At 60.1% G+C, this 139,260-nt stretch overlaps 7 protein-coding genes across 14 annotated transcripts in view; 5 read left to right on the forward strand and 2 right to left on the reverse strand.

Annotated features, from left to right (window-relative positions):
* Positions 1 to 1,546: 1,546 nt before the first annotated feature.
* LOC309584119 (class I histocompatibility antigen, F10 alpha chain-like) lies at positions 1,547 to 44,205 on the forward strand (the record flags this gene model as incomplete). Of its 7 annotated transcripts, none has more annotated exons than XM_082300052.1 (8): positions 1,557 to 2,076; positions 11,481 to 11,744; positions 12,583 to 12,858; positions 13,275 to 13,547; positions 13,649 to 13,756; positions 13,861 to 13,896; positions 14,016 to 14,048; positions 14,389 to 14,832. In XM_082300052.1, the coding sequence occupies exons 1-8, from the start codon at positions 1,590 to 1,592 to the stop codon at positions 14,403 to 14,405; spliced, it is 1,494 nt and encodes a 497-aa protein (XP_082156178.1). In that variant the 5' UTR covers positions 1,557 to 1,589. The 7 variants fall into 7 exon arrangements, with proteins under 7 accessions (XP_082156175.1, XP_082156178.1, XP_082156177.1 ...); XM_082300051.1 differs by lacking the exons at positions 14,016 to 14,048; positions 14,389 to 14,832 and adding exons at positions 43,292 to 43,324; positions 43,814 to 44,205 and having other exon boundaries at positions 1,561 to 2,076; XM_082300050.1 differs by lacking the exons at positions 1,557 to 2,076; positions 11,481 to 11,744; positions 12,583 to 12,858; ... (3 more) ...; positions 14,016 to 14,048; positions 14,389 to 14,832 and adding exons at positions 36,810 to 37,093; positions 41,181 to 41,444; positions 42,085 to 42,360; ... (3 more) ...; positions 43,292 to 43,324; positions 43,814 to 44,205.
* Positions 16,593 to 24,581, forward strand: LOC309584124 (uncharacterized protein). Its single transcript, XM_082300063.1, has 2 exons — positions 16,593 to 16,712; positions 22,251 to 24,581. Exon 2 carries the CDS (start codon positions 22,278 to 22,280, stop codon positions 22,932 to 22,934), a length of 657 nt encoding a protein of 218 aa, XP_082156189.1. The 5' UTR covers positions 16,593 to 16,712; positions 22,251 to 22,277; the 3' UTR covers positions 22,935 to 24,581.
* A 3,672-nt stretch (positions 44,206 to 47,877) lies between the features above and the next one.
* Positions 47,878 to 61,715, forward strand: FLOT1 (flotillin 1). Of its 2 annotated transcripts, none has more exons than XM_082299967.1 (12): positions 47,878 to 48,028; positions 48,453 to 48,528; positions 48,619 to 48,709; positions 49,790 to 49,933; positions 50,907 to 51,071; positions 51,363 to 51,458; positions 51,681 to 51,833; positions 52,251 to 52,432; positions 53,416 to 53,461; positions 55,362 to 55,499; positions 59,565 to 59,720; positions 61,378 to 61,715. In XM_082299967.1, the coding sequence occupies exons 1-12, from the start codon at positions 47,986 to 47,988 to the stop codon at positions 61,468 to 61,470; spliced, it is 1,383 nt and encodes a 460-aa protein (XP_082156093.1). In that variant the 5' UTR covers positions 47,878 to 47,985; the 3' UTR covers positions 61,471 to 61,715. The 2 variants fall into 2 exon arrangements, with proteins under 2 accessions (XP_082156093.1, XP_082156094.1); XM_082299968.1 differs by having other exon boundaries at positions 50,952 to 51,071.
* Positions 61,716 to 63,049: 1,334 nt separating this feature from the next.
* Positions 63,050 to 75,922, reverse strand: TUBB (tubulin beta class I). Its single transcript, XM_082299962.1, has 4 exons — positions 75,749 to 75,922; positions 71,479 to 71,587; positions 69,229 to 69,339; positions 63,050 to 66,166 (listed from the first exon to the last, which is right to left on the reverse strand). Exons 1-4 carry the CDS (start codon positions 75,803 to 75,805, stop codon positions 65,109 to 65,111), a joined length of 1,335 nt encoding a protein of 444 aa, XP_082156088.1. The 5' UTR covers positions 75,806 to 75,922; the 3' UTR covers positions 63,050 to 65,108.
* A 318-nt stretch (positions 75,923 to 76,240) lies between these two features.
* On the forward strand, positions 76,241 to 117,396 carry MDC1 (mediator of DNA damage checkpoint 1; the record flags this gene model as incomplete). Its single annotated transcript, XM_082300075.1, has 17 exons — positions 76,241 to 76,269; positions 77,295 to 80,322; positions 80,979 to 81,272; positions 83,122 to 83,307; positions 84,373 to 84,486; positions 85,751 to 85,861; positions 87,734 to 87,907; positions 90,667 to 90,734; positions 91,219 to 91,714; positions 93,390 to 93,479; positions 94,045 to 94,118; positions 94,964 to 95,055; positions 95,436 to 95,499; positions 96,013 to 96,140; positions 96,260 to 96,438; positions 111,371 to 111,761; positions 116,921 to 117,396. Exons 1-17 carry the CDS (start codon positions 76,256 to 76,258, stop codon positions 117,394 to 117,396), a joined length of 5,979 nt encoding a protein of 1,992 aa, XP_082156201.1. The 5' UTR covers positions 76,241 to 76,255.
* An 841-nt stretch (positions 117,397 to 118,237) lies between these two features.
* On the forward strand, positions 118,238 to 120,664 carry LOC309584160 (uncharacterized protein). The gene is made up of 2 exons (XM_082300107.1): positions 118,238 to 118,395; positions 119,492 to 120,664. The coding sequence occupies exons 1-2, from the start codon at positions 118,381 to 118,383 to the stop codon at positions 120,521 to 120,523; spliced, it is 1,047 nt and encodes a 348-aa protein (XP_082156233.1). The 5' UTR covers positions 118,238 to 118,380; the 3' UTR covers positions 120,524 to 120,664.
* Positions 120,665 to 125,724: 5,060 nt separating this feature from the next.
* The window catches only part of SYNGAP1 (synaptic Ras GTPase activating protein 1), a gene marked incomplete at its 3' end in the record, with an annotated part of 46,847 nt that continues 33,311 nt past the window's right edge, over positions 125,725 to 139,260 (reverse strand). The window contains exons 17-20 of the mRNA XM_082300013.1: positions 138,585 to 138,796; positions 135,159 to 135,259; positions 132,054 to 132,122; positions 125,725 to 125,864 (exon numbers count right to left, since the gene is read on the reverse strand). Of these exons, the coding sequence (XP_082156139.1) occupies positions 125,725 to 125,864; positions 132,054 to 132,122; positions 135,159 to 135,259; positions 138,585 to 138,796 (522 nt within the window). The remainder of the gene's footprint in view (positions 125,865 to 132,053; positions 132,123 to 135,158; positions 135,260 to 138,584; positions 138,797 to 139,260) is intronic.

Raw genomic sequence — 139,260 nt, forward strand, 5'->3', positions numbered from 1 at the left:
CCAGCCCGGGCCGGGCCCAGCGCCAAGAACGCTCCTCAGCCAAGGTTTCCGAGAAATGGCGGAGTGCGGGGAAAGGGAGGGGGTTCCGTGCCGTGTGCAGAGCCCGCCCCTCGCTCCGATTGGGCGGTGCTGCCGTCAGTCGTGGTTCTGGCGCGCTGATTGGTCGGAGCGGGGAGCAGCCCGGGCCCGGAGCCGCCGGCAGGGCGGCCGTGGCGCAGCAGAGGCGCCATTGGCGGAGCGTCTGTGCGGGCCCGGGAGCGGCGGCGGCGGCCGGAGCCCGCTGAGGCGGCGGCGGAGTTCGGAGGCGGCCCCAGCGCAGCGTCCGCGGACGGGGCAGCCACCTCTGTCCTACCCACAGCAGCCGGGACGAACCAGCGCTGCTCCGGCACCGGCTCCTGCCGAGGCAGCAGCGGGAAGGAGACCGCGGGCAGCCGCTCCCGCAGCGCCCTCACGCCAGGGCCAACACGGCGCCCACACGGCACAACGAAGCCGCCACAGCCCCCTGCCGCCCCCTCCGCCCGCAGCCAGCCCCGAGCCCCGCCAGAACCGAGCGCGGCTCCCACCTGCGCTGGGGCCGCCTCCGAGCTCCGCCGCCGCCTCAGCGGTGCTTCCCAGTCACCCCCAGTATGATCCCGGTCACTCCCAGTATGTTCCAAATCACTCCCAATAGGATCCCAGTTGCCCCCAACATGATCCCAGTTGCTCCCAGTCATGCCCAGTATGGTTCATTTCACTCTCAGTCCCTCTCAGTAAGAGTTCACTGTGGCCTCATTCACCTCCAGTATGAACCCAGTCATATCTTCTATGATGCCATTTGCCCCCATTGTGGCCCCAGTTGCTCCCAGTATGAGTCTGGTCACCCCAGTATGATCCCAGTAGCCTCCAGACCCTTCCATTATGAATCTGGTTTGATCCCTGTCACCCCCAGTATGATCCCAGTCGTTCCAAGTATGATCCTGTCACTCCCAGTATGATCCCAGTATGACCCCAGCATGGGCCAGCTGCTCCCAGGATGATCCCAGTTGCCCCTTGCATTTTTCCAATTGTGTCTTTTCACCACCACTATGGTTCCAGTCACTCCCAGTAGGATTCCAGTCAGTCCCAGGATGATCCCAGTCATGCCCACTATATCCCAGGAACACCCAGTTGCTCTCAGCATGCTTCCAATAGCCCTCAGTGTGGTCCCAGTATATCCCAGTATGATCCCTGGTGCCCCAGTTCTGCTTCCCCTGGGTTCTGGTCCCGATCCTGGTGTATCCCAGTGTCCCAGTCTGTCCCATCCCATCCCAGCCTGTCCCTCTCTGTCCTGGTCCCTGCCCAGCAGCTGCCACCATTTCCCAGATCCTGCTCCCCCCCACCCCATTCCTGGGCACTGGGACCCCCCTGCATCTCCTTCCCCAGCTCCGGGACCCCCCTGCACCCCCTGACCCTGCACCAACACCCCCCTGCCCCCTTTTCCGGGTATCCACCTCTCCCAGCCGCTGGATCCCCCTTTTCCCTGACCCCGGGGACCCATGGACCCCTCATTCCCGGCCATCCCGGGGCACCTCAGCCCCAGGCCTCTCTTTGCTGGGAAACCCGAACTGGGCATGGGGCTCTGCAGCTGCTCTGGGATTTGTGATCACCCAAAGGAAAGGGAGAGGAGAGGGAGAGAGAGAAGGAGATTCAGAATCAGGGATCGGGGTCACAGTGCCCAGTCCTGCTCCCTCGGGGGTGGGGCCCCGCACCCGCAGGACAAAATGGATCTGCGGGTCCCGGAGCTTTCCCCGCTTTGGGCCGAACCCAGCGGGTTCCAGGCAGAGTTTGGCCGCAGGGCCCGGGAGTTCAGCCCAGCCCGGCACAGGGGTCCCACAGGGCGTGGCCGGGGAGGGTTCGGGGAGGGGATCCAGGTGAATTCCCTGGAATTCCCCCTTTTCCCCTCCCCCCCCCCGCGCTCCCTCGGTCACTTTCGCTTTCGCGTTTCCCAAACTGCGCCACAGCTGCGCTCGGTGACGGCTGCGATGGCTCCAGCGCTGGGTCTGGGGGTGCTCTTGGGGCTCCTGGGGCTCCTGGGGGCCCCGGGGGAAGCGACGAAAGGTGAGTGGGACCCCCGGCACCGGGACCCCCCTGAATCGCAATTCCCGGGCACCGGGACCCCCCTGAACCTCCATTTCCGGCCACCGGGACCCCCCTGAACCGCAATTCCCCGGCACCGGGACCCCCCTGAACCTCCATTTCCGGCCACCGGGAACCCCCTAAACCCCCATTCCCGGGCACGGGACTCCCCCGGCACCCCCATTTTTGGTCCTGTGTCCCCCCTCCATCCCCTTCCCCAGCATCGGGACCCCCCTGTCCCCCCTTATCTGGCACCGGGACCCCCCTGAACCGCCATTCCCGGGCACGGGGATCCCCCTGGACCCCCATTCCCGGGCATCAGAATCCACTGAGCCCCCATTCCCGAGCACGCGGACCCCCTTGAACGTTCATTTCCTGGCACCGGGACCCTCCTGTACCCCTTTCCCCAGCACCGGGAACCCCCGGACCGCCTTATGTGGCACCGGGACCCCCCTGAACTTCCACTATCGGGTGCCGATAATCCGAATTCTGGGAAGGGAATCACCTGATCCCCCATTCCTGGGGATCGGGACCCCCCTGAACCCCCTTATCTGGGACTGGGACCCCCTCCTGCACCCCCTTCACGTGTCCCAGGGGGTCCCGGCGGGTCCCAGGGGGTCCCAAGCGGTTGTCGCGGGGTCCCAGGGGGGTCGCAGCGCGGATCCAGTGGGATCCAGCTGAATTCCCGGGAATTCCCCTTTTGTCCCCGTCCCCTCCCCCCCCCCCCCAGCTCCCTCGGTCACTTTCGCGTCTCCCAAGCTGCGGCAGCGGGATCTGCCCGGCGCCTGCCCCGGCACCGGAACCGCCCTGCACCCCCATTCCTGGGCAGAGAGACCCCTCTGAACCCCCATTCCTGAGCACCGGGACCCGCCTGAACCCCCATTCCCAGCACCGGGACCCTCCTGCACCCCCATTCCTGGGCACAGAGACCCCCCCTGAACCCCGATTTCCGGGAATAGAACTCCCCTGAGCCCCCGATTCCTGGGTACAGGGACTCCTCTGGATCTCCATTTCAGGGGAACCGAGACCAATTCCCCATCTCGGGGACCCCCTGAACCCCCAATTCCTGGGCACCGGGACCCCCCTGAACCCCGAATTCCGGGAAGGAAACTCCCCTGAACCCCCATTTCAGGGTACAGGGACCCCCCTGCACCCCCTTATCCGGCACCGGGACCCCCCTGCACCCCCATTCCTGGGCACAGAGACCCCCCTGCACCCCCATCTCCCGGCACCGGGACCCCCCTGAACCCCGAAACCCGGGAAGGGAGCCCCCCCCCCCCCCCCCGAACCCCATTTCCTGGGCACGGGGACCCCCCTGAATGTCCCTTTCCGGGCACTAGAACAGCCCCCACCCCAATTTGTGGGCTCGGGCACCGCCCTGAACCCCGACTCGTGGGCATCAGCACCCCCCGACCCTCCATTTCTGGGCACCGGGACCCCTTTGAACCCCGAATCCCAGGAGGGGAAGCCCCCGACCCCCTTTTCCGGGGGACTGGGACCCCCCTGCATCCCTTTATCTGGCACCAGGACCCCCTGAACCCCTTATCCTGCACCAGTGCCCCTCGCACCCCCTTTCCCGGCCCTCTCCTCTCCCAGCCCCCACTTTTCCCTGATCCAGGGACCCCCTGCACCCCCATTCCTGCCTTTCCCAGCCCCCAGCCCCCTTTTTCCTCAACACCGGGGGTCCCTGGACCTCCTTTCCTGGGCACTGGGACCCCCCGGATTCCCCATCCCGCCTCTCCCAGTGCCCTCACCCCGCTTTCCTTGACCTGGGAGCCCCTGAACCCCCATTTCAGGGTACTGGGGCACCCCTGCACCTCCTTATCCGGGACTGGGACCCCCTCCTGGATCCCCTTCACGTCTTCTGGGACCCCCTGCACCCCTTCCAGGGCATCCCGCCCTTCCCCAGACCCCAGACCCGCCCTTTTCCTTCACCTTTGGACCCCCCAGGTCTCCCAAATTTCCGTGTCCCCCCAATTCTCCACTCCCGGCGCTTCCCAAAAGGGGGTCCCAGAGGGCTCCAGGGGGGTCGCAGCGGGGATCCAGAGGGATCCAGAGGAATTCCCCTTTTCCCAGCCCCTCCCCTTCCCCCCCCCCGCGCTCCCTCGGTCTCCTTCGCTTCCGCGTCCCAACCTGCGAGACCGCGATCTGCCCAGTGACCTGTGACGTCACTTGGGATCCGAGTCGTCATTGGCCGACAGGAAATAGCGGCGCCAATGGCGGGGCCGGAGGCGGTGCTGGGGGCGGGGCCAGGGCTGGGGCGGGGCCGAGCGGGGCCGAGCGGAGCAGCGCGATGGCTCCAGCGCTGGGTCTGGGGGTGCTCTTGGGGCTCCTGGGGCTCCTGGGGACCCCGGGGCGGGCGACGAAAGGTGAGTGGGACCCCCGGCACTGGGACCCCCTGAATTTCCATTTCCGGCCACCAGGAACCCCCTAAACCCCCATTCCCGGGCACAGGAACCCCCCGGAACCCCCATTTTTGGTCCTGTGACCCCCCCTCCATCCCCTTCCCCAGCACCGGGACCCCCCTGTACCCCCTTATCTGGCACCGGGACCCCCCTGAACCGCCATTGCCGGGCACGGGGATCCCCCTGGACCCTCATTCCCGGGCGTCAGAATCCACTGAGCCCCCATTCCCGAGCACGCGGACCCCCTTGAACGTTCATTTCCTGGCACCGGGACCCTCCTGTACCCCTTTCCCCAGCACCGGGAACCCCCGGACCGCCTTATGTGGCACCGGGACCCCCCTGAACTTCCATTTTCGGGTACCGAGACCCCCTCGAATCCGAATTCTGGGAATCACCTGATCCTCATTCCTGGGGATCAGGACCCCCCTGAACCCCCATTTTCGGGCACCGGGACCCCCCTGAACCCCGAATTCCGGAAAGGAAACTCCCCTGACCCCCCTTTCCCGGGCACCGGGACCCCCTGCACCCCCTTATCCGGGACTGGGATCCCTCTGCACCCCCGTCAGTGCTCTGGGACCCCCCTGCACCCCCTTCCCGGGCATCCCGCCCTTCCCAGATCGCAGTCCCGCCCTTTTCCTCGGCTTTTGGATTCCCCAGATCTCCCAAATTTCTGTGTCCCCCCCTGTTTTCCACTCCCACCGCTTCCCGAAAGGGGCTCCCGGAGGCTCCCGGGCGTCCCAGGGGTCTCCAGGGGGGTCGCGGCAGCGGGGATCCAGTGGGATCCGGCTGAATTCCCTGGAATTCCCCTTTTCCCCCCTCCCCCCGCGCTGCCTCGGTCTCTTTGGCTTTCGCGTCTCCCAAACTTCGCCCCGGGCTCCGCCCGCCTCTCCCAGCCCCAGCCCCCCTTTCCCGTGTCCCAGGGGCCCCCTGCACCCCCATTCCTGCCTTTCCCAGCACCCAGACCCCGCTTCCCTCCACACCGGGGACCCCTGGATCCCCTTTCGTGGGCACAGGGACCCCCTGGATCCCCCATCCCGCCTCTCCCAGTCCCTTCCTTGAACCTCGAACCCTTCCCGGCTCTCCAAGTTCCGCCTCCTGAGCCTTGGACACCCCCAGACCCCTCCAGTCTCTGCGTCCCCCCAGCTCTTCACCTCCTGCGCTTTCTGATAGGGGTCCCAGGGATCCGGGAGGGTCCCAGGGGGGATTCTGGGCTCTGGGACCCCCCTGAATTTCCAGTCCCGGGCACTGGGACCGCCCTGCACTCCTTTATCCTGCACCAATCCCACCCGATATTTCCTTCCCGGCCTTCCCCAGTCCCCAGACCCCCCCTTTTCCTTGACCCTGAGACCCCCTGAACCCCCATTCCCACTTTTCTCAGCCTCCAGCCCCCCCTTCCCTCTGCATCAAGGACTCCCGAGCCCCCCATTCCGGCTATCCCAGGTCTCCCCACCTCGTGACTCCTCTTTCCCTGGCACTGGGGACCCCTGGACCCCTTTCCTGTGTAGGATGCAGGGGTGTTCGGTTGGGGACGCTCGGTGCGGGTTCGGACGGTCGGGGACGGAGACGAGAGATCTCTGTAGTCAGGTCTTGGAACGTGCGGTTTATTGCAAAGGGCGTGGGTACAGGGGCACTGCTTAGAGCTGCAGCTGGCAGCTCGGAGCAGGCCCAGGAGAGCAAGAGAGTAAGCGGGTAAGCAAAGAGAGAATAGTAAGAGTCTACAGTAAGAGTGTATAGTAAGAGTGTAGTAAAAAGAAGTGTCTGAAGTCCTGGTTACAATACAATAAATCATCTTCTGTACTGAATATTCTAATTGTCACTAACCAATCTAATACAAGATACAAATCCTATAGCATTTACATACAGCCTATAAGAGTTCTTATATTACCATAGAGTGTTACATCTTAACTTCTAAAAACTACTCTTTGGACCCCTTCTGCTGAGCTAGTAGGGTCTGCTCTGACCCTTGGACCTGCCTGCAAGCAGAGGGTATTGTTCAATCAAGAGGGGATTACATTCAGTCGGCCATACCATTGTTTTCCAGTTGTTCAGTAACTAAGACTTGGTATCTCAAAGGTGGCTTTCATTTCGATGTCGCTTATAGTTTTCATATTCCCAAAATCTTTTGTCAGGCAATCATATTTATAAGGTTTTCCTGTTTCATCTTTCCCAACATCTCCCCCGTTCCGATGAACAACTAAGATATTAGACACAGTCCTACTCGTCATTTTTTGCACACACTGAAGTATACAAGGTACTGCTACTAGAACTATAATTATTACTACTAGAATAATCAAGCCTATTTTACAGAGTTCCCTTAGCCAAGGTGCAAAGCTCCAACCATCAAACAAGCTGTCTAGCCAAGACGGGTTATCTGTTGTAATTTGGTTAGCTAGGTCCCTTAGGTTTTGTAACTGTACTAAAACCTTCTGGGAAAGGCACTCTATAAGTTGAGGAAGGTTTGTCAGGGCTTGTGTCAGACAGACAGATGGTATCGGAGCCTGCAGATTTGGCTAAAGCAACCCAAACATTTGTCTTTGGTTGATTTACAGGTAAAGCTTCACTGCAAAAACAAAAACAAAAGGTTAAAAATAACATGCATCTACACAAATAATACTAGAACTCCATTCTTTTCTTGAGCCGTTTCTGGCAGACGAACTTCTCTCAGTGGTTCTGCCTAGTTCACATTTGGGTGACGGCTTCTCGGCTCCCACTCACGGGGTCACTGGCTGAAGTGGAATCGACAGCAGGCTTTGATGCGTGGTACAGCTTCACCTTCTTTGCTGGAATCCACTTGGTTCCTTCACCTGTGGAGAGACATGCAAATCCCTTTCCCCACATTATGAGATTGTATGGTCTTTCTATTTTTCCTGATTCTAGAATCTTAATTAAAACTGGGGGGTGTTTTTTCAGTTTTGCTTTTTTATTGTTCAAGAAATATCTGAAAATGGGGGGATCAGGCTCTTCTGCAGAGCCGTTCAAGAAATTAAAAACATACAAGGCTTTATTCAACCTTCTTTGAGGTGTAGCCTGGGCTTTTCCCCCTTTCTGTTGATCTAAAATGCGTTTTAAAGTTTGATGTGTTCCTTTTAGGGTACTTTTTAGCAGTTGTTTAAGATACGGTGAGCAAATGCCACTGTATCTTACAGCCTTTTTTAGTTCTTTAATTTCAAGAGTGGGGATGGGAGCCCACGTTTTAGGACTGTTAGGCTGTTGGCTAGCTATCACAGGCTTAGCTAATAGACTAAGACTTTCATCTTTATAGATTTGGAGTCTTATTTCATGCCAATCTGTTAATTGAGCATAATCTGAGCACTTTGGAGGATTTTTTGATTCAGAAGGTAGCGCTGACAAACTCTCAGAACTCGCTTTCTCTCTATGGGTTGCGGAGTCTGTCCCAAACACTGGGGGGACAGTGAACCTGTTTGGGAACAGACTTAATTCTTTTTCGGAATTGTTTTGTATTGGGATTAAGGTGTTGGCATTTGCAGGGGCAAAACAGTTCTCAGTCTGTCCTGTATTTATAAAAGCAGGTGTCATATTCCACCCTCCCCCTCCTCGTTGCACGGCTTGTGTGCCTGGCTGTGGCAGTGCGATCGATTGGTGATACAAAGGAGTCCCATTCGGTGCCAGGAGCGCAGAGGGCGATAGCGCGGCTGGGTGTTCGAGGGAGTGCGGGCGTGATTCGGTGCTGCTTGGGTTGGCTCCGGGATGCGGCGGCGGAGGCAGGGGGGCAGGCGGCGGAGCCGCGGGGTGATGTGCGGCTGATCCCGGGAGCGGTGCTGCGGTTGGAGGAGTGTGAGCGGAGTGATATCGCTGGTCCGGAAGTTGCAGCAATTGCGCATGCGTGGGTTGCGTCATCAGGGCAACGTGGCAGGCTGTGATGGCGGCAGTCCGTGTGGCGGGCGGTTCGGGCAGAGCGGGAGATGGCAGGACTGCAGAACCAGGGGCTGGGGCTGCGGCCGCGGTCGAGGGAGGGGGCGATGGGACGATCATGGATGCCGGTGGCGGTGGGACTGCACTATTTGGCAGCTGAGAAGCGGGAGGCTGCGGTGGATACAGCAGGGTGCGGTCTGGGGCCACGGGGGCGGGCGGCGGCGGCAGAGCTGCTCTGTCGGCAGGAGATGATCTCGGGGCGGCGGGGGGCAAGAGGGCCGGCGGCTGGATCACGGCGTGCTGCCGCTGGGAGCTTGTAGGCTGGGCTGGGGTGGGTGCTGGTGCGGCGGGCAGGAACGACGCTGCCGGAGCGGAGGTGCCGGGAGACGGGGCTGGGACAGCGGCAGGCACGGAGGGGGCTCCAGTCATCCGTGCAGACGCTGCGGCACCAGCAGCAAGTGGCTCGCTGGGCTGGGGCGCTCCGCGTTCCAGCGCGAGCGATGGTGTGCCGGGATCGGGGGATTGCGCAGGGACGCCGGCAGGGACGGGAGTAGACATAGGCGTCTGTGCTGCCGCGGGGCCGGGGGACAGCTCGGGGCGTGCTGTGTGCGCTTGAACGGTAGGGTGAGGGGGCAGGGTTCCCGCGGCAACGTGTACAGGGGGCACCGGGGGCCCCAGCGCGGTCGTGACAGGCGCTGTCGGTACTGGTGGTTCGCGAGCGGCAGGAGACTGTGAAGACGCAGCAGCGACGGACGCGGATGGGCTATCAGCTACCACCGGCACCGTGTCGGTGGCGGCAAGGGGGACCTGGGGGGCTGGAAGAAGGGTCGCCGCTTGGCTTTGCGGGGGGCCGGCTATAATGGCAGCCATGGCCATAACCGGCGCGGCTGGGGGAGCGGTAGCACCCGTAGGTAGCAGGGGGGTGGCCGCCGCCCCCGCCGGGGTATCGCCGGGGGGCGGGGCTACGAATATGCCAGCAGTGGGGGGTGGGGTAACAATGACGGCAGCAGCGGGGGGGCACGTGGGGGCAGGGGCAAGGGGCGGGGTCGCGGAGACGCTGGCGGACGGGGTGATAGAAGTGAGGGGCGGGGCCGCGAAGACGCTGGAACCGAGGGCGGGAGCCGGGACAGCGGGGACGAGCGGGATGGCGGGGGCGGGGATGGTGGGAGGGGCCGTAGGGTCCGGTGGGGTGGCTGGGGCCGGGGCAACGGGTGCCGGGACCGCGAGCGCGGGGGGCGGGGCGGCGCGAGTCAGCCGGACCGCGGGTACTGGAGCCGCGAGGACCGGCGGAGAGGCGGGGGCCGCGCCCCGTTGCGGGCTCGCGGCGGCAAGGGGCGGGCTCGCAGCAGGAGCCGGGCTCGGCGGAGTGACTGCTGCGGGCGGTGCCTTCGCAGCAAACAGCTCCACCAGCGCTCTGCAAGCTGGGAGCAGCTGCGCGGCAGCCATATCCCGGTAGGAAATATTATTAAAGAGCTTAACCCCAACTGTGTCCCAGAAGTCTCTTGTAAAGACGGCTGAACGGTCAGCATTTGGGAAATTAATCAGAGTCCATTCTAAGAGGTTTTTTAGCTCCTGTTTAGGTAATTGTCTTGAACTAGAGCTTAGTAAATGCTTAAGTTGCTTATAGAGATCTCTGTCATGGGCAGAGTGCATTTGTCCCATTATCAGACCAGTATGATACTCACTTAGATGATGTCGCAGGAGCAGTGTCCTTGCTCAGGGGTCCGTCGTGGGGGGCTGGCCAGGCACTCCACTCGGCGCTCAGGACGCTGCTTTTGGGTCCTCTCTCAGAGCTCCGGTTTTAGGCGTCGCGTGGCAACGGCTTTCCGTGCTCAGGACCTCACAGGTGGGTCCGCACTGAGCTCCAGTGCGGGCGGTGCTGAGCACTACTCGCCTGTGCTCGGGACGCGCGGCAGGGTCCCTCCTTAGAGCTCCGGTCGGCACTGCTTAGCAGCGTGTCCGTGCTCGAGGGGTGCCACGGCAAACTTCCTCACAGAGCTCCAGGTAGCCGCTGTGCAGCAGTGGCCGCCTGTGCTCGAGGACTGCCAGGCAATTCCCTCCAAGAGCTCCAGGTAATCCCCGTGCTCGAGGGCTGCCTTGGCAGAGTTATAGAGCTCCGGCTTTTACGATGCGCAGCAACGGTATGCCATGCTCACGACACGTTCTAGGTGGCTATAACTGATCTTTTAGTTACCGTCCATGGAGAAGTCTCCCACAGATGGAGAAAGCTGAACCGAGCCTTCAATCACGTTGTGCGCCAGACTGAAGGTTCTTGGGGGGTTCGGCAATCACGATGGGCGCCAGACTGTAGGAGCAGGGTGGCTCGGTTGGGGACGCTCGGTGCGGGTTCGGACGGTCGGGGACGGAGACGAGAGATCTCTGTAGTCAGGTCTTGGAACATGCGGTTTATTGCAAAGGGCGTGGGTACAGGGGCACTGCTTAGAGCTGCAGCTGGCAGCTCTGAGCAGGCCCAAGAGAGCAAGAGAGTAAGCGGGTAAGCAAAGAGAGAATAGTAAGAGTCTACAGTAAGAGTGTATAGTAAGAGTGTAGTAAAAAGAAGTGTCTGAAGTCCTGGTTACAATACAATAAATCATCTTCTGTACTGAATATTCTAATTGTCACTAACCAATCTAATACAAGATACAAATCCTATAGCATTTACATACAGCCTATAAGAGTTCTTATATTACCATAGAGTGTTACATCTTAACTTCTAAAAACTACTCTTTGGACCCCTTCTGCTGAGCTAGTAGGGTCTGCTCTGACCCTTGGACCTGCCTGCAAGCAGAGGGTATTGTTCAATCAAGAGGGGATTACATTCAGTCGGCCATACCATTGTTTTCCAGTTGTTCAGTAACTAAGACTTGGTATCTCAAAGGTGGCTTTCATTTCGATGTCGCTTATAGTTTTCCTATTCCCAAAATCTTTTGTCAGGCAATCATATTTATAAGGTTTTCCTGTTTCATCTTTCCCAACATCCTGGGCACAGGGACTCCCTGCACTCCCTTTTCCTGGGTCATGAGATCCCCAACCCCTTCCCAGTTCTCCCAGTTCCCCTTTCATTGATACATAACCCCCCCGACCCCCTAAATCTCCGTGTCCCCCCAGTTCTCCACTCCCTGCGGTACCTGTCTGTGTCGGTGTCGGAGCCTGGCCCGTGGGTCCCCCAGTTCATGATCATGGGGTTCCTGGATGGGATCCCCTTCACGCGCTACGACAGCGAGCGGGGCCGGATGGAGCCCCAGACACCGTGGATGGAGAAGGGAGCAGAGCCGGGATATTGGGATGGCCAGACTGAGAAGTGCAAGAGGGAGCAGCAGATCGGTGCCGTGAACCTGGAGACAGCGCGGGCCCGGTACAACCAGAGCAGGGGTGAGTGGGGGGAGCCGGGGCTGGGATGGGATCCGTGGGGCTGGGATGGAATCTGTGGGGCCGGGATGGAATCTGTGGGGCTGGGATGGGATCCGTGGGGCTGGGCTGGGATCTGTGGGGCTGGGATGGGATCCGTGGGGCTGGGATGGGATCTGTGGGGCTGGGATGGGAAGTGTGGGGCTGGGATGGGAAGTGTGGGGCTGGGATGGGAAGTGTGGGGCCGGAATGGGATCTGTGGGGCTGGGCTGGGATCTGTGTGGCTGGAATGGGATCTGTGGGACCGGGATGGGATCCGTGGGGCTGGGATGGGATCCGTGGGGCTGGGCTGGGAAGTGTGGGGCCGGGATGGGAAGTGTGGGGCTGGGAATCTGTGGGGCCGGGCTGGGGATCCGTGGGACCGGGATGGGATCCGTGAGGCTGGGATGGGATCCGTGGGGCTGGGAATCTGTGGGGCCGGGCTGGGGATCCGTGGGGCCAAGATGGGATCCGTGGGGCTGGAATGGGATCTGTGGGGCTGGAATGGCACCCGTGGGGCTGGGATGGGATCAATGGGGCCGGGCTTGGGTCTGTGGGGATGGGCTGGGATCTGTGGGGCTGGGATGGGATCTGTGGGGCTGGGCTGGGATCTGTGGGGCCGGGATGGGATCTGTGGGGCTGGGATGGGATCCGTGGGGCTTGGATGGGATCCGTGGGGCTGAGATGGGATCTCTTGTGATCCCTGGGTTTGGGATGGGGCTCCAAGGGGCTGGGATGGGATCTGTCGGTTTCCATTGGACTCTGGGGCTCCGTGGGGCTGGGACACAATTCCATGGGTCTCTGTGGGTCCAATCCCCCCCAGGTCTCCACACAGTGCAGTACGATTACGGCTGTGACCTCCTGTCCGATGGGAGCGTCCGTGGATTCCGCCGGGATGGCTACGATGGGCGGGATTTCCTCTCCTTCGAGCTGGGATCCCAGGGCTTTGTGCCGGCCGACGGCGCTGCCCAGGTCACCACGAGGCGCTGGAATAGTGACGGGGTCACGGTGGAGCAATTGACGAATTACCTGGAGCACATCTGCCCGGAAGCGCTCCGGAAATACGTCGGATATGGGCGGGAGGCGCTGGAGCGCAAAGGTGGGAGCAGAATTCCTGTGGGAATCTGGGATTTGGGAACGGAGGACTTGGGAACACGGGAATTCCTGTGGGAATTCCGTGGGCAGATTCCTGTGGGAATTCTATGGGTGGATTTCACCTCCATCCCATTCCCGTGGAATTCCATGGGCAGATCTCACCCCCATCCACCTCCCATGGAATTCCATGGGTGGATCTCACCCCTGTCCCATTCCCGTTGAATTCCATGGGTGGATCTCACCCCTGTCCCATTCCTGTGGGAATTCCATGGGCGGATCTCACCCCCATCCCATTCCCGTGGAATTCCATGGGTGGATCTCACCACTGTCCCATTCCTGTGGGAATTCCATGGGTGGATTTCACCTCCATCCCGTTCCCCTGGAATTCCATGGATGCATCTCACCGTTGTCCCATTCCAGAGCCGCCCGATGTCCACGTGTCCGGAAAAGAGGAATTTGGGACACTGATCTTGTCCTGCCACGCCTACGGATTCTACCCCAGGCCCATCGCGGTCAGCTGGATGAAGGGGGATGAAATCCGGGATCAGGAGACGGAGTGGGGCGGGGTCGTTCCCAACAGCGACGGCACCTTCCACACCTGGGCCAGGATCGAGGCGCGGCCGGAGGAGCGGGAGCAGTACCGGTGCCGGGTGGAGCATTCCGGAATGCCAGAGCCCGGGATCTTTGCCTGGGGTGAGGCTGGGAGTGTGGGAATTGGGAATGTGGGAATTGGGAATGTGGGAATTCCCAACTGGGGATTCCCCTCCCCCTCCTCACTGTCCTGCGTTTCCCAGAGCCAGAATCCGGCGGGAATCTCACCCTGGTGGTCGCTGTGTCCGTCATCGCTGCCATCGTCATCCTCGTTCTCCTCGTCGGATTCATCGTCTGGAAGCTCCAATCCGGTATGGGGTCGACACAGGATGGGGGTTGGGAAGGGCCACGGATCCACCCGGCACCATTCCGGGAATCCCCCACCACAGGCGCTGATCCCACTTTATTTCCACAGGGAGGAGGCAGAAGCATGGATACAGCCCGCCAGCCGGTGAGTACCAGCGGTGGATCCGGCTCCGGATCCCCTCCATGCGGATCCCAGGATGGGTCCTGGGGGTAATCCCAGTGTGTGATCTGTGCTGGAATCTCATGGATCTTCTCTTTCTGCAGGAAAAGACGTGGGAATCAATGGCTCAACTGCAGGTACGGAGTGGGATCAGGGTGGGATTCCAGAGGGGAATCAGGGAAGGATGGATGGAGTGGGATCAGGTGGGATGGATGGAGCAGGATCAGGTGGGATGGATGGAGCAGGATTGGGGTGGGATGGATGGAGCAGGATTGGGGTGGGATGGATGGAGCAGGATCAGGTGGGATGGATGGAGCAGGATTGGGGTGGGATGGATGGAGCAGGATTGCAGCAGGATTGGGGTGGGATCAGGTGAGATTCCGGAGCAGCTCCTGCTCTCCATGGGCTCCACAGGCAGGTCCATCCTGTGGGATGGGGACAGGGACAGGGTGACACTGTGATCCTCTCTCATCCCAGTACAAATCACTGCCTGAGTGATCCACGGAGTGGAGCCGGAGCCGGCCCCTTCTCTCTTCAGATTCAGCAGATTCAGCCAAGCTCATCCCACTGCTCCCATCTGTGGTGGCCGGTGAACGTACATTACAGGGGACAGAGAGTTCTCAGTAACACAAGTCCCTGGTACCATAAGAGCCTTTTTATGCTAGGGTGACCAAAAAGGCTTCTCCCAGGATGCACGGTTCTGTTACGTTAATCTACCCCAGGTTGAATTCCCCGGTTGGCTGTTGGCCTCTACCCTTCATCACTCCCCCACAGCTTCCCCACTGGTCCCTGTTCCCTAGTCCCGTCTTTTCCCCATCCCTGGATAGAACTGTGAGTTTCAGGATTATGTTTGTATTTGCTCCTGCACCTTTTGACAGTGTAGAAGCAATAAATGCTCCTGCAGGAACGCAGGCAAGTACCCTTCTCGACTCTGCTACCGACTGTATTACTGAACCCACCCGTTCAGTGTGGTGCTGGCCAGGCCATCTCGGGTTCTGCCCCAGACCTCCCCCCCGTACCTACTTCTCCAGTTTTCTCTACTTCAAATTTGATCCAAGATCGTGGCGGCAGCAGAGTCAGACACACAATCCCAGCTGCTGCTTTTATTTTTAATTCTCCCACCCCCACTCTGCTCATACAAGATGGTGGCAGCCCTGTGGTGGCACTGGTGGCTTTTTGCCTGCGCGCGGTCCCTCTTCCGTGCCCGGCTCCCCCCCCGCGTTGATCTGTGTTGCATCGGCCCCCCCCCTCTGCCGGGGTCCCCCCCGGCTGCAGACCCTGCATGTCCCTCCTGTGCCCCTGGCCCCTCCATCGCTGGTCCCGCTCATGAGACCCAACCCACCTCACGTTCCCACGAGGCCGAGAGCAGGGGTGGGGAATCAGGGGGATGGGGAAGCAGAGATTAAATGATTTACTAAGAATTGGTTTGTTAGGAGCAATGCATACCGCTTGCCCAACACTTATTGTGCCTACCAAAGCAGGATGAGAAGATATGAGACTATTGATAAAGGCGAAGGAATCTTGACCAAAGATCCTGGTTTTAACCTAAAGCTAACTCAAACCACTCTTGAAGTTTCGACTTAGCCCAGGGAAATAAAGAGCACAGGCAGGGAGGAAAGGTGAAAAGTTCGGGATGAGGAAGACCCTTTACTTCATCTGAGGAAGACTCTTATTTCATCTCGGAGACCCCTGCCCACGACCACCAGACAACGCTGCGCAAGCGCAACGCGGATGTAAATGACTTTTGGGCTCATTGTAATACGAGGTGAGGCTGGGCGGGGCCAGGTAATGAATATGTATAGGCAGATTGGGAAACTCAATGAATATGGAACTTGTAACCCGATAAATACCAAGCTGAACGCAGCTGTCGGCACGCATGGCTTTGGAGGAGCGATCCCCCGTGCGTCCCAGCGCTGGAATAAACACACCTCCTGTACTACTTATTCCAGTAGCGGAGTCTTTCCCGCTCTTCACCCCCGCTGTCCCTTGTGTCCCCTGGGCACCGACAGCCCCGGCCCTTGCCCTGCTCCCCCTCCCACGTTCCATCCCGGCCGGCGGAGCCTTGGAGCTGCCGTGGGGCTGCCCCGGGGGCTGCGGCCCGAGCCGGGGCCCCTTCCCAGTGCTCCCAGTCTGCCCATCCAGCCTGGAGCAGCCAGCGAGGGCTTCAGCTGGGGCGGCAGAGAGGCGCTGCTGGGGGGTCCCAGCTCCGCTTGGCTTGGGTTGCTCTTCCCAAGCTGGGCATAAACGACTTTGGGAGTTTTCTGCCACAAATCTCTCCCCTCGTGCACTCAGCCAAAGGGGTTTGGGGCGGTTTTCCCTTTCTCGGGGAAATCAAAGCCATGCACTGATGCTCCGAATTAGGGGCGGGAGTAGCGAGGCTGCAGGGCTTCCCAAGGAGCCGGAGGCACCCCACACGCAGGGCTGGGCAGGTCGGGCCGGGAGCAGCGGAGAGCTTTGTTTCTCTTCTCAGCTGAACGGCGGCTCGGGCCGGGCCCGTTCCAGGGCTGTTCCTCAGCTGCGGCTTTCCCCTCACGCAGCCCGGGGGGCGCTGGGAGCGCGGGGCGGGGCTGGGCCGTGTGCAGAGCCCGCCCCTCGCTCCGATTGGGCGGTGCTGCCGTCAGTCGTGGTTCTGGCGCGCTGATTGGTCGGAGCGGGGAGCAGCCCGGGCCCGGAGCCGCCGGCAGGGCGGCCGTGGCGCAGCAGAGGCGCCATTGGCGGAGCGTCTGTGCGGGCCCGGGAGCGGCGGCGGCGGCCGGAGCCCGCTGAGGCGGCGGCGGAGCTCGGAGGCGGCCCCAGCGCAGGTGGGAGCCGCGCTCGGTTCTGGCGGGGCTCGGGGCTGGCTGCGGGCGGAGGGGGCGGCAGGGGGCTGTGGCGGCTTCGTTGTGCCGTGTGGGCGCCGTGTTGGCCCTGGCGTGAGGGCGCTGCGGGAGCGGCTGCCCGCGGTCTCCTTCCCGCTGCTGCCTCGGCAGGAGCCGGTGCCGGAGCAGCGCTGGCTCGTCCCGGCTGCTGTGGGTAGGACGGAGGTGGCTGCCCCGTGGCCGGGAGTGTGCGGGAAAGTTCCCGTGGCCAGAGATTTGTGTGCCCAGAGGTGCCGGAGGAGTCCTGTGAAAGTAACTTTATTCGTGGACAAAGGGAGAGGCCACGGGGCATTTCCCGTGGGGTCTGTCCAAGCGTTGGAGGACGCAGCCTCCTTTTTATGCCGATTTGCCCGGCCGCATCTCCGTGTCCCTTTCCGCAGTGGCTGAGGTCCTTGGAAGGTACAGACTTCCCGATCCGCCTGCTGCATGTGCCCCTTAATGTGCACCCCCACTTTGTATAACAGCCGATATTCATGGCTCTGTGAAGTTTTATTCCCTTTGCTCTCTGTTTCACCACTTTTCCTTGGCCATCTCTTTGCCAAGAGCACTTTGAGTCATTTAATTTTCCACAGCCTCCTGGTCCTTCTGCTGGAAGAGAATCTGATGCCATCCCAGGGTGAAATGTGGCGTTGCTCATGGGAGTGGATTGGTGGGTGAGAAGGTCAGGAGCTGGAGCTGTGTGCTTGGTTATGATTTGGAGGACAGCTTGTAATCTAATGATGCATTGAAATGATCAGTGGGTTCTCTGGCACCTGGTATGAATTTGTTCGGGTTCCCAGGGGCTGCTCCATGGTGTTGTAGGATTTGTTCTGGTGGCCGTTCATCTTTTCCCCATTTTTGGGCGTTCCCTGCAGCCAGGGATGCATCAATTGACCGCTTTTCTCTGATTAAATCATCACATCCTTGCATTCCCAAGTGATTTCGCTGAACTTGTGGCAGCAAAAGCAGCCCAGTGGTCAAACCCACCCTGTATAACACAGAGAGTGCCAGCAGATGTTGGAGTGGGGAGAGGGATGATTCCCCCCGCTTTTGTGAGTGAAGTTCTCCCAACATTCTCCGTTTGCTGTTTTCCTTTGCAGCTTCAGGGATTTCTGTTGCAGAGTCAGAGATGCTCAGTGTGGGCTCTGCCTTTAGCGATGCAAATTCCGTCGGTGCAGGGAGGCAGAGCTTGGGGTGAGGGGCAGAGGGAATCAGCCCAATTCCTGTGGCAGGCAAGGAGAGCCTGGGACATTGTGCACACTTCCCGCAGCAGAGTTAATTTGCATTTCTAAAGCTCCTCTGCTGGCTGCCTGGAAGGAAGCTTCTCCTCCAGGGCAGCCATCAGGTGACTCACAAGTGGCTCTCCCCCCTCCCCAAAAAGCGGCTTTTTTGTTTCTTTCCTTATTTTTTTCAACCAATATTCTATGAACTTTTCAGGAGTTAAAGGGTCAGTTTTAAAGCTCTTCCAGTTTTGCAAAATGTAACCTAAAGTTGGACATCGAAAAACTCATTCCAAAATTCCGACATCACTAACAGCCACGCACACACATACACAAAAAAACCCCCAAAGCAATAAAGATTTTTTCTACTTCTTCCCCTAAGACTAAAAATTGACTCTCACACCTCTGGCCCAGACCAAACTGACAATATCAAGGTAGGATTATTAAGAAAAAACATTCCAATGCTGTAACTTTGTCACCGAAACTGTGGGAAGAACAAAAACTCCCCAACGACCTTTTTAGTGTTAGAGGATCAAGGCATTACTTTATTCTGGCCAGGATGTGCAACAGAAATCATTTCATGCACACATAGCCCGGGTGTGCAGAGAAAATCATTCCATGGCACACGAGTTTTACTCAATTTTTCCTCAACTTTATGCAGTCTAAACCCATAGAAATCCGTATGTTTAATGTTCATTGGTTCCAAGTTGGGCAGTTCTTAGTATTTGTTTTCCTATTGGCCCCGGATTGCTTGGCCTCTGATGTTAATTAGGTGCACACTCCTTGATTTCCTTCTCAGCCTTTTCCAGAGCAGGGGTCTCCAGCTGTGCCGGGGGCAGTGTCTGGGGTAGCTGTTCCTTGATGTTTGCTGATGGGCGTTGATGTTTTGTTGATGGGCATTATCTTTTGGGTATCTTTTGGGCTCTTCCCAGTCTGTTGAGATGTTAAACTCATGTCTGTTGAGTGGTGTAACATCCCTTAAAGTCCCAAGGCAGGGTCTGTGCCAGCCGAGCTTCCTGTGGAAGAGATTTCACAAGAGACAGGATTCTGGCCACAGACTGCTTGAAACAGACATCCCTGATCTCCACCCCCCACTTGGTCGAGAATTCCCCGTTTGAGGAATTGGAAACCTCAATTCCAGGGGAGATAATTGAATATCTGCCCTGGGTCTGGCTCTTCTTCTTGCCAAAGCCAATGGCAGCAGCCGTACCCGTGGCATCTTGGTTTCTCTCAGCAGCTTCAGAAGGTGTTTCTTTATTTCCCCATTCATTCTTTCCACCCGACCTGAGCTCTGGGGTTACCAGGGGGTTTGGAGGTGCCACTGTGTTCCTAAAGCAGCCAGAACGGCCTGAAGGATCTTTCCTGTAAAATGAGTTCCCCTGTCTGAGTCTATTTTCTGGGAGGGCCAGGGCAGGAGGCTCAGTTAATCTGCTTTTGAAGCCTTGAAAATTGTGCTTTCCTTCTGGTGTCCAGATGGGGTTTCTTGGCTGGCAGGAGAGGAGTGTTGTAGGGAGAGATGCCTGGCTCCAGAAGCGCTGCCTTTAGCAGGGCCTCAGTAAGAGGCTGTAACCCCTTCCTTGCCTCCCTTGGAACAGGGTATTGCTTTTGGACACCACTTGTCCTGGATGCTTCAGAGGAATTTGGAGAGGCTCCATATCTGATTTTCCCTATTTCCCTGGGGCTGCCCACACTTCTGGGTTCCCTTCAGCAGAGGCCTTTGCAGACATTTGACACCAAGGTACAGCAGCATTAGCCTCTGTATCTCCTTTGACAATATGAATTTGCATTCCCACTTCAGCCACCAAATCCCTTCCCAGTAAATTACAATCACAATTAGGAACAAACAGAAATTGATGGGTTTCAAACCCATCTCCCACATCTACTGATAGTGGTTGAATAAAACACCCCTGGTCAGCTTTCCCACTTATTGCCTGAATAATCAAAGAACTTCTTGACAATTTCCCCCCTTAGGTCTCAGATTTGGAGTGGATGGAGAGGCCCCTGTGTCCATCAGGAGCGGCCTCGTCTCGATCCAGACGCGCCCTGAATGTTCTCAAGGGCTCTGGTGCGGTGGGTCCCTGGTGTGCTGGGAGCTCTGAGAGCCCTGCCAATCCATGTCCATCAGGGCTGGACTTGCTCGTGCTGAGGGTGCTGCTGTCTGTGCTTGCAGTGTCCTTGTGGCCTGCAGCTGGAGCCCTGATTCCTTGCCAGGGGCTGTTTGGGTCGGCTCTGCCGTGCCGAGGAGGGCAATGCCTGTGCCAGGTGCTTGTGGCCGCCGCCGTCCCCTGGGTGCTGGGGCCCCCTTGGGCCCTGCGGTTCATCCCTGGGGGGCTGTAGAAACTCTGCCATGGCCTTTGCCTTCACCTTGGCCTTTTGCTCATCCCTTCTTGCATTCCCCTGCTGAGCCTTTCTGGCCAAGTGCTGCAGGGGCTTCTTGTGCCTCTCCTGCAGCCCCCTCAGTGCCTGTGGGTGCTCATCCTCTGACAGCTGCTGAGCTTTCTGCACAATCAGTCGTTTCTCCAGTGACCCAGACAAGATCGATGAAAGAAAATCCTGATCCTTCCACATCCCGCAGCCTCCTGGGGGCCGGGGGCCACTGCCGGCCCTGCCCGGGGGGTGTTGGGGTCAGGCAGTGCCCGGCGCTGAGCCCCGGCTGCCCCACAGCCCCGGCCCGGCCCCGCAGCTCCCCACAGGCCCCCAGCCCGTGCTGCCCTGTCCTGCTGCTCCCCCCCACAGAGAAACACCCTGAAATCCTGAACTTCTTTGTCTCCCTGTCCTGGAAAGCAGGAATAGAAGATATCTCGATCAGCTGGCAAATTTTGAGGATAAGATGGTGCTGAAAAACATCCCAGTACTCACTTTTTTCTCTTCCTCCTCTTTTCCATCTTCCTTTTCCTTTCTTACCACATAGATTCCTCCTGCTGCTGTTTGCCTTAACCATATTGCTGCACACCCCCTTCAACCAATCCTTTCCCAGCACACCAACACCATCTGTCCCCTGTTGCTGAGACCCCTTCTCGACTTCCCTTTTTACCCCCGCTGGGTGTCCATGTCCTTAATTAGCTCTGGGAGAATGTGCAAACTGCCTCCACATTGTCCCCTTTTGTATAGAACACGATGTCCATGGTTGTGTTCCGGCTTTGTTGTTGTTCTGGAAGTTGAGGAATTGAGCAGGAGCTTGGCTGAGCAGCAGTGTGTGTCAATCAGTAGCATTTTGTGGAGCTGATGGTTTCTGCTTGTGTCACTTGCTTGTGTCCAAGTCCGTGTGGCTGTGTCCGAGCAGATTGAGAGCATGTGTTTGTAGGGAGGCGTTGGTGTTGTTCCTTCGCTGGGGGTGCCCGGTTTTCGGGCCATCCCCCCTGGAGCAGGGTGTCCCCCCTTGGTGCAGGCGCGGCCCTCAGGCAGCGCTCAGCCAATCAGCAGGCGCGGCGCTGGTGACTCAGCAGTTGCCAGGCAGAGCCGCAGCGCCCGGCGCTCCCCAGCTGGAGCCCCCGTGTGGCCCGGCCTTGGCGCCCCCCGCGAGGGGAATTTGGGGAGGTGGGAGGGGGGGAGCGCCAAGGCCGGGCCGGCCCGTGCTGTGCTGGCAGAAGTGGCTGCGGCGGGGGCCGAGTGCGGCCAGGAGCGGCCGAGAGCCCAGCGCTGCCCCAGCCCGAGCTGCCGCAGCTGCATCCCTGCGGGTGCTGTGCGATCCGAGAGCTCTGGGGGGCAGAGCGAGCCAGGGGTGGGTGCTGGGCCTGGGGGGAGGAGGAGAAAGGCTGGAGGAGCAGGGCTGGAGACCAGAATGGTGAAAGGATGGACGTGGGAGCAGCAGGTAGGATTCTACAGAAGGAGTAGTGTGAGGAAGAGGAGTGTGAGGAAGAGTAGGGATACAGGAGGAGGAGGAGCAGGAAGAGGAGGCACCGCAAGGTTCCAGCACTCGCTGTATCTGCAGCCTCCCCCCAGCCCCAGGAGCGTTGCCCCCCCCCCCCCCACTCCAGCAGGTGATCAGGGAGGGGGATCCACGATTTTCCCTTGGGTGAATCCTAGTGTTTCTGAGGTTTCTTGGGCTCCATGTTGGTGGTTTTGTATTTTTGTGGGGCTGAATGTTTATATTTTGGAGGGAGTTTTGTCTGAATCTTGATGTTTTGGTAGTTTTGGGTCTGTGTCTTGATGTTTTGGGGCATTTTGGTCTGAATCTTGGTGTTTTGGAGGTTTTAAAAGATACAAGATGTCCAGTGATGCACTTGGGCAGGAGAAACCCCCAGCCCAAGGCACTCACCCCTTGTTTCTCTCCCCAAACCAGGATTTGTCATTCCCAAGGTGTGGCTGGATGGAGGAGAAGGAAAAGCCCCGGAGATGCCGCACGAGGAGGGGCTGCAAACGCAGCCCAGAGAGATCCAAGGAGGAAAGAGCCCCCCTGTGCCGGGAAGGCGGCCGGAGATCCAGGGGGAGCTCGGAGGTGGGGGAGAAGCCTCAGGGTGGGGAGAAGCCCCACAAGTGCCTGGAATGTGGGATGGGCTTCAGGTGGAACTCCAGCCTGATCCGGCACCAGAGGATCCACACTGGGGAGAGGCCCTATGAGTGTGGGAAATGTGGGAAGGGCTTCTCCAGCATCTCCCACCTGATCCAGCACCAGGTGGTCCACACTGGGGAACGGCCCTATGAGTGCTTGGATTGTGGGAAGAGCTTCAGGCACAGCTCCACCCTGAGGGTGCACCAGCGCACCCACACTGGGGAGAGGCCCTACGAGTGTTCTGAGTGTGGGAAGAGGTTTCAGAGGAGCTCCGATCTCCTCGTACATCAGCGCATTCACACGGATGAGAGGCCCTTCCGCTGCTCCGACTGTGGGAAGGGCTTCAAACGCAACTGCAACCTCATCATCCACCAGCGCATCCACACCGGGGAGAGGCCCTACGAGTGTTCCCAGTGTGGGAAGAGCTTCTCACAGAGGTCAAACTTGACCAAACACCACCGGAGGCACCGCTAAGGGAAGCCCTGCGAGTGCCCCGAGTGCGGGAAGAGCTTCGTGCGCTGCTCCAGCTCCATCCCCCGTGGGAGGGTGGGCGCTGGATGATCCCCAGTGACCCCCGTTGGGCAGAGCCCTGGTGACCCCCGTTCCGGGTGATCCCCGCTGGGTGGGGGGAAGGTGTTGGAGAGATTTCTTTGCCTTCTCCTTGTGCTGCTGGGATTTGGTTGGGAATAAATTCCCTCCCTGTGCCCAAGCTGGGTCTGGTGTGCCCGTTCCAGTTGAAAGGGATCAAATCATTGTACCTGTGCAAATATAAGATAGAGGGTAAAAGTTAGCAAATATTGGTGTATTGGGTTGACCCTGAGTTGATGGACAGTCTTTAAGACCAATTACGCTTCTCACAATTTACATATTTAAACCGCACAGAAAGGCGGGACTTCCCCTTCTTGTCGGAGCTCGCCTGCTGGAAGGTGGGGGGGCTCCGAGCCTCCTGGCCCCGCCGGGCCAGGCCGGGGCCACTGCCCCTTCCCCCTTTCCCAACGCTGTGGCACGGACCCTGGGTGGCTGGGGGGGAGCTGTCCCAGAGCCGCAGGCAGCTAAAGCCAGCCATGGACTGCTCACAGCTAAACCCATCCAGCGCGGCTCCCTGGGACCGGCGGGTCCCTCTCCTCTCCACGCGGGGCCGGCGGAGCCAGCGGGAGCCGGCGGAGCCTTCTGTCTGCAGCCAGCACACTCCGTGCTGAACTGAAGAGGACACCACGCAGCCAGCAGCACAAAGGGAGCGAGGCTTTCCCCACCGTAAAGCCCGAACAAGAACACTCTTCAACGTGGCGGCTTCTGAGTCAGAGAGAAGAGAAAGGAGTCCTGTGGGACGGGGCTGGAAATGGCGACGGGAGAAAAGAGGGCGGTGCCGCAATTCTGGCGGGCAGCTTAAAAGAAACCTTCTTGCATGCTGTGGTAAGAAACTGTAATACCAAAGAACTTATCCTTAAAAAGATGAATAACCCCATGTGATGGCCCATGTTTTGTACTGTGAAGGAACTGTGAGATTTTTCATGGGAGAGATGTTCTACACACAGCAGATTGTTTGTTTCCGGGCGGATCTGCTGTTGGTGGCAGTTTGGGAACCACGTGCAACTGAAGGAAAAACCCTTTTTTCCCTTAAGCATAAGAGAGAGACTTTTCAAGAACTGGAACACTGACAAACATCCCATGTTCTGTTATCCCTTGTGTGAGCTAGGTAAAAGGAGAGAAGTGCTGCGGCGGGGGGGGGATTTGCTTTAATTTTGTTTTGTTATTGTCTCTTTACTCTTAATTCTATTAGTAATAAAACTCTTTCATTGTACTGCAACTGTTTAAGGTTTGTGCCTGCTTTGCTTTTCTCCTAATTCTTATCTCACAGAAGGAAAATAAGTAAGTAATGAATATTTCGAACTCAACCCGCTACAATTGGCCACAAGCTTAAGGCACAGAATGTAACTTGGCAAGAAATGGGGAACAAAAGTTGCAGAAATGAGAAACAAACTTGCTGAGATCAGTCCAGAAACTGCTTGTCATAGGTTAGCAAGCATAGTCCCGGAAGGGATGTCCTTGCTAAGGGGTGCTTACAGTTTCCTCTGGGAACTGATAGAACCTATCAGCTGGCCAGTTTGAATATGGACAATTCTCTAAGCCACTTAAAGTTGTGAACACCTCTGTGATCCACACTTAAGAATAGACAAACTCCCCCCCAAGCTCTCTCTCGTTTCCGGTGCTGGGACAGGTGGCTGAGGGCCCTGTGTGGGGGCCAGCGGGCCCGGCCAGGCCCTGCTTGGGCCAGGCCGGGCCGGGCCACGGCCATCCTGGAGCCATGGGCCTGTTCCAGCCATGGAACCCCCCCCACTGCCTTGCCGTGGGCAGCCGGAGCGGCTCGGCTCTCCCCCCTCTCCACTGCGATAAGGAAAATTCAACATTCCAGCTGCAAAGCTGCAAGGCCAAGGTGAGATTAACCCTTTTTATTGCTGTGAAGAGCTGAAAACCTGAGGGAAGAGAGAGAGGAGATGCTTAAAGCTGAAATTCTGTTGTGAAGCTATGATATATCAGAGTATCCTGTTGTAATTTCATGAAGATCTGGGGGGTGGAATGTTCAACTTGTGAGCAAAAGCACCTGCGCTGAGATAGGCAGATGCTGACGCAGCTGTAATTTCATGAGAAGTTTGGACAGGGAGAGATGAACCAGATGAGGACTTTGGCTCCAAATGGGAAAGGAGAAAACCTCAGTCCCTAGAGATGCTCCCAGAGATAGTCCTAACAATGAAGATGATGAAGACCCTTTGCTCCCAGGGAAGGAGAAGGGCCTCTGTTTTTGTTTCTGAACGGCTCAACCTTAAAATTGTACCCCAAAAACCTTCAAGAGTGGACCCTCGAAAGCAGTTGCAGGAAAAGCTGCAAGTCGGGGGAAGGGACTCACACGCAGGCAGAGAGACTCCTCTTCCTAAATGGACTGAACAATATTTGGAAGTGGGCGGCTGTCTCGCTGTGATAATGTTTTCATAGCATGAGCAAGAAGAGACTTCTCTTTCTAAATGGACTGAACAAGGTTATTATGGAAGTGGTAACAGACTGAACATCTCAAGGGTTGTCTTTTTACATTGTCAGTGGGAGAAGGGAGGAAGGTGGGGGGAGGAGGAGAGTTCTGAAGGTTGTATAATTTTTTCCCTTTTCTCCCTTCTTTTAGATCTGTTAATAAACTTCTTTATATTCTTTCAAGTTTGGTGCCTGCTTTGCATTTCTCCTAATTCTTATCTCACAGCAGATAAACAGTAATGAGTATTTTGGACCAAACCACTACACTGCTGAAGCAGCCAACAAGAGACTGCGCATGCCTAGGAAAGAAAGGTGCAAAGTGCAAAGCGAGGAAGACTGTGGCACCTGGGGAGGTGATGGGGGTCAGGAGGAATTTTTATTACCTCCCCGAGTAGGAACCCATTTCCACTCCCCTTCATCCCCCAGGTCTCCTCCTATTGCCTGATGCTGAGAGGCCTGGGAGTGCTCTGACTGCTGGGGGGCTTCTCTCAGGGATGGAAGGGTGAAACTCCACCAGTCTATTTCCCTTTCCCTTTCTCTAATGCTCCTTAGTCTTTCCCCTTCCTCCTTAAGCTCGGCCCCCAGGGAAAGGAGATCGTTCACTGCTCACACCTCAGGCAGGTGTCTTTGACCGCGTCCCCCGGTGCTACAGCCAGGCTCAAACACTCCTCACAGGAAGGGTCAGGACAGACGCGTCCTTCTGGGAGGGTTCTGTTTGCCTGGGTACACTTTTAGTGGCTGGAGCTTTTGATCGTGTCAGGACCATTGCTGAAAAAACCCAACCAACCAAATCTCAAGACAAAAACAAACTCAAAACCCCACGGGCAGGAGAACACCCGCAGCCGTGCCCTCGGAGACGTGCCAGGGCCCTGTTTGCCCGCTCCTGTTCCCCGCGCTCCCCAGAGCCCTTTTTGAATCCGAGCGCCGCTGGCCGGAGGAAACCCCGCCCTACGCGGGGGTGTCACCCCCTTTGCTCTGCCCACAGAGCTCCTGAGCCGCCGGCGGCCGCAGCCCCTCCCCGTGGCCTCGGGCCCGGCCAGGACCCCCCGCTCCGTCCCCGCACTGATTTTGGGGGGCCGTGTGTCCCCCCCAGCCCCGCTGTCACTCTGCCCCCCCTCGGCTGCTCCCAGTGTTCCCAGTAAAGCTTCCCAGTTCGCCCCGGTCCCGTTTATTGGGGAGCAGTGGGGAGGGACCTGGGGGGCTGCGATTGGTGGGGCAGAACCTAGGGATGGATTGGGAATGGGGACCCCTGTGTGTCCCCCCCGTGTGTCCCCCCCATATCACACCACTCTGGGGGGGCTTTGGGAGGCACCTGAACCCCACCACGGCACCCAGCAAACCCCAAAAGGCTGCTGGTGGAGAGCTGCAGGGGAAGGAAGGCTGAGCAGGGAGCAGGACCTGGCTCCCCCCAGCACGCTGCCCACCGAGATCCACCTGCACGCGGCCCCAGGGTGGATTCTGACATAAAGCGGGAGCTCAGAGCCCTCCCCTCAGCCCTCCCCTCATCCCAGCTCACCCCAAGCTTTGGCCTGAGCAGCTCATGAGGGGCGAGAACTGACCTCGGGCTCCCAACCCAGAGCAGACCCCAGCCCGTCTCCTTCTGGGGGCCGGGCTCTGCACCCCTGAACTCCCCCAGCGCCCGGAGCTGCCCCCCCGCCCTCCACTGCAGCTTCACGCTGCTGACAGGATGTGGCCCCTCCGAGGTGTCACCGTATCTCAGGTGACATCGCAGCGGGAGCCCAGAGAGCGCCGGAGCCTCTGCTCCCCCTCCGGCACCCCGAGCTGTGCCCCCCGAGCTGTGCGGCCCAGAGGGGCCCGGCCCCAGGCTGAGGGGCTGCTCAGCACCCCCTGCCCACCACGGGGACAGTCGCAGCAGCTCATTTGGGGGGATTTTCCCCCAGCTCTGCCCCTCTGAGGGGTCTCCCCAAGATCCAGCAGACATTGGAGTCTCCCTCCCGCCTGCCCGGGTGGTTTGGGGGTGCTGGGGGTGCCAGCACTGGGCACAGGGCTCGTTTTATCGGGGCTCTGGGTGGCCCCGAGCTCGGCCCGGGCCTCCCAAACCCTGTCCGTGCCACAGCCGGGAGATTGTTCCCCCGCACGAGTCCCCCGACAGCTGTCGGGGCTGTCCCCGGGTCCCCATGGCCGCACTCACACGAGCAGCCCCAGCGCCACCGCGGCCTCTCCGAGCAGGAGATTCCCGGTCCAGCCGGCCCCGAGCGCCACGCGGTGCCACCGAGGACAGCCCGGAGCTGCAGGGGACAGAGGTGACCGGAGATGGCCCAGCCCCGCACCCAGCGGCCCGGAACTCTGCAGATTTGGGCTGTTTGTCCCCAAAAGCAGCTCCGAGCCTGGCAGCCCCCAGGATTCAAACGCTGGTGGATTTTCCCAGCCGCAGGAATCCAATATTTCAGTCAGTGGTTGGACTTTGTGATCTTCAAGGTCTTTTCCAACCTAAACAGTTCTGATTCTCCCACTGGATTTTCTCCATAAGGAAACCGAAACTGGAGCCAGCAGGAAAAAGCACGAGGCACAAGGAGCGGTGGAAGGAAACAAAGCAGGAACCCCCACAAGCACAGGGAAGATGGACCAGGAGCATCGAGACTCGGATCAGGGTATCTAAAGGCACCGGCAGCCCTTCAGCATCCCAGCTCTCCTTCGAGCAGCGGAATTGGAGCAGATTTGGGGCTTTTGTTCCGAGCACGGACCCTTTGGAAGAACCAGCCCCTGGAAATCGCGTTTGGTGTGGAGCTCAGTTTTCCCAGTTCAGCCTCTCCACGCAGGGATGAGGCTCAAAGGGCCGCGCTGGGCGATGCCAGGGCTTAAGAGTCTTCCTGCAAAGCCGAGCTTTGATCCCGGCAGGGCTGGGCCGAAGCGGCCGCACGGGGAGGAGGAGGAGGGAGGTGGGAGAGCAGCCGGTGTTTAACCCCGCGGCAGCGAGTGCGAACGTGAGCACACCCGGTTCCCAGGGCGGGGAATCCCGGGGGAGAATTCCCGAGGGAGGAATCCCGTGGGGATGAACCGCAGGGGAGGATCCTCGGAGACAAATACCGGGGAAAGAATCTCGGGGAAGGAATCTCGGGGGAAGGAATCTCGGGGGAGGAATCCGGAGGGAAGGAATCCTGGGGGAAGGAATCCCGGGGGGAGGAATCCCGGCGGAAGGAATCTCGGGGGAGGAATCCTGCGTGGGGGGAATGCAGGATTGAGGAATTGAGGAATTCATCCCGTTCAATTGAGCAGCAGTGAAGCGGTGCCCGGCGCACCAAGGAAACTCAAACACAAAAGCCCCGCCGGGATCCCAGCCCCGCACCCACCCCCCGCCAGTTCCTGTCCCCCACCAATCGGGGGGGCCCAGCGGACACGACCCCCAGTGCCTGCACCCTGCAGGGGTGGGGGGCTCCCCGCAGCCCCCGCTCGCCCCTCGGGCTAAGACCGTGTAGCCCTCCTCGCCCTCCATGGCTCGGCGGAGCCGGGGGCACAGGCTGGGGACAAGGGGTGGGGACGCGGGGTGGGGACACACAGGAGAGGACACGAAGCCACAGCGCCTCTGAGCGCTGGCGCTGGCCCGGGGTGGGGCGTGAGTGGCAGCGGGACCGGAGCTTCCTGCCCCCTCTGCAGCCCTGACACCCCGGGGAGGGGCACCGAGGGGCTGGGGGGGTGGTGGGATTTTGTCTCCAGAGGAAGGAAAATCGGGATACGGGGCAGCTTCCCACAGAGGAAAGGAGAAGGAGCTGTGGCAGGAGCTACTGCAAGAGAAAAACCCCTCCTCACCCCATAAAATGCTGAAAAGAAAAGATCAAGAGGTTGGTCCTGATCTCTGAGAGGTGAGAATCAATAAAATATCATTGAAGGAGAAATAAAACGTTGAGAGTTGATCAATGAAAAGCCAGAGGTATCCGAAAATAGACACAAATTGTTCTGTGGAGCTCCCAGCCCAGGCTTTCCCAGCCCTGGGTGTGGAGTGGCACCGGCTCAGCGGGAAGCCCTGGGACCTCATTTCTCCTACCCCCTAATTCAGAGCAATTTATTTGGCGAAGTAATTATTACTTAATCGCTGTTTAATTATCCCTGAGCTGCTTTGCTCCTCTACTATGCACAGGCCAGCACAGGCTCAGGGGCTGCAGGGCTGCCCTGTCCTGCCAGGGCTCTGTGCATCGCTTTGATTTCCCCCAAAAAGGGAAAATGGCCCCAAACCCCTTGGGCAGAGCGCAGGAGGAGAGGGAGATTTCTGGTAGAAAACTCCCAAAGTCGTTTATGCCCAGCTTGGGAAGAACAGCCCAAGCCAAGCGGAGCTGGGACCCCCCAGCAGCGCCTCTCTGCCGCCCCAGCTGAAGCCCTCGCTGGCTGCTCCAGGCTGGATGAGCAGACTGGGAGCACTGGGAAGGGGCCCCGGCTCGGGCCGCAGCCCCCGGGGCAGCCCCACGGCAGCTCCAAGGCTCCGCCAGCCGGGATGGAACGTGGGAGGGGGAGCAGGGCAAGGGCCGGGGCTGTCGGTGCCCAGGAGACACAAGGGACAGCGGGGGCACTGCACAAGCATTTCATGCAAAAGTAACAATAACTGGGTGAACAACCACAACCGCAACATTGGCCCTGTGAGTGCTGGTGGGAGTCACACAAGGCCATTTCACAGACTCACAGAATCCTCTGAGCTGGAAGGAACCCACAAGGATCGTGGAGTCCAACTCTAAAGGGAACGGGCCCCGTGGGGTCAAATCACAACCTTGGCATCACTGGCAGCGTGCCCCAGCCAAGGGCACATTCCTGGGGAAGCCCAGGTTTTACACCTATCTTCATCTATATCCATATCTATCTATATCTATCCATCCATCTACAGGGTTACTCTATATGTGGCATTACAGAAACAGGATCAGTTCTGGGATGGTCCAAGAAGGAGCAAGAAACCCCCAGCTGCAGCCCAGGCAGCCACACATCAGCTTCCACATCATCTCCTCTTCCTGCAGCTTCATCTCCTGGAGACCAGGCACCGAGGTGACCCTGCAAAGTGGCACTGAGGTGACCCTGAGAGCCAGTGCAAGGCAGACGCTGCGGCTGAGGAAGGACATCCCCGTGCTGGGGGGGAAGAGGCGAAGCTGAACCTGCCCAGCAGGGAGAAGGTCCTCTCTGCATCCCCCGTCACGGGGCAGTTTGGGCCCTGCTGCAGAGATACGGCCGCGGATTTGAGCAGGTCCCGCTCCTGAGTTCACCCTCTCCAAGGAACGCACACTCTGCATCGCCCAGGACCTCGACCCTGCAAGGAGAAGCAGAGGCAGCGCTGGCAGCACAGGCGGACACGTCGTGCCCCCGTGCCCCCCAGGCCCTGCCCGGCTCCCCGGCACTCACGAGGAGTTGAAGCTGCTGCCGTCCCCCCAGGGCAGCCCCTGGCCCCGCCTGCGCAGCCCGAGGCAGGGATGTGCGCTCCCACAGAGGGGAAGGGGAACTCCTGGGAAGGAGAGAGGAGCGGCAGTGGGAGCTGCCCCGGCCCCTCGGGGGGACACACGCCCAGGGCTGCCCCACGCCCCGGGGCTCCTTCCCTGCGAGGCCCCGGGGCAGGGCTGCACCCACGGCCCCACAAGCACCGAGCCCGGCCCAGGAGCCCCCCAGGCTCCCCTCTGCCACCCCACAGCCCCCACGGCCCCTCACTCACCATTTCCTCATCCTTGAGCACGGCCAGGGAGGCCCCGAGCTCGGAGCACCGAGCCTGACCCTGACCCCAGGTCCCCTGATCCCTCGAGAGGAAGTCACAGACCCCGCGGTACCCGACCCAGCCCTTGGGACAGGCCAGCAGCACCGGAGCCACAGGTGCAACTGGGGTAACTGGAGTTTTACCACAGCTTCCTGCTGGACAGCGAAGGGGAGAAGGTCCGAGGATCGCCCTGCACAGGGAGCGGGGACCCCGCTCTGCCCCGGGGGGGCTGGGCCGAGGCAGCTGCCCCGCCCTTACCTGACTGCACAGCCAAGGCCACCCCCAAAGCCAGGACCAGGAGCAGCAGAACCAGCAGCGTGACAGGGGATGGGATCTGAACCACTCACCTGGAGCGGGAAAGAGCCGCTGGAGGCACTGGCCAGGGCCAGGGCCAGGGGCCAGCCTGTGGCAGGAGAACTGCCCAGGGCTGGGGGCAGCCGGGGGCGTTGGGCCCGGCCACTGCAAACCACGAGGCCTCTCCCAGAGCCCTGGGAACAGCCACAGCCCTGCCGGCCCTGTGCTCCTGGGCTGACACTGCCCCTCCCTACGGGCCACAGCGCTGGCCCTGCACTCACCCAGAAATCCTCCGAGGGTTCTTTTCTGGATGTCCCCGGTTCCTGATGCGGCCTGGGGATCCGGGGCTTCATTCACAACCCCGCGAACGGAGCAGAATTCCCTCTCCTCCAGCCCACAGCCGGCACCTCCCCGCTCAGTACAACCAGCACCTTGCTCCCGAGGCATCAGCAGTGCTGAAAAACCCTTCCGCAGGAGCCTCAGGAACAGTTTTACAACCACGGCGAAGGCCGGTTGGAAGGACCCCGATGAGGGGCCCCGGCTGGTCCCGGCCCTGCGGGAGCCCCAGGCTCAGGAGGGCGGTGCCGGCTCAGTGCCGCCCTTCCCCGCCTGTGCCCTTCCTGCAGCCTGGTGGCGACAGAGGAGCTGTGCTCGTGTGGCTGCTGTAACCGAGCCCAAAGCAACTTCCCCCAAAGCGGAGCCTCCACCTTCAGCAGACGCTGCCAGGACAGACACAAAGCTCTCAGCTTCTGGGCTCCGCTTACAAAGGGAGCAGCTCCATCCCCACCTGCCCGGATATTCCCGTTCTGGCACGGTGCCGATTCTAAAAGTAACATATTTTGGGCACAGATATGGAATACAATAATGCTGTGCCTTACCCATGACAAAAATTCATAAAATAATAAGAAAGCCAACAGTAGCAGCAGCATTGGCACCGTAACAGTGCCGGAGGTCACACAAGGCCACTTCACAGAATCACAGAATCCTCTGAGTTGGACGGGACCCACGAGGGTCACCGAGTCCAGCTCTTAAGGGAACGGCCCGCGTGGGGATTGAACCAAAACCTTGGCATTATTAGCACCGTGCTCCTGAATCAGGGGGATGGGGAAGCAGAGAGTAAATGATTCACTAAGAATTGGTTTGTTAGGAGCAATGCATACCGCTTGCCCAACACTTATTGTGCCTACCAAAGCAGGATGAGAAGATATGAGACTATTGATAAAGGCGAAGGAATCTTGACCAAAGATCCTGGTTTTAACCTAAAGCTAACTCAAACCACTCTTGAAGTTTGCACTTAGCCCAGGGACATAAAGAGCACGCGCAGGGAGGAAAGGTGAAAAGTTCGGGATGAGGAAGACCCTTTACTTCATCTGAGGAAGACTCTTATTTCATCTCGGAGACCCCTGCCCGCGACCACCAGACAACGCTGCGCAAGCGCAACGCGGATGTAAATGACTTTTGGGCTCATTGTAATACGAGGTGAGGCTGGGCGGGGCCAGGTAATGAATATGTATAGGCAGATTGGGAAACGCAATGAATATGGAACTTGTAACCCGATAAATACCAAGCTGAACGCAGCTGTCGGCACGCATGGCTTTGGAGGAGCGATCCCCCGTGCGTCCCAGCGCTGGAATAAACACACCTCCTGTACTACTTATTCCAGTAGCGGAGTCTTTCCCGCTCATCACTCCTGCCGAGGCAGCAGCGGGAAGGAGACCGCGGGCAGCCGCTCCCGCAGCGCCCTCACGCCAGGGCCAACACGGCGCCCACACGGCACAACGAAGCCGCCACAGCCCCCTGCCGCCCCCTCCGCCCGCAGCCAGCCCCGAGCCCCGCCAGAACCGAGCGCTGAACTCACTCGCGGCTCTGCCGTGGTTGCCGTCCCCTTAAACCAGCTCTCCTCTGCTCCGTTCCGGCCAGCGACGGACGAGGAGTGACGGCGAAAGCTGCCCATCGGGCGCTGGCCCGTTCTTCTCTTCCCTGCCCTCTCGGGTCTCGCAGCGTCACCGGCCCGAGCTCAGCCCGCCCGGGGCCGGCTCGAACGTTCCCCGGCCGGGGCGAGCAGCTCCCGCAGCCTCCTCAGCCCCGGAGCCCTCGCAGCCCTCGCTCTTTCGGGCCGTTCCCGCCGCCCGCAGTGAGGGGCGCGGGGGCTCCTCCTGAACTCCCCTGCCCTCGGTCCCTCCTGGGCACGGCCGGGCATTAGCCCGGCTCCCGGGGCTGTCCCGGCACCGCCTGCTGCCACAGGGCACGGCGTTGCTGTAGAGTTTGTTGTTAAACCCAACAACAGATCTGGGGCGGGATTCAAGCCTAGAAACCCTCGAGGAGCCCTCGGGAGCTCGGAGCAGCACGAAGGGCTTAAGGATCCCCCGGGACCTCCAAGCAGCAGCTCTGCAGCCCAGAATGGAGATGATTCCAGACCCCACGGTCCATCCCGGGGTTGCAGATGTGAGAGCGGAGCAGGCACCGAGCTGCTGGATGGAGCTTCCAGCCCCCGTCGGATCCATCGGGGTACGACAGAGTCAGTGATGGGCGTCTGTCGGGGCTCGGTGTCTGTCAGCGTTTGCAATCCACGTGGATGAGCCGAGTCCACACTGGCAGCGATCCCCACCGCCACCTGCTCTCTCTCCTCTCCTTTCCATGACAGATTTTGTGCTGCTTCCTTTCACTCTAATGACCTGGAAAGCAAAATCCACAGCTGGCCCACGGCCATCCCTGCTGCCTTCCACGTCTCCAGCCTTGATCCTCCATCCACTCCCTGCCAGCTCGGAGGAAGGCAATTGCACCCACTGGCACCACGTCCCTCCTCTCACTGTGTCCCATTTTGCCCAGTTGGTACTTCTGTAACTGCCTGTGAGCACAGCCGGACCCTCCCTGCAGCTGGTTAATGCTGGACTGAATTATTGCACCGATTACTGGGCTGGGCCCGGCTGGGTGCCCGGGGCCACCAAACCCGCTCTGTCTCTGCCCCCCTCAACCTGGGCAGGGAACAGAACACACCAGGAAAGGCGGCAGGGTCAGCACAAGAGTAGGGAAAGATCACTCATGGAAATAACACACTCGGCTTGGGGAAATGAATTGGATTTATTATCAAACAAATCACAACAGGAGAATGAAAAGTGAAAAGCATCCTAAAAGTAACACCTTCCCCCGACCTCTTCCCGAGCTTCCCTTTATCCCCCATTCCCTCCCTCCTCCCCACCCAGGGGCACAGGGGATGGGGGTCACACTCAGGTCATGTCACTGCCTCCCCCTCAGGGACAGGAATCCTTGTCCTGCTCCAGCCCGGGGTCCCTGCCGCGGGACACAGTCCCTCAGGAGCGGGCTGCTCCAGCGGGGATCCCCCACGGCCTCACGAGTCCCGCCAGGAGCCACTTCCACGGCTCTGCAGGGGCTTCCCACGGGCTCGGGGCTCTCTCAGGCATCCCCTGCTCCGGCCCGGGCTCCTGCCGGGGCTGCAGGTGGGTCCCTGCTCCATCCCGGACTCACCCGCAGCTCCCAGCGCCTTCAGCTCCCGGTCACACGGAGCTCCGGGCGGTTCAGGGCAGCAGCAGCTCCGTGGCCTCCAGCCCGGGCCGGGCCCAGCGCCAAGAACGCTCCTCAGCCAAGGTTTCCGAGAAATGGCGGAGTGCGGGGAAAGGGAGGGGGTTCCGTGCCGTGTGCAGAGCCCGCCCCTCGCTGCGATTGGGCGGTGCTGCCGTCAGTCGTGGTTCTGGCGCGCTGATTGGTCGGAGCGGGGAGCAGCCCGGGCCCGGAGCCGCCGGCAGGGCGGCCGTGGCGCAGCAGAGGCGCCATTGGCGGAGCGTCTGTGCGGGCCCGGGAGCGGCGGCGGCGGCCGGAGCCCGCTGAGGCGGCGGCGGAGCTCGGAGGCGGCCCCAGCGCAGCGTCCGCGGACGGGGCAGCCACCTCTGTCCTACCCACAGCCCCCGGGACGAGCCAGCGCTGCTCCGGCACCGGCTCCTGCCGAGGCAGCAGCGGGAAGGAGACCGCGGGCAGCCGCTCCCGCAGCGCCCTCACGCCAGGGCCAACACGGCGCCCACACGGCACAACGAAGCCGCCACAGCCCCCTGCCGCCCCCTCCGCCCGCAGCCAGCCCCGAGCCCCGCCAGAACCGAGCGCGGCTCCCACCTGCGCTGGGGCCGCCTCCGAGCTCCGCCGCCGCCTCAGCGGTGCTTCCCAGTCACCCCCAGTATGATCCCGGTCACTCCCAGTATGTTCCAAATCACTCCCAATAGGATCCCAGTTGCCCCCAACATGATCCCAGTTGCTCCCAGTCATGCCCAGTATGGTTCATTTCACTCTCAGTCCCTCTCAGTAAGAGTTCACTGTGGCCTCATTCACCTCCAGTATGAACCCAGTCATATCTTCTATGATGCCATTTGCCCCCATTGTGGCCCCAGTTGCTCCCAGTATGAGTCTGGTCACCCCAGTATGATCCCAGTAGCCTCCAGACCCTTCCATTATGAATCTGGTTTGATCCCTGTCACCCCCAGTATGATCCCAGTCGTTCCAAGTATGATCCTGTCACTCCCAGTATGATCCCAGTATGACCCCAGCATGGGCCAGCTGCTCCCAGGATGATCCCAGTTGCCCCTTGCATTTTTCCAATTGTGTCTTTTCACCACCACTATGGTTCCAGTCACTCCCAGTAGGATTCCAGTCAGTCCCAGGATGATCCCAGTCATGCCCACTATATCCCAGGAACACCCAGTTGCTCTCAGCATGCTTCCAATAGCCCTCAGTGTGGTCCCAGTATATCCCAGTATGATCCCTGGTGCCCCAGTTCTGCTTCCCCTGGGTTCTGGTCCCGATCCTGGTGTATCCCAGTGTCCCAGTCTGTCCCATCCCATCCCAGCCTGTCCCTCTCTGTCCTGGTCCCTGCCCAGCAGCTGCCACCATTTCCCAGATCCTGCTCCCCCCCACCCCATTCCTGGGCACTGGGACCCCCCTGCATCTCCTTCCCCAGCTCCGGGACCCCCCTGCACCCCCTGACCCTGCACCAACACCCCCCTGCCCCCTTTTCCGGGTATCCACCTCTCCCAGCCGCTGGATCCCCCTTTTCCCTGACCCCGGGGACCCATGGACCCCTCATTCCCGGCCATCCCGGGGCACCTCAGCCCCAGGCCTCTCTTTGCTGGGAAACCCGAACTGGGCATGGGGCTCTGCAGCTGCTCTGGGATTTGTGATCACCCAAAGGAAAGGGAGAGGAGAGGGAGAGAGAGAAGGAGATTCAGAATCAGGGATCGGGGTCACAGTGCCCAGTCCTGCTCCCTCGGGGGTGGGGCCCCGCACCCGCAGGACAAAATGGATCTGCGGGTCCCGGAGCTTTCCCCGCTTTGGGCCGAACCCAGCGGGTTCCAGGCAGAGTTTGGCCGCAGGGCCCGGGAGTTCAGCCCAGCCCGGCACAGGGGTCCCACAGGGCGTGGCCGGGGAGGGTTCGGGGAGGGGATCCAGGTGAATTCCCTGGAATTCCCCCTTTTCCCCTCCCCCCCCCCGCGCTCCCTCGGTCACTTTCGCTTTCGCGTTTCCCAAACTGCGCCACAGCTGCGCTCGGTGACGGCTGCGATGGCTCCAGCGCTGGGTCTGGGGGTGCTCTTGGGGCTCCTGGGGCTCCTGGGGGCCCCGGGGGAAGCGACGAAAGGTGAGTGGGACCCCCGGCACCGGGACCCCCCTGAATCGCAATTCCCGGGCACCGGGACCCCCCTGAACCTCCATTTCCGGCCACCGGGACCCCCCTGAACCGCAATTCCCCGGCACCGGGACCCCCCTGAACCTCCATTTCCGGCCACCGGGAACCCCCTAAACCCCCATTCCCGGGCACGGGACTCCCCCGGCACCCCCATTTTTGGTCCTGTGTCCCCCCTCCATCCCCTTCCCCAGCATCGGGACCCCCCTGTCCCCCCTTATCTGGCACCGGGACCCCCCTGAACCGCCATTCCCGGGCACGGGGATCCCCCTGGACCCCCATTCCCGGGCATCAGAATCCACTGAGCCCCCATTCCCGAGCACGCGGACCCCCTTGAACGTTCATTTCCTGGCACCGGGACCCTCCTGTACCCCTTTCCCCAGCACCGGGAACCCCCGGACCGCCTTATGTGGCACCGGGACCCCCCTGAACTTCCACTATCGGGTGCCGATAATCCGAATTCTGGGAAGGGAATCACCTGATCCCCCATTCCTGGGGATCGGGACCCCCCTGAACCCCCTTATCTGGGACTGGGACCCCCTCCTGCACCCCCTTCACGTGTCCCAGGGGGTCCCGGCGGGTCCCAGGGGGTCCCAAGCGGTTGTCGCGGGGTCCCAGGGGGGTCGCAGCGCGGATCCAGTGGGATCCAGCTGAATTCCCGGGAATTCCCCTTTTGTCCCCGTCCCCTCCCCCCCCCCCCCAGCTCCCTCGGTCACTTTCGCGTCTCCCAAGCTGCGGCAGCGGGATCTGCCCGGCGCCTGCCCCGGCACCGGAACCGCCCTGCACCCCCATTCCTGGGCAGAGAGACCCCTCTGAACCCCCATTCCTGAGCACCGGGACCCGCCTGAACCCCCATTCCCAGCACCGGGACCCTCCTGCACCCCCATTCCTGGGCACAGAGACCCCCCCTGAACCCCGATTTCCGGGAATAGAACTCCCCTGAGCCCCCGATTCCTGGGTACAGGGACTCCTCTGGATCTCCATTTCAGGGGAACCGAGACCAATTCCCCATCTCGGGGACCCCCTGAACCCCCAATTCCTGGGCACCGGGACCCCCCTGAACCCCGAATTCCGGGAAGGAAACTCCCCTGAACCCCCATTTCAGGGTACAGGGACCCCCCTGCACCCCCTTATCCGGCACCGGGACCCCCCTGCACCCCCATTCCTGGGCACAGAGACCCCCCTGCACCCCCATCTCCCGGCACCGGGACCCCCCTGAACCCCGAAACCCGGGAAGGGAGCCCCCCCCCCCCCCCCCGAACCCCATTTCCTGGGCACGGGGACCCCCCTGAATGTCCCTTTCCGGGCACTAGAACAGCCCCCACCCCAATTTGTGGGCTCGGGCACCGCCCTGAACCCCGACTCGTGGGCATCAGCACCCCCCGACCCTCCATTTCTGGGCACCGGGACCCCTTTGAACCCCGAATCCCAGGAGGGGAAGCCCCCGACCCCCTTTTCCGGGGGACTGGGACCCCCCTGCATCCCTTTATCTGGCACCAGGACCCCCTGAACCCCTTATCCTGCACCAGTGCCCCTCGCACCCCCTTTCCCGGCCCTCTCCTCTCCCAGCCCCCACTTTTCCCTGATCCAGGGACCCCCTGCACCCCCATTCCTGCCTTTCCCAGCCCCCAGCCCCCTTTTTCCTCAACACCGGGGGTCCCTGGACCTCCTTTCCTGGGCACTGGGACCCCCCGGATTCCCCATCCCGCCTCTCCCAGTGCCCTCACCCCGCTTTCCTTGACCTGGGAGCCCCTGAACCCCCATTTCAGGGTACTGGGGCACCCCTGCACCTCCTTATCCGGGACTGGGACCCCCTCCTGGATCCCCTTCACGTCTTCTGGGACCCCCTGCACCCCTTCCAGGGCATCCCGCCCTTCCCCAGACCCCAGACCCGCCCTTTTCCTTCACCTTTGGACCCCCCAGGTCTCCCAAATTTCCGTGTCCCCCCAGTTCTCCACTCCCGGCGCTTCCCAAAAGGGGGTCCCAGAGGGCTCCAGGGGGGTCGCAGCGGGGATCCAGAGGGATCCAGAGGAATTCCCCTTTCCCCAGCCCCTCCCCTTCCCCCCCCGCGCTCCCTCGGTCTCCTTCGCTTCCGCGTCCCAACCTGCGAGACCGCGATCTGCCCAGTGACCTGTGACGTCACACCGGAATCGGATCTCCATTGGCCGGCAGGAAATAGAGGCGCCAATGGCGGGGCCGGAGGCGGTGCTGGGGGCGGGGCCAGGGCTGGGGCGGGGCCGAGCGGGGCCGAGCGGAGCAGCGCGATGGCTCCAGCGCTGGGTCTGGGGGTGCTCTTGGGGCTCCTGGGGCTCCTGGGGACCCCGGGGCGGGCGACGAAAGGTGAGTGGGACCCCCGGCACTGGGACCCCCTGAATTTCCATTTCCGGCCACCAGGAACCCCCTAAACCCCCATTCCCGGGCACAGGAACCCCCCGGAACCCCCATTTTTGGTCCTGTGACCCCCCCTCCATCCCCTTCCCCAGCACCGGGACCCCCCTGTACCCCCTTATCTGGCACCGGGACCCCCCTGAACCGCCATTCCCGGGCACGGGGATCCCCCTGGACCCTCATTCCCGGGCGTCAGAATCCACTGAGCCCCCATTCCCGAGCACGGGGACCCCCCTGAACGTTCATTTCCTGGCACCGGGACCCCCCTGTACCCCTTTCCCCAGCACCGGGAACCCCCGGACCGCCTTATGTGGCACCGGGACCCCCCTGAACTTCCATTTTCGGGTACCGAGACCCCCTCGAATCCGAATTCTGGGAAGGGAATCCCCTGATCCTCATTCCTGGGGATCAGGACCCCCCTGCACCCCCATTCCTGGGCACCGGGACCCCCCTGAACCCCGAATTCCGGGAAGGAAACTCCCCTGACCCCCCTTTCCCGGGCACCGGGACCCCCTGCACCCCCTTATCCGGGACTGGGACCCCCCTGTACCCCCGTCAGTGCTCTGGGACCCCCCTGCACCCCCTTATCCGGGACTGGGACCCCTCTGCACCCCCTTCCCGGGCATCCCGCCCTTCCCAGACCGCAGTCCCGCCCTTTTCCTCGGCTTTTGGATCCCCCAGATCTCCCAAATTTCTGTGTCCCCCTTGTTTTCCACTCCCACCGCTTCCTGAAAGGGGCTCCCGGAGGCTCCCGGGCGTCCCAGGGGTCTCCAGGGGGGTCGCGGCAGCGGGGATCCAGTGGGATCCAGCTGAATTCCCTGGAATTCCCCTTTTCCCCCCTCCTCTCCCCCCGCGCTCCCTCGGTCTCTTTGGCTTTCGCGTCTCCCAAACTTCGCCCCGGGCTCCGCCCGCCTCTCCCAGCCCCAGCCCCCCTTTCCCGTGTCCCAGGGACCCCCTGCACCCCCATTCCTGCCTTTCCCAGCACCCAGACCCCGCTTCTCTCCACACCGGGGACCCCTGGATCCCCTTTCGTGGGCACAGGGACCCCCTGGACCCCCCATCCCGCCTCTCCCAGTCCCTTCCTTGAACCTCGAACCCTTCCCGGCTCTCCCAGTTCCGCTTCCTGAGCCTTGGACACCCCCAGACCCCTCCAGTCTCTGCGTCCCCCCAGCTCTTCACCTCCTGCGCTTTCTGATGGGGGTCCCAGGGATCCGGGAGGGTCCCAGGGGGGATTCTGGGCTCTGGGACCCCCCTGAATTTCCAGTCCTGGGCACTGGGGCCGCCCTGCACTCCTTTATCCTGCACCAATCCCACCCGATATTTCCTTCCCGGCCTTCCCCAGTCCCCAGACCCCCCCTTTTCCTTGACCCTGAGACCCCCTGGACCCCCATTCCCGCTTTTCTCAGCCCCCAGCCCCCCCTTTCCTCTGCATCAAGGACCCCCGAGCCCCCCATTCCGGCTATCCCAGGTCTCCCCACCTCATGACTCCTCTTTCCCTGGCACTGGGGACCCCTGGACCCCTTTTCTGGGCACAGGGACTCCCTGCACCCCCTTTTCCTGGGTCATGAGATCCCCAAGCCCTTCCCAGCTCTCCCAGTTCCCCTTTCATTGATCCATAACCCCCCCGACCCCCCAAATCTCCGTGTCCCCCCAGTTCTCCACTCCCTGCGGTACCTGTCTGTGTCGGTGTCGGAGCCCGGTCCGGGGGTCCCCCAGTTCGTGATCATGGGGTTCCTGGATGGGATCCCCTTCCAGCGCTATGACAGCGAGCGGGGCCGGGATGAGCCGCTGACGCCGTGGATGGAGAAGGGACCCGAGCCGGGATATTGGGATCGCGAGACTGAGATCTCTAAGAGGAACCAGCAGGTGGATGCTGTGAACCTGGAGACAGCGCGGGCCCGGTACAACCAGAGCAGGGGTGAGTGGGGGGAGCCGGGGCCGGGCTGGGATCTGTGGGGCCGGGATGGGATCTGTGGGGCCGGGATGGGATCTGTGGGGCCGGGATGGGATCTGTGGGGCTGGAACGAGATCTGTGGGGCTGGGCTGGGATCTGTGTGGCTGGAATGGGATCTGTGGGACCGGGATGGGATCTGTGGGGCCGGGATGGGATCTGTGGGGCCGGGCTGGGATCTGTGGGGCTGGGCTGGGATCTGTGGGGCTGGGATGGGATCCGTGGGGCTGGGATGGGATCCGTGGGGCTGGGATGGGATCCGTGGGGCTGGGAATCTGTGGGGCCGGGCTGGGGATCTGTGGGGCCAAGATGGGATCCGTGGGGCTGGAATGGGATCTGTGGGGCTGGAATGGCACCCGTGGGGCTGGAATGGGATCAATGGGGCCGGGCTGGGGTCTGTGGGGATGGGCTGGGATCTGTGGGGCTGGGATGGGATCCGTGGGGCTTGGATGGGATCCGTGGGGCTGAGATGGGATCTCTTGTGATCCCTGGGTTTGGGATGGGGCTCCAAGGGGCTGGGATGGGATCTGTCGGTTTCCATTGGACTCTGGGGCTCCGTGGGGCTGGGACACAATTCCATGGGTCTCTGTGGGTCCGATCCCCCCAGGTCTCCACACAGTGCAGCGGGTTTCTGGCTGTGACCTCCTGTCCGATGGGAGCGTCCGTGGATCCACTCGGTTCGGCTACGACGGGCGGGATTTCCTCTCCTTCGAGCTGGGATCCCAGGGCTTTGTGCCGGCCGACGGCGCTGCCCAGGTCACCACGAGGCGCTTGAATAGTGACGGGGTCACGGTGGAGGATTGGACGAATTACCTGGAGCACATCTGCCCAGAATGGATCAGGAAATACGTCGGATATGGGCGGGAGGCGCTGGAGCGCAAAGGTGGGAGCAGAATTCCTGTGGGAATCTGGGATTTGGGAATGGAGGACCTGGGAACACGGGAATTCCTGTGGGAATTCCATGGGTGGATCTCACCCCTGTCCCATTCCTGTGGGAATTCCATGGGTGGATCTCACCCCCATCCCTTTCCCCTGGAATTCCATGGATGCATCTCACCATTGTCCCATTCCAGAGCCCCCCGATGTCCACGTGTCCGGAAAAGAGGAATTCGGGACGCTGATCTTGTCCTGCCACGCCTACGGATTCTACCCCAGGCCCATCGCGGTCAGCTGGATGAAGGGGGATGAAATCCGGGATCAGGAGACGGAGTGGGGCGGGGTCGTTCCCAACAGCGACGGCACCTTCCACACCTGGGCCAGGATCGAGGCGCGGCCGGAGGAGCGGGAGCAGTACCGGTGCCGGGTGGAGCATTCCGGAATGCCAGAGCCCGGGATCTTTGCCTGGGGTGAGGCTGGGAGTGTGGGAATTGGGAATGTGGGAATTGGGAATGTGGGAATTCCCAACTGGGGATTCCTCTCCCCCTCCTCACTGTCCCGCGTTTCCCAGAGCCGGAATCTGGCGGGAATCTCACCCTGGTGGTCGCTGTGTCCGTCATCGCTGCCATCGTCATCCTCGTTCTCCTCGTCGGATTCATCATCTGGAAGCTCCAATCCGGTATGGGGTCGACACAGGATGGGGGTTGGGAAGGGCCACGGATCCACCCGGCACCATTCCGGGAATCCCCCAGCACAGGTGCTGATCCCACTTTATTTCCACAGGGAGGAGGCAGAAGCATGGATACAGCCTGCCAGCCGGTGAGTACCAGCGGTGGATCCGGCTCCGGATCCCCTCCGTGCGGATCCCAGGATGGATCCTGGGGGTAATCCCAATGTGTGATCTGTGCTGGAATCTCATGGATCTTCTCTTTCTGCAGGAAAAGATGTGGGAATCAATGGCTCAACCGCAGGTACGGAGTGGGATCAGGGTGGGATTCCAGAGGGGAATCAGGGAAGGATGGATGGAGTGGGATCAGGTGGGATGGATGGAGCAGGATTGGTGTGGGATGGATGGAGTGGGATTGGTGTGGGATGGATGGAGCAGGATTGGGGTGGGATGGATGGAGCAGGATCAGGTGGGATGGATGGAGCAGGATTGGGGTGGGATGGATGGAGCAGGATCAGGTGGGATGGATGGAGCAGGATTGGGGTGGGATGGATGGAGTGGGATTGGTGTGGGATGGATGGAGCAGGATTGGGGTGGGATGGATGGAGCAGGATTGGGGTGGGATGGATGGAGCAGGATCAGGTGGGATGGATGGAGCAGGATTGCAGCAGGATTGGGGTGGGATCAGGTGAGATTCCAGAGCAGCTCCTGCTCTCCATGGGCTCCACAGGCAGGTCCATCCTGTGGGATGGGGACAGGGACAGGGTGACACTGTGATCCTCTCTCATCCCAGTACAAATCACTGCCTGAGTGATCCACGCAGCGGAGCCGGAGCCGGCCCCTTCTCTCTTCAGATTCAGCAGATTCAGCCAAGCTCATCCCACTGCTTCCACCCATCCCGGCCCTGCCCATCCCAGCCCTGTCCATCCCGGCCTCTCCCATCCTGGCACTGTCCATCCCACTGCTCCCGCCCATCCCAGCCTCTCCCATCCCAGTTCTGTCCATCCTGGCCTCTCCCATCCCATCCCTGTCCATCCTGCTGCCCCCACCCACCCCACAGCTCTTCCCAATTTTGCATATTTTAAAGCCAAGAACCACAATTATTCCTGATGCTTTGAGTTTGATGTGAAATTATCTTTCTTTGGCCAATGAATCCTGCTTTGGGCAATAAATCTGGGTTCCCTCCTCCGGTGTCCAGCAGTTCCTCTCTGGGAGCCAGGAATGGCAATGGGGACACTGGGGACTGGGATGGGGACACTGGGAGCAGGTTGGAGACACCAGGAACGGGAAATGGGGACATCAGGACTGGGATGGGAACACCAGGACTGGGATGGGGACACTGGGAGAAGGATGGGGACATCAGGACTGGGATGGGAACACCAGGACTGGGATGGGGACACCGGGAGCAGGATGGGGACACCGGAAGCAGGATGGGGACACCAGGACCAGGTTGGGAACACCAGGAGCAGGATCAGGTTGGAGACACCAGGAGCAGGACGAGGATGGGGACACCAGGATCAGGGTGGGGATACCAGGATCAGGATGGGGACACCAGGAGCAGGATGGGGACACCAGGAGCAGGATGGGGACACCAGGAGCAGGATGGGGACTTGGACTTGCCACCCACGCCTGGCTCCATCCCCCAGGATTCATTTCCCACTCCATGTCCCATGTCCAAGGTGTCCCCAGGAGATTTTGGCCACATCGGGCTCCTGGAGGGGCAATGGGGTGGGGGGAGGGGTCAGGCCAGGCCTCGTTGTCCCCAACAGTCCTTGAGTGTCCCAAAATCGGGGTTCGGGGTCTCGGAGCATGAGCGTGACAGGAGCACAGCAGGGAGATGGACATGGGATCACACTGACCATGAGATGACCAAAATACAACTATGAGGTGACCATGACCACGGACAGGATGACTGTGACTGTGACCATCACCGTGAGATGACCATGACACAACCCCAACCCTGACCATGAGACAATTGGGACCAAGAGATGACCATGGGTTGGCCATGGCGCAACCACGGCTCTGAGGTGACCATGATATGATTGTGAGCATGAGGTGACCATGAGGTGACAATGATATGGTGGTGACCATGAGATGGCCACTGCAATGAGATGACCGTGAGCATGAGATGATGGTGATCAGGAAATGACCATGAGATAACCATGACACCACCATGGCCATGAAATGATGAAGCTCATGAGATGACCATGACTATGACCATGACACGATCTTGACCAAGAGGTGACCATGAAATGACCATAACACACCATGGCCATGTGGTGATCAAGATCAGGAGAAGATCATGACATGACCATGGCTGTGAGACAATCGTGACCATGAGGTGACTGTGAGATGACCATGAGCATAAGATGATGGTGGTCAGGAAATGACCATAACCATGAGACGGCCACAATGTGATTGTGGCCATGAGATGACCATGAGATGACCATGAGATGATCATGACCACGAGATGACCATGACACAGGCATGAGGTGATCAAGATCATGAGCTGACCATGACCATGAGCATGAGATGATTGATTGTGATCAGGAGATGACCATGAGCATGAGATGACCATGACTGTGACCATGACATGACTGTGACCATGAGATGACCATGACAGAACCATGGCCATGGAGTCATAAACACCATGAGATGAGCAAGAGATGACCATGGCCATGACCATGACCGTGACATGCTCATGACCCCACCATGGACAATGAGGGGATCAAGACTATGAGATGACCATGACTCTGACCATGACATGACTTTGACCATGAGGTGACCATGAGATGACCACAACACACCATGGCCATGTGGTGATCAAGACCATGCGATGATCATGACATGACCATGGCTGTGAAATTATCACGATCATGAGGTGACTGTGAGATGACCGTGAGATGGCCATTACAGTGAGATGACAGTGAACATGAGATGATGGTGACCAGGAAATGACCGTGTCCATGAGATGACCATGACCATGACCATGACGTGATCATGATCATGACCATGAGATGACCATTAGAGTGAAATGACCATGATCATGATATGATCGTGAGCATGAGATGACTGCAACCATGAGATGACCATGACACAAGCACAGCTGTGAGATGACCGTGATGATTGTGGCCATGAGTAGACCATGAGACAATCATGAGATGACCATGACTGTGACCATGACATTAGGATGACCATGATAATAACCATGAGATGACCACCAGAAGATCATGAGATGACCATGACCAGGCAATGAACTCAACACAACTATGACCATGAGAAGACCATGAGATGCCCATTACAGTGAGATGACCACAAGCATGAGATGCTTGCGACCAAGAGATGACCATGACCATGACCATGACACAAGCACAGCTGTGAGATGACCAGGATAAGATTGTGGCCATAAGTTACCAATGAGACTGTCGCAGTTTCGGAGACAGACAAGCCACAAGACACACGGGGTTCCTGCACAACGGCCAACTTTTATCGAGTGCTCCTTTACTTACACAGAGTTGAAGCTCCACACGGTCGATCCCTATGGGCTGAGCCAGTGGCCACCCAACCAACCAGCCAAGAGCTGCCCGCGTCCCCAGCGGCCTGGGCCTGCTCTCCAACAGTCCACACTGGTCAGATTACACAACCCACCGGTCAGGGCACTTCTATAATTCTAGTTCTGTCTTCATTATTTCAGTTATAAACCAGGGAGTTCTAAAATGGGATGAATTCTTATTGTGAGGCCTTCAGGCCAGCTGCTGACCACCACAGCATGAGATGACCATGAGATGACCATGAGCATGCAATGACCATGACCATGACCATGACTATGACACAACCATGACCATGAGATGACCATTACAGTGAGATAACCATGACTGTGAGATGACCGTGAGCATGTGATGATTGTGACCAAGAGATGACCATGAGATGACCACAACATGACCTTGGCCATGAGGTGATCCATGACAATGAGGTGACCATGAGATGACCATGACCATGAGATGACCATTTCAGAGAGATGACCAGGAGCATGAGATGATGGTGATCAGAAAATGACCATGACCATGAGATGACCACGGCACAACTATCGCTGTGAGATGACCATGATATGATTGTGGCCATGAGTTGACCACAAGACAATCATGAGATGCCCATGAGGTGACCAATGACCATGAGGTTACCATGAGATGGCCACCACTATGAGATGACCATGACCACAAAGTGACCATGAGGTGACCATTACAGTGAGATGAGCATGAGCATGAGATGATGCTGACCAGGAAATGACCACGACACAACAGCAGCTGTGAGATGACCATGATATGATTGTGGCCATGAGATGACCATGAGGTAACCGTGAGATGACCACGACTGTGACCATGAGATGACCTTAACTGTGAGGTGACCATCAGCATGAGATGATTGTGACCAAGAGATGACCATGAGATGACCACAACTCAGCATGGCCATGTGTTGAGCAAGGCCATGAGATGACCATAACAATGAGATGACCATGAGCAGGAGATGACCATGGTCATGATGTGATTGTGACCATGAGATGACCATGACCATGAGATGACCATGAGATGACCATGACCATGACCCGGCCATGGTCTGGAGCTGCCCAGTCCCCGTCCCTCCCCTCAGCTGCGGGCTCGTCCGTTACTGGAATGGTTCGTTTTCCATGGATAACGTTTTTCGGGGCGCGGGGTGGCCAATAGAGAGCCGGGATATCCGTGACGTCACCGGTTGCCAGGCAGAATAGGCCTCCTTTCCCGCCCGAGGGAAATCAGCCAATGGGAAATGGCGGCTTCGGTGACGTCACCGCTCTAATGCGGAAGTGCCGAGCGCGGGGGCTGCCGGGATCGGGGCGGCGGTCGCGGATCGCGATCGATCCCGATCGGCCCCGACTGATCCCGATCGATCCCGATCGATCCCGATCGGCCCCGCGCTCTCCCCGCCGCGATGTTCTTCACCTGCGGTCCCAACGAGGCCATGGTGGTGTCGGGTGAGTTCGGGGGGCCCGGGGGCTCCTGGGGACCCCCCCAGAACTCCCGGGAACCCCCAGAATCCCCCAAAACCTCCCCGGAACTCCCCCCAAAACTCCCGGGAACCCCAAGAATCCTCCCCAAAACCTCCAGGGAACCCCCAGAATCCTCCCCAAAACCTCCTGGGAACCCCTCCCGGGACCCCCAAACCCACCCTGGGAACCCTCGGACCCCTCCCAACCCCCCCACCCCAAAACCCCTGGGTCCCCCCAACCCCTTCCCGAGGGTCCCCCCCATCCATTCCCCCCCCGGGACTCCTGAGGACCCCCCCAGCCCCCCCAAACCCCTCCTGGGACCCCTCCGGGGGATTCCTGGGGTTCTCCCCTTGTCCCCCCCCCCCTCCGGGATTTTGGGGTCCCCCCCGAGCTGTCCGTGCCCCCCCAGGTTTCTGCCGCAGCCCCCCCGTGATGGTGGCGGGGGGCCGGGTGCTGGTGATCCCGTGCCTGCAGCAGATCCAGCGGTGAGGAGGGGGCTGGGGGGGAGCTTTTGGGATTTGGGGGGGTCCCCAGGGATTTGGGGTGACCCCCCCGACCCCCCCCGGACCCCCCAGGATCTCCCTGAACACGCTGACGCTGCCCGTGCGCAGTGAGAAGGTTTATACCCGGCACGGGGTCCCCATCTCTGTCACCGGCATCGCTCAGGTAACCCCAAAACCCGCCCCAAAAATCCCTTCGGGATCCCCAAAATCCCCCTCGGAACCCCCCAGCTGCCCCCGGACCCCCAAACCCCCACTTAACCCCCTGGAACAGCAAAACCCCCGCCCAAAACCTCAAAAAATCCACTCAGGACCCCCCAAAATCCTTTCGGGAACCCCCCAAAATCTCCTCCGGGAACCCCCAAAACCTCCCCGGGATTCCCCGAGTCCTCCCCGGGACCCCCAGATATCCCAGGCGGGTACCCCAAAACCCCCCTGGGACCCCAAAAAACGCTCTCAGGACCCCCAGAGTCTCTTGGGAACCTCCCAAAAGCGCTTCGGGACCCCCAAACTCCCCCCCGGGACCCCCAAACCACCCCCCCCCCCGAGTCTCCCCTGCCGGAACCAAGGGGGGTGGTGTTGCCCTTTTAAATGAGGGCTATGGTGGGTCCCACCTGAGAGCGCCCTTAAAGCGGCGATGGCAGAGGGACCCTCGAAATAAAGCGGGGAGAAGGAAGGAGCCCTTTAAAGGGGGTTCGGAGTGGTGGGGCCCACCAGGAACCCTTAAAGGGGTAAAAAAGCCTTCTTAAAAAGGGCATTTAGAGATGGGGACCGCATTAAAAGGGGCTCGAAGTTTTGGGGACCCCCAACCCCCTGTAATGGGAGGGCAAAACCCCCTTAAAAGGGGCACGGAGTGGCGGGGACCCCCTAAAAATCCTTAGGGGGGAAAAACTCTCCTTAAAAAGGGTTTGTGGTGGTAGGGCCTCCCTAAAAGCTTCTTAAAGGGGTCACGATCCAACCCTTAAAGGGTCTTGGGGTGGGGGGACCCCCAAATCTCATTACAGGGATCCAAACCCCCCTTAAAAGGGGCTTGAGGTGGTGGGGACCCCCAAAGCCCCTCCAAGGGGGGGAGACCCCTTAAAAGGGCACTGTCGTGGTGGGCCCCACCCTACCAAGCAAGCAGGCTCTTAAAAGGGCAATGCCACAATGACACCTTAAAGGGGCCGCACCCATTTGGGGGTCCCAGGGGTGGCCTGGGGGGGAGTCCCCAGGTGATCCCAGCCCCTCCCTCCCCTGCCCCCCGCAGGTGAAGATCCAGGGGCAGAACAAGGAGATGCTGGCGGCCGCCTGCCAGATGTTCCTGGGCAAGTCGGAGAGCGAGATCGGCCAGATCGCCCTGGAGACGCTGGAGGGCCACCAGCGCGCCATCATGGCCCACATGACCGTGGAGGTGGGCACAGGCCCCGAGCTGGGGAGCCACGCCCACCCCGGGGAAGCCACGCCCACTTGGGATTATCACTGACTCCCTCCCCCTTGGGATGGGACATGGCCCCTTTAAGAACTCCCAGATCCACTTGGAAGATCCAGTGGGCCATAAGCCACGCCCCTGAGATAGCCACGCCCCCGAGATAGCCGTGCCCACCTGGATGGACACACCCCCTTGGATGACCACGCCCCCCCTTAAAGGGACGTGGCCCTTTAAGTGTCCCCTCCCCATGTGACCCATAAGCTCCTCCCCCTTGAAAAGCCACACCCCAAGAGGCCACACCCACTGGCAAAGCCACGCCCCAGCTCCACCCACAGAAGCCCCGCCCCTTTGCCAAAGCCCCACCCACCACATGCCGCCTTCCCTGGCCACACCCACCAGAAGCCACACCCCCTGCACAAAGCCACGCCCCCTCAATCCTGACCCCACCCCTTGGCTCAAGCCACGCCCACCTGGCCACAGCCACACCCCCGTCTCCAAGCCACGCCCATCTGGCCCCACCCCGGGTTGAAGCCACCCCCACCCAACCATCCCAGTGCAAGCCACGCCCTCAGCCCCTCCCCTTTATCAAGCCACGCCCCCTTAACCCCTCCCCCCACTCTACCCTGGCCTCAAGCCACACCCTGTCAAAGCCACGCCCACCTGACCCCGCCCATCGGGTCAAGCCACACCCCAGCCTCAAGGCTGACCACACCCCTGGATTTTAAGCCACGCCCCCAAGATCAACCCACGCCCCTGCCCCACCCACTTGCCCCAAGCCACGCCCCCAAATCAATCCACGCCCCCATGGCTCCACCCACACCTCCCAAGCCACACCCACTTGGCTCAAGCCACACCCCTTCCCTAAGCCTGGCCCCACCCCTTGCTTAAGCCCCGCCCCAGATCAAAGCCACGCCCACTCTGACCCACCCCTCACCTCCAACCACGCCCTGCTAAGCTCCTCCCCCGTGGCCCCACCCTGCTAAGCCCCGCCCCCGCCCAGGAGATCTACAAGGACCGGCAGAAGTTCTCGGATCAGGTTTTCCGCGTGGCCTCGTCCGATCTGGTGAACATGGGCATCTCCGTGGTCAGCTACACCCTCAAGGACGTGCACGACGAGCAGGTGGCACCGGCACCCCTGGGCACACAGCTGGGCACACCTGGGCACAGCTGGGCACGTCTGGGGGGGTGCTTAGGACACACCTGGGAAGCCCTGGGGGGACACCTTGGGGACACCTGGGATGTCCTGGGTGTGACCCAGGTGTGACCGAGTCCCGGGGCTACCTGTGCCCAGGTGACGGGGGGTAACAGAGGTGACACAGGGGTGACACAGGTGACACAGGAGGTGACAGGAGGTGACACAGGAGGTGACACAGGTGTGACAGGAGGTGACACAGGGCTGTCCCCACGGCAGGATTACCTGCGCTCCCTCGGGAAGGGCCGCACGGCGCAGGTGCAGCGCGACGCCCGCGTGGGAGAGGCCGAGGCCAAACGCGACGCCGGGATCCGCGTGAGTGACCCTGGGGCCACCTGGGACAGCTGGGGCACCTTCCTGTCAGTCACTCCCCAGTACTCCCAGTACTCCCAGTGCCCTGTAGTGCTCTCCCAGTCCCTCCCAGTCCCTCCCAGTAGGCCCAGTACCCTTCTAGTCCCATTCCAGTCCCTCCCAGTACCCCCAGTACCCCATCCCCCAGCCCCTCCCAGTGCTCCCAGTTGAGCCCAGTCCCCGCAGGAGGCGCGGGCGCGGCAGGAGCAGGTGTCGGCGCAGCTGCTGAGCGAGGAGGCCACGGCACGGGCCCAGCGCGACTTCCAGGTGGCCCAGGCCGAGTGCGACGGAGCCGTCAGCGCCCGCAGGGCCACGGCCGAGCTGGCCTTCCAGCTGCAGGTACCTGCCCGAGCTGGGGGGCCTCACCTGGGCCCACCCCAGGGCCACCTGAGCCCCCTGGGCCACCTGGGACCACCCCAGGGCCATCTCGGTGGGGGGGGGGGGTCTCACCTGGGAGATGGGAGGGGTTTGGGAGCTCATCTGGAGCTTGGAACTCACCATTCCTTGGGACCCCCCCCGCCAAATTTGGGTCTCCTGGGTCACCTGGGACCCCCCCAGGACACCTGGGACCACCCCCAAAAGGCTTTGGGAGCTCACCTGGAGCACCTGAGCCCCCTCCAGAACACCGGGAACCTCCCAATCCTGGCGTTTCCCCCCAAATTTCTGCCCCTCTGGTCACCTGAGGACCCCCCCGCCCCTCACCCCGAGGCCCCCGGGACCCTTCCCGGTGTCACCGGTGCCCCCGTGGCCGCGCAGGCGGCGCGCTCCCAGCAGGCGATCGCGGCGCAGCGCGGCGAGGTGGCGCTGGTGGAGCGGGCGCAGCGGGCGCAGCTGCAGGAGCAGGAGGTCGGGCGGCGCCGGCAGGAGCTCGAGGCCACCGTGCGCAAACCGGCCGAGGCCGAGCGCTACCGACTGGAGCAGCTGGCCGAGGCACAGAAGTGAGCACGGCCCCTTTAAGGGCAGCCACGTCCCCCCCTCCCCCGGTCAGGCCCAGTGGCATTTAGGGGGGTCCCACCAGTTTGGGTGGAGGTGTTGCCCTTTTAAGAGAAGCGTTGCCCTTTTAAGGAGAGTCCACACCTCTCGCAGTAGTGGGCCCCATCGCTTTGGTGAAGCTGTTGCCCTTTTAAGGGCACCAACATTGCCATATTGGTGGGTCCCACAAGTGCAAGTGGAGCCGTTGCCCCTTTAAGAGGTGTTGCCCCTTTTAAGAGAAGCCCCACCCCTTAAGGAAGCCACACCCCAGTGGGTTCCACCAGTTTGGGAGGGGCCATTGCCTTTTTAAGAAAAGCATTGCCCTTTTAAGAAGGAATCACGCTCCCTCCAGTCAGCCACAATTCCATTCTTGGTGGGTCCCACTGGTTCAGATGAAACCATTGCCCTTTTAAGAGAAGCGCTGCTCCTTTAAGAAGAAGCCACACCCCCACCATGGTGGGTCCCACCAGTATAAATGGAGCCATTGCCCCTTTAAGAGAAGCCCTGCCCCCTTAAAGTGAGTCGGACCCAACTGGTGGGCCCCACCCTTCCGTGGGAGCCCATGGCCCCTTTAAGAGAGTCTTTTAGAGGAGAAGCTCCTCCCATTAAATGGGGCCACACCTTCACCCTGTGGGTCCCGCCCTGTTGGGTAAAGCCATGGCCCTTTTAAGGGGAGCCACGCCCCTTTAGAGTTAAGCCACGCCTCCTTCCAGTCAGCCATGATCCCACTTTGGTGGGCCCCACCAGTGTGTCTGGAGCCATTGCCCCTTTAACAAACACAAGGCCCGCACCTCAGGTGATGTCATTGCCCTTTTAAGACCCCTGCCCCTTTTAGGAGAAGCCACGCCCACTTCAAATCAGCCACTCCCCCACCCTTGTGGGCCCACTCATGGTGAGCCATTGCCCCTTTAAGAGAGGCCCCGCCCCTCTGACTTGGCGCCCCCTACAGGATGCAGGTGCTGCTGCAGGCGGAGGCCGAGGCCGAGGCCCTCAGGGTGAGCGCGGGGCCGGGGGGAGCTGGGGGGGATTGGGGGGTCTTGGGGGGATTTTGGGGGGTCCCGAGGGGATTTTGGGGGTCCTGGGGGGGTTTGGGGGGTCCCGGGTGGGATTTGGGGGGGTCCTGGGGGGGTTTGGGGGGGTTCTGGGGGGATTTCGGGGGGGTCCCAGGTGGATTTTGGGTGGTCCTGAGGAGGTTTTGGGGGATCCTGAGGGGATTTTGGGGGGTCCTGGGGGGGTTTGGGGGATCCCAGGGGGATTTTGGGGGGTCCCAGGTGGCATTTGGAGGGTCCTGGGGGGGGATTTTGGGGAGTCCTGGGGAGATTTTGGGGGGTCGTGGGGGGGTTTGGGAGTCCTTGAGGGGATTTTGGGAGTCCCAGGGGGATTTTGGGGGGGTTCTGGGGGGGATTTTGGGGGGTCCCAGGCGGTGTTTGGGGGGTCCTGGGGGGATTTTGGGGGGTCCCCAAGGGGATTTTGGGGGGTCCTGTAGGGGATTTTGGGGGTTCCTGGGGGGATTTTGGGGGGTCCTGTGGGGGGGTTTGGGCATCCCAGAGGGATTTTGGGGAGTTCTGGGGGGATTTGGGGGGTCCTGTGGGGGGTTTCGGGGTCCTTGAGGGGATTTTAGGGGGTCCCAAGCGGCATTTGGAGGGTCCCGGGGGGGGTTTTGAGGGGTCCCGGGGGATTTTGGGGGGTCCCAGGTGGCGTTTGGGGAGTCCTGGGGGGATTTGAGGGGTCCTGGGGGGGTTTGGGGGGGTCCCAGGTGGGGTTTGGGGGGTCACGGGGGGATTTGGGGGTCCCACGTCTGGGTTTTTTTTGTATTTCTGGGGGATTTTGGGGGTTTCTCGTCATTCCCGGGAATTCCCAACGATCCCAATCCCATTTCCGGAGATCCCAACCCCGTTTTTGGGGTCCTGATCCCATTTTTGGGGTTCCCGATCCCATTTTTGGAGGTCTTGACCCCATTTTTGGGGCTCCTGAGCCCGTTTTCGATGTCCCCGATCCCGTTTTTGGGGGTCCTGACCTCATTTTGGGTTTCCCTATCCCGTTTCTGGTGTCCCAATCCCATTTCTGGGGTCCCTGCCCCCATTTTTGGGGTCCCCGATCCCATTTTGGGGTCCGTACCCCCATTTTTGGGGTCTCCAATCCCATTTTTGGGGTTCCCAATCCCATTTTTGGGGTCCGTGCCCCCCCCCCCCCCCCAGGTGACGGGCTCTGCCCGGGCTGCCGCCCTGGGCCATTTTTGTGGTCCCTGACCCCATTTTTGGGGTCCCCAATCCCATTTCTGGTGTCCCTGATCCCATTTTTGGGGTTCCCGATCCCATTTTGGGGTCCGTGCCCCCATTTTTGGGGTCTCCAATCCCATTTTTGGGGTTCCCAATCCCATTTTTGGGGTCCGTGCCCCCCCCCCCCCCCAGGTGACGGGCTCTGCCCGGGCTGCCACCCTGGGCCATTTCTGTGGTCCCTGATCCCATTTTTGGGGTCCCCAATCCCATTTCTGGTGTCCCTGATCCCATTTTTGGGGTTCCCGATCCCATTTTGGGGTCCGTGCCCCCATTTTTGGGGTTCCCGATCCCACTTTGGGGTCCCCAATCCCATTTCTGGGGTCCCTGCCCCCATTTTTGGGGTCCCCGATCCCATTTTAGGGTCCGTACCCCCTCTCTCCCCCCAGGGGACGGGCTCTGCCCGGGCTGCCACCCTGGGCCATTTTTGGGGTCCCCAATCCCATTTTGGGGTCCCCGATCCCATTTCTGGGGTCCCTGATCCCATTTTTGGGGTTCCCGATCCCATTTTTGGGGTCCGTGCCCCCATTTTTGGGGTCCCCAATCCCATTTTGGGGTCCCCAATCCCATTTTTGGGGTTCCCAATCCCATTTTTGGGGTCCGTGCCCCCCCTCCCCAGGTGACGGGCTCTGCCCGGGCTGCTGCCCTGGGCTCCCGGGCGCGGGCGGAGGCGGCGGCGGCGGCGGCCAAGGCCGAGGCCTTCGGGCAGTTCCGGGACGCGGCCGTGGTGGATCTGGTGCTGCAGAGGCTGCCCCAGGTGGGGCCACGGCAGGGACAGCTGGGGATACTGGGGATACTGGGGACACTGGGGACAGCTGGGGACACTGGGGATACTGGGGATACTGGGGATACTGGGGACACTGGGGATACTGGGGATACTGGGGACACTGGGGATACTGGGGACACGGGACACTGGGGATACTGGGGATACTGGGGACACTGGGGATACTGGGGATACTGGGGACACGGGACACTGGGGATACTGGGGACACTGGGGATACTGGGGATACTGGGGACAGCTGGGGACAGCTGGGGACACTGGGGACACTGGGGATACTGGGGACACTGGGGATACTGGGGACACTGGGGACACTGGGGACACTGGGGATACTGGGGATACTGGGGATACTGGGGACACTGGGGATACTGGGGACACGGGACACTGGGGACACTGGGGACACTGGGGATACTGGGGACACTTTGGGGACACTGGGGACACTGGGGATACTGGGGATACTGGGGACAGCTGGGGACACGGGACACTGGGGATACTGGGGATACTGGGGATACTGGGGACACTTTGGGGACACTGGGGACACTGGGGATACTGGGGATACTGGGGATACTGGGGACACTGGGGACACTGGGGATACTGGGGATACTGGGGACACTGGGGATACTGGGGATACTGGGGACACTGGGGATACGGGACACTGGGGACACTGGGGACACTGGGGATACTGGGGATACTTTGGGGACACTGGGGATACTGGGGATACTGGGGACACTGGGGACACTGGGGATACTGGGGACACTGGGGATACTGGGGATACTGGGGATACTGGGGACACTGGGGATACTGGGGATACGGGACACTGGGGACACTGGGGACACTGGGGATACTGGGGACACGGGACACTGGGGATACTGGGGACACTGGGGACACTGGGGATACTGGGGATACGGGACACTGGGGACACTGGGGATACTGGGGATACTGGGGATACTGGGGACATGGGACACTGGGGATACTGGGGACACTGGGGACACTGGGGACACTGGGGATACTGGGGATACTGGGGATACTGGGGATACGGGACACTGGGGACACTGGGGACACTGGGGACACTGGGGATACTGGGGATACTGGGGATGCTGGGGACACTGGGGATACTGGGGACAGCTGGGGACACAGGACACTGGGGACACTGGGGACACTGGGGATACTGGGGACACTGGGGACACGGGACACTGGGGATACTGGGGATACTGGGGACACTGGGGACACTTTGGGGACACTGGAGATACTGGGGACACTGGGGACACTGGGGATACTGGGGATACTTTGGGGACACTGGGGACACTTTGGGGACACTGGGGACACTGGGGATACTGGGGACACTGGGGATACTGGGGATACTGGGGATACTTTGGGGACACTGGGGACACTGGGGATACTGGGGACACTTTGGGGACAGCTGGGGACGCTTTGGGGACACTTTGGGGACACTGGGGACACTTTGGGGACATTTTGGGGGCTCGTGGCACCTTGGGGACATTTTGGGGACATTTGGGAGCGTTTGGGGACACTCTGGGGATATTTGGGGGCACTTTGGGGACATTTTGGGGACTTCGGGGACACTTTGGGTACATTTGGGGGCACTTTGGGGACATTTTGGGGATGTTTGGGGCACTTTGGGGACACTTTGGGGACATTTTGGGGACACTGCAGGGACATTTGGGACATTGTGGGGACACTTTGGGGACAGCTGGGGACATTTTGGGGACACTTCAGAGACATTTGGGACATTCTGGGATATTTCGGGGACATTTGGGGGGTGGCAGCTCTGGGACACTTTGGGGACACGGAGATGGTGGCACCTTGGGGACACTCTGGGGACACTTCGGGGACATTTTGGGGACACTTTGGGGGGTGGCACCTTGGGATTTGATCCCAAATCCCCAAATTTCAGCCCCAAACTCCCAAATTCCAGCCCCAAATCCCGAACCCCCAAACTCCGAATCCCCAAAATCCTGACTCCCCAAATTCCCAAATCTGATCCCAAATCCCCAAATTTCAGCCCCGATCCCCAAACCCCAAACCCGACCCCAAACCCCAAATCCCCCAAACCCCAAATCCCCAAATTTGACCCCAACTCCTCAAACTCCAGCCCTGAATTCCCAAATTTCAGCCCCAAATCCCCAATCCCCAAATCCCGAATTCCTGAATTCCCAAATCCCCAAATTTGACCCCAAACCCCCAAATTTCAGCTCCGAACTCCTAAATTTGACCCCAAACCCCAAATCCCCTCATTCCCAAATCCCAAATCCCCAAATCCCGAATTCCCAAACCAGCCCCAAATCCCTGAACCCCAAACCTGACCGCAAACCCTGAACCCCAAATCCCAAATCTGACCCCAAACTTGACCCCAAACCCCAAATGTGACCCCAAACCCCGAATCTGACCCCAAACTTCAAATCTGACCCCAAATGTGACCCCAAACCCCAATCCCGCACCCCAAATCCCCAAACCTGACCCCAAACCCCAAACCTGACCCCAAAACCCAAATCCCAAAAGCCGGAACCCCAAATCTCAAACCCCAAACCTGACCCCAAATCTGACCCTGAACCCCAAACCTCAAACCCCAAATCTGACCCCAAACCCCAAATATGACCCGAAAGCCTGAACCCCAAACCCCAAATGTAACCCCAAAGCCCGGAACCCAAACACCAAATGTGACCCCAAACCTGACCCCAAATGTAACCCCAAAGCCTGGAACCCAAAGCCCAAATGTGACCCCAAATGTGACCCCACACCCGAACCCAAATCCTGAACCCCAAATTTGACCCCACACCCCAAATGTGATCCCAAACCCCAAATCTGACCCCAAACCCCAAACCTGATCCCAAACCGAGAACTCCAAACCCCAAATGTGACCCCAAACCCCCAAATCCCAAACCCCGAATCCCAATCCCAAATCCCCTCATTCCCAAACCCCAATCCTGCATCCCAAACCCCGAACCCCAAACCTGACCACAGAACCCGCACCCCAAATGTGACCCCAAATCCCAAATCCCCAAACCCCAAATGTGACCCCAAATCCCAAACCTGACCCCGAATGTGACCCCAAACCTGACCCCAAACCCCAAACCCCAAATGTGACCCCAAACCCCAAACCTGACCCCAAATGTGACCCCAAACCCCAAACCTGACCCCAAACCTGACCCCAAACCCCAAACCTGATCCCAAACCCCAAACCTGACCCAAAACCTGACCCCAAACCCCAAATGTGACCCCAAACCCCGAATCCCGAACCCCAAACCTGAGCCCGAATCCCGAACCCCAAACCTGACTCCAAATGTGACCCCGAACCCCGAACCTGACCCCAAACCCCAAATGTGGCCCCAAACCTGACCCCGAACCTCAAATGTGACCCCAAACCTGACCCCGAACCCCAAACCTGAGCCCAAACCCCAAACCCCGAACCCCAAACCTGAGCCCGAATCCCGAACCCCAAACCTGACTCCAAATGTGACCCCGAACCCCGAACCTGACCCCAAACCCCAAATGTGGCCCCAAACCTGACCCCAAACCCCAAATCTGACCCCAAACCTGACCCCGAACCCCAAATGTGACCCCAAACCTGACCCCGAACCCCAAACCTGAGCCCAGACCCCAAACCCCGAACCCCAAACCTGAGCCCGAACCCCGAATCCCGAACCCCAAACCTGACTCCAAATGTGACCCCAAACCCCGAACCTGACCCCAAACCCCAAATGTGGCCCCAAACCTGACCCCAAACCCCAAATCTGACCCCAAACCTGACCCTGAACCCCAAACCTGAGCCCGAACCCCGAACCCCAAACCTGACTCCGAATGTGACCCCGAACCCCGAACCTGGCCCCAAACCCCAAATGTGGCCCCAAACCTGACCCCAAACCCCAAATCTGACCCCAAACCTGACCCCAAACCCCAAATGTGGCCCCAAACCTGACCCCAAACCCCAAACCTGAGCCCAAACCCCGAATCCCGAACCCCAAACCTGAGCCCAAACCCCGAATCCCGAACCCCAAACCTGAGCCCGCCTTTTCCTCCCCTCAGGTGGCCGAGGCCGTAGCGCGCCCCCTGGCGGAGATGCAGCGGCTGACGCTGGTGGGCGGGGCCGGCGCTGTGGGCGTGGCCAAAGTTCCCGCCGAAATCCTGGACCTGGTCACGTGCCTGCCCCGCGCCGTGGGGGCGCTGGCGCGCGGCTGCCAGGTGGGGGAGGGGCGGGGGGGTTTGGGGGAATTCGGGGGGATTTGGGGTTTTGGGGTGAATTCGGGGTTTTTGGGGCTGCCAGGTGGGGGAGGGGCGGCGGGGGGAATTCGGGGTTTTTGGGGTGAATTCGGGGGTTTTGGGGCTGCCAGGTGGGGGAGGGGCGGGGGGGGGTTTGGGGGAATTCGGGGGATTTGGGGTTTTTGGGGTGAATTCGGGGGTTTTTGGGGCTGCCAGGTGGGGGAGGGGCGGGGGGGGTTGGGGGGAATTCGGGGGATTTGGGGTTTTTGGGGTGAATTCGGGGGTTTTTGGGGCTGCCAGGTGGGGGAGGGGCGGGGGGGGGTTTGGGGGAATTCGGGGGGATTTGGGGTTTTTGGGGGGAATTCGGGGGTTTTTGGGGCTGCCAGGTGGGGGAGGGGCGGTGGGGGTGGGGGGAATTCGGGGTTTTTGGGGTGAATTCGGGGGTTTTGGGGCTGCCAGGTGGGGGAGGGGCGGGGGGGAAGCCGGGGATTTTGGGGGGATTCGGGGGATTTGGGGTTTTTGGGGGGAATTCCGGGGCTTTTGGGGTTTTTGGGGGAATTCGGGGGATTTTGGGGTTTTTGGGGGGGAATTCGGGGGGTTTTGGGGGGAATTCGGGGGATTTTAGGGCTTTTGGGGGGAATTCGGGAGGTTTTGGGGGCAATTTGGGGGGTTTTGGGGAGAATTCAGGGGAAATTCCGGGGGATTTGGGGTTTTTGGGGTGAATTCGGGGGTTTTTGGGGCTGCCAGGTGGGGGCGGGGCTTGGGGGGATTTGGGGAATTTGGGGGCTGCCAGGTGGGGATTGGGGGGAATTCCGGGGGATTTGGGGTTTTGGGGGGATTCGGGGGGAATTTGGGGGGGATTGGAGTTTTTGGGGGGAATTCCGGGGGGTTTTTTGGGGGGAATTCGGGGCTGTTTGGGGCTGCCAGGTGGGGGCGGGGCTTGGGGGGAGTCTGGGGGGCTTTGGGGTTTTTGAGGAGAATTCCGGGGGTTTTGGAGGAGAATTCTGGGGATTTTGGGGTGATTTCAGGGGATTTTGGGGCTGCCAGGTGGGGTTTTGGGGTGAATTCGGGGCTTTTGAGGGGAATTCGGGGGGTTTTGGGGATTTTGGGGCTGCTAGGTGGGGATTGGGGGGAATTCGGGGGGATTTGGGGTTTTGGGGGTATTTGGTGGGTTTTGGGGGGAATTCGGGGCTGCCAGGTGGGGTTGGGATTTTGGGGTGAATTCCGGGGGTTTTGGGGCTGCCAGGTGGGGTTTGGGGAGAATTCCAGGGATTTAGAGACTCCTGGGTGGGGTTTTGGGGGAAATTCGGGGGTTTTGCGGCTCCCAGGTGGGATTGGGGTGAATTCCAGGGATTTTGGGGTGAACTCTTAAGAGTGTTTTGGGGCTGCCAGGTGGGATTGGGATTTTGGGGTGAATTCGGGGGGTTTTGGGGCTGCCAGGTGGAATTGGGGTGGATTCCAGGGATTTTGGGGCTCCTGGGTGGGTTTGGGGTGAATTTGAGGGATTTTGGGGTGAATTCCAGGAATTTTGGGGCTCCTGGGCAGGTTTGGGCTGAATTTGGGTCATTTTGGGGCTCCCAGGCGGGTTTGGGGCCGTTTAGGGGATTGGTGACACCTCCGCTCCCGTTTGTCCCCTCAGATGACCCCGACGGACCCCGAAACGTCCCCGAACGTCCCCAAAACCTCCCCAAACGTCCCCAAAACGTCCCCGAGTGCCAGCGCCTCGCAGTGACCCCGCAGCACCCCCAAAGTGCCACCCAAGTGCCACCGTGTCCCCAGAGTGCCACCACCCTCCAGTGCCACCGTGTCCCCAAAGTGCCACCACCCCATGGTGCCATCGTGTCCCCAAAGTGCCATCGGGTCCCAAAGTGCCACCACCGCAGCGCCACCAAAGCGTCCCCGAGGTGCCAATGCCACCCCCAAAGTGCCACCACCCCCCGGTGCCACCCCGGTGTCCCCAAAGCAATAAAGTCCCTGCGCCGACAGAGCCACCTCGGGGGGTTTGGGGACACCCCAGGGACATCCTGGGGACATCGGGGGGGGGGTTGGGGACACCCTGGGGACACCCCAAGGACATGGGGGGGAACCCCGAGGATGGGGAGGGGACGTGGGGGGGGCTGGGAGGGGACATTGGGGACCCCAAGAGTGACCCAGGGACCCCCCAGGGGACAGCGGGGACCCCAAAGGGACACGGGGAGCTCGGAGGTGACCCCAGAGTGACCCTAGGACCCCCCAGGTGACCCCAAAGTGACACCAAGACCCTCCAGGTGACCCCAGGACCCCCCAGGGGACAGCGGGGACCCCAAAGGGACACGGGGAGCTCGGAGGTGACCCTAAAGTGATACCAAGACCCCCCCAGGTGATCCCAAAGTGACCCCAGGACCCCCCAGGTGACCCCAAAGGGACACTGGGGACCCCAAGGTGACCCTGAGACCCCTCCCAGTGACTCCAGGGGACAATGGGGACCCTCAGGTGACCCCAAAGTGACCCCTGGACCCTCCAAATGACCCCAGAGTCACAAAGTGACCCCCAGGTGACCCCAGGACCCTCCAGATGACACTGGGGACCCTCAAGTGACCCCAGGGATCCTCAGGTGACTCCAAAGTGACCCTGAGACCCCTCAGGTGACCCCAAAGTGACCCTGAGACCCCTCAGGTGACATTGGGGACCCTCAAGTGATCCCAGAGTGACCCCAGGACCCTCTGGGTAACCCCAGAGTGACCCTGAGACCCCTCAGGTGACCCCAAAGTGACCCCCAGGTGACCCCAGGACCCTCCAGGTGACCCTGGGGACCCCAATGTGACCCTGGAACCCTTAAGGTGACCCAAAGTGACCCCAGGACCCTCCAAGTGACCCCAAAGGGATCCCAGGACCCTCCTGGTGACCGCAGAGTGACCCTGAGACCTCTCAGGTGACCCCAAGACCCCCCAGGTGACACTGGGGACCCTCAGGTGACCCCAGGGCCCTCCAAGTGATCCCAAAGTGAACCCAGAACCCTCCTGGTGACCCCAAAGTCACCCCAGGACCCCCCAAGTGACCCCAAAGTCACCCCCAGGACCCCCAGGTGACCACAGTGGCTGCAGAGTGACCTCAGGACCCCCCAAGTGACCCCAGAGTGACCCCTGGACCCCCCAGGTGACCCCAGAGTGACCCCAGGACCCCCCAGTGGCTGCAGAGTGACCCCAGGACCCCCCAAGTGACCCCAGGTGATCCCAAAGTGACCCTGAAGTGACCCCAGGAGCCCCCGGTGGCCGCAGGACGGGGCCGGAGCCGCTTTTCCATCCCGAGTTTATTCCGGACCCGGGGGCGACTTTTCAATATGAAAAACCAAAGAAACGGGCAAAAAAAACCATCCGGGAACGGGCAAAAAAACCATCGAGGAATGGGGCAAAACGGGCAAAGGGGAAGGGGAACGGGGCAAAACGGAGGGAAATTGGGAAAAATGAACGGAAATGGGGAAAAATGAACATAAATGGGGAAAATGAACGGAGGAAAAATGGAGAAAAAATTGGGGAAAAAATTGAGGAAAATGAACAGAAATGGGGAAAAATGGAGAAAAAAACAGGGAAAAATTGGGGAAAAATGAACGAAAATTGGGAAAAATAAAATGGGGGGAAAATGAACAAAAAGTGGAAAAAATGGAGAAAAAAAACGGGAAAAATGAAGAATGAATGGAAATGGGGAAAAACTGAGAAAAATTTGGAAAAATGGAGAAAAAGTGGGAAAAAGGTGAAGAAAAATTCGGGAGAAATGAATAAAAAATTGGGGGGAAATGGAGAAAAAATGGGAAAAATGAATAAAAAAGCAGGAAGAACAAACAAAAGCTGGGGAAAATGGGGAAAAAATGGGAAAAATGGAAAAAATTTGGAAAATTGAAAAAATTGGGAAATGGAAAAAATTTGGAAAGAGGTAACAAAAAATGGGAAAAAAGAAAAAAAATGGGAAAAAATGAACAAAACTGGAGGAAAACAGAAACTGGGGAGAAATGAACAAAAAAGTGGGGAAAATGGACAGAAATTGGGGGAAATGGAGAAAAAATGGGGAAAATGGAGAAAAATTGGGGAAAAAAATGACAAAAATTGGGGCAAAACCGCCCCAAAAAATGGGGGGGGAAATGGCTCAAAATTGGGAAAAAACAATAAAAATTTGGGGAAAAATGAAGGAAAATTGGGGAAAATGAACAAAAACGGGGAAAATGAACAAAAATCTGGGGAAAAATGAACAAAAATGGGGAAAATGAACGAAAATTTGGGGAAAAATGAAGGAAAATTGGGGAAAAGGAAGCGGAACCGACGGGGGCGGGGGAGGGGATGTGAGGCCGCGGCGGCAGCGGGGGAGGGGCGCGGGGGGGGGGACGAGGAGGATGAGCAGGATGAGGATGATGAGGATGATGAAGGTCCAGGGGTCCTGGTGCTGATGGTGAAGGTCAGGAGCTCGTGAGGATGAGCTGGGCGAAGGTCCAACGACGATGAGGAAGGTCAAGGGCTCCTCCACGGTGAGGATGATGAAGGTCAAGGGCTCCTCGGTGCCAAAGGCTGGAGACTCTCGGGGGCTCTCTGATGATGATGAAGATGATGAAGGCCAGGGATTCTTCACCACTGACGATGACGAAGGCCGGGAGCTCTGACCGCGATCAAGACTGGAGACTCTTCAACGATGACGAAGGCCGGGGACTCTTCAACGATGACGATGATGAAGGCTGGGCGCTCTGACCGTGATGATGAAGGCTGGGGACTCTTCAACGATGATGACGAAGACCAGGGACTCTTGGAGGATGACGATGATGAAGGTTGGGAACTCTTCAATGATGATAATGAAGACCAGGGACTCTTTGAGAATGGCAATGATAAAGGTTGGGTGCTCTGACCATGATGATGAAGGCTGGGGAGTCTTCAATGACAATGATGAAGACGAGGGACTCTTGGAGGATGACAATGATGAAGGTTGGGAGCTCTGACCATGATGATGAAGGCTGGGGACTCTTCAATGATGATGATGAAGACCAGGGACTCTTTGAGGATGAAGGTTGGGAACTCTTCGATGATGAAGACCAGGAACTCTTTGAAAATGACGATGATGAAGGTTGGGAGCTCTGACCATGATGAGGAAGGTTGGGAACTCTTCAACGATGACGATGAAAACCAGGGACTCTCCGAGGATGAAGACCAGGGACTCTCCGAGGATGCCGACGATGAAGCTCGAGCACTACAAGGACAACGCTGAAGGTCGGGTGGGGACTCCGCTGCCACCGCTGGCGATGACGAAGGACGACGATGACGAAGGACGATGACGACGACGCCGAAAGCGCCGCCCTCCAACGATGCCGGGGGGGGGGGGAGGGGTTGGGTTGACGCCGCCGGTGAGGGCCCCTCAGGCCTCCTCCTCGGCCTCCTCGCCGAAATCCTCCTCCTCCTCGGCCGTGGCGTCCTGGTACTGCTGGTACTCGGAGACGAGGTCGTTCATGTTGCTCTCGGCCTCGGTGAACTCCATCTCGTCCATGCCCTCGCCCGTGTACCAGTGCAGGAAGGCCTTGCGGCGGAACATGGCCGTGAACTGCTCCGAGATGCGCTTGAAGAGCTCCTGGATGGCCGTGCTGTTGCCGATGAAGGTGACGGCCATCTTGAGGCCGCGCGGCGGGATGTCGCACACGGCCGTCTTCACGTTGTTGGGGATCCACTCCACGAAGTAGGAGCTGTTCTTGTTCTGCACGTTGAGCATCTGCTCGTCCACCTCCTTCATGGACATGCGGCCGCGGAAGACGGCGGCCACGGTGAGGTAGCGGCCGTGCCGCGGGTCGCAGGCGGCCATCATGTTCTTGGCGTCGAACACCTGCTGGGTGAGCTCGGGCACGGTGAGGGCGCGGTACTGCTGGCTGCCGCGCGACGTCAGCGGCGCGAAGCCGGGCATGAAGAAGTGCAGCCGAGGGAAGGGCACCATGTTGACGGCCAGCTTGCGCAGGTCGGCGTTGAGCTGCCCGGGGAAGCGCAGGCAGGTGGTGACGCCGCTCATGGTGGCCGACACCAGGTGGTTGAGGTCACCGTAGGTGGGCGTGGTCAGCTTGAGGGTGCGGAAGCAGATGTCGTAGAGCGCCTCGTTGTCGATGCAGTACGTCTCGTCCGTGTTCTCCACCAGCTGGTGCACCGACAGCGTGGCGTTGTAGGGCTCCACCACCGTGTCCGACACCTTGGGTGACGGCACCACGCTGAAGGTGTTCATGATGCGGTCGGGGTACTCCTCGCGGATCTTGGAGATCAGCAGCGTGCCCATGCCCGAGCCGGTGCCGCCGCCCAGCGAGTGCGTCAGCTGGAAGCCCTGCAGGCAGTCGCAGCTCTCGGCCTCCTTGCGCACCACGTCCAGCACCGAGTCCACCAGCTCGGCGCCCTCTGTGTAGTGACCCTTGGCCCAGTTGTTGCCGGCGCCGCTTTGGCCTGAGAGGGGAGAGGGAGGACAGAGAGCGGCGTGAGCTGGGGCCGGGAGGCCTTCGAACCGAGCCTGGGGACCCTCAAAGCACCTCTGGGGTCCTCAACCAAACCCTGAGGTTCTTGATGACCTTCAAACCACCTTTGGAGACCCTTAACCCAACCTTGAGGAACTTGAAGAGCTTCAAAGCACCTTTAGGAACCTTCAAACCACTTCTGGAGACCTCAAAGCACCCTTGGAGACTCTCAACCCAACCTTGAGGTTCTTGATGACCATCACACCACCTCTAGGGATCTCAAACCATTGTTGGGAACCTCAAAGCACCTTTGAAAACCTCTGGGAACCTCACAGCACCTCTGGGGACCCTCAACCCAACCTTGACGTTCTTGATAACCATCAGACCACCTCTGGGGACCTCAAACCATCGTTGGGGACCTCAAAGCACCTTTGGAGACCTCAAAGCACCTTTGGAGACTCTCAACCCAACCTTGGGGTTCTTGATGACCCTCAAACCATCTCTGAGAGCCTTTAAACCACCTTTGGAGACCTCAAAGCACCTTTGGAAACCCTCAACCAAAATTGGGATTCTTGAAGATCCTCAAACCACCTTTGGGGACCTCAAACCACCTTTGGAAACCTCAAACCACCTTTGGAAACCTCAAACACCACCATCAACACTCCGAGAACCTTCAAAGCATCTTTGGAGACCCTAATCCAACCTTGAGGTTCTTGAAGACCTTCAAACCATCTCTAAAGGGCTTTAAACCATCTTTGGGGACCTCAAAGCACTTTTGGAAACCTCAACCCAACCTTGAGGTTTTTGATGACCATCAAACCACCTCTGAGGACTTCAAACCACGTTTGGGGACCTCAAGCACCACCATCACCACTTAGAGAACCTTCAAAGCACCTTTGGAGACCTTTGAACCAAGGCTGAAATCCTTGGAGACCCTCAACCCACTTTGGTGCTCTTGATGACTTTCAAACCACCTTTGCAGACCGCAAAACACCTTTTGACACCCTCAACCCAAACTTGAGCTTCTTGATGGCCTTCAAACCATCTCTGGAAACCTTTAATCCACTTTTGCAGACCTCAAATCATCTCTGGGGACCTCAAACCACCCCTGGGGACCTTGAGCACCACCATCGCCACTTGGAGAACCTTTAAACAGCTCTGGAGACCTTTGAACCAAGGCTGAGGTCCTTGGAGTCTCAAAGCACCTCTGGAAACCATGAACCAACCTTGGGGTTCTTGATGGCTTTCAAATAATCTCTGGGGACCTCAAACCGTCTCTGTGGACCTCAAACAGTCCCTGGGGACCTTCAAGCCATCTCTGAGCACCTTCAAACCATCTTTGAACACCTCAAACCACCTCTGGGGACCTGAGAGAGCCCCAAACCACCCTTGGGACCTTCCTCCCCTCCTTGGGGACCTCGACGCCACCTCTGGGGACCTCAGGGACCTTCAGACTCCACTTTGGGGACACTTGGGGACCTTGATGTCTCCTCTGGGGTCCTGCCACCCCTCGGGGCCACCACCCCGGTGTCCCACGTGTGGCCCCAGGTGTGGCCCCGATGTCCCAGAGCGTGTCCCAGGTGTCCTGTCCCAGCTGACCCCAACATGTCCCGGGTGTCCTCAAGGTGTCCTCACTGTCCCCAAGGTGTCCCTGGGTGTCCTCAGGTGTCCCCACTGTCCCTCAGAAGCCCCCAGGTGCCTTCAGGAACCCCCAATGTCCCCAGATGTCCCCAGATATCCCCAGGTGTCCCTCACGAGTCCCCAGATGCCTCCAGGAGCCCCCAGGTGTCCCCAGGTGTCCCTCACTCACCCCTAGGTACCCCCAAATGCCTTCAGGAACCCCCAATATCTCCAGCTGTGTCCCCCAGGTGTTCCTGATGTCCCCAAGATCCCCAGGCATCCGTCACTCACACCCAGGTGTCCCCAAATGTCCCTCAGGAGTCCCCATGGGTGTCCCAAATACTCCCCGGTGTCCCTGATGTCCCAAGCAGCCCCCAGGTGTCCCCAAGGTCCCCAGGGGTTCCCACTCATCCCCAGATGTCCCTAAATGTCCCTCAGGAGCCACCAGGTGTCCTTGATGTCCCCAAGTGTCCCCAATGTCTCCCCCAGGTGATCCCAGTCCCCTACGAGATGTCCCCAGATATCTCCAAGGTCCCCCCAGATACCCAGACCCACCCCCAGCTGTCCCTAAATGTCCCTCAAGAGCCCCCAGGTGTCCCTGATGCCCCCCAGGTGTCCCCGATGTCCCTCAGGAGTCCCCAGGGGTGTCCCAAACACTCCCAGGTGTCCCCAGGTGTGTCCTAAAAGCCCTCACTCACCCCCAGGTGTCCCTAAATGTCCCTCAGGACCGACCAAATGTCCTTAATGTCCCCTCCAGATGTCCCTCAGGAGCCCCGAGGTGTCCCCAAGGTCCCCCCCAGATGTCCCCAGGGGTGTCGTGTCCCAAACACTCCCAGGTGTTCCCAGGTGTGTCCCTGATATCCCCACTCACCCCCAGGTATCCCTAAATGTCCTCCAGCAGCCACCAAGTGTCCTGGATATCCCCAAGTGTCCCCAACATTCTCAAGTGTCCCTGATGTCCCCAGGACCCCCCAAGTGTCCCTGATGTTCTCAGATGTCCCTGAGGTCCCCCCAGATACCCAGACTCACCCCCAGCTGTCCCTAAATGTCCCTCAGGAGCCCCCAGGTGTCCCCGATGTCCCTCAGGAGTCCCCAGGGGTGTCCCAAACACTCCCAGGTGTGTCCTAGAGACCCCCACTCCCCCCCAGCTGTCCCTAAATGTCCCTCAGAAGCCACCAAGTGTCCTTGACATCCCCCTCAGGTGTCCCTGCTCAGCCCCAGGTGTCCCCAAATGTCCCTCAGGAGCCCCCAGGTGTCCCCAAATGTTCTCAGGTGTCTCCATATGTCCCCCAGGCATCCCTGATGTCCCCCCCCCCAGGTGTCCCCAGGTGTCCCTGATGTTCCCCCCAGGTGTCCCCAAGGTATCCCTGATGTCCCCCAAGGTGTCCCTGATGTCCCCCCCAGGTGTCCCCAATGTCCCCCCCCGTCACTCACCGAAGACGAAGTTGTCGGGCCGGAAGATCTGCCCGAAGGGGCCGGAGCGCACCGAGTCCATCGTGCCGGGCTCCAGGTCCACCAGGATGGCCCTGGGCACGTATTTACCCCCTGGGGACAGCAGGGACGTCAGCGGGGGCACGCGCAGGGGACACGGCCCCGAGCGACCCGGGAACGGCCAAACTGCCCCAAAAGCACCCGGAACGGCCCCAAAAGCACCCGGAACAGCCCCAAAAGCATCTGCAGTGGCCCGAAAAGCACCCAGAACAGCCCCAAAAGTACCCGGAATGGCCCCAAAACTGCCTGGAATGGCCCCAAAACCGCCCAAAATTACCTAAAATGACTCCAAGCCCACCCAAAATCGCCCCAAACCCACCCTGAAGGCATCTAAAATCACCCCAAACCGACCCAAAATCAGCCCAAGATGGGACAAAGCAACACCAGGGGGTGACAGGGTGACACCAACAGCTGACAGAAAACAGGTGACACCCAGGGGGTGGCAGGGGACAGGATGACATCAAGAGGTGACAAAGCACAGGGTGACACCAAAGGGGGTGACAAAGGACAGGGTGACATCAAGAGGTGACAGAGCACAGGGTGACACCAAGGGCGTGACAGGGGACAGGGTGACACCAGGGAGATGAAAGTGACACCAAGGATGTCACACAGAACAAGGTGGCACCAGAGCAGTGACAGGGGACAGGGTGACACCAAGGGGGTCACACAGAACAAGGTGGCACCAGAGCAGTGACAGGGGACAGGGTGACACCAAGGGGGTCACACAGAACAAGGTGGCACCAGAGCAGTGACAGGGGACAGAGTGACACCAAGAAGTGACAAACGACAAAGTGGCACCAGGGGGTGACAGGGCAGAACGCAGAGGGTGACAAAAGACAAGGTGACACCAAAGAGGTGACAGAGGACAGGGTGACACCAGGGGGTGTCAGGAGACAGGGTGACACCACGGGGTGATACAGAAGTGGGTAACACCAGGGGGTGATAGGACACAGGGTGACACCAAGAGGTGACAGAGAACAGGATGGCACCAGGGTGACACCAGGGGGTGACAGAGAACAGGGTGACACCAGGGGGATGACAAGGGACAGGATGACACCAAGAGGTGACAGAGAACAGGGTGGCACCAGGAGGTGACAGGAGACAGACAGGACCAGGGAGAAACCAAGAACAGGGTGACAGCAGGGGTGACAGAGAACAGGGTGACACCAAGAGGCGACAGCAAACAAGGTGGCACCAGGGAGGGGACAAAGGACAGGGTGACATCAAAAGGTGACAGAGAACAGGGTGACAACAAGAGATGATGCTCAGGGTGACACCAGGGAGTGACAGAGAACAATGTGACACCCAGAAATGACACGGGACAGGATGGCACCTAGGAGGACACAAAGGACAAAGTGACACCAGGGGCGACAACGGACAGGGTGACACCAAGAGGTGACAGAGAACACGGTGACACCTGGGAGGTGACAAAGGACAGATGAGACCGGGGAGGGGACAAAGGACAGAATGACACCAGGGGGTGACAGGGAACAAAGTAACACCCAGAGAATGACAAAGGACAGGGTGACACCAGGGAGGTGACAAAACACAGAGTGACACCAGGGAGGTGACAGAGAACAAAGCGACACCTGGGGCTGACAGGGAACAAAGTGACACCAAGAGGTGACAAAGCACAGGGTGACACCAGGGAAGTGACAAAAGAACAGGGTGACACCAGGGGGTGACAGGAGACAGAGTGGCAGCAGGGAGGGCACAAAGGACAGGGTGACACCAGGAAGGTGACACAGGACAGGGTGACACCAAGAGATGATGCTCAGGGTGACAGCAGGGGGTGACAAAGAACAGCGTGACACCCACAAGGGTGACACAGGACAAGATGGCACCTAGGAGGGCACAATGGGGTGACATCAGGGGGTGACAGAAAACAGAGTGACACCAAGAGGTGACAGAGAACAGGGTGACAACAAGAGATGATGCTCAGGGTGACACCAGGGAGGTGACAGAAGACAGGATGGCACCTAGGAGGGCACAAAGGACAAGGTGACACCAGGAAGGTGACACAGGACAGGGTGACACCAAGAGATGACGCTCAGGGTGACACCAAAGGTGACAAAGCAACACTGGGAAAAGGTGACAAATGCCACCCGGTGCCACCCTGGATGGGGGGTGACAGCTGTCCCCGAGTGCCACCGGCTGTCCCCAAACGTCCCCAAACACCCCCCATGTCCCCACCCGTGGCCTCGTTGTAGTAGACGCTGATGCGGTCCAGCTGCAGGTCGCTGTCGCCGTGGTAGGTGCCCGTGGGGTCGATGCCGTGCTCGTCGCTGATCACCTCCCAGAACTGCAGGGCCGCGGCGTTGGGGTGAAAAACGGGCATTTTGGGCAAAGAAATGAGGATTTTTGGTGAAAAAACCAGGATTTTAGGTGGAAAAACGGGGATTTTAGGTAGAAAAATGGGGGTTTTAGGAGGGGAAATTGGGGGGTTGGGGGCGTGGTCAGGGGTTAAAAGGGGCGGGGCTTGGGGCAGGGGTCAGGAGGCCACACCTACCCCAGGCAGGGTTTTGAGGGGAAAAAAGGAGGATTTGGGGAAAAAACAATATGGGCATTTTCGGGTGTGAAATGGGGGTTTGGGAGGCTAAAACGGAGGGGGGGGCGTGGTCAGGGGTTAAAGGGGGCGGGGCTTGTGGAGGGGTGGGGGCCACGCCCACTTTGCTGCACCTGGGACTGGATTTTGGGGAAAAAAGTGGGGATTTGGGTCTAAAAAATGGTGATTTTAGGATGCAAAGGGAATTAAATGAGGGTTGGGGGCGTGGTCTGGGGCTGAAGGGGGCGTGGCTTGGGGGTGGGGTCACATAGGCAACGCCCACCCCAGGCACCATTTTGGGGGAAAAAAATGGAATTTGGGGATGAAAAATGGGGATTTTAGCGTGGAAGCTGGGGGGCGTGGTCAGGGTTAAAGGAGGCGGGGCTCAAGGAGGGGTGGGGTCACATGGGCCATGCCCACTTTGTTCCACCTGGGATTAATTTTGGGGACAAAAAAGGGGATTTGGGGACCTTACAGGAAGAGGAGGATTCAAGTCTGGCCCCGCCCACCTCCCCATGGCTGCGTTTTTGGGGGAAAACCAAAGGATTTGGGGAATTTAAAGGAATTCGGGGGCGTGACCAAGGCAGGGGTGGGGTCAGCCACACCCCACCCACAGCCGGGATTTGTTTTGGGGAGAAAAACGAGGATTTAGGGAGCATTTAGGAGAAATTTGGGGCGTGGCCAAGGATAAAAGGGGCGGGGCTTAATGAGGAGCAGAGCCGGGAAAACCCTACCCACACCTGGACCAAATTTTGGGGTAAAAAACCCCAATTTGGGGACTTTAAGGGTGAGATGGGGGCGTGGTTAAGCTGGGGTGGGCAGGGCTTGAGAGGCCGGGTCAGACAAGCCCCTCCCAATAACCCACGGCCACTTTTTTGGGGTGAAAAAGGCGATTTTTCGGCTTTTAATGCAATTTTGGGGCATGGCTTTGTGAGGGAGGGGCGTGGCCAGAGCAGCGCGGCCCCGCCCCCTAAAAAGGGCGGGAACGGGGGGAAACGGCGGCAAAAACGTTCAAATTCAAACAAACGCCCCCAAATCGGCTCTGCTGGACCCAAAAATCAGGGTTTTTACATCCAAAACTCCCCTCCGGAAATTGGGGTTCCCCAAATTTGGGGGTTTGGGGTTAAAAATGGGCCCAAGGGAAGGAGAGGAGGGAGCGTGGCCTGAGAGGAAAATGAGGTGAAAAAAAGCGATTTTGGGACCATGGAGGGGGAAATGGGGTTGAAACAGGAATTTGGGTTAAAAAATGGTTATTTTTGGATTGGCAAAAAAAAGAAAAAAGTTTAAAAAACAATAGTTTGAAATAAAAATAGAGCTTTGAGAATTATGAGAGAGAAATTTATACAAAAAATGACTTTTGGCACCAAAAAGCAAAAATGCGTTCAAAAATGTCAATATTGGGGCTGACTGACAAAAGCAGATTAAAAACCAGCAATTTGGGGTGAAAATAAGGCAGAAATAGGCTTAAAAATCCAGATTTTGGAGCTAAGGGAAGGAATGGGTTAAAACCCGGCATTTTGGGGGATTGTCGGTAGAAATGGGTTAAAACCCGATGATTTTGGGGCTGTTGGGAGAAATGCGTTAAAAAGGGCAATTTTGGAGGTTGTAGGAAAGAAACGGCTCCAAAATATGTCAATTTGGGGGAAAAAATGGAGATTCTAACCAACGGAGGAAAAAGGGTTTTAAAAAGGTCAAATTGGGTTAAAAAAAATCAGCATTTTTGGGAAAAATCCCTGCGTTTTGGAGGCTTGGAACACAGGAGGCTAAAAATCGTAATTTTTGGGTAAAAATGGGAGTTCGGAGCAGAAATCGAGAATTTAGTGACAGAAATGAGAATTATGGAACAAAAAAAGGGGTTTTAAGGGTAAAAAAAGCCAATTTTGGGGTGAAGAAACAGGGATTTGGGGCTAAAATACAATTTTTGATAATAAATTCGACCTTTTGAACACTAAAATTTTCTGTAGAAAAAAAGAACCTTTTTTTGGGCGCCAAAATCACAATTTTGGTCCAACACCTCCTTTGCAAACCGAAAAAAAAAATCCCATTTTGGGGCTAAAAACTCCAATTTGAGGCTTTTTGGAGAACAAAGATTTGGGTTTGGGGCGGAAAAAGCCCCTTTAGGGCGCAGGAAATGCGGTCTGCAGACACAAAGAGGCGAATTTGGGGCTGAAAATGGTGATTTTCGGACAGAAATGGACATTTAAAGAAATAAAAAAACAAATTTTGGGGTAAAAGCGACAGTTTTGGGGTTGAAATAATTTTTGGGGGGGCAAAAAGGGGTTTTTGAAGCACAAAAAACAACGCTGCGGTGGGAAAAACCGCAAATTCCGAGGCCTAAAACGACGCTTTTTGGGGCAAAAATCCCCAATTCGTCCAATTAAAAAGAAAATTGAAATAAAAGAGGTGAATTTCGGAGCCGGAGCGGTGATTTTGAGGTAAAAAAAGCGGATTTAGGAGCACAAAGCTGCGGTTCTTCCCCCGAACCTCCATTTTGGGGCTGGAAACCTCCATTTTGGAGCTGGGAACTCCCTTCGGACTGCAAAAAAACCCCGATTTTAACCCAAAATAGTCTTTTTAGGAAACAAATTAATCCCTTTTTAGCCTCAAAAATCCGCGCTGAGGGATAAAAATCCTCATTTTGGAGCAAAATCGGCGTTTTGGAGAACAAAGATGCTGAGCTGGAGCTGCCGAGCTCCATTTTGGGGCTGGGAAAGGTTTCAGAGGGACAAAAATCCGCATTTTTAGCAGCAAAACCGCTCATAAGTGAAATAAAAACCTCATTTAAGGTGCAAATATTACTGTTTTAAAAATTAAAGTATCTCTTTGGGGAGGGAAATTGTTCTTTTTTAGGGGAAAAAAGGCATTTCAGGGAACAAAGCTGATGCCCGAGAGCACAAACAGCATTTTAGGGGCTGAAAAACAACAATTTAAAGGCACAAAATCCACATTTGAGGCATAAAAAAGTGGCGGATTTGGGAATAAAATCCTCCAGCTTCAAATCCTTTATTTAGCAGAGGAAAAAAACCCGGTTTGGGATAAAAAACCCCGATTCTGGAACAAAAAGCGGCGCCACGCCTCGGATTTTGGGGCTAAAAAGCTTTATTGTGAGGATTAATCGCTTTTTTCCTTGGGTTACACCCTCGCATTCTCAGGTCTGGAACCCCTCCGGGTTCACGCCCCGTTTGGCGGTCAGAAAAATCTTCTTTTTGGGACACAAAATCCGCCTTTTTCAGGTGAAATTTGATCATTTGGGCGTGAAAATAGACGAAATTAGGGGAGAAAAGACCGAATGTTGAGGTGAAAAGCACCGATTTCGGGTCTGGAAAAGCAGCACTTAAACATCCGTGTTTAAAAACCCCTAAAAAATCACTTTTTGCACTAAATTAGGAAGAAACCATAGTGAGAACCTCAATTCTGGGGATAAATCCTTTAATTTCGGGGCTCTTCGCCGCCATTTTGGCGCCTTCCCCGCCCATTCTCGGCTGAGCCCTTCACGATTTGGGGCAAAAAGCGCCATTTGCGGCCGAATCTTTAAAATATACATTTAAGCGAGCAAGGAATCACTATTTCATCTTAAAACAACCCAAAAAAGGCGATTTTGGGGGCGAAACCGCGCATTTCGGGGCCGCCGCCCACAGCCGCCATTTTGCGGCCGCGTGGGGGGGGGGGGGGGGGGGCGCGGTCAGACACCCCAAATCCTCATTCAGCGACAAAATCGCCTCATTTTAACCCAAACCCGCTAAATTTGGCACCGCGACCTTCCCTCGCAGGTACCGTTTTGGCGCGAAAAGGCCGATTTTGGGGGGAAATCGCCCTGTTTTGGGTCACCCTTTGTCTTCGCGCGCGGGGGGTGGGGGGGGCTCTTAAAGGGGCAACGCCGCCGCGGCGGGGGATGGAGGTGGGGCCCGCCCCGCTCACCTTGGCGCCGATCTGGTTGCCGCATTGGCCCGCCTGGATGTGGACGATCTCCCTCATGGCGGCGGCGGTGTGTGATGGGGGGGTCTCGGGCCCACCCGGACGGCGCTGAGGCGCTTGGAAAAGGGAATAGAAAAAAAAAAAAGAGGCGGCGCGGCCCCTTTAAGAGCGGAGCAAAAGCGCGAGCGCGGCGGCGGCGAAAATGGCGGCGGTCGCGGCCCCGCGCGCGCTCATATAGGACAAAGCCGCGGCTCCCATTGGTTGGCGCCGCCCGCTCCCCGCGATTCCATTGGTCAATCTTTCTGTCAATCCTTCATTCTGCCCCTCCATTAGTCAAAACCCCTTTTAAACCCCTCCCACCGGCGCTCCGCTGCTCTCGGAGGACCGCCCCGCCTCGTCTCGGTGGTCTGGCGATGATTGACGTCCGCAGCGGCCAATGAAAAGAGCGGATAGGCGTTGGCGCGCGGAGAGAGCCGCCAATGGGAGCGCGGGGGGCGGGGCCCGGCGGTGATGGCGCGGGAGGGGTGAGCGGGGGGGGGGTCGGGGCCGCTTTTGGGGGACTCTGAGGGAGTTTGGGGGGAATTTGGGGGGATTTGGGGTTCCGGGGGGAGGTTGGGGGCTCCTGCAGGGGATTTGGGGGCCACAAGAGTGGTTGGAGGGGTCCTTGGTGGGGGTTGGAGTCTCAGGGGGATCATTTGGGGGGGTTCCTGAGGGAGGTTGGGCCTTCCTGAGGGGAGTTTGGGGTCCCTGAGGGGGGATTGGGGGTGCCTGAGGGGAGTTGGGGGTTCCGTGAGGGAATTTGGAGTTCCTGAGGGAAGTTTGGGGTCCCTGAGGGGGGATTGGGGGTGCCTGAGGGAAGATGGGAGTTCTGGAGGGAGTTTGGGGGTCCCTGAGGGAAGTTTGGGGTCCCTGAGGGAGGTTTGGGGTCCCTGAGGGAAGTTTGGGGGTTTCTGAGGGGATTTGGGGGTCTCTGAGGGGAGTTTGGGGTCCGTGCGGGAATTTGGGGTCCCTGAGGGAAGTTTGGGGTTCCTGAGGTGAGTTTGGGGTTCCTGAGGGGAGTTTGGGGGCTTCTGAGGGGGCTTTGGGGTCCCTGAGGGATCCTGGGGGGTCCTGGGGTGGTTTGGGCCCTTTGGGGGAAGTTTTGGGGTCTCTCAGCGATTTTGGGGGTTCTTGGGGTAATTTGGGCAGTTTGGGGGGGGGGGGGGAACTGAGGGGATTTTGGAGGTCTCTGGGACATTTTGGGAGGGTCCTGGGGTGGTTTAGGGGGATTTGGGGGGGGTCCCTCGACTGTTTTGGGGCATTTTGGGGGGGGGTTTTGGGGTTTCAGGGGCATTTTTGGGAGGGGTTGGGGGTCCCAGGGACAGTTTTGGGGCATTTTTGGGGGTCCCTGTGAGGGTTCTGGGCTCCTTAGGGCATTTTTTGACGGTTTTGGGGCAGTTTGGGGGGGTTTGGGGCTCTTTGGGTCATTTTTGGGTCCCTGAGGGATTCTGGGGGGGGGGGGTCCCAAATTCCTGAGCCCCTCCCCCCTCCAACTCCTTCCCGTTTCCAGTGCCCTGGAGGATCCAGCTGTGCCCCCAGATGTTGGGGGGCCCCCAAAACACCTTCCCTGCCCCCGAAACGCCCCAGATGTGGCGGGGGAGGGGCTGGATCCAGATGTCAGAAGCCCAGAAACGCCGAGAGCGGCCCAAAACGCGCCTGGGGCCCCAGATGTGGGGCAGAGACCCCCAAATCCAGATGTTTTACACCCAAAAATCAGAGCCCGGATGCTGCTGGTGGAGAGCGACACAGATGTGGAGGAGGAGGAGGAGGCGGATCCAGATGTTCGGCCCTCGGCAAGACGGAAAGTGCCCCGGAACGTCCCTGGAGCTCCAGATGTGCAGCCGGAAACCCCGAATCCAGATGTTGTGGGGCTTAAAAACGGGCGCGGGGCGCTGGTGGTGGAGAGCGACACAGATGTGGAGGAGGAGGAGGAGGAGGAGGGGATAGTTCCAGATGTTCGGCCCTCAAAAGGACGGAAAGCGCCCCGGAACGTGCCCGGAGCTCCAGATGTGGAGGTGGAGACCCCGAATCCAGATGTTGGCGCTACCAGAACCGGGCGTGCGGCACAGCCGGTGGGCAGCGACACAGATGTGGAGGGGGAGGAGGCGGATCCAGATGTGGAGCCCCCGAAACGGCTCAAGATGACCCAAAACATCCCCAGAACTCCAGATGTGCGGCGGAACCCCCCGAATCCAGATGTTTTACGCCCAAAAATCAGACCCCGGATGCTGCTGGTGGACAGCGACACAGATGTGGAGGGAGAGGAGGCAGATCCAGATGTTCGGCCCTCAAAAAGACGGAAAACGCCCCAAAATGTGCCTGAAACTCCAGATGTGGGGCAGAAACCCCTGAATCCAGATGTGCCCGGCCCCAAATCCGGTCACAGGACACTGGTGGTGGACAGCGACACAGATGTGGAGGAGGATCCAGATGTGGAGCCCCCAAAACGGCTCAAAATGACCCAAAACGTGCCTGAAAGTCCAGATGTGCGGCTGAGGACCCCTTATCCAGATGTTCCCGGCCCCAAATCCGGCCACAGGGCGCTGCTGGTGGAGAGCGACACAGATGTGGAGGAGGAGGAGGCGGATCCAGATGTTCGGACCTCAGAAGGACGGGAAATGACCCAAAACGTGCCTGAAACTCCAGATGTGGGGCGGAAGCTCCCAAATCCAGATGTTTCACAGCCAAAAATAGGGCATGGGGCACTGCTGGTGGAGAGCGACACAGATGTGGAGGAGGATCCAGATGTGGAGTCCCCAAAATGGCTCCAAATGACACAAAACGTGCCCAAAACTCCAGATGTGGCAGCGGAGACCCCGAGTCCAGATGTTCTCGGCCCCCGAAATGGGCGTTGGGCACAGCTGGTGGGCAGTGACACAGATGTGGAGACGGATCCAGATGTGGAGCCCCCAAAGCAAGGCAAAATTACCCAAAACGTGCCCGGAACTCCAGATGTGGGGCGGAAACTCCCGAATCCAGATGTTTCTCACCCAGAAACCAGAGCCCAGGAGCTGCTGGTGGAGAGCGACACAGATGTGGAGGAGGATCCAGATGTGGAGTCCCGGAAATGGCCCCAAATGACCCAAAGCGTGCCCGAAACTCCAGGTGTGCCAGCGGAGACCCCAAATCCAGATGTTTTGTGCCCCCGAAATGGGCTTGGGGCACAGCTGGTGGGCAGTGACACAGATGTGGAGGCGGATCCAGATGTGGAGCCCCCAAAGCAACTGGCAACGACCCAAAATGTGCCCGAAACTCCAGATGTGGGGCGGAAACTCCCAAATCCAGATGTTTCACGTCCAAAAGTGGGGTGTGGGACGCTGCTGCTGGGGAGCGACACAGATGTGGAGGAGGATCCAGATGTTGAGGCTTCAGAACAGCTCAAAATGACCCAAAGCGTGCCCGAAACTCCAGATGTGGCAGCAGAGACACCGAATCCAGATGTTTCATGCCCAAAAATGGGGCTGCTGGTGGAGAGCGACACAGATGTGGAGGAGGATCCAGATGTGGAGCCCCGGAAACGGCTCCAAATGACCCAGAACGACCCCGGAGCTCCAGATGTGGGGGCGGGGAGCCCGGATCCAGCTGTGGCGGCCACCCAGCTGTTCCCGGCCCCGGATCCAGCTGTGGAGGGGGAGGAGCCAGATCCAGATGTTCGGACCCCGGAACGGCTCCGAATGGCCAAGAACGACCCCGGAGCTCCAGATGTGGGGCCGGAAGCCCCGGATCCAGATGTTGGCAGCCCCCAGAGGCTCCGGGTGGCCCAAACCGTGGCCGGGATTCCAGATGTGGCAGGGGGGGACTCGGACTCGGACTCAGATCCAGATGTGGCCGCCACCCAGCTGTTCCTGCCCCCGGATCCAGATGTTGGGAGGAGACTGGAACGGCTCCGAAGGGCCCGGAGTGCGCCCGGGATTCCAGATGTGGAGGAGGAGGAGGAGGAAGGGCCGGATCCAGATGTGGCCACCCAGCTGTTCCTGCCCCCGGATCCAGATGTTGAGCCCCCGAAACGCCTCCGAACGAGCCGGGGTGGGCGCGGGGTTCCAGATGTGGAGGAGGAGGAGGAGTCAGATCCAGATGTGGCCGCCACCCAGCTGTTCCTGCCCCCTCCCGATGTTGGAGGAGCCCCCAAAGGCCCCGGAATTCCAGATGTGGAGGAGCCGGGGAGCCCCTCCCCCGATCCAGATGTGGCCACGCAGCTGTTCCCGCCCCCGGCTCCAGATGTTGGGGCCCCGAGCGAGCCCGGCGCACCAGATGTGGGGGCGGGGAGCCCGGATCCAGATGTGGAGGAGGGGGAGGGCTTCGATGTGGCCACCCAGCTGTTCCCGGCTCCCCGCCCAGATGTGGAGGAGGGGGAGGGGCCCCCCGATCCAGATGTGGCCACCCAGCTGTTCCCATTCCCGGGTCCAGATGTGGAGAGCCCCAAGGCGGCCACGGGCCAGCCCCGGGCTCCAGAAGTGCGGCGGGAGAGCCCAAATCCAGCTGTTGGGGGTCCCCCAGGCCCCGCCCCCCAGGGAGAGGAGGCCCCGCCCACCCCGCAGGTGAATTTGGGGGGGTCCCTGAAGGGTTTGAGGGGTCCCAGGGGGATTTTGGGGTGAATTTGGGGGGTCCCAGGTGAGATTTTGGGGGCTCTGGGAGGATTTTGGGGGATCCCTGAGGGGATTTTGGGTGTCCTGGATGAATTTTGGGGTATCCCAGAGGACTTTTGGGTGAATTTGGCGGATTTTGGGGATCCCTGAGTGGATTTGGGGGGGTCCTGGGTGGATTTTTGGGGTCCCAGGTGGATTTTGGGGGGTCCCAGGGTGGATTTTGGGGTCCCTGGGTGGATTTTGGGGGGTCCCTGGTGGATTTTTGGGGGATCCCTGAGGGGATTTTTGGGGGTCCCTGGTTGGATTTTGGGGGTCCCGGGTGGATTTTTGGGGTCCCTGAGGGGATTTTGGGGGTCCCGGGTGGATTTTTGGGGTCCCTGAGTGGATTTTTGGGGGTCCCTGGATGGATTTTGGGGCTCTGGGTGGATTTTTGGGGGTCCCAGGTGGATTTTGGGGGGTCCTGGGTGGATTTTTGGGGTCCTTGGATGGATTTTGGGGGGTCCCAGGTGGATTTTGGGGGGTCCCAGGGTGGATTTTGGGGGATCCCAGTTGGATTTTTGGGGTCTCAGGGTGGATTTTGGGGTCCCCACCGTCGCCCCTCCCCCCAGGTGCGGCGCAGCCTGCGATTGGCCGAGCGCAGAGGGGGCGGGGCCTCCGCCGGCCCCTCCCCCACGGAGAGGGGGCGTGGCCAAGCACCGAGGCCCTGCCCAACGCCCAAGCCCCGCCCCCAGAGGAGGCGGAGCCAATCGGGGGAGGGGCTTATGGTGACCCCGCCCTCTGTGCCCATAAAAGGAAGTGGGCGGGGCTCGACGGTGACCCCGCCCCCACAGGAGGAGGAGCCAGCAGGGGGCGCCAAGCGCAGGCTCCGCCCTCGGACGGCGCCGGGCCCCGCCCCCATCCGGGTAAGGGGGGAGCCAGTATGGACCAGTAGAGACCAGTATGGACTAGCATGGATTAGTAGAGACCAGTAACGACCAGTACAGAGCAGTACGGATCAGTAAAGACCAGTATGAGCCAGTACAGACCAGTAAAGACCAGTGTGAACCAATATGGACTAGTACAAACCAGTAAGCACCAAGACAAACCAGTAAAGAGCAGTATGGAGTGGTATGGACCAGTAGAAACTAGCATGGGCTAATACAGGCCAGTACAGACCAGTATGGACCACTACAGACCGATACAGACTAGTATGAACAAATAGAGACCATTATGGACCAGTACAAACCAGTACGGACCAATACAGATCAGTAGGGATCAGTATGGGCCAGTACAGACCAGCATGGAGCAGTACGGACCAGTAAAGACCAATATGGACTGCTATGGACCAGTAGAAACCAGCATGGGCTAGTGCAGGCTGCTACAGACCAGCATAAACTAGTACGGACCAGTACAGTCCAGTATAGACCCATACGGACCAATACAGACTGGTATGAATCAATAAAGACCCATATGGACTAGTGCAAACCAGTATGGACCAGTACAAACCAATATGGACCAGTACAAACCAGTATGGGCCAGTACAAACCAGTATGAACCAGTACGGACCAGCATGGACCAGTACGGACCCGTACAGACCAGTAGGGGCCAGTATGGACCAGTATGAACCAGTACAGGTCAGTATTGACCAGTGTGCATTAGTATGGACCAGTACAGACTAATGTGGACCAGTACGAACCACTATAGACCAGTATGGAACAATACGGACCAGGAGGGAACAGTGGGGACCAGGGGGACCAGTATGGACCAGTAGAAACCAGTATAGACCAGTATGGACTAATATGGACCGGTACGGACCCGTACAGACCCATACGGACTAGTATAGACCAGTATACACCAGTATGGACCAGTAGGGAGCTGTATGAACTAGTACAGGCCAATACAGATCATTAGAGGCCAGTATGGACCAGTATGAACCAGTACAGGCTGGTACAGACCAATAGAGACCAGTATTGAGCAGTACAAACCAGTAGGAACCAATATGGACCAGCAGAAGCCAGTACAACCCACTGCCCCCTCCAGTCGTCCTAGTACGGACCAGTAGGGACCAGTATGGACCAGTAGGGACCAGCGTGGACCAGTACGGACCAGTAGAAACCAGTATAGACCAGTATGGATTATTGTGGACCAGTACGGATCCGTACAAACCAATACAGACTAGTATAGACCAGTACACACCAGTATGGACCAGTAGGAAACTATGAACTAGTACGGGCCAATACAGACCATTAGAGACCAGTATGGACCAGTACAGACTGATTAGACCAGTAGAGACCAGTATTGAGCAATACAGACCAGTAAAAACCAGTATGGACTAGTATGGACCAACAGAAACCAGTACAGCCCACTGACCCCCCGCAGTCCTCCCAGTATGGACCAGTGCAGACCAGTACAACCCACTGACCCCCCCCAGTGACAGACCAGTGACCTCCCAGTGCTCCCAGTACGGACCAGTGCCCCTCCCAGTCCCCGCTCTTCCGGGGCTGGTGGCAGCTGCCCCTGTCCCCAACCTTCCCCAACCTGTCCCCAGTGTGTCCCCAACCCTCCAGGGGTGTCCCCAATGTGTCCCCAAACCCCCCAGGGGTGTCCCCAACCTGTCCCCAACGTGTCCCAGTGTCCCCCAGGTGTCCCCAACTCCCTCAGGGATGTCCCCAACGTGTCCCCAGCGTATCCCAGTGTCCCCTCCATGTCCCTGGGCCTGGTGGCACTCAGGGCTGTCCCCAATGTCCCCTCTGTGTCCCCTCGTGTCCCCAGGTGCTGTTCACGGGCCTGGTGGCCTCCCCGGCGCTGTTGGTGGCCCTGGGCACGCTGGGTGGCACCGAGGCCACGTCGGTGCACGACTGCAGCCACCTGGTGACCGACGGCGCCCGGCGGACGCTGAAGCTGCTCTGTGCCCTGGCCAGGGGCGTGCCCATCGTCACCCCCGAGTGGCTGCTCCAGGTGACACCGGGGACACTGGGGTGGCACTGGGGACATGGGGATAATCAGGGACATCAGGGGGACACTGGGGACACTGGGGGCTTGGGGACAATGAGATATTGGGGACATCGGGGACCTTGAGGACACTGGGGACAATCAGGGACATTGAGGGGACACTGGGGACATGGGGGTGGCACTGGGGGCTTGGGGACAATCAGGTATTGGGGACATTGGGGTGGCACTGGAGGAGTGGGGACATCCAGGGGGATTGGGGACAATGGGGACATTGGGGTGGCACTGGGGACACTGCAGCCCTGAGTGGCTGCTCCAGGTGACATCGGGGACATCGGGGGGGGTTGGGGACCATCAGGGACATCAGGGACATTGGTGTGGCACTGGGGGCTTGGGGACAATCAGGGACATTGAGGGGACACTGGGGTGGCACTGGGGACACTGCAGCCCTGAGTGGCTGCTCCAGGTGACATCGGGGGGACACTGGGGACATCAGGGGGACATTGGGGATGTTGGGGACATCAGGGTGGCACTGGGGTGGCACTGGGGCCTTGGGGACAATCAGGGACATTGGGGACACTGGGGTGGCACTGGGGACATGGGGGTGGCACTGGGGACACTGGGGACATCAGGGGTGGCACTGGGGTGGCACTGGGGGCTTGGGGACATTGGGACAATCAGGGACATTGGGGACAACAGAAGGGTCTCTGAGGACAAGGAAAGGGGACTTGGGGACACTGGGGTGGCCTTGGGGACATTGGGGACAATGGGGACACTGAGGATGGGGCACTTGGGGACACGGGGGTGGCCTCGGGGACATCGGGGGATGAGGGTGGCCTTGGGGACAGTGGGAGGGGCTTGGGGACACTGGGGTGGCTTTGGGGACAAGGAGGGGCTTGGCCTTGGGGACAGTGAGGTGGCTTGGGGACAATGGGGGGGGGTGGCCTTGGGGACAGTGGTGAGTGTGGGTGGCCGTGGGTGTCCCCTGTGTCCCCAGAGTTCCCACGGTGGCCCTGGGTGACCCTGCTGTCCCCAGAGTTCCCACGGTGACCCTGGTGTCCCCTGTGTCCCCAGAGTTCCCACGGTGGCCGCCCGCTGTCCCCAGCTCCGTTCCTGCCCCGGTGTCCCCCCCTCGGCCTCCGGCTGCGTTCGGCGCTGGCCCGGGCTCGGCGCCAGCCCCTGCTGCAGGTGACTGTCCCCAAATGTCCCCAAATGTCCCCAAATGTCCCCAAACCCAGCCCTGAGCCAGCCCCAGGCTCGGTGTCACCCCCCGCTGCAGGGGACTGTCCCCAAATGTCCCCAAATGTCCCCAATGGCCTCCCGATGTCCCCAACACCCTTTTGATGTCCCCAACCCCTTCAATGTCCCCCCACTGTCCCCAATGTCCCCTCAATCCCCCCAATCCCCCACTGTCCCCAAATGTCCCTGAATGTCCCCAATCCCCTCAATGTCCCCAACCCCCCAACGCCCCCAATCCCCCGATGTCCCTGGTGTCCCCAACCCCCAATGTCCCCAAGCCCTAATGTCCCTGAGTGTCCCCAATCCCCCAATGTCCCCAATGTCCCCAATCCTCTCAATGTCCCCACAATGTCCCCAACCCCCCGATGTCCCCAAGGCCCCGATGTCCCCGGTGTCCCTGAGTGTCCCCAAGCCCCCCCAATGTCCCCGATGTCCCCAAGTGTCCATAATTCCCTCAATGTCCCCAAACCCCCAATGTCCCCAAATGTCCCCAACCCCCCATGTCCCCAACACCTTCATTGTCCCCAACGTCCCCAAACCCCCAATGTCCCCAAACTCCCCAAGCCCCCAATGTCCCTGAGTGTCCCCAATGTCCCCAAACCCCCAATGTCCCTGAGTGTCCCCAATGTCCCCAATGTCCCCAAACCCCCAATGTCCCTGAGTGTCCCCAATGTCCCCAATGTCCCCAAACCCCCAATGTCCCTGAGTGTCCCCAGTGTCCCCATCATGTCCCCCAGCCCCAATGTCCCCAAGGCCCCGATGTCCCTGAGTGTCCGTAATTCCGTCAATGTTCCCAACTCCTTTGATGTCCCCAAATGTCCCCAAACCCCCAATGTCCCCAAACCCCCGATGTCCCCGTGTCCCCAATGTCCCCGTGTCCCCTGATGTCCCCGATGTCCCCATGTCCCTCAATGTCCCCAAGCCCCTGATGTCCCCCTGATGTCCCCAGCGCTGTCCCTGTGTCCCCCCAATGTCCCCGTGTTCCCCTGATGTCCACAATGTCCCCAGCGCTGTCCCTGTGTCCCCCCGATGTCCCCATGTCCCCGATGTCCCCCCGTGTTCCCCCGATGTCCCCAGCGCTGTCCTCGATGTCCCCGTGTGCCCCCCAATGTCCCCAGTGCTGTCCCCGTGTCCCCCCCGATGTCTCCAGCGCTGTCCCCAATGTTCCCCCGATGTCCCCCCGATGTCCCCAGCGCTGTCCCCGTGTCCCCAGGGCTATGGGGTTCACGTCACCCCCAGCGTGCGGCCGCGGCCCGAGGACATTCGGGACATCGTCACCTGCTGTGGGGGCACCTTCCTGCCCCGCCTGCCCCGGGGCCCTGCGGTGAGGGGACAGCGAGGGGACAGCGAGGGGACAGCGAGGGGACGGAGGGGACAGTGAGGGGACAGCAATGGGGACAGGGAGGGGACAGCGAGGGGACAGCGAGGGGACAGTGAGGGGACGGAGGGGACAGTGAGGGGACAGTGAGGGGACAGCAATGGGGACAGGGAGGGGACAGCGAGGGGACAGTGAGGGGACAGCGAGGGGACAGCAATGGGGACAGGGAGGGGACAGTGAGGGACACTGGGGGGACACTGGGGGGGATTGGGGACATTGGGGGGACACCAGAGGGGTCACTGGTGAGATTGGGGATGTTGGGGACGTGGGGACACTGGGGGGACACCGGGGGGATTGGGGGGACATTGGGGACAGCGAGAGTGTGGGGGACACTGGGGGGATTGGGGACAATGGGGACGGGGGTTTTGGGGACACTGGGGGGACATTGGGGGACACTGGGGGGATTGGGGACACGGGGGTGGGGGAGGTTTGGGGGTGTTGGGGACATTGAGGGGACATTTGGGGGGACATTGGGGGGTTTGGGGCCATTGAGGGGTTTGGGGACACTTGGGGACACTTGGGGACATTGGGGGGGTTTGGGGACGTTGGGGGTTCCTGGGGGATCCCGTTGGGGTTTGGGGGGAGCTGTGGGGGCTCCCGGGCACTGGGGGGGTTTTGGGGTGAGATTTGGGGTTTTTGGGGCTCCTCGCTGGCATTTTGGGGTTTCCCCACAGGGTTTTGGGCTGTTTCTCACTGGGGTTTTTGGGGTATTTTGGGGTATTTGGGGTTTCTCACTGGGGTTTTGGGGTATTTTGAGGTGTTTTGGGGTATTTGGGGGGTTTTGGGGACCTTTCTGGGGTTTTTGGGATTTGTCACCGGGATTTTGGGGGGTTTTGGGATTTGGGGGGGGGGGGGCTTTTGGGATATTTGGGGTTTCTCAATGGGGTTTTGGGGTCTTTTGGGGTGTTTTTGGGGTATTTGGGAGGGGTTTGGGCTATTTTGGGGGGTTTGGGGGGTTTTGGGGTATTTGGGGAGGTTGGGGTATTGGGGGGCTTTGGGCTATTTGGGGGTATTGGGGGGGGTTGGGGTATTTTGGGGTATTTGAGGTATTTCCGGGGTTTTTTTGGGATTTCTCACTGGGTTTTTGGGGTATTTGGGGGGGATTGGGGTATTTTGGGGTATTTGGGGGGTTTTGGGGTATTTGGGGGGGTTTGGAGCTATTTTGGGGTGATTGGGCTATTTGGGGGTATTTGGGGGGGGTTGGGGTATTTTGGGGTATTTCTGGGTTTTTTTTTTGATTTCTCACTGGGTTTTTGGGGTATTTTGGGGTACTTGGGGGGGGTTGGGGCATTTGGGGGGGTTTTGGGTTTTTTTGCGTGATTTGGGGTGGTTTGGGGGTTTTGGGGGGGTTTGGGCTATTTTGGGGTATTTGGGGAGGTTTGGGGGTATTTTGGGGCGGATTGGGGTATTTGGGGGGGTTGGGGTATTTTGGGCTGTTTTGGGGTATTTGGGGGGGTTGGGGGTATTTTGGGGGTGTTTTGGGCTATTTGGGGTGGTTTTGGGCTATTTCTGGGGGGGGTTGGGGTTTCTCACTGGGTTTCTGGGGTATTTTGGGGTATTTGGGGGGGTTTGGGGGTATTATGGGGGTTTTGGGGTATTTGGGCGGTTTTGGGCTATTTTGGAAGGTATTTTGGGGGGTTTTGGGCTACTTTGGGGGGGTTTGGGTTATTTTGGGAGGGGTTGGGCTATTTTTGGGCTATTTGGGGTGGTTTTGGGCTATTTCTGGGGGTGTTTTGGGGTTTCTCACTGGGCTTTTTCGGGGTGAGATTTGGGGTGCAGCCTTCCCCTGACCCCCCTGTGTCCCCCCGTTGCCTCCAGCCGCGGGTCCTGGTGGTCTCGTGTCAGCAGGACCGGGCTCTGTGGGCTCCGGCCGTGGCCGCGGGGCTGCCCCTGCTCTCGGCCGAGCAGCTCCTGGCGGGGGTCCTGCAGCAGCGCCTCGCCCTCCCCCCGCCCTCAAAACCCCCCAAAAAACCCCCAAAACACCCCCAAAAAGCCCCCCCAAAACCCCCCCAAAAACCCCAAAAAACCCCCCCAAAACCCCAAAAAACCCCACAAAAAAAACCCCAAAACCGCCCCCAAAAACCCCCCCAAAAACCCCAAAATCCCCCCCAAAAACCCCAAAATCCTCCCCAAAACCGTCCCCCAAAACCCCCGACCTCCCCCCAACCCCCCCCCTCGCGGCCCCCGCCCCAATTCGGGAGCTCGACCCCTCCCCCGAGTCCCCCCCGGACCCGCAGCGGGCGCAGACCCCCCCAAAATCCCCCCCGCGACCTCCCAAATTCGTGGACGCCCCAAAACCCCACCCCAAATACCCCAAAACGGCCCCAAAACGCCCCAAAACGGCCCCGGGGTGGTTCAGAGGGTCCTGAAGCCTTTTTGGGGGGTTCGACCCCTCCCCAGAGCCCCCCCAGGACCCGCAGTGGGCGCAGAACCCCCCAAAATCCCCCCCGGAGCCCGCGGAACCCCCCCAAAAAACCCCCGGGTTCAGGGACGGCCCAAAAAGCCCCAAACGTGCCCCAAAACGCCCGGAAACGGCCCCGGGACCCCCCCGCGGGTGCCGAGGGCGATTTTGGGGTCCCCGAGCCCCCCCCGAGCCCCCCCCGCACCCGGAGCCGCCGGGGACCCCCCCAGAGCCCCCAATAAAGTGAATTTTGGCAGCGCAGTTTGGGGCTTTTGGGGCTTTTTGGGGCTTTTTGGGGCTTTTGGGGGGAGCGGCAAAAATCCCGAATTTGGGGGGGGGGGGGGAAGGCGCAGGGCGGGTTTGGGCCCAGTTTATCCCAATTTATCCCAGTTTATCCCAGTTTGTCCCGATTCACTCTGTACCGGTTCAGGCCCAGTTTATCCCAGTTTATTCCAGTTTATCCCAGTTCACTCTGCACTGGTTTGGACCCAGTTTATCCCAGTTTGTCCCAGTTTATCCCGATTCACTCTGTACTGGTTCAGGCCCAGTTCATCCCAGTTTATTCCAGTTTGTCCCAGTTCACGCTGTACTGGTTCAGGCCCAGTTTGTCCCAGTTCATCCCAGTTCAGTCTGCACTGGTTTGGGCCTGGTTCGGGCCCAGTTCATCCCAGTTTATCCCAGTTCACTCTGCACTGGGTTGGGCCCAGTTTGTCCCAGTTTGTCCCAGTTTGTCCCAGTTCACTCTGCACTAGTTCAGGCCCAGTTTATCCCAGTTCACTCTGTACTGGTTCGGGCCCAGTTTATCCCAGTTCATCCCAGTTCACTCTGCACTGGTTCAGGCCCAGTTCATCCCAGTTTGTCCCAGTTCACTCTGCAGTGGTTCAGGCCCAGTTTGTCCCAGTTTGTCCCAGTTCACTCTGTACTGGTTCGGGCCCAGTTTATCCCAGTTCATCCCAGTTTATCCCAGTTCAGTCTGCCCTGGTTCGGGCCCAGTTCCGCCTTTAGCCCCGCCCCCTCCAGCCCCAGCCAATCAGCGCTCACCCCGCCTGGCACAGCAGCCAATGGCAGCGCGGGAGGGGGCGGGAGTTCGTCACCATGGGAACGAGCGAGCCGCGTCGCCAAGGCAACGGCCGAGGGCGCTTCCCGCTTCCTGTTCCCGCCCGCTGCCGCTCTCAGCCAATCAGCGCTCGCGGCGCGGGGCGCGCCGGCCAATGGGAGCGCGGCGGGGGCGGGAGCAGCGTTGCCATGGGGACGGGCTCGCGCGGTCGCCATGGCAACGGGGGCGGCCGGGCCTGAGGCGGAAAAAGCGGGAAAAAGGTAAAAAATCAATCAAAAAAAGCGCTTTTTGTGTGGGGATGGGAGGGACTGGGAGGGACTGGGGGGGGACGGGTGGGGACTGGGAGGGACTGGGGGCGACTGGGGATAGCGCGGACCCCCCTGGGGACACTGGGATCCCCTCAGGATGCTCGCGGGGCCTTTGGGCAGCCGAGGTTTCCCTGCCAGGACCCCGTGCCCCCGTCAGGAGCCTGGTTCACCCTTCCAGAGCCCCATTTACTCTTCCAGGACCCCCCTAAGCTCCCATTTACATCCTCAGGACCCTGATTTGCCCTTCCAGGACCCCCCTCAGACCGCATTAACCCCCCCCCCCTCAGGCTCCGCTTTCCCTTTCAGGACCCCGTTATCCCCTCCAGACCTCATTTACCCTTCCCCGACCCCCTTCACCCCCTCAGAACCCCGATTTACCCTTCCGAGCCCCCCCCAGCGCCTCATTTCCCCTTCCAGGACCCGATTCCCTTTAGGCCCCGCCCCCGAGCTCTGATTGGTCCATTCACCAGGTGGGCGGGGCGCCGAGCGTCGCCCCGCCCATCCCTCCCTAAGGCGCCCTATCAGCGAGGGGCGGGGCTTGCGGGCCGCCGCCTCTGATTGGCCGGCGCGGAGGGGACGCCGCGCGCTGATTGGCTGAGACGGGAGCGCGGGAAAGCGGCGGCGGCGGCGGCGCCGCCTTCCCGGCGTGCACCGCGCGGGGAACTGGGAGGTACTGGGGGGACTGGGAGCGACTGGGAGGGACTGGGGAGGGGGAACCGGGGGTTACTGGGGCCGGGGACCGGCTGTACTGGTCCGTACTGGTCCTTACTGGGAGCTCTCCCCTCACAGGTCGCCCATGGCCGAGCCCCGCCCGGGCCCGCGGGGCCCTCCCAGTGCTCCCAGTTCCTCCCAGTTACCCCCTCCCAGTGCTCCCAGGGCCTCCCAGTTACCCCCTCCCAGTGCTCCCAGTGCCTCCCAGTGCTCCCAGTTACCCCCTCCCAGTGCCTCCCAGTGCTCCCAGTTACCCCCTCCCAGTGCCTCCCAGTGCTCCCAGTTACCCCCTCCCAGTCTGGGGGGCCTCGTTCCTCCCTCCCACTTCGTGCTGCGCCCCAGGTGAGACTCCCAGGAACCTCCCAGTAACTTCCCAGTGCCCCCATTCCCCCTCCCAGTACCCCCATTTCCCCTCCCAGTGCTCCCAGTGCCCCCATTTCCCCCTCCCAGTGCCCCCATTTCCCCTCCCAGTGCTCCCAGTGCCCCCATTCCCCCTCCCAGTGCTCCCAGTGCCCCCATTCCCCCTCCCAGTGCTCCCAGTGCCCCCATTCCCCCTCCCAGTGCCTCCATTCCCCCTCCCAGTGCTCCCAGTGCCCCCATTCCCCCTCCCAGTGCTCCCAGTGCCCCCATTCCCCCTCCCAGTGCTCCCAGTGCCCCCATTTCCCCCTCCCAGTGCCCCCATTCCCCCTCCCAGTGCTCCCAGTGCTCCCATTCCGTCCTCCCAGTACCCCCAGTACCCCCATTCCCCCCTCCCAGTGCTCCCAGTACCCCCATCCCCCCTCCCAGTGCTCCCAGTAATCCCAGTAACCCCATTTCCCCTTCCCAGGTCCCTGGAGGCGGAGCTTGAGGCCCTGAGGGGGCGTGGCCAGCGCTTGGAGGCAGAGCTTGAGATCGAGAGGGGGCGGAGCCTCGCGCTGGGGGCGGAGCTTGCTGAGGAAAGGGGGCGGGGGCAGCGCATGGGGGCGGAGCTTGAGACCCTGAGGGGGCGTGGCCAGCGTGTGGAGGCGGAGCTTGCTGAGGAAAGGGGGCGGAGCCAGCGCCTGGAAGCGGAGATTGAGTCCGAAAGGGGGCGGGGGCAGCGCTTGGAGGCGGAGCTTGTTGAGGAAAGGGGGCGTGGTCTCGCCCTGGAGGCGGAGCTTGCTGAGGAAAGGGGGCGTGGCCGGCGCCTGGAGGCGGAGCTCGAGGCCGAAAGGGGGCGGAGCCTCGCGCTGGGGGCGGAGCTCGCGGCCGAAAAGGGGCGGGGCCAAGTCCTGGAGGAGGAGCTCGCGGCCTGGAGGGGGCGGGGCCTCGGCACGGAGGGGGCGGAGCCAAGCCCAGAGCAGGTGAGGCCTCCCAGTGCTCCCAGTAACGCCCCAGTGACTCCCATTTAACCCCCCCAGTGCTCCCAGTAACGCCCCAGTGACTCCCATTTAACCCCCCCAGTGCTCCCAGTAACGCCCCAGTGACTCCCAGTTACCCCCCCAGTGCTCCCAGTAACGCCCCAGTGACTCCCAGTTACCCCCCCCCAGTGCTCCCAGTAACGCCCCAGTGACTCCCAGTTACCCCCCCCAGTGCTCCCAGTAACGCCCAGTAACGCCCCCAGTGACTCCCAGTAACGCCCCACTGACTCCCAGTGCTCCCAGTAATGCCCCCAGTAACGCCCCCAGTAACGCCCCCAGTGACTCCCAGTAACGCCCCCAGTAGCTCCCAGTTACCCCCCCAGTGATGCCCAGTAACTCCCTGTTATCCCACCAGTAACTCCCAGTTACGCCCAGTTACCTCCCCAGTGACTCCCAGTTACCTCCCAGTAACTCCCAGTGACTCCCAGTAACTCCCAGTAACGCCCAGTTACCCCCCCAGTGTTTCCAGTAGCGCCCACTTACCCCCCAGTGACTCCCAGTGCTCCCAGTAACGCCCAGTGACTCCCAGTTACTCCCCCAGTAACTCTCAGTTACCTCCCCAGTGACGCCCAGTAATGCCCAGTAACTCCCAGTTACCCCCCCAGTAACTCCCACTTACCCTGCCAGTGACTCCCAGGAACTCCCAGTGACTCCCAGTTACCCCCCCAGTGCTCCCAGTAATGCCCAGTAACTACCAGTTACCCCCCCAGTGCTCCCAGTAACACCCAGTGACCTCCCAGTAACTCCCAGTAACGCCCAGTTACCCTGCCAGTAACTCCCAGTGACTCCCAGTTACGCCCCAGTAACTCCCAGTAACGCCCAGTTACCCCCTCAGTGACTCCCAGTTACGCCCAGTGCCCTCCCAGTAACGGCCAGTAGCGCCCAGTTACCCCCCTAGTGATTCCCAGTTACCTCCCAGTGACTCCCAGTAACTCCCAGTGACTCCCAGTAACCCCTCCCGTGCTCCCAGTCTCTCCCAGTCCCCCCCACCTGGGAGAACTGGGAGGGACTGGGGGGAGACCGGGGGTCCCAGGTCCATTTTTGGGTGCCCAGGTGAGGTTTTGGGTGCCCAGGTGAGTTTTTGGGTGCCCAGGTGCATTGTTTGGTGCCCAGGTGAGTTTTTGGGTGCCCAGGTGCATTGTTTGGTGCCCAGGTGAGTTTTTGGGTGCCCAGGTGAGTTTTTGGGTGCCCAGGTGCATTGTTTGGGTGCCCAGGTGAGTTTTTGGGTGCCCAGGTGCATTGTTTGGGTGCCCAGGTGAGTTTTTGGGTGCCCAGGTGCATTGTTTGGGTGCCCAGGTGAGTTTTTGGGTGCCCAGGTGCATTGTTTGGTGCCCAGGTGAGTTTTTGGGTGCCCAGGTGAGGTCTTGGTGCCCAGGTGAGTTTTTGGGTGCCCAGGTGCATTGTTTGGTGCCCAGGTGAGTTTTTGGGTGCCCAGGTGAGTTTTTGGGTGCCCAGGTGCATTGTTTGGGTGCCCAGGTGAGTTTTTGGGTGCCCAGGTGAGTTTTTGGGTGCCCAGGTGCATTGTTTGGGTGCCCAGGTGAGTTTTTGGGTGCCCAGGTGAGGTTTTGGGTGCCTAGGTGAGTTTTTGGGTGCCCAGGTGCATTGTTTGGGTGCCCAGGTGCTGCTGCGGCGCTGGCGCCGGAAGGTTCTGGAGCTGCTGCTGCGGCTGAGCCTGAGCAGGGGAGAGGAGCAGCGGCTGCGGGAGCAGGTGGGGACGGACGGACGGACGGACGGACAGAGAGGGGACAGAGAGGGGACAGGTGGGGACGGACGGACGGACGGACGGACAGAGAGGGGACAGGGGGACAGAGAGGGGACAGGTGGGGACGGACAGACGGACAGACAGGGGGATGGGGGGGATGGACGGACGGACGGACAGAGCGGGGTGGAACAGACAGACGGATGGACGGGGGGGACAGAGGGACGGGGGGGACAGACGGACGGACAGAGAGGGGATGGATGGACAGAGGGACAGAGGGGACACCTGGGGCCATGTGGGGACATTTTGGGACACTTTGGGGACATTTTGGGACATTTTGGGGACACTTTGGGACATTCTGGGGACATTTTGGGGACACTTGGGGGACACTTTTGTGGCCCTCGGTGACACTTGGTGGCCCTTGGTGACACTTTGGTGGCCCTCAGTGGCCCTCGGTGGCACTTTGGGACACTTTGGTGACACTTTGGGACACTTTTGTGGCCCTCGGTGACACTTGGTGGCCCTTGGTGGCCCTGGGTGGCCCTCGGTGACCCCGGGCCCGCTCCGTGCCCAGGCCGTGTCCCGGGAGCGGCGCCGGGCGGAGGCGGCCGAGGAGGCCCTGGGGGAACTGGGCCGGGCCCTGAGCCGGTACTGGGGGAACTGGGAGGGACTGGGAGGGAACTGGGAGGGGATTGGGAGGGACTGGAATGGAACTGGGAGGGGAGTGGGAGGGACTGCGAGGGGATTGGGAGGGACTGGGATGGAACTGGGAGGGAACTGGGAGGGGATTGGGGGAGAATGTGAGGGACTGGGGGTGACTGGGGGCACTGGGAGGGACTGGGATGGAACTGGGAGGGACTGAGAGGGACTGGTGGCACTGGGAGGTCACTGGTGGCACTGGGAGGTCACTGGTGGCACTGGGAGGTCACTGGTGGCACTGGGAGGGGACTGGTGGCACTGGGAGGGCACTGGTGGCACTGGTGGCACTGGGAGGGCACTGGTGGCACTGGGAGGGCACTGGGAGGGGACTGGTGGCACTGGTGGCACTGGGAGGGCACTGGGAGGGGACTGGTGGCACTGGGAGGGCACTGGGAGGGGACTGGTGGCACTGGTGGCACTGGGAGGGCACTGGTGGCACTGGTGGCACTGGGAGGGCACTGGGAGGGGACTGGTGGCACTGGGAGGGCACTGGTGGCACTGGGAGGGCACTGGTGGCACTGGTGGCACTGGGAGGGCACTGGGAGGGGACTGGTGGCACTGGGAGGGCACTGGTGGCACTGGGAGGGCACTGGTGGCACTGGTGGCACTGGGAGGGCACTGGTGGCACTGGGAGGGCACTGGGAGGGCACTGGGAGGTCACTGGTGGCACTGGGAGGGGACTGGTGGCACTGGTGGCACTGGGAGGGCACTGGTGGCACTGGTGGCACTGGTGGCACTGGGAGGGCACTGGTGGCACTGGTGGCACTGGTGGCACTGGTCTGTCCCTCCCCCAGGCTCTGGGGCTCCCAGGCCGAGCTCAGCGCGGCCCTCGGGGCCCTGGGGACCCTCAGCGAGCGCCTGGAACGGGCCGGGCACCGAGTGACGGGTGGGGACACCCGGGGGACACCTGGGGACAATGGGGGACAGCTGGGGACATCCTGGGGACACCTGGGGAGGGGCTGGGGACACCTTGGGGACACCCAGAGGGGTTGGGGGCACCTTGGGGGGGGACTTTGGGGACATTTTGGGGACAGCTGGGGGGGTTGGGGACACTTTGGGGGCATTGAGGGGACACTGGGGACACCTGGGGGATGTTTGGGACACCTTGGGGACACCTGGGGGGGGTTGGGACACCTTGGGGACACCTGGGGACATTTTGGGGACACTGGGGACAGTTTGGGGGCGCTGGGGACACTCTGGGGGCGCTGGGGACATTCTGGGGGCGGCGGTGCCCGGTGTCCCCATGCCAGTGTCCCCTGTCCCCAGCGCTGGTGGCCTCGGGGCGGCTCCGGTGGCAGCGGGAGCCAGAGGGGACAGCGGGGGACAGCGGGTGAGTGGCACTGGGGTGGCACTGGGGACACTGGGGTGGCACTGGGGACAGCGGGGGACAGCGGGTGAGTGGCACCGGGGACACCGGGGTGGCACTGGGGACAGTGGGGTGGCACTGGAGACAGCGGGGTGGCACTGGGGTGGCCTTGGGGACACTGGGGACAGCAGGTGAGTGGCACCGGGGTGGCACTGGGGACACCGGGGTGGGACTGGGGACACTGGGGACAGCGGGGTGGCACTGTGGTGGCACTGGGGACAGCGGGGACAGCAGGGAGTGGCACCGAGGTGGCACTGGGGACTCTGTGGTGGCACCGGGAGCACTGGGGTGCCATTGTGGTGCCACTGGGGACACTGTGGTGGCACTGGGGACAGCAGGGGGGTGGCACCGGGGCCATCGGTGACCCCGGGGGTGACGCGGAGCCTTTGTCCCCTGTGCCCCCTGTGTCCCCTTTGTCCCCTGTGTCCCCTGTGTCCCCTGTGTCCCCAATGTCCCCTGTGTCCCCTGTGTCCCCAGCACGGCGGCCCCAGAGGCGAGGTGGCACCGGGGTGGCACCGAGGGTGGCTCTGTCCCCGTGTCACCCCCCCGGTGTCCCCTTGAGGCCACCAAGGGAAGGGACGGGACCGGAGCAGCCGCGGGCACAGGTGGGTGCGGCCCCGAATGTGTCCCCGAGCGTGTCCCCAAATGTGTCCCCAAACGTCCCCAAACGTGTCCCCTCGCGTGTCCCTCGCGTGTCCCCGAGTGTCCCTGGCTGTCCCCGCAGGGTCCCTGGGCCCGTGGCTGTCGCAGCTCCAGGCCCTCGGGGCCGCCATCCTCGGGGACAGCGGGGCCACCGTGGGGCCACCTCGGCCAGCGGCGGCACGGGGGGCGCTGGCCCCGATGGCCCCGATGGCCCCAGTGTCCCCCACGGGGCTGACCCCGGTGACGTCATCGGGGACAGCGGTGATGTCATCGGGGACGTTGACGACGGCGCGGGGATGGCGATGACGTCACGGCCCCGTCACGGCTCTCTGGGGTCCTGGCAGGGAAACCTCGGCTGCCCAACGGCCCCGCGAGCATCCTGAGGGGATCCCAGTGCTCCCAGTCCCTCCCAGTCCCTCCCATCCCCACACAAAAAGCGCTTTCTTTGATTGATTTTTTACCTTTTTCCCGCTTTTTCCGCCTCAGGCCCGGCCGCCCCCGTTGCCATGGCGACCGCGCGGGCCCGTCCCCATGGCAACGCTGCTCCCGCCCCCGCCGCGCTCCCATTGGCCGGCGCGCCCCGCGCCGCGAGCGCTGATTGGCTGAGAGCGGCAGCGGGCGGGAACAGGAAGCGGGAAGCGCCCTCGGCCGTTGCCATGGCGACGCGGCCCGCTCGTTCCCATGGTGACGGAACTCCCGCCCCCTCCCGCGCTGCCATTGGCTGCTGTGCCAGGCGGGGTGAGCGCTGATTGGCTGGAGCTGGAGGGGGCGGGGCTAAAGGCGGAACTGGGCCCGAACTAAGCTGGGATAAACTGGGCCTGAACCAGTGCACAGTAAACTGGGATAAACTGGGATAAACTGGGCCCGAACCACTGCAGAGTGAACTGGGATGAACTGGGATAAACTGGGCCTGAACCAGTGCAGAGTGAACTGGGACAAACTGGGATAAACTGGGCCCGAACCAGTGCAGAGTGAACTGGGATAAACTGGGACAAACTGGGACAAAGTGGGCCCAGAGCTCTGAACTGGTCCCAGGGCCCCAAACCCTGAACCCACCTCACACAGCCCAACCAGTCCATACTGGTCCGTGCTGGTCCATACTGGTCCACACCGGTCTATCCATTCCAGTCCATCTGTGCTGGTCCATACTGGTTCATACTGGTCCATACCGGTCCATCCACGTCAATACTGGCCCATACTGGTCTCTACTGGCCCATACTGGTCTCTACTGGCCCATACCGGTCCATCCATGTCCATACCAGTCCATACCGGTCCATACTGGTCCATACTGGTTCATGCTGGTCTATCCATGTCCATCCAAACCTCACCCAGAACCCTCCAGGACCCCCTGGGACCCCCCAGACCCTCCAAAATCTTCCTTTGAACCCCCCAGGACCCTCCAGGACCCCCCAAATCCCCCCGGGACCCCCCAAGATCCCCCCTAGAACCCTCCAGGACCCCCTCGCACCCCCCGAAATCCCCCCCAGGACCCCAAACCCCCCCCCCCAGCCCTGCCGGCAGCTCCGAGTGGTGACGTCAGCAAAGCACCGCCTCTTCTGGGATGACGTCACCACTTAAACCACGCCCCTCCTTCCCTTTCCCCCCGGTTGGGGACATTCGGGGACATTCGGGGGGTCCTGGGGACACCGGGGGGGCCTCGGGGACGCGTCACTGCCGGCCCTGGGTGTCCCCAACTCTGCCCAGGTGTCCCCAGGTGTCCCCAAGGTTCTCAGGTGTCCCCAGGTGTCCCCGGGTGTCCCCAACCCTGCCCAGGTGTCCCCCAGTCCTGGTCCTGCTGTCCCCGGGTGTCCCCAGGTGTCCCCAGTGCTGATTTTGATGTCCCCAGGTGTCCCCAAGGATCTCAGGTGTCCCCAGCCCTGCCCAGGTGTCCCTTAGCCCCCCCTCAACCCCATCCCCGATGTCCCCAATGTCCCCAGGTGTCCCCCCCAGCCCCGGGTCCTGCTGTCCCCAGGTGTCCCCGAGGTTCTCAGGTGTCCCCAGGTGTCCCCCAGTCCGGGTGTCCTCCGATGTCCCCAACTGTCGGAGCTTTGGGCTGGGTCGGACGGTCGGGACGGACGGAGACGAGAGATCTCTGCAGTCAGATCTTGGAACATGCGGTTTATTGCAAAGGGCGTGGGTACAGGGGCACTGCTTAGAGCTGCAGATGGCAGCTCGGAGCAGGCCCAGGAGAGCGAGAGAGTAAAGTGAGAGCAAGTAGGTGAGAGCAGAGTAAGAGTGAGCCAAGAGGAAGTAAGAGAGGGGGGCCGAAGTCCTCGTTACACTACAATAAATCATCTTCCTTGCTGGATATTCTGATTTTCACTGGCCAATCTCGTCCGAGGTACAAACCCTATCGCATTTACACGCAGCCTGTAAGAGTTCTTACATTGCCATAGAGTGTTACACTTTCACTCCTAAAAACGGCTCTTTGGGGCCCTTCTGCTGAGCTGGTGGGGTCTGCTCTGACCCTTGGACCTGCCTGCGAGCAGAGGGTGCTGTTCAATCAAGAGGGGATTCCCTTCCGTCGGCCACACCATTGTTTTCCAGGTGTTCAGTAACGAGGACTCGGTATCCCAAAGGTGCCCTTCGTTTATCGGTTCCATATTCCCAAAATCTTTTGTCAGGCAATCATATTTATAAGGCTTTCCTGTTTCATCTTCCCCAACATCTCCCCCGTTCTGATGAACAACTAAGATATTAGACACAGCCCTACTCATCATTTTTTGCACACACTGAAGTATACAAGATACTGCTACTAAAACTATAATTCTTACTACTAGAATAATCAAGCCTATTTTACAGAGTTCCCTTAGCCAGGGTGCAAAGCTCCAACCATCAAACAAACTGTCTAGCCAAGACGGGTCATCTGTTGTAATTTGGTTAGCGAGGTCCCTTAGGTTTTGTAACTGTTTGTGAATGGAAACAGAATGATCGGATAAGTTCATACAGCATAGTCCTTCAAAATCTTCACAGCCATGCCCATGTGCTAATAAAAGATAATCAATGGCAGCTCTATTTTGTAAAGTGGCATGTCTGACTGCTTCCTCATCGGTTAATAAGTCACTGATCATAGTAGAGGTGGCATTTACCTCCTTGCTGAGCCAACATCCCAACTTGTTTAACTGTTTTAATGCAATTGAGGAACTTAACTGAGGTAGAAAGATGCTCGCAACAATTGATTTTTCAGAGTTCCAAGGGTGAAAGTCACTATCACAGTCGCTCTCATACTGATGTCCCCAGGAGGATCTAATCTTTCTGCTTTTCTTTTTGGTTACTTCTTTGACACTGGGAGCAATAATTGTAAGTTGTCCCAGAGCACAAGGACCACCATCTATTTTTGAAGGTATACCTTGCCAGGCTCTGTCTCCACAGATGAGCCAAATTCCTCTAGGGAATCGAATAGGAAGTTTGTTAAAACGATCTGCATGAGGTTCGTCATATATAAGAAGCTTTGCTTGATTGCACCAAGAGGTTTTATTGCTATAAGCTGGGTGATATGGGGTAATGTTTAAATGAGGACCGTTTTCTCCTAGAAAGTGAAAGAAATAGCAGGTATCCATAGTTAACGAGCCTAGGATTTCTAGCTCTGGAAGGTCAGATTTATCAATTTTAGAATTATCAATATAAGTTTGGTATTTATGGCTGGTAGTTGGAGATACTTGATGATCGTCGTATGGCCAGTACTTCTCAAGAGTAACATTACCAAAACCTTCTGGAAAAGGTATTCCAACTGAACAGGTTGAGAAAGGTTTGTCAGGGCTTGTGTCAGACAGACAGATGGTATCGGAGCCTGCAGATTTGGCTAAAGCAACCCAGACATTTTCCTTCGGTTGATTTACAGGTAAAGCTTCACTACAAAAACTAAAACAAAAGAATAAAAGCAACGTGCAGGCGCGCAAATGAGAAAACTCCATTCTTTCCTTGAGCTGTTTTTGGCAGATCCCTTTCTTCTGGTGATTCTGCGCAGCTCAGGTCTGGCTGCTTCCTTCCCGGCTTCCACCGGCAGGGTCACCGGCTGCTGGGGAGGTGTCGGCGGGCTTTGACGCCTGCTGCGGCTTCACGTGTTTTGCCGGAACCCACTCGAGCCCTCCCCCTGCTATCGGAAGAAGCCTTGCTCTCCCTTTGATGATGATCTGAGACATCACTTCTAAAGGTGCGAGGATTGTCTTTGGCGACCTTGGGTGTTTGGGGGGCCACTACTTGTTGCGTCAGGCGATGGCGTTGCGCGCTCGTGTTGGAGTTCTTCGGGCTGTGTTTTCCACTTGTGTCTTGTCTGGATCGGCACTGCCAGGCAAGATGCTTTCCCTTCTTGCAGATAGAGCAGCGATCCGGTGCTTGCGCACCCCTTTGGAGTTCCGGGCAGTTCCTCATGACATGGCCGGGTTTTTTACGGAAGTAGCAAGGTCCTGAAGTTACAGCAGCTCGCATAACAGCCACGGTGTTGCCTTGTTGCTGCGAGTTTAGATGCAAGGCAGCCAGGATTTCAGTAAGTTTTTGCTCTCGTGCTTCTGCTTGTGCTGCCTGTGCAGCTGCTTGCGCTGTTTGAGCTGTCAGAGCCCTCTCAATTTTTTCTCCTAGAGCTTTCCCAAGTTCATTTGCTTGGATAGTTGCCACCTGCTGTGGACCTCCTATTTTGCTACAGGCATCAATCATCTCAGGCACTGTGGGTCTTTCTTTTCCCAGAGTTTTGATAGCTTTTTTGCATTCCTCATTGGCATTGTTTTCAATAATGTCCCGTATCATTATTGGGCGAGCTATGTCGTCACTGCATTGCCGTTCTGCTGCTTGGATGACCCGGTCCACAAATGTGGTGAATGGTTCAGACAACTCTTGGCTAATGAGATTATAGGCTTTCTCAAAACTTCCTGCAGGCTGAATTTGCAAGAAGGCTTTGCGAGCCATCTTTTTGATGTCATCCAATGCTGTTTTGGGTAAATTTATTTGATTGTCATTTTGATCATCAGGATGGTCACCAGTCAGCTTAGATATGACAAGGGTACGAAGGTCTGCGTCAGTACTTTGTTTATAAGTGGCCAGTACCCCTGCAAGCAGTCTCTTCCATTTGAATTCCCATAGCATATATTGTGAGTCTGTGAGAATTATACTAGCAAGATTTTTACAGTCATTTGGTATGAGTGTATGTCCTTCCAGGGTACTTTTCAGCAGTTGCTTGAAGTATGGAGAGCAGATACCACTGTCCTTTATTGCTTTCCGCAACTCTTTAATCTCATGGTGTGGGATAGCTTGCCATGTCCTAGGACCACCAGCTTGCTGGCTGAATAGCACAGGCATAGCTAAAGGATTTAGATTTTCCTCTTTGCAAATCTGGCGTCTGACTTCATGCCAGTCCGTTAATTGAAAATTATTAAAACATTTTTGGGAGTTTTCTACTTTTGGGATTAATGCGGGCGAATTTTCAGGGTTTAGTGTCTCTTTTTGGGTTGAGAAATCTGTCCCAAACACTGGGGGGACTCCGGAGCTGTTTGGGAACAGACTTAGTTCTTTTTCGGCATTGTTTTGTGTTGCGATTAAGGGGTTGGCATTTGCAGGGGCAAAACAGTTCTCAGTCTGTCCTGTATTTATAAAAGCAGGTGTCATATTCCACCCTCCCCCTCCTCGTTGCACGGCTTGTGTGCCTGGCTGTGGCAGTGCGATCGATTGGTGATACAAAGTAGTCCCATTCGGTGCCAGGAGCGCGGAGGGCGATAGCGCGGCTGGGTGTTCGAGGGAGTGCGGGCGTGATTCGGTGCTGCTTGGGTTGGCTCCGGGATGCGGCGGTGGAGGCAGGGGGGCAGGCGGCGGAGGGACAGGGCAAGGTGATGCGGGATACGGCTGCTGTGGTGCTGTGTATAAATTCGGCGGAGGCAGGAGGGCCGGCGTGGAGGCGGCGGGAGTATGTTGCGGTGGGGCCATGGCGAGCGGTGGGCCAGTCGGCGGCTGGATCAGGGCGTGCTGCCGCTGGGAGCTTGTAGGCTGGGCTGGGGTGGGTGCTGGTGCGGCGGGCAGGAACGGCGCTGCCGGAGCGGAGGTGCCGGGAGACGGGGCTGGGGCAGCGGCAGGCACGGAGGGGGCTGCAGTCATCCGTGCAGACGGGGCTGGGACAGCGGCAGGCACGGAGGGGGCTCCAGTCATCCGTGCAGACGCTGCGGCACCAGCAGCAAGTGGCTCGCGGGGCTGGGGCGCTCCGCGTTCCAGCGCGAGCGATGGTGTGCCGGGATCGGGGGATTGCGCAGGGACGCCGGCAGGGACGGGAGTAGACATAGGCGTCTGTGCTGCCGCGGGGCCGGGGGACAGCTCGGGGCGTGCTGTGTGCGCTTGAACGGTAGGGTGAGGGGGCAGGGTTCCCGCGGCAACGTGTACCGGGGGCACCGGGGGCCCCAGCGCGGTCGTGACAGGCGCTGTCGGTACTGGTGGTTCGGGAGCGGCTGGAGACTGTGAAGACGCAGCAGCGACGGACGCGGATGGGCTATCAGCTACCACCGGCGCCGTGTCGGTGGCGGCAAGGGGGACCTGGGGGGCTGGGAGAAGGGTCGCTGCTTGGCTTTGCGGGGGGCCGGCTATAATGGCAGCCATGGCCATAACCGGCGCGGCTGGGGGAGCGGTAGCACCCGTAGGTAGCAGGGGGGTGGCCGCCGCCCCCGCAGGTGCTGGAGCCGCGAGGGCCGGAGGAGAGGCGGGGGCCGCGCCCCGTTGCGGGCTCACGGCGGCAAGGGGCGGGCTCGCAGCAGGAGCCGGGCTCGCAGCAGGAGCCGGGCTCGGCGGGGTGACTGCTGCGGGCGGCACCTTCGCAGCAAACAGCTCCACCAGCGCTCTGCAAGCTGGGAGCAGCTGCGCGGCAGCCATATCCCGGTAGGAGATATTATTAAAGAGCTTAACCCCAACTGTGTCCCAGAAGTCTCTTGTAAAGACGGCTGAACGGTCAGCATTTGGGAAATTAATCAGAGTCCATTCTAAGAGGTTTTTTAGCTCCTGTTTAGGTAATTGACTTGAACCGGAGCTTATAAGTAAATGCTTAAGTTGCTTATAGAGATCTCTGTCATGGGCAGAGTGCATTTGTCCCATTATCAGACCAGTATGATACTCACTTAGATGTCGTAGGAGCAGTGTCCTTGCTCAGGGGTCCGTCGTGGGGGGCTGGCCAGGCACTCCACTCGGCGCTCAGGACGCTGCTTTTGGGTCCTTTCTCAGAGCTCCGGTTTGAGGCGTTGCTTGGCTTTCCGTGCTCAGGACCTCACGGGTGGGTCCACACTAAGAGCTCCAGTGCGGGCGGTGCTGAGCACTACTCGCCTGTGCTCGGGGCACGCAGCAGGGTCCCTCCCTAGAGCTCCGGTCGGCACTGCTTAGCAGCGTGTCCGTGCTCGAGGGGTGCCACGGCAAACTTCCTCAAAGAGCTCCAGGGAGCCTCTGCGCAGCAGTGGCCGCCTGTGCTCGAGGACTGCCAGGCAATTCCCTCCAAGAGCTCCAGGTAATCCCCGTGCTCGAGGGCTGCCTCGGCAGAATTATAGAGCTCCGGCTTTTACGATGCGCAGCAATGGTATGCCGTGCTCACGACACGTTCTAGGTGGCTATAACTGGTCTTTTAGTTACCGTCCATGGAGAAGTCTCCCAGAGATGGAAAAAGCTGAACCGGGCCTTCAATCACGTTGGGCGCCAGACTGAAGGTTCTTGGGGGGTTCGGCAATCACGTTGGGCGCCAAACTGCGGGAGCTTGGGTGGGTCGGACGGTCGGGACGGACGGAGACGAGAGATCTCTGCAGTCAGATCTTGGAACATGCGGTTTATTGCAAAGGGCGTGGGTACAGGGGCACTGCTTAGAGCTGCAGCTGGCAGCTCGGAGCAGGCCCAAGAGAGCGAGAGAGTAAAGTGAGAGCAAGTAGGCGAGAGCGGAGTAAGAGTGAGCCAAGAGGAAGTAAGAGAGGGGGGCCGAAGTCCTCGTTACACTACAATAAATCATCTTCCTTGCTGGATATTCTGATTTTCACTGGCCAATCTCGTCCGAGGTACAAACCCTATCGCATTTACACGCAGCCTGTAAGAGTTCTTACATTGCCATAGAGTGTTACACTTTCACTCCTAAAAACGGCTCTTTGGGGCCCTTCTGCTGAGCTGGTGGGGTCTGCTCTGACCCTTGGACCTGCCTGCGAGCAGAGGGTGCTGTTCAATCAAGAGGGGATTCCCTTCCGTCGGCCACACCATTGTTTTCCAGGTGTTCAGTAACGAGGACTCGGTATCCCAAAGGTGCCCTTCGTTTATCGGTTCCATATTCCCAAAATCCTTTGTCAGGCCATCGGATTTATGCGGCTTTCCTGCTTCCCCAACACCCAACCCCCGTCCCAATGTCCCCAACCCCATCCCCGATGTCCCCGATGTCCCCAGGTGTCTCCCCCAGCCCTGGTCCTGCTGTCCCCAGGTGTCCCCAAGGTTCTCAGGTATCGCCCAGCCCCACCCAGGTGTCCCCAGGTGTCCCCAGCCCTGGTCCTGGTGTCCCCAACCCCATCCTCAGTGTCCCCAGGTGTCCCCAATGTCCCCAAGGTTCTCAAGTAACCCCCAGCCCTGCCCAGGTGTCCCCAACCCCCATCCCAATGTCCCCAGCCCTGTCCCCAACCCCCCCCAGATGTCACCAAAGCCACTCCTGCTGTCCCCAACCCTGTCCCCGGTGTCCCCAGGTGTCCCCAAGGTTCTCAGGTGTCCCCAGGTGTCCCCAGGTGTCCCCTCACCTGCAGGCAGCTGACCCACACCAGTACAGACATGGATGGGGATACTGGGAGCCAATGGGAGCCTCTGGGAGCCACTCCCACCTCCAAACTGGGATCCCTTTGGGATCCATCCCAGTATGGACCAGTATGGACCAGTTGGGTACACCTGAGCTCCATCTCGTCCCAGTATAGCCCCAACTGGGGGTACTGGGAGCCGCTGGGAGCTCCTCCCACCCCAAACTGGGATCCAAACAGGATCCATCCCATCCCAGTATGGACCAGTATGATACACCTGAGCCCCGTCCCATCCCAGTATAGCCGTAACTGGGGGTACTGGGACATACTGGGAGCCACTGGGAGCCCCTCCCACCCCAAACTGGGATCCAGACAGGATCCGTCCCATCCCAGTATGGACCAGTATGGACCAGTATGGACCAGTTGAGTACACATGAGCTCCATCCTGTCCCAGTACAGCCCTAACTGGGGGTACTGGGAGCCACTGGGAGCCCCTCCCACCCCAAACTGGAATCCAGACATCCCAGTATGGACTGGGTCCCATCCCAGTATGGACCAGTTGAGTACACATGAGCTCCATCCTGTCCCAGTATAGCCCCAACTGGGGGTACTGGGAGCCACTGGGAGCCCCTCCCACCCCAAACTGGGATCGAGACAGGATCCGTCCCATCCCAGTATGGACCAGTATGGACCAGTTGGATACACCCGAGCACCCCCAGACCCCTCCCACCCCAGTACAGCCTCACTGGGAGCTACTGGGAGCCACTGTGACCCCTCCCAGTCCCTCCCAGTCCCTCCCAGTCCCTCCCAGTCCCTCCCAGTCCCTCCCAGTGCCCTTTTCCGGTCTCGCCAGCACTGAGCAGGGCGCCCCCTGCCGGCTGGGAGGACCCAACTGCCCCCATCTCGGTGGTGACCGCGGGGACGGAGCGGGCTCGGGTTCATTGGCGCCCCCTGGCGGCTCGGAGGACTCCGTAACCGGGTCAGGACGGGACCCCAAAATTGGGGGGTTCTGGGGGGGGTCCCGAGGGGGTTTTTGGGGGGTCTTGGGGAGGGGAGTGGGGGTGGGGGGGGTCCTGGGCGGGTTTTGGGGGGTCCTGGGTGGATTTTGAGGGGTCCTGAGGGGATTTTGGGGGGTCCTGGGTGGATTTTGGGGGGATTTTAATGCCCCAAACTGGGATAAAACGTTGATTTTCCAGGAAATTCCTGGATTTTAGCACCTGGGATAACGCGTTGATTTCCCAGCGATAAAAAACCCTGGAAAACCGGGAATTCCCGGGAAAAATCCCCTTTTGATCCCAATTCGGAATGTTAAAATCCAGGAATTCCCTGGGAAAAAAATTCCACTTTTAACGCCCCTTGCGAGGCTCCGATTCGCGGATTCTCCCGAAATTCCAGACGATTTTCCGTGGAATTCGGCGCTTTTTGCTCCAGAACCTCCCGGAACATTCCCCGTCCCCTCGATTCCCGACCTTTCCCTCCTTTTAATCCGCATTTCCCCTTTCCCTTCTCCCGCTTTTCCCATTTCCCGGAGGAGCCGAAATTCCCGGAATTCCCCCAAATCCCCCGAATTCCCGGCGGTTTTCCCTCCGCCCGCGGGCGCTTCCCAAGAATCCGATGATCCCGGGTGCGGCTCCTCTCCCGGGATTCCGTCATCCCACTTAATTAACGCCCCAATCAACGCCCCAATTAACGCCCCAATTAACGCCCCAATTAACGCCGCATTCCCGCCGCTCCCACAAATCCCCGAACCGAATTTATCCCACTTCCCCCCCCCGATTTTTCTCATTTTTTTCCCATTTCCCCCCCATTTTCCTCCCTTTTTCCTTCCCCCCCCCTTTTCCCTCATTTTTCGCTTTTTCCCATTTTTTCCCTTTCTCTCCCCCTTTTTTCCGTTTTTTCCCACATTTCCCCCCCCTTTTTCCCCCTTTTCCCCCATTTTTCCCATTTTCCCCTTTCTTCCCCATTTTTTCCCTGCTTTTTTACCCTTTTCCCCCATTTTCCCTTTTTTCCTCCTTTTCCCCCATTTTCCCTTTTTTCCTCCTTTTCCCCCGTTTCCCCCCTTTTTTCCACCATTTTCCCCATTTTTCCCTCCCCCCCTTTTCCCCTTTTCCCCCATTTTTCCCTTTTCCCTCCTTTTTCCCCCATTTCCCCCCTTTTTTCCTGCCTTTCCCTCCATTTTCCCCATTTTTCCCTTTTCTCCCCTTTCCCCCTTTTCATAGTCATTTCCCCCCCCATTTTTTCCCATTTTTCCCTTTTTCTTCCCCCTTTTCCCCTTTTTTTTCCAATTTCCCCATTTTCCCCATTTTTCCCTTTTTTCCCCCATTTTTCCCTTTTTCCCCTTCCCCCCCATTTTTTTCCTTTTCCCTTTTTCTCCCCCTTTTTCCCTTTTTTCTCCAATTTCCCCCCTTTCCCCCATCTTTTCCCCCCTTTTCCCCATTTTTCCCATTTTCCCCCCATTTTTTCCTTTTCCCTCTTTTTTTGCCATTTTTTCCCTTTCCCCCCTCCCTTTTCCCCTCATTTTTCCCCTTTTTCCCCATTTTTTCCTTCTCTCTTTCTCCCCCTTTTTTCCCTTTTCTCCCTTTTCCCCCCATTTCCCCCCCTTTTTTTACCATTTCCCCCATTTTCCCCCTTTCTCCCCACTTTTTTCCCATTTTTCCCTTCCCCCCCTTCCCCCCCCGTTTTTCCCGCTTTTCCCTTTTTTCCCCCTTCCCCCCCATTTTCCCCCATCTTTTCATTTTCCCCATTTTCCCCATTTCCCCCCCTTTTCCCTCTTTCCATCCCCCTTTTTTTCCCATTTTCCCCTTCCCCTCCTTTTTTCCCTATTTTTTCCCAAATTTCCCATTTCCCCCCCCCATTTTTCCCCATTTCCCCTATTTTTCCCCATTTTTCCCCATTTTCCCCCATTTCCCCCCTTTTCCCCCTCCCCTTTGCCCAAATTTCCCCTTTCTCTCCCCAAATCCGCTCCCTCCCATCCCGATTCCAGCCCGGATTCCCTCGGAATTCCCGGGATTTGGGGGGTCCCGGCTCCCCTTTTTGGGGAATTCTCGGGATTTGGGGCTCCCGGGTCCCGTTTTTGGGAATTCCCGGGGTTTGGAGGTCTCGGGTCCCGTTTTTGGGGGAATTCCCGGGATTTGGGGGGTTCCGGGTCCCGTTTTTTGGGAATTCCCGGGATTTGGGGGCCCCTCCCCTCCCCCCCCCGATTTCGGTTTCGATTCCCGCGCTCGGCTCAGGCCCCGCCCCCTCCCCTTGTCCCCGCCCCCTCCCCGAACGGACCAATCAGAGCTCGGGGGCGGGGCCTGGGGGCGGGGCCGAGCCGGGAGGGCTGGAATGGGGTCCTGGAAGGGAAAAGGGGCGGGTCCTGAGGGGTAAATGGGGTCCTGGAAGGTGAAAGAAGGGTCCGAGAGGGGCTAAGTGGGGTCCTGGAAGGGGAAACGGGGCCTTGAAACGGGGGGAAAGGGGTCAGGGTCCTGGCAGGGTAAATCAGTGTTCCGAGGGGGGTCATGAGGTCCTGGCAGGGTAAATGAAGGTTCTGAAGGGTTAAATGGGGTCCTACAGATGGAATTCAGGACCCTCATTGACCCTGCCAGGACCCTGATTTACCCCCTCAGGACCCTCATTGACCCTTTCAGGACCCTCATTGACCCTTTCAGGACCCCATTTACCCTTTCAGGACCCCATTTACCCCCTCCGGACCTCATTTACGCCCTTGGGACCCTGATCTACCCTTCCAGGACCCCGAATTACATCAGTAGGATGCCCTTCACCCCCTCAGGACCCTCATTCCCCCTGCCAGGACCCCATTCACCCCCTCAGGACCCCATTTACCCTTCCAGGACCCCACTGAACCCCTAAAGAGCCCTTTTACCCTTCCAGGACCCCCATAACCCCCTCAGGACCCCCCCTGTCACCATGGAAACCGCACCCAGAAGCGACCAGGCCTTGATGGGTTGGTTTCCATGGTAACAGGGGGGGTCCTGGAAGGGGAAATCAAGGCCCTGGGTGGGGTAAATGGGGCCTGAGGGGGTAAATGGGGTCCTGGAAGGGGAAATGGGGCCCTGAAGGGGTAAATGGGGGTCTCGAAAGGGTAATTGGGGTCCTGAGGGGGTAAATCGGGGTCCTGGAAGGGGAAATCCAGGCTCTGGGTGGGATAAATGGGTCCTGAGGGGGGTAAGTGGGGTCTTGGAAGGGTAAATGGGATCCTGAGGGGGGTAAAGAAGGCCCCTGAGGGATTAAATGGGGTCCTGGAACTAAAAATGAGGTCCTGAGGGGATAAATCAGGGTCCTGGAGGCAGAAATCAAGGCTCTGGGTGGGGTAAATGGCTCCTGAGGGGGTAAATCCATGTCCTGGAAGGGGAAATGGAGCCCTGGGGGATAAATCAGGGCCTTGAGGGGTTAAACCCGGCCCCGAAAGGGTCAATGAGGTCCTGGCAGGGCAAATTCTGCCCGGCGCGGGGGAGGATCAGGGCGTGGGTCCCTCCCTCCTCTCACCCTTGACACCCTCATCCCTCACAGTTCCAGCTGGAGCCTCTGGATGCTGCTGGAGATGGAGCCCAAGGTCGGGACCCCCAAAAGCCCCGGGACAACCCCCCAGCCCGGGTACCTGAGGGGGGTTTGGGGGGAATTTGGGGGATTTTGGGAGGGATTTGGGGGATTTGGGAGCCCCCAGGGCCTTGGGTGCGGCCGGGAGGGAAAAGGGAAGTGGAAAGTTCCGGAGTGCGCGGAGTCCAGAGCGGCTGGAGAGGGGGAAAATGAGGGTGGGAGACCCCCCAAGTTCCTGGGGAGGTTCAGGTGGGACCCCCCAAAACCTCACCTGGGCACCTGGGAACCCCAAAACCTCCTGGGAGCCTCACCTGGGCACCTGGGAAGCCCCAAATCCCTGAGAATTCTCACCTGGAAAGCCCCAGATCCCCGGGGAACCTCAGCTGAGAGTCCCCCAGGACACCCAGGACCCCCCCGGATCCCACCTGAGCCCCCTCCCCACCTCACCTGGAGCCCCTCCGGACACCTGGGACCCCCCCCAAACCCCTGGGGACTCACACAGGGGCCCCCCAAAACCTCACCTGGGACCCCCCAGACCTCACCTGGGACCCCCCAGATCCCCCCCCCAGGACCCCTGGGATCCCCCAAACCCCTGGGAACTCTCACTGGGGATCCCCAAAACCTCACCTGGGACCCCCAAATCCCCCCCAGGACCCCTGGAACCCCCCAAACCCCTGGGAACTCTCACTGGGGATCCCAAAACCTCACCTGGGACCCCCCAAACCTCACCTGAGACCCCCCCCCAAATCCCTTGGGACCCCCCAAAGCCCCCCCAGGACACCCAGGACCCTCCCAAATACCTGGGGACCCCTCACCTGAGACCCCCAAAACCTCACCTGGGACCCTCCCCAACACCTGGAACCCCCCAAATCCCTCGGGAGCTTCACCTGGGACCCCCCCAAAGCTCACCTGGGACACCCCAAAATCCCTGGGACTCCCCCCATGTCCCCTGGGGACACTGGGAGAGGACTGGTGACACTGGGCTGGTGACACTGGGATGGTGACACTGGGAGGGGACTGGGGACACTGGGATGGAACTGTTGGCACTGGGAGAGGACTGGGGACTCTGGCAGAGGATTTGGGACACTGGGAGGGGACTGGGGACGCTGTGCTGGAACTGGGGGCACTGGGCTGGAACTGGGGGCACTGGGCTGGAACTGGGGACGCTGGGCTGGAACTGGGAGGGGACTGGGGACGCTGTGCTGGAACTGGGGACACTGGGATGATGATACTGAGGTGGTGACACTGGGAGGGGACTGGGGACACTGGGATGGAACTGATGACACTGGGAGGGGACTGGGGACGCTGGGCTGGAACTGGGGACGCTGGGCTGGAACTGGGGACACTGGGCTGGAACTGGGGACGCTGGGCTGGAACTGGGAGGGGACTGGGGACGCTGTGCTGGAACTGGGGACACTGGGCTGGAACTGGGGACGCTGGGCTGGAACTGGGGGCGCTGGGCTGGAACTGGGAGGGGACTGGGGACGCTGGGCTGGAACTGGGGACGCTGTGCTGGAACTGGGGACACTATGCTGGAACTGGGGACGCTGGGCTGGAACTGGGGACGCTGGGCTGGAACTGGGAGGGGACTGGGGACGCTGTGCTGGAACTGGGGACACTGGGATGGAACTGGGGACGCTGGGCTGGAACTGGGGACACTGGGCTGGAACTGGGGACGCTGGGCTGGAACTGGGGGCGCTGTGCTGGAACTGGGAGGGGACTGGGGACACTGGGCTGGAACTGGGGACGCTGTGCTGGAACTGGGGACGCTGGGCTGGAACTGGGGACGCTGGGCTGGAACTGGGGGCGCTGGGCTGGAACTGGGGACGCTGGGCTGGAACTGGGGACACTGGGCTGGAACTGGGGACGCTGGGCTGGAACTGGGGGCACTGGGCTGGAAATGGCGACACATCCCCCCAACCCCCCTCTCCCCCTGTCCCCAGGTGTCCCCCGCGCCCCTCCCCCCCGAGGTGGCCCGGTCGGGGGCCGTGCGGAACCGGACCCTGGCGGCCCTGGTGGACCTGGCCGAGGCCTTGGGGACAGCGACCACCATCACCAAGGCGCTGGCGCAGGCCAAGGCCGTGCTGGCCGAGGCCCAGGAGACGCGGCAGCAGCTGCACAAGGCCCTGTGGGACGCGTGGAACCCCCCGGTGGCCTCGGAGTCGTCGGTGGACAAGGACGAGGACGAGGAGCTGCTGCGCCACAGTGGGGCCAAGGCCGAGCGGGCGGCGCAGAGGCTGGAGAAGGAGCAGGAGAAGCTCCAGGGGTGGCAGCGCTGGCTGCGGGCCGGGCAGGGCACGGCCATGGGGCTGACGGTGCTGTGCGCGGCTGTGCGTGAGTATAAACCAGTATAGACCAGTCGAGACCAGTATAGAGCAGTACAAACCAGGATGGGTTGGTGTGGGGCACAGGGAACCAGTACAGACCAGTTTGGATGGGTTGGGCTCTGGGCCGGGCAGGGCACGGCCATGGGGCTGACGGTGCTGTGCGCGGCTGTGCGTGAGTATAAACCAGTATAGACCAGTTGAGACCAGTATAGAGCAGTACAAACCAGGATGGGTTGGTGTGGGGCACAGGGAACCAGTACAGACCAGTTTGGATGGGTTGGGCTCTGGGCCAGGCAGGGCGCGGCCATGGGGCTGACGGTGCTGTGCGCGGCTGTGCGTGAGTATAAACCAGTATAGACCAGTGTAGAGCAGTATAAACCAGGATGGGTTGGTGTGGGGCACAGGGAACCAGTACAGACCAGTTTGGATGGGTTGGGCTCTGGGCCGGGCAGGGCACGGCCATGGGGCTGATGGTGCTGTGCTGGGCTGTGTGTGAGTAAAAACCAGTATAGACCAGTAGAGACCAGTATAGAGCAGTAAAAATCAGTACAGACCAGCACAGAGCAGTAGGAACTGGTTTACAGACCAGTATGGGCCAGTATGAATGGCTACAGACCAGCAGAGACTTTCCCCTGCCCTGACCAGTATAGACCAGTATGGACCAGTAGGGGGCGGTGTGGGGTGTAGGGAACCAGTATGGAGCAGTGGTGACCAGTAAGGACCAGTACGAGTTTCTACAGACCAGCAGAGACTTTCCCCTGCCCTGACCAGTGTAGACCAGTTCAGACCAGTATGAACCAGTTCAAACCAGTATAGACCAGTACAGAGCATTACAGACGAGTATGAAGCACTACTGAAAAGTGGGGACCAGTTCAGACCAGTACAGACCAGTATGAACCAGTATCAATGGCTACACACCAGTAGACACTCCCCCTGCCCTGACCAGTATAAACCAATATAAACCAGTATAAACAAGTATAAACCAGTATAGACCAGTATAAACCAGTATAGAGCAGTATAGAGCAGTATTAACCAGTATAAACCAATATAGACCAGTATAAAGCAGTATTAACCAGTATAGACCAGTATAAACCAGTATAGAGCAGTATAGAGCAGTATTAACCAGTATAAACCAATATAGACCAGTATAAAGCAGTATTAACCAGTATAGAGCAGTATTAACCAGTATAAACCAGTATAAACCAGTATGAACCAGTATGAACCAGTATGAACCAGTATAAACCAGTATAGAGCAGTATTAACCAGTATAGAGCAGTATTAACCAGTATAAACCAGTATTAACCAGTATGAACCAGTATAAACCAGTATGAACCAGTATAAACCAGTATAGAGCAGTATTAACCAGTATAAACAAGTATAAACCAGTATTAACCAGTATAAACCAATATAAACCAGTATAAACCAGTATAAACAATTATAAACCAGTATAAACCAGTATAAACCAATATAAACCAGTATAAACCAGTATAAACCAATATGGACTAGTATAAACCAGTATTAACCAGTATAAACCAGTATAAACCAGTATAAACCAATATAAACCAATATGGACCAGTATAAACCAGTATAAACCAGTATAAACTAGTATAAACCAATATAAACCAATATGGACCAGTATAAACCAGTATAAACCAATATAAACCAGTATAAACCAGTATTAACCAGTATAAACCAATATAAACCAGTATAGAGCAGTATTAACCAGTATAAACCAATATAGACCAGTATATCCAATATGGACCAGTATTAACCAGTATAAACCAATATAAACCAGTTCAGACCAGTATGAATGGCTACAGACCAGTAGATACTTTCCCCTGCCCTGACCAGTATAGACCAGTTCAGACCAGTATGAACCAGTATAGAGTAGCAGGGAGCAGTGGGGACCGGTACAGAGCAGTGGGGACCAGTTCAGACCAGTATAAACCAGTATGAGTTTCTACAGACCAGGAGGAACTTTCCCCTGCCCTGACCAGTAGAGACCAGTATAAACCAGTATAGACCAGTATGGACCAGTGTACAGCTGTGGGAACCAGTATAAACCAGTATGGATCAGTATGAACCAATATAGAGCAGTGGGAACCCGTTCAGACCAGTATAGACCAGTGTGGACCAGTATAGACCAGTATGGGGCAGCAGGAGACACAAGGAACCTGCACAGACCAGTGTGGACCAGTATAGACCAGTATGGGGCAGCAGGAGACACAAGGAACCTGCACAGACCAGTATGGACCAGTATAGACCAGTATGGAGCCCTGCAGACCAGTAGAGACCTTCCCCTGCCCCGGACTGGGGACACTGGGGTGGGACTGGGGATACTGGGATGGGACTGGGGATACTGGGATGGTGGCACTGGGATAGAACTGAGGAAACTGGGATAGGACTGGAGACACTGGGATAGGACTGGAGACACTGGGATGGAACTGGGGACACTGGGGTGGGATTGGGGACACTGGGATGGTGGCACTGGAATGACACTGAGCTGGTGGCACTGGGGTGGTGGCACTGGGATGGAACTGGGGAAACTGGGATGGAACTGGGATGACTCACTGGGCTGGTGGCACTGGTATGGTGGCACTGGGATGGGACTGGTGATACTGGGATGGGATTGGTGGCACTGGGTTGGAACTTGGGACACTGGGATGGGGACACTGGAATGACACTGAGCTGGTGGCACTGGGGTGGTGGCACTGGGGTGGTGGCACTGGGAGGGGACTGGGGACACTGGGATGGAACTGGGTTGGTGACATCGGGCTGGTGACATCGGTATGGTGAGAATGGGGTGGTGGCACTGGGATGGGGACACTGAGATAGGACTGGGGACACTGGGGACACTGGGGTGGGGACACTGGGATCACACTGGGATGACTCACTGGGCTGGTGGCATTGGTATGGTGGCACTGGGGTGGTGGCACTGGGACAAGAGTGGGGACACTGGGCTGGAACTGGTGACACTGAGGTGGAACCAGTGACACTGGGCTGGTGGCACTGGGCTGCAACTGGGGGCACTGGGGTGGGACTGGGGACACTGGGATAGGACTGGGGACACTGGGATGGGGACACTGGGATGACACTGAGCTGGTGGCACTGGGACAGGACTGGGGACACTGGGATGGTGGCACTGGTATGGGATGAGATGGTGGCACTGGGGTGGAACTGGTGACACTGGGATGGGGACACTGGAATGACACTGAGCTGGTGGCACTGGGATGGGACTGGGGACACTGGGATGGAACTGGGCTGGTGACATCGGGCTGGTGAGAATGGGGTGGTGGCACTGGGATGGGATTGGTGGCACTGGGATGGGGACACTGGAATGACACTGAGCTGGTGGCACTGGGATGGGGACACTGGGAGGGGACTGGGGACACTGGGATGGGACCGGGGACACGGGGATGGGGACACTGGGAGAGAACTGGGGACACTGGGATGGTGGCACTGTTAATGGGATGAGATGGTGGCACTGGGATGGGACTGGGGACACTGGGGACACTGGGGACACTGGGGTGGTTGCACTGGAATGACACTGAGCCGGTGGCAGTGGGGTGGGGACACTGGGATGGGACTGGGGACACTGGGATGGGGACACTGGAATGGGATGAGATGGCGGCACTGGGATGGGATGAGATGGTGGCACTGGGATGGAACTGGGGACACTGGGATGGGGACAGGGGGATGGGATGAGATGGCGGCACTGGGATGGAACTGGGGACACTGGGATGGGGACAGGGGGATGGGATGAGATGGCGGCACTGGGATGGAACTGGGGACACTGGGATGGTGGCACTGGAATGACACTGAGCTGGTGGCACTGGGGTGGTGGCACTGGGATGGAACTGGGGAAACTGGGATGGAACTGGGATGACTCACTGGGCTGGTGGCACTGGTATGGTGGCACTGGGATGGGACTGGTGATACTGGGATGGGATTGGTGGCACTGGGTTGGAACTTGGGACACTGGGATGGGGACACTGGAATGACACTGAGCTGGTGGCACTGGGGTGGTGGCACTGGGAGGGGACTGGGGACACTGGGATGGAACTGGGTTGGTGACATCGGGCTGGTGACATCGGTATGGTGAGAATGGGGTGGTGGCACTGGGATGGGGACACTGAGATAGGACTGGGGACACTGGGGACACTGGGGTGGGGACACTGGGATCACACTGGGATGACTCACTGGGCTGGTGGCATTGGTATGGTGGCACTGGGGTGGTGGCACTGGGACAAGAGTGGGGACACTGGGCTGGAACTGGTGACACTGAGGTGGAACCAGTGACACTGGGCTGGTGGCACTGGGCTGCAACTGGGGGCACTGGGGTGGGACTGGGGACACTGGGATAGGACTGGGGACACTGGGATGGGGACACTGGGATGACACTGAGCTGGTGGCACTGGGACAGGACTGGGGACACTGGGATGGTGGCACTGGTATGGGATGAGATGGTGGCACTGGGGTGGAACTGGTGACACTGGGATGGGGACACTGGAATGACACTGAGCTGGTGGCACTGGGATGGGACTGGGGACACTGGGATGGAACTGGGCTGGTGACATCGGGCTGGTGAGAATGGGGTGGTGGCACTGGGATGGGATTGGTGGCACTGGGATGGGGACACTGGAATGACACTGAGCTGGTGGCACTGGGATGGGGACACTGGGAGGGGACTGGGGACACTGGGATGGGACCGGCGACACGGGGATGGGGACACTGGGAGAGGACTGGGGACACTGGGATGGTGGCACTGTTAATGGGATGAGATGGTGGCACTGGGATGGGACTGGGGACACTGGGGACACTGGGGACACTGGGGTGGTTGCACTGGAATGACACTGAGCCGGTGGCAGTGGGGTGGGGACACTGGGATGGAACTGGTGACACTGGGATGGGGACACTGGAATGGGATTAGATGGCGGCACTGGGATGGGATGAGATGGCGGCACTGGGATGGGATGAGATGGTGGCACTGGGATGGAACTGGGGACACTGGGATGGGGACAGGGGGATGGGATGAGATGGTGACACTGGGATGGTGGCCCCTGGGACAGCCCTGGTGCCACCGGCCTGGTGCCACTGCTCTGTCCCTGGTGGCACCGCTCTGGTGTCCCTGGTGCCACCTCTGCAGTGTCCCCTCTGTCCCCGCAGTGGCCCTGGACTCGGTTCGCGCCGCCCTGGGGGTGACAAAGGACGCTCAGCTCCTGCTGGCCCTGGGCGCGGTGGCCGTGGTCTGCGAGGTGGCCTGGCGGGGCTTGGGGACATCGCGGTGTCACCTGGCCACCGCCGCCGGCCACCAGCGGGACACGGCCCAGCGCCTGCGTGACCGCGCCCGGCAGGTGGTGGCCGCCAGGGCCGCCGCCGAGGCCACCAGGGCCACCGCCGCGGCCATCTCGGCCGCCATGGGGCGGCTGGAGAGGGCGATGGACCCGCTGGGGAGGTTGGTGGCCGCTGTCACCGAGGACACGAAGGTGACACCGGGGGGGACAGCGGCACAGGGGTTCCGAGAGAGCACCTGGGTGCTCGAGGACATCGTGGAGGCCTTGGGGCCATCGAGGGACAGGGAGGACAAGGAGGTGATGCAGAAGCTGAAGGTGGCACTGGGGGTGCTGCTGGCGCAAGTGTAGGGACGGGCTGGGGACATGGGGGGTGGCACTGTCACCGCTGGGACGTGGGGACACCCCGACGGACACCCCCGTGTGCTTCCCTTGGGGACACCGCGGCCACCCTAAAGTCCCCTGCCCCGATTTGGGGTCACCCTGATGGCCCCGAGGTCCCCCCAGTGTCCCCAACAGGACATCGGGGGGGACATTGAGGTCCTGTTGGGGACATCAGGGGGACACTGGGGACATGGGAGCCCTGTTGGGGACACCGGGGGGACACTGGGGCCCTGTTGGGGACATCAGGGGAGACATTGGGACCCTACTGGGGACATTGGGGCCCTGTTGGGCACATCAGGGGTGACATTGGGACCCTATTGGGGACATTGGGGCCCTGTTGGGGACATTGGGGCCCTGTTGGGGACATCAGGGGTGACATTGGGACCCTATTGGGGACATTGGGGCCCTGTTGGGGACATTGGGGCCCTGTTGGGGGCCCTGAGGGGACATCGGAGCCTGTGGGGTCCTGCTGGGGACACTCCGGGGACATCGGGGTCATGTGGGGACAGGGAGGGGGACATTTGGTCCCTGTTGGGGACCCTGAGGGGACATCAGGGTCCTGTTGGGGACATCGGGGCCTGTGGGGCTCTTTTGGGGACCCTGAGGGGACATCGGGGTCCTGTTGGGGACATCGTGGGGTCATGTGGGGACCTGAGGGGACATCGGGGCTTGTGGGGTCCTGTTGGGGACACTCGGGGACATCGGGGGGACATCGGGGGGACATCGGGGGGACATCGGGGACCCCGCGTGGCCCCGCGGGCGGGGGGGGGCGGGGCCGGTGACGTCCCCTCGCCCTTCCCTCCCCCCCTCGCGGCCCCGCCGCCGCTTCCTCGCGTGTCCCCCGCGTGTCCTCGGGGTGTCCCCGGGGTGTCCCCGGGGTGTGTCCCCACCTCCCACCCGCGAGTGTCCGCGGAGTGTCCCCGGAGTGTCCCCGGAGTGTCCCCAGCGGCCATGGAGCCCCGAGAGGTGCGACAATGCCGGGGGGGGGTGGGGAGGGGACGGGGGGGGACACGGGGGGAGGAGGAGGGGGTGGCAAGGGGGGGACAGAGGGGACAGGGGGTGGCAGGAGGGGACAAGGGGGGGCCAGGGGGGTGGCAGAGGGACGGGGGGACACAGGGGGGTGGCAAGGGGTGGCAGGAGGAGACGGGGGGGGACAGGGGTGGCAGAGGGATGGGGGGGCACGGGGGGGTGGCAGAGGGGACACGGGGGGGGAGGAGGAGGGGACAAGGAGGGGCAGGGTGGTGGCAGGGGGGTGGCAGGAGGGGACGGGGGGTGACAGAGGGGACAGGGTGGGGCAGGGGGGTGGCAGGGGGGTGACAGAGGGGACAGGGGGTGGCAGAGGGGACACGGGGGGAGGAGGAGGGGGTGGCAAGGGGGTGACAGAGGGGACAGGGCGTGGCAGGAGGGGACAAGGGGAGGACAGGGGGGTGGCAGGGGGGTGGCAGGAGGGGACGGGGGGGTGACAGAAGGACAGGGAGGACACAGGGGGGTGGCGGCGGGTGACAGAGGGGACGGGGCATGGCAGGAGGGACAAGGGCGGGGCAGGGGGTGGCAGGAGGGGACAGGAGAGGACAGGGGTGGCAGAGGGACAGGGGACACAGGGGGGTGGCGGGGGGAGGAGGAGGGGTGGCAAGGGGGTGACAGAGGGGACAGGAGGTGGCAGGAGGGGACGCAGGGGGTGGCAGAGGGGACAGGGGGGACAAGGGGACACAGGGGGGCAGGGGGTGACAGAGGGGACACGGGGGGAGGAGGAGGGGGTGGCAAGGGGGTGACAGAATGGACAAGGGGGGCAGAGGGGTGGCAGAGGGGTCAGGGGGACACAGAGGGTGGCAGAGGGACAGAGGGGACACAGGGGGTGGCAGAGGGACAGAGGGGACACAGGGGGTGGCAGAGGGACAGGGGTGGCAGAGGGACAGGGGGCACACGGGGGGTGGCAGAGGGACAGGGGGCACACGGGGGCAGGGTGGGTGCCCAGAGGGGCCAGCAGAGCCCTGCAGGGAGGGGCCCAAGGGGACCCCGGCAGGGGACAAGGGCCACCACAGCTCCCCTGTCCCCTCCCCAGCTGTCCCAGTCCCTGCTGGAGTCGCTGGTGGCCGTGGTGGCCACCCTGGGCGAGCTGGCGGCCGCCGTGGCCGGGTCGGATGGGGACGTCCAGCTGGCCGTGTCCCCGGGGTCCCTGCACAAGGGCCTGGTGGCCCTCATCGATCACCTCCGAGACGCCCTGGACCACCAGGGGAGCACCCGCCTGGGCCAGGCCCTGGCCGCCCTCAGGGCCGCCCAGGGGGCCACCTGGGCCCATGTGGCAGCCGAGGCCACCGCCTGGCGGGACTCGGTGGCCGAGGTGGCGGACAAATGGACCCGGGTGGTCAAGGAGGCCACCGAGCTCTGTAACGCCTGCGCGCACGCGGCCACCGCCGAGGCCGCCGCCGAGGCCACCGCGGGGGACCTGGGGGACAAGATGGCCCACTGGGGCACGGCCACGGACAGCCTGGTGGCCACGACCCGGCAGCTGCTGGAGGCCATGACCCAGCAGCTGCTGGAGGCCCTGGGCAAGGCCCTGGGCAAAGCCCTGGACAAGGGCCTGGACCAGGGCCTGGACAAGGCCTTCTTGGCCTCAGCAGTGGCCGAGTACGAGACCGAGGTGGCTGCGGCCACCGACAAGGTGGCGACGGCCACCAAGGCCATGGAGGAGGCCACGGTGGCCACCAGCAAGGCGAGGGCGGCCGCCACGAGGAAGCGGCGAGCGGAGGTGGCCCTGGGGCCGCTGGGGCGCTTGGTGGCCGCGTGCGCCAAGGCCACGGCGCTGCCCCGGGAGCTGCTGCGCCGGCTCGGGGCCATCGAGGCCACCCTGGACGGGGCGCGGGCCACCAACGCGGCGCCCCCCGACATCCCCGAGGCCGCGGTGGCCGCGGTGGCCGAGGCCGAGCGGCTGTGGCGAGCCAGCTCCAGCCTGGCCTCGCGGCGCCTGCTGGGGACCCTCGGGCTCGTCCGCGACCTCCTGCTGGGCGGCCCCGGTGGCCCCGGCGGCGCCGAGGTGGCCCAGAGGTGCCGGGAGGCCACCGAGAGCATCCCGGGGCTGCTGCGGGCGCGGTGACGTCACCGCCGTGACGTCACGGAGGCGGTGACGTCATCGGGGCCGAGGCGTCGCTGGTGTCACTTGTCCCCTCCCCCTCCCCCCGCTGTGGGGTTGGAGCAGAATTTGGGGAATTTGGGGGGATTTTCATTAAAATTGTCCCGGGTGGGGACGGGAATCGCTGGGTGACGTCACTGGGGGCGCCTGGGGACGGCCGGGACAGGGAAATCCAACGGGAGGGGCCGGGTGGGAAATTTGGGATGGGAGGGGGGATTTGGGGTGAATTCGGGGGGATTTGGGTGAATTCGGGGGAATTTGGGGAGAATTCGGGGGAATTTGGGGTGAATTCGGGGGGATTTGGGGAGAATTCATGGGGAATTTGGGGTGAATTCGGGGGGATTTGGGGTGAATTCGTGGGGATTTGGGGAGAATTTATGGGAGAATTTGGGGAAAATTAATGGGGAATTTGGGGTGAATTAATGGGGAATTTGGGATAATTAGTGGGGAATTTGGGAAGAAATCATGGGAAATTTGGGGTGAATTCGTGGAGAATTTGGGGTGAATTTGGGAAATTTGGCTGAGTTTATGGGAAATTGGGGGATAAATCACGGGCAAGTTTGGGGTGAATTTGTGGGAAGTTTGGGATAAATCGTGGGAAATTTGGGGTGAATTTCTGGAGAAATTGGGGTGAATTCGCGGGAAATTCGGGATAATTTGTGGGAAATTTGGGGGGAATTCCTGGGAAGTTTGGGGATGAATTTATAGGAGATTTGGGGATAATTTGCGGGAAATTTGGGGTGAACCCTTGGGAAATTCGTGGAAAATTGGGGAATCCGGGACTGATCCCAACCCCGGCTCTGGGGGGGAATAAATCCGGAATTGTCCCGGTTTGGGGTGGGTTTGCCCGCAGTTGGGAGAATTTTGGGGGGAATTCCGAGGTTTTCTGGTGCATTCCAGTGTTTTCCGGGTGGATTTTGGGGTTTTCCTGGTGAATTCCGGGATGAACAGCGGTGGTTTGGGAATGGCTGGAGCAGCAGCTTTGGGATTTGGGATCATTTGGGATCATTTGGGGATTATTAGGGATTTAATGGGACTTCCTTGGTGGGATTTATTTGGGAATTTAGGGGGATTTGGGCCTTTAGGAGATTTGGGATTATTTGGGATTATTTGGGATTATTTGGGTTTATTTGGGATTTCATGGGCCTCACTCTGCGGGCTCCGGGATGATTTAGGGTTTTATGGGATTTTATGGGATCCATGGTGGGGGGGAAAAGGCCAGAAAATTCCTCCGGGATCGATTCCAATCCCAATCCCGATGGATCCCGACCCCGGCTTTCCTCACACGTTATCCCCTCCCCAGGATAATTAAGGGTGTGATTGGGTTCCTGGGATAATTAATGGGATAACGCCCCCGCCTTGATTCTGATCCCAACTTCCAGAGAATTCTGTTGCCCAATTCCCGGGAATTCCAGGGGCCGCCCCACCCCTGCCCACCCCCAGACTTCCAGCGGCCCCAAAACAGGGATTTAGGATTGGGGAGGGGCGCTTGGGGATGGCCAGAGCGGGAGAATTCAGGATTTGGGGTCATTTGGGATGAATCCTTGGGAATCCAGCAGGATTTGGGCTCTGGGGTTTGGGATCGTTTGGGGTTATTTGGGATCCAGCAGGATTTGTGATCATTTGGGATCCAGGACTTGGGGTAATTTGGGATCATTTGGGATCCAGGATTTTGGGCAATTTGGGATTGTTCGGAATCCAGAATTTGGGATTTGAGATCCTTTGGGATTGGTTTTGGGGATCCAGCAGCATTTGGGATGATTTGGGATCGTTTGGGGTTATTTGGGATCCAGCAGGGTTTAGGATCATTTGGGATCCAGGACTTGGGGTAATTTGGGATTCTTTGGGATTCAGGATTTGGGATGATTTGGGATCGTTTCCTGGGATGCAGAAGGATCTGGAATTTGGGGTTGTTTGGGATCCAGGATTTGGGGTCATTTGGGATTGGTTTTGGGGGTTATTTGGGATCCAGCAGGATTTAGGATCACTTGGGATCCAGGACTTGGGGTAATTTGGGATTGTTCGGAATCCAGGATTTGGGATTTGAGATCCTTTGGGATTGGTTTTGGGGTCCAGCAGGATTTGGCCTCTGGGGTTTGGGATCATTTGGGATCCAGAATTTGGGATGATTTGAGATTGATTTTCTGGACCCATCAGCATTTGGGATCTGGGATCCTTTGGGATTGGTTTTGGGGTCCAGCAGGATTTGGGCTCTGGGATTTGGGATCGTTTGGGATTATTTGGGATCCAGCAGGGTTTGGGACCATTTGGGACCCAGGATTTGGGGTAATTTGGGATTCTTTGGGATCCAGCAGCGTTTGGGATCTGAGATCCTTTGGGATTGGTTTTGGGGTCCAGCAGCATTTGGGACCATTTGGGACCCCCGGTGTCCCCGACCCCCCCCCGATGTCCCCAAGGGGTCCCTTTTCCGCCCCTTCCCGCGCTCCCATCGATGGCCCCGCCCCCTTTTCCCACGCCCCATTCATGCCCCGCCCCCTTTTCCCACGCCCACATTCCTTTCCCATTCATGCCCCGCCCCCTTTTCCCACGCTCCCATTCATGCCCCGCCCCTTTTCCCACGCCCCATTCATGCCCCGCCCCCTTTTCCCACGCCCCCATTCCTTTCCCATCAGGCCCCGCCCCTTCCCGCGCTCCCCTTCCCGCCACTCCCAGGCCACGCCCCCTCCGCTCCCCATTGGCCGCCTCTCCCCGGGCCCCGCCCCTTTTCCCCACGCCCCCATTCATGCCCCTCCCCCGCCCCGCTCCCCATTGGCTGCCGGCGCGGCCCCGCCCCTTTGTGGGCGTGGCTACAAGACCGATCCGCGTTTATTGAAAGGCTCCGCGCAGCGGCGGCCCCGGGGGGTGGAGCCAGCCCGGCCCCACCGGGGGGGCTCGGGGGGTCCGGGGGGGTCCGGGGGGCCCGGAGGGGCCGGGGGGGCTCGGGGGGGCCCCGGGGGGTGGAGCCAGCCCGGCCCCGGCGGGGCCCAACGCGGGCCGGGGGCTCGGGGGGGCCGAGGGGGGAGGGGCTGGGGGCGTTTCGGGGGGGTTCAGTCAATGGGGGGGCCCGGGGGGTGCCGAGGGGGGGGGCGTGGTGAGTGGGGGGGGTCTGGTGAGTGGGGGGGGTCCCATGGATTGGGGGGTGCGCGGTGAGGGTGGCCCATGGATGGGGGAGGGGCGGTGAGTGGGGGGGTCCTGGCGCACTGGGGGCGCTCATGGATTGGGGGGGGGTCCCAGCGCTTTGGGGGGGCCGGTGAAGGGGGGGGGGCAGTGAATGGGGGGGTCCCGGTGCGTGGGGGGGCCCCGGTCGGTTGGGGAGGGGGGGTCCCTGCTGATAACGGGGGGGGTCCCGGGTGATAACGGGGGGGGCCGGGGACAGGACCGAGCCCCAAGGGACCCCCCCCCGGTCCTGGGGACCCCCCCTGTCCCCCCTCCCTCAGCGCAGGGCGCCCCCCCAGTCCCACTCCTGGCCCCCCCCCAGTCCCGGCGCTGTTCCCGGGGGGTCCCGCGGCTCCGGGGGGGTGAAGGGGGGGGGCTGAACACCCGTGATGGGTGGGGGGGCACAAAGGGGGGTCCGGGCCCGGTCCCGGCGCACGGGGGGGGTCGGAACACGGCGCGGGGGGGGGGGGGGTCCAGTCCCAGTCCTGGTGCACGACGGTGGCGCTGCCCGGGGGGGTCCCGGTGCACGGGGGGGGTCCCGGTGTTCGAGGGGGGGGGGTCCGGTCCCGGTGCACGCTGAGGGGGGGTCAGTGCACGGGGGGGGTCCCGGTGCACGAGGAGGGTCCAGTCCCGGTGCTGGTGCACGAGGGGGGGGGGTCGGTGCCCGAGGGGGGGTCCCGGTGCACGAGGATGGCGATGCTCGAGGAGGGGTCTCCGGTGGTCCCGGTGCTCGATGCGGGGGCGGCGGGGGGGTGTCGGTGCCCGAGGGGGGGGTCCCGGTGCACAATGACGGTGCTTGGTAGGGGGGGATCGAGGGGGGAGGTCTCTGGTGGTCCCGGTGCACGATGGCGGCGATTCGCGGGGGGGGTCCGGTGGTCCCGGTGCGCCGGGGGAGGGTCCCGGTGCACGAGGAAGGCGGCGGCTCACGGCGTGGGGGGAGGGGGGGCGGTGCGGTGCTCCCGGTGCACGGGGCGGGGGGAGGTGAAGCTCGAGGGTCCCGATGCGTGAGGGGGGGGGGGTCCCGGCGCACGAGGACGGTGAAACTCGAGGGTCCCGCTGCACGAGGAGGGGGGGGCGGGGCGAGGTCCCGGTGCTCGGGTGGTTGGGGGGGGGGGGGGCGGTTGGGTAAGAGGCGTCCCGGTGCACGAGGGTGGCGATGCTCGGGGGTCCCGGTGGGTGCACGAGGGTCCGGGGGGGCTCCCGGTGCCCGGGGGGTGCTGCGGGGGGGGGTCGCGTGTGACGGAGAGAGAAACAGAGAGAGAGAGAGAGAGACCCCGGTGGCACCGGCGGGGCCCTGGCACGGGGGGCCGGGCTGGTCCTGGTGGCACTCGAGGAGCTGGTGGCACACGGCGGGGGGGGGGCGGGGGCGGCGAGCGAGCGAGGAGTTCCCCCCCCCCTCGTTCCTCTTGGTGGCCCGAGGGACCCTGGCACCGAGCGCTGCGCTGGTCCTGGTGGCACGAGGAGCCCCCCCAGTTCCTCCTGGTGGCACGAGGAGCCCCCCCAGTTCTTCTCGGGGGCACGAGGAGCCCCCCAATTCTTCTCGGGGGCACGAGGAGCCCCCCCCCCCCCAGTTCCTCTGGGTGACAGGAGAAGGCCCCCCCCCAGTTCCTCCTGGTCCCAGTTCCTCCTGGTCCCAGTTCCTCCGGGCGGCACGAGGAGCCCTCGCGCGGGGACCCCCAAATCCTCGCGCGGGGACCCCCCCCCCGCCCCGTCCTCACGCGAGGAGCCCTTTGCACGAGGATCCGGTGCACGAGGACCCCCCCCACCCCAAATTCCTCGCGCAACTCCCCCGCCTCAAATTCCTCGCGGGACCCCCCCCCTCCAGCACGAGCCCCTCCTCCTCCTCCTCCTCCTCCTCCTCCTCACCCCGGGGGTCTCCGGGTGTTCCCCCCCCCCCGCCCTCCCCTTTCCCCCTTTTCCCCCAGGGCTGGGGGGGTCGGGGGGACTCGGGGGGGTGCGGGTGTGGTTTTGGGGGGGGTCCCGGCGACCCCCGGGGCGGGGGTTAGTGCTCAGCAGCGGGGCCGCGCCGCTCGCAGCCGTTGGCCGTGATCGGGGGTGGCGGGGGCGGAGGCGGGGGCCGCCCGGGGACCCCCCCGGCCCCCCAGATCACACCCGGGTCTGCTGCACCCACGGCGGAAAGCTGCCTCTCCTGCAAGGCACCGAGGGGGCTCATTCACCCCCCCGCCCCCGCCACCGCGTCCCTCGGTGTCCCTGAGCGGCCCTAAAGCGTCCCCGGGGCGGCCCCGCCGGGACCCCCCCGCCCCGCGACCCCCCCGCGACCCCCGGCCCGCGGCGGTCACTCACCTGCGACACCGGCGCGGGGCCCTCGGGGCGGCCGGAACCCCCCCCCCCCCCAAAAAAATCACCGCGAAGGCACCCAAAATGCACCCGGAGCCACCCCGGAATTACCCCATAGCCCCTAAAATTGGCCCTGAGCCCTTAAAATTAACCCTGAGCCTCTAAAATGAATCCTGAGCCTAAAAAATTAACCCTGAGCCTCTAAAATTCATCCAGAGCCTGAAAAGTTAATCCTGAGCATCTAAAATTAACCCTGAGCCCCTAAAATTAATCCTGAGGCTCTAAAATTAACCCTGACATTAAAATTAACCCTGACCCTAAAATTAAGCCAGAGCCCCTAAAATTACCCCTGAGCCTCTAAAATTAATCCTGAGCCTGAAAAGTTAACCCAGAGCCCCTAAAATTAATCCTGAGCCTAAAAAATTAACCCTGGCCCCCCAAATTTCACCCTGAGCCTAAAAAATTAACCCTGACTCCCCAAAATTAACCCTGAGCCTAAAAAATTAACCCTGACCCTAAAAAGTCAACCCTGACTCCCCAAAATGAACCCAGAGCCCCTAAAATGAACCCAGAGCCCCTAAAATTAACCCTGACTCCCCAAAATTTCTCCCTGATCCTAAAAAATCAACCCTGACTCCCCAAATTTAACCCTGAGCACTTAAAATTAACCCTGAGCACCTAAAATTAACCCTGACCCTAAAATTTAATGCTGAGCCTAAAAAGTCAACCCTGACCCCCCAAAATTAACCCTGACCACCCAAAATTTCACCCTGACCCTAAAAAATTAACCCTGACTCCCCAAATTTAACCGTGACCCTAAAAAATTAACCCTGACCCTAAAAAGTCAAGCCTGACCCCCCAAAATTAATCCTGACCCCCAAAAATTAACTCTGAGCCCCTAAAATGAATCCTGAGCCCCCAAAATTAACCCTGACTCCCCAAAATTAATCCTGAGCCCCTAAAATTAACCATGACCCTAAAAAATTAAACCTGACCCTAATAAGTCAACCCTGACTCCCTAAAATTAACCCTGAGCCCCTAAAATTAATCCTGACACAAAAAAGTCAACCCTGACCCTAAAAAATTAACCTCGACTCCCCAAAATTAATTCTGAGCACCTAAAATTAACCCTGACCCTAAAAAATTAACCCTGACCCTAAAAAGTCAAGCCTGACCCCCCAAAATTACCCCCGACCTGCTAAAATTAACCCTGATCCCCAAAATTTCCCCCTGACCCTAAAAATTAACCGTGAATTCCCAAAATTAACCCTGAGCCCCTAAAATTAACCCTGACCCTAAAAAGTCAACCCTGATCCCCCCAAAATTAACCTTGAGCCTAAAAAGTCGCCCTGACTCCCCAGAATTAGCCCTGACCCTAAAAAATTAACCCTGAGCCCCTCAAATTAACTCTGACTCCTCAAAATTTCACCCTGACCCTAAAAAATTAACCCTGAGACCCCAAAATGAACCCTGACCCGAAAAAGTTAACCCTCACTCCCCAAAATTAACTCTGACCCCCCAAATTTAACCCTGAGCCTAAAAAATGAACCCTGACCCCTCAAATTTAACCCACTCCTCAAAATTTCACCCTGACCCCAAAAAATGAACCCTGACCCTAAAAAATGAACCCTGACTCCCCAAAATTAACCCTGAGCCCCCCAAATTAACCCTGAGCCTAAAAAATTAACCCTGACCCGCTAAAATTAACCCTGGTCCCCCAAAATTTCACCCTGACCCTAAAAAATTAACCCTGAGCCCCTAAAATTAACTCTGACCCCCGAAAATTAACCCTGACTCCTCAAAATTTCACCCTGATCCTAAAAAATTAACCCTGACTCCCCAAAATGGATCCTGACACTAAAAAATTAAGCCCAACCTGCTAAAATTAACCCCGACTCCCCAAAATTAATCCCGAGCACCTAAAATTAACCGTGACCCTAAAGTCAACCCTGATCCTCCCAAAATTAACCCCGAGCCCCCAAATTTCACCCTGGCCCTAAAAAGTCAACCTTGACTCTCCAAAATGAACCCCGAGCCCCCAAATTTCACCCTGACCCTAAAAAGTCAACCTTGACTCCCCAAAATGAACCCTGAGCCCCCAAATTTCACCCTGACCCTAAAAAATGAACCCTGACCCTAAAAAGTCAACCTTGACTCCCCAAAATGAACCCCGAGCCCCCAAATTTCACCCTGACCCTAAAAAGTCAACCCTGACTCCCCAAAATGAACCCTGAGCCCCCAAATTTCACCCTGACCCTAAAAAGTCAACCTTGATTCCCCAAAATGAACCCCGAGCCCCCAAATTTCACCCTGACCCTAAAAAGTCAACCTTGACTCCCCAAAATGAACCCCGAGCCCCCAAATTTCACCCTGACCCCAAAAAATGAACCCTGACCCTAAAAAGTCAACCTTGACTCCCCAAAATGAACCATGAGCCCCCAAATTTCACCCTGACCCTAAAAAATGAACCCTGACCCTAAAAAGTCAACCTTGACTCCCCAAAATGAACCCCGAGCCCCCAAATTTCACCCTGACCCTAAAAAGTCAACCCTGACTCCCCAAAATGAACCCTGAGCCCCCAAAATGAACCCTGAGCCCCCAAATTTCACCCTGACTCTAAAAAATGAACCCTGACCCTAAAAAGTCAACCTTGACTCCCCAAAATGAACCCTGAGTCCCCAAATCTCACCCTGACCCTAAAAAGTCAACCTTGACTCCCCAAAATGAACCCTGAGCCCCCAAATTTCACCCTGGCCCTAAAAAGTCAACCTTGACTCCCCAAAATGAACCCTGAGCCCCCAAATTTCACCCTGACCCCAAAAAATGAACCCTGACCCTAAAAAGTCAACCTTGACTCCCCAAAATTAACCCTGAGCCCCCAAAATGAACCCTGAGCCCCCAAATTTCACCCTGACCCTAAAAAGTCAACCTTGACTCACCAAAATGAACCCTGAGCCCCCAAAATGAACCCTGAGCCCCCAAATTTCACCCTGACCCTAAAAAGTCAATCTTGACTCCCCAAAATGAACCCTGAGCCCCCAAATTTCACCCTGACCCTAAAAAGTCAACCTTGACTCCCCAGAATGAACCCTGAGCCCCCAAATTTCACCCTGGCCCTAAAAAGTCAACCTTGACTCCCCAGAATGAACCCTGAGCCCCCAAATTTCACCCTGGCCCTAAAAAGTCAACCCTGACTCCCCAAAATGAACCCCGAGCCCCCAAATTTCACCCTGACCCTAAAAAGTCAACCTTGACTCCCCAAAATGAACCCTGAGCCCCCAAATTTCACCCTGACCCCAAAAAATGAACCCTGACCTAAAAAGTCAACCCTGACTCCCCAAAATTAACCCTGAGCCCCCAAAATGAACCCTGAGCCCCCAAATTTCACCCTGAACCTAAAAAGTCAACCTTGACTCCCCAAAATGAACCCTGAGCCCCCAAATTTCACCCTGACCCCAAAAAATGAACCCTGACCCTAAAAAGTCAACCTTGACTCCCCAAAATGAACCCTGAGCCCCCAAATTTCACCCTGGCCCTAAAAAGTCAACCTTGACTCCCCAAAATGAACCCTGAGCCCCCAAATTTCACCCTGGCCCTAAAAAGTCAACCCTGACTCCCCCAAACCAACCCCGACCCGCTAAAATTCAATCCCAGCTCCCCAAAATAGAAGCAGCCCAAACCCCCCCAAATTCAGCCGAAACGCCCTAAAACTGCCCCGGAACCGTCCCCAAATCGCCCTCAAATGAAACCCCTCCAATTGTCCCCACCCCCCTGCGAAGTGTCCCCAAGCCCCCTCCCCCGCAGTGACAGGACATGGCACACGGACACGGGTGTCCCCTCCCCCCCGTGAGATGGGGACAGACACAGGACACGAGGATGGTGACGGTGACGCGGCGCCAGCGCTGGGGGACACCCGGTGACAACCGCCCCGAACCCCCCCAGCCCCGCCAGGGGACGGGGACAATGGTGGCACCTCCAGGGCGTGGGGGACAGGGCCCTGGTGGCACCTGAGGGGACACGGGGACACCTGGGGAGGTGGCCCCGAAGGGTTCCCGGTGTCACCAAGGGGTTCCCAGTGTCCCTGAGGGACATGGGGACATCAGGAGGGACATGGGGACACACTGGGTGGTGTCACCAAGGGGTCCCCAGTGTCACCAAGGGGTGCCCAGTGTCCCTGAGGGACATGGGGACACCAGGAGGGACATGGGGACAACAGGAGGAACATGGGGACTCCTAGGGAGGTGTCATCAAGAGGTTCCCAGTGTCTCTGACGGACATGGGGACACCAGGAAGGACATGGGGACACCTGGGTGGTGTCACCAAGGGGTCCCCAATGTCACCAAGGGGTTCCCAGTGTCCCTAAGGGACATGGGGACACCAGGAGGGACATGGGGACATCTGGGGTGGTGTCACCAAGGGGTTCCCAGTGTCTCTGACGGACATGGGGACACCAGGAGGGACATGGGGACACCAGGAAGGACATGGGGACACCCTGGGTGGTGTCACCAAGGGGCCCCCAGTGTCCAGGAGGGACATGGGAACACCAGGAGGGACATGGGGACACCTGGGGAGGTGGCCCCGAAGGGTCCCCAGTGTCACCAAGGGGTTCCCAGTGTCCCTGAGGGACATGGGGACATCAGGAGGGACATGGGGACAACAGGAGGAACATGGGGACTCCTAGGGAGGTGTCATCAAGAGGTTCCCAGTGTCTCTGACGGACATGGGGACACCAGGAAGGACATGGGGACACCAGGAAGGACATGGGGACACCTGGGTGGTGTCACCAAGGGGTCCCCAATGTCACCAAGGGGTTCCCAGTGTCCCTGAGGGACATGGGGACACCAGGAGGGACATGGGGACAACAGGAGGGACATGGGGACACCCCGGGTGGTGTCACCAAGGGGTCCCCAGTGTCCAGGAGGGACATGGGGACATCAGGAGGGACATGGGGACACCCTGGGTGGTGTCACCAAGGGGTCCCCAGTGTCCCTGAGGGACATGGGGACACCAGGAGGGACATGGGGACATCAGGAGGGACATGGGGACACCTGGGACAGTGTCCCCAGGGGACACAGGAGGGACAGGAGGACACCAGGAGGGACATTGGGACACGTTGGTCCATGTCCCATGGGGACACAGGGACAGCAGGAGGGACATGGGGACACCTGGGTAGTGTCACCAAGGGGTTCCCAGTGTCCCTGAGGGACTTGGGGACATCTTGGATCCGTGTCCCCAGGGGTCCCAGTGTCCCCGAGGGACATGGGAGGGACATGGGGACAAAGGGGGACATGGGGACGTTGCAGATCCGTGTCCCCGAGGGGTCCCGGTGTCCTTTGGGGACACAAAAGGATCTTGGGGACATCGGGATCTGTGTCCCCAGTGTTCCCGAGGGAGGTGGGAGGGACACGGGGACACGGGAGGGACATGGGGACACTCCAGATCTGGGTCCCCAAGGGGTCCCAGTGTCCTCTGGGGACTTACGAGGGGCTTGGGGACACCTGGATCTGTGTCCCCAAAGGGTCCCCAGTGTCCCTGAGGGACATGGGGACACCAGAGGGGCTTGGGGACATTCCAGGTCCATGTCCCCAGTGGTCCCCAGTGTCCCTGAGGGACATGGGGACACCTGGACCTGTGTCCCCAAGGAGTCCCCAGTGTCCTTGAGGGACATGGGGACACGGGAGGGACATGGGGACACTCCAGATCTGTGTCCCCAAAGGGTCCCCAGTGTCCCTGAGGGACATGGAAGGGACATGGGGACACCAGAGGGGCTTGGGGACATTCCAGGTCCATGTCCCCAGTGGTCCCCAGTGGTCCCCAGTGTCCCTGAGGGACATGGAAGGGGCACGGGGACACAGCAGGAGCTTGGGGACATTCCCGATCCGTGTCCCCAAGGAGTCCCCAGTGTCCCTGAGGGACGCGGGGACACCGGAGGAGCTTGGGGACATTCCCGATCCGTGTCCCCAAGGGTCCCCCGTGTCCCCAAGGGTCCCCCGCGTCCCCTGTGCGGCCCGGGGGTGACGGGGAGGGGACAAGGACCCACCTGGGGTGTCACCGGTGGCCGAGGGTCCGGTGCCACTGGCGGGGCCGGGCCGCGCTACCTGACGGACAGCTGTGACAAGAGAGACACGGGAGGGGACATCAGGGCCACCGCGGGGACACGGCCCGGCCCGGGCTGGCCCCGGGGGGACCCCGGGGTGGCCCTGAGGTGGCACCGGGGGGACCCCGACCCGAGGAGGGGGCGCGGGAACGGCCCCGTCGCTGGGGGGGGGGGACACGGAGGTGGCCTTGGGGACACCGGGGTGGCCTTGGGGTGGCGCTGTCCCTGGGCTGGGGGGTGGGGCGGCGTCACCTCCAGCCCGAAATGTCCCTCTGGTGTCACCCCAGGGGTGGCCCTGTGTCCTCCGGGGGTCACTTTGTCCCCCTGGGGGTGGCCCTGCGTCCCTTGGTGGTGGCCCTGCGTCCCTTGGTGGTGGCCCTGTCCCCTCTGGGGGTCACTTTGTCCCCCCGGGGGTGGCCCTGTGTCCCTTGGTGGTGGCCCTGTGTCCCCTGGGGGTGGCCCTGTGTCCTCCGGGGGTCACTTTGTCCCCCTGGGGGTGGCCCTGCGTCCCTTGGTGGTGGCCCTGTGTCCCTTGGTGGTGGCCCTGTCCCCTCCGGGGGTCACTTTGTCCCGCCGGGGGTGGCCCTGTGTCCCTTGGTGGTGGCCCTGTGTCCCCTGGGGGTCACTTTGTCCCCCCGGGGGTGGCCTTGTCCCAGCCGCGGGTGGTCCTGTCCCTCCAGGAGTGGCCCTGTCCCTTCCAGGGGTCACTTTGCCCCCCGCGGGGGTCACTTTGTCCCCCCGGGGGTGGCCCTGTCCCACTTAGGGGTGGCCCTGTCCTCCTGGGGGTCACTTTGTCCCCCCAGGGGTGGCCCTGTCCTCGCTGCGGGGGTCCCTGTCCCCCTCTTGGGGGTCACGTCGACCCCCCGGGGGTGGCCCTGTCCCCTCTGGGAGGGTCCTCGTCCCCCTTTGGGGGGTCCCGCTCCCCTCTGGGGGGGTCCTTGGCCCCTCCAGGGGTCCCTTTGTCCCCCCCCAGGGGTCCCTTTGTCCCCCCGGGGGTGGCCCTGTCCCCCTGTGCCCCCCCCCAAGTGCCACCACGTCCCCCCCCAGGCATCCCCAGCCCCTCCCCCCCCTCAGGGGTCCCCCCACGGCCCCCAGAGGTGACAGGAGGCCCCCCCGGAGGTCCCCAAACCTCCCCAGAGGGACCCAAAGACCCCCCAAAAACCCCAAAGACCCCCCCCCCCAGGGCTGCCCAAGCCCCCCCGGGGACACCCAGAGCCCCCCCCCCAAATCCCCCCAGAGGGACCCACAGATCCCCCCAAAACCCCCTTAGATCCCCCCCAGACCCCCCAAAATCCCCAAAGACCCCCCCAAAAATCCCCCCCAGGGCTGCCCACCCCCCCCCCCGGGGACACCCAGAGCCCCCCCGCGGTCCCTATGGACCCTCAATAACCCCCCCAAAACCCCCAATAACCCCCCCAGATACCCCCCAACCCCCCCCCCAAACTCCCAACCCCCCCCCCCCAAACCCCCACAACCTCCCCAAACCCCCCAAAACCCCCCCGAGGACACCCATAACCCCCCCAAAACCCTCAATAACCTCCCCAAACCCCCCAAATACCCCCCAAAAACCCCCAATAATCCCCTCAAATACCCCCCAACCCCCCCAAACTCCCAAATAACCCCCATAACCCCCCTCAAACCCCCAAATAACCTCCCCAAAACCCGCCAATAACCTCCCCAGACCCCCCAATAACCTCCCCAGACCCCCCAATAACCTCCCCAAAACCCCCAATAACCTCCCCAAACTCCCGAATAACCCCCCTAAAACCCCCATAACCCCCCCGAGGACACCCATAACCCCCCAAATACCCCCAAATATCCCCCCAAAACCCCAAATAAGCCCCCTAAAACCCCCATAACCCCCCCGAGGACACCCATAACCCTCCAAAACCCCCAATAACCTCCCCAAAACCCCCAGTAACCCCCCAAACACCCATAACCCCCCCAAAACCCCCCAAATACCCCCCAAATACCCCCCCATAACCCCCCTGGGGACACCCATAACCCCCTCCCCCAATACCCATTAGCCCCCCTAAAAACCCCAAATACCCCCCAAAAACCCAAATAACTCCCCGAGGACACCCATAACCTCCCTAAAACCCCCAATAACTTCCCCAAAACCCCAAATAACCCCCTAAAACCCCCAATCACCCCCGCAAGGACACCCATAATCCCCCCAAAACCCCCATAACCCCCCCGAGGACACCCATAACCCCCCAAATACCCCCCCAAAACCCCAAATAAGCCCCCCAAACCCCCATAACCCCCCCTGAGACACCCATAACCCCCCTTGGACACCCAATAACCCCCCCAAAACCCCCCAATAACCCCCCTAAAACCCCCATAACCCCCCCCAACCCCCCCAATAACCTCCCCAAACTCCCAAATAACCCCCCTAAACCCCCATAACCCCCCGAGGACACCCATAACCCCCCAAATACCCCCCCAAACCCCCAAATAAGCCCCCCAAACCCCCAATAACACCCCCAAAATCCCAAATAAACCCCCCGAGACACCCATAACCACCCTAAAACCCCCCATAACACCCCCAAAACCCCCAATAACCTCCCCAAACTCCCAAATAACCCCCCTAAACCCCCCATAACCCCCCCCCGAGGACACCCATAACCCCCCAAAACCCCCAATAACCCCCCTAAACCCCCCATAACCCCCCCCGAGGACACCCATAGCTCCCCCAAAATCCCCATTAGCCCCCACAAAAACCCCAAATAACCCCCCGAGGACACCTATAACCCCCCAAAACCCCAAATAACCCCCCTAAAAGCCCCCGTAACTCCCCTAAACCCCCCAGTAACACCCTCAAACCCCCAAATAACCCCTCAAAACCCCCCGTAACTCCCCCCAAACTCCCCAACAACCTCCCCAAACCCCCCAATAACCCCCCCCCAAACTTCCAAATAACCCCCGAATCGCCCCCAAATCCGCCCCCCCCCCCCCCCCCCCGGGGTGTCCCGCCGCCCCCGCCCCCAGCGCGGCGTGGGATGGCCGATGTCACACGGAGCAGAGCAATGACATTGTAATTTCCACCTGAGCGTCGAGCAGCCGCCGCCGGCCCTCGGGGGGGTCGTGGGCGCCCAAGTGATCCCTGCGCAGCTCCTGCTCCACCAGCATCAGCCTGCGGGGCCAGGCTTCACCGGGGTCATGCTGCCACCCCCCCGGGGACATCCCCGGGGACACCCAGGGACACCCCCCGGGCTCCCGCGCGCGCCCACGGGGACGCCCAAAGGCTTGGGGACATCGCCGGGGTCACCTTGGGGACAACGCCAGGGACACCCCAGGGATACCTTGGGGACACGTAGGGACACCTCAAGGACGTGGGGACAACCCCTGGGACACCCCAGGGACACCTTGGGGACACCCAGGGACACCTCAAGGATGTGGGGACAACCCCTGGGACACCCCCAGGGATATGGGGACACCCCCAGGGACACCTTGGGGACACCTCAAGGACGTGGGGACAACCCCTGGGACACCCCAGGGACACCTTGGGGACACCCAGGGACACCTCAAGGACGTGGGGACAACCCCAGGGACACCCCCAGGGATATGGGGACACCCCCAGGGACACCTTGGGGACACCCAGGGACACCCCAGGGACACCTTGGGGACACCTCAAGGACGTGGGGACAACCCCTGGGACACCCAGGGACACCTTGGGGACACCTTGGGGACACCTCAAGGACGTGGGGACAACCCCTGGGACACCCCAGGGACACCTTGGGGACACCCAGGGACACCTCAAGGACGTGGGGACAACCCCTGGGACACCCCCAGGGACACCTTGGGGACACCCAGGGACACCTCAAGGACATGGGGACACCCCCAGGGACACCTTGGGGACACACAGGGACACCCCAGGGACATGGGGACATCCCCAGGGTCTATGGGACACCCCCAGGGACACCCAGGGACAGCTCAAGGACATGAGGACACCCCCAGGGTCATGAGGACACTCCCAGGGACACCTTGGGGACACACAGGGACACCTTGGGGACATGGGGACATCCCCAGGGTCACGGGGACAACCCCTGGGACACTCCCAGGGACACCTTGGGGACATCCAGGGACACCTCAAGGACGTGGAGGCATCCCCAGGGACACCCCCAGGGTCATGGGGACACCCCCAGGGACACCCCAGGGACATGGGGACAACCCCGGGGACAGCCCAGGGACATGGGGACAACCCTGGGGACAGCCCAGGGACACCTTGGGGACACCCAGGGACACCTCAAGGACATGGGGACAACCCCTGGGACACCCCCAGGGATATGGGGACACCCCCAGGGACACCTTGGGGACACCCAGGGACACCCCAGGGACACCTTGGGGACACCTCAAGGACGTGGGGACAACCCCTGGGACACCCCAGGGACACCTTGGGGACACCCAGGGACACCTCAAGGATGTGGGGACAACCCCTGGGACACCCCCAGGGATATGGGGACACCCCCAGGGACACCTTGGGGACATGGGACAACCCTGGGGACAGCCCAGGGACACCTCAAGGATGTGGGGACAACCCCTGGGACACCCCCAGGAACACCTTGGGGACAGTCCAGGGACACCTCAAGGACGTGGGGACAACCCCAGGACACCCCAGGGACACCTCAAGGATGTGGGGACAACCCTTGGGACACCCCCAGGAACACCTTGGGGACATGGGACAACCCTGGGGACAGCCCAGGGACACCTCAAGGACGTGGGGACACCCCCAGGACACCCCAGGGACACCCCAGGGACACCCAGGGACATCCCCAGGGACAGCCCAGGGACACCTCAAGGACATGGGGATATCCCCAGGGTCACGGGGACAACCCCTGGGACACCCCTGGGACACCTTGGGGACACCCTCAGCGTCATGGGGACAACCCCAGGGACAGCCCAGGGACACCATGGGGACACCTTGGGGACATCCCCAGGGTCACGGGGACATCCGCAGGATCACCTTGGGGACACCCAGGGACACCGTGGGGACAACCAGGGACACCCCAGGGTCATGGGGACACCAGGGACACCTTGGGGACACCCAGGGACACCCCAGGGTCATGGGGACAACCTCTGGAGCACCCCAGGGACACCCCAGGGACACCCAGGGACAGCTCAAGGACATGGGGACACCCCAGGGACACCTTGGGGACATGGGGACATCCCCAGGGTCATGGGGACAACCCCTGGGACACCCCAGGGACACCTTGGGGACACCCAGGGACACCTCAAGGACATGGGGACACCCCCAGGGACACCTTGGGGACACACAGGGACACCCCAGGGACATGGGGACATCCCCAGGGTCTATGGGACACCCCCAGGGACACCCAGGGACAGCTCAAGGACATGAGGACACCCCCAGGGTCATGAGGACACTCCCAGGGACACCTTGGGGACACACAGGGACACCTTGGGGACATGGGGACATCCCCAGGGTCACGGGGACAACCCCTGGGACACTCCCAGGGACACCTTGGGGACACCCAGGGACACCTCAAGGACGTGGAGGCATCCCCAAGGACACCCCAGGGTCATGGGGACACCCCCAGGGTCATGGGGACACCCCCAGGGACACCCCAGGGACATGGGGACAACCCCGGGGACAGCCCAGGGACACCTTGGGGACACCCAGGGACACCTCAAGGACATGGGGACACCCCCAGGGACACCCCAGGGACACCCCAGGGACACCTCAAGGACATGGGGACATCCCCAGGGTCATGGGGACAACCTCTGGAACACCCCAGGGACACCTTGGGGACACCTTGGGGACACCCAGGGACACGGGGACACCCCAGGGACACCCCTGGGGACATGGGGACAGTGTGGGGACAGTGTGGGGACACACGTGGGCCACGCCGTGTCCCCGTGTCCCTTGACGTCCCCAGGGCCGCGGTCACCTCCGTGTCACCCACGTCCCATGTGGCCCTACGTGCGCTCGTGTCACCCCCGTGTCCTTCTGTGGCCCCATGTCCCTGTGTCCCCGTGTGTCCCCAATGTCCCCTGGCTGTTCCCGCTGTCCCCAATGTCCCCTCGATGTCCCTGCTGTCCCCTGGCTGTCCCTGCTGTCCCCAATGTCCCCTTGATGTCCCCACTGTCCCCAATGTCCCCTGGCTGTCCCTGCTGTCCCCTGGCTGTCCCCTCTATGTCCCCTCTATGTCCCCGCTGTCCCCAATGTCCCCGGTGTGTCCCCGTGTGTCCCTGCTGTCCCCCGTGTGTCCCCAATGTCCCCTGTGTGTCCCCAATGTCCCTGGTGTGTCCTTGCTGTCCCTGCTGTCCCCTGGCTGTCCCCTGGCTGTCCCCTCTATGTCCCCGCTGTCCCCAATGTCCCTTCGATGTCCCCACTGTCCCCTGGCCGTCCCCGCTGTCCCCGGTGTGTCCCCGCTGTCCCCTGGCCGTCCCCGCCATCCCCGGTGTGTCCCCGCTGTCCCCTGGCCGTCCCCGCTGTCCCCGTGTGTCCCTCACCTGCCGATGATGCTCTTGATCTGGGAGTCCTTCTCCTGCTGCTGCTGCCGCAGCCGCTTCTCGCTGAGCTCGAGGCGCTGCTGGTACTGCAGGAGGATGCGGCTCGTCTGCTCCTCCTGCGTCACCAGGCGCCGCTCGTACTCCTCCAGCTTGCGGTTGGACATGTGCAGCCGCTCCTTCAGCGAGTGGATCTCCTCCTCGTACTCCTTCACCTGCCACAGGGGACACTGCAGCACACCTGGGGGCACCTGGGGGTACCTGGGGGCACCTGGGACCTGCTATGGGCACACCTGGCACACCTGGATCTCCTCCTCGTACTCCTTCACCTGCCACAGGGGACACTGCAGCACACCTGGGGGCACCTGGGGGTACCTGGGGGCACCTGGGACCCGCTATGGGCACACCTGGCACACCTGGGGCACCTGGGACCTTCTATGGGCACACCTGGCACACCTGGATCTCCTCCTCGTACTCCTTCACCTGCCACAGGGGACACTGCAGCACACCTGGGGGCACCTGGGGGCACCTGGGGGCACCTGGGACCCGCTATGGGCACACCTGGCACACCTGGATCTCCTCCTCATACTCCTTCACCTGCCACAGGAGGCACTGCAGCACACCTGGGGGCACCTGGGGGTACCTGGGGGCACCTGGGACCCGCTATGGGCACACCTGA

The sequence above is a fragment of the Coloeus monedula genome (genome assembly GCF_965178545.1).
Source record: "Coloeus monedula genome assembly, chromosome: 36".
NCBI classification, from domain to species: domain Eukaryota; kingdom Metazoa; phylum Chordata; class Aves; order Passeriformes; family Corvidae; genus Coloeus; species Coloeus monedula.

Excerpts from the sequence above, each read along its gene's own strand:
- LOC309584124 (XM_082300063.1), top strand. The coding sequence starts at position 22,278 with ATGGAGGAGAAGGAAAAGCCCCGGAGATGCCGCACGAGGAGGGGCTGC.
- FLOT1 (XM_082299967.1), top strand. The coding sequence starts at position 47,986 with ATGTTCTTCACCTGCGGTCCCAACGAGGCCATGGTGGTGTCGG. Across the intron at positions 51,072-51,362 it reads AGGACGTGCACGACGAGCAG|GATTACCTGCGCTCCCTCGG; the intron begins GTGGCACCGGCA and ends TCCCCACGGCAG. Across the intron at positions 55,500-59,564 it reads TGCTGCAGAGGCTGCCCCAG|GTGGCCGAGGCCGTAGCGCG; the intron begins GTGGGGCCACGG and ends TCCTCCCCTCAG.
- TUBB (XM_082299962.1), bottom strand. The coding sequence starts at position 75,805 with ATGAGGGAGATCGTCCACATCCAGGCGGGCCAATGCGGCAACCAGATC. Across the intron at positions 71,588-75,748 it reads GCAACCAGATCGGCGCCAAG|TTCTGGGAGGTGATCAGCGA; the intron begins GTGAGCGGGGCG and ends GCGGCCCTGCAG. Across the intron at positions 69,340-71,478 it reads CTACTACAACGAGGCCACGG|GGGGTAAATACGTGCCCAGG; the intron begins GTGGGGACATGG and ends TGCTGTCCCCAG.